Genomic DNA, 144,179 nt, shown 5'->3' with positions numbered 1-144,179 from the left:
TTTATGAAATGATGAATATTTATTTCGTGTCTATCATTACGTACATTGTTTACTCTGTGAGTTTCACGCGAACAAGAAATGTTATAGCATTCTGGTGTACATGTCCACAAACTAATCTAATATGGTGAAAATATGTCAAATATACAAGAAAAAAACAAATTATATTGGGTTGCCAGCAGCTAGAAAAGCATGAGACAAAATTGAAATCAATACAAGACAATGGCAGGCGGGATGCCGGACGAAATGAAGGGACAATTAAAACAAATACTGCAGATGTTACAAATCTGAAATAAAAATAGAAATGATGGAAGCACTCAGGAGCTCAGGCAGAGTCTGTGGAAAGAGAAACAGTTAACATTTGAAGCACGGGTTCATTCCTCACAATAATCACTTGCTGAGCGTTTTCAGCATTTTCCGTATGTGGGAGCAACGTTTGGGGAGATTTCTGAAAAGGTTTGAAATTGCATTCTTCTGTATCCCAATATAATGTTCTTATCCGTAGTAGATGTCTATCAGCACCACGTTCTGCCGTGTGCAGGAAGACTCTGTAAGAGCCAGCGGCTGACTCGCCGCTGCTCGTTGTTGTTTGTTGTGTCGTTGTCGAGGGCTCCGTTTTGAACCACTCCTCTCCCCGTCTCCCAATCACCATGTGTAACTAGAGTTATTTCTTTCTACTTTCAGAGATATTTCTGCATTTAGAAGATTGCGCTTTCCTGAAATGTTCAGCAGCCTGTGTATATTGCGTGTCACATAGGATAATGACAGATTGCAGATGCTGAATTGAGTTTAGAACAGTTTTCACACCCTGTATTATTTTATATAACATAAGTAGGAGGTTTAAAAAGTCACCAATGGCTATCATTATCACCTCACTACTGCTTAGACAGAGTGTTGTGAAGAGAACGGTAAAAGGACATTCAAAAGCCATTTCCTCTGTACAAAAGCACTTCAGCTCAAGTCATGTAGGTAAAATACTCAATTGTGACACCACAAAGTGGGATGTTAACATCACCTGATGGGAGAAGCAGATAATAAGGCAATTTTGTTATACCCTTTCTACTGAATTGTAATTATAATGTAATTTATCTGTTTCGTTTTAAGCTAGCTTCGCATTGGTTATCTTTGCTTCTGAAACCATTTTAAATGCTGAGATACGTCGTCGTAGGTTTTTCAAGAACTAAAAAGGCGTCTTCGGACCGGCGCTCCAACCGCCGAGTCTGGCGCGCTGCCATCAAAGTCTCCCACCTCCATCTAGCCTCATCGCTTGTTTTTCCATGGAGAAAGGTTCCCACACAGAGGGCGGTGGGTTTCTGGAATGAGAAGCCAGAGAAGGTGGTGGAGGCAAATACAGTTACAATATTTAAAAGGCATTTGAACAGGTATTTGGATAGGAAAGCATATGGGTTTAATTCGCGAAGTTAGGCTTCACGGTCAGCGTGGATGAAGTCAGCTGAGAGCCCGTCCCTACATTGTACCTTTCTAAAATTCTTTGCTCCATGTGGGAAATGGTTAAGCACGAACTGCTAGTTAAATTTCCTTTACTGAAAACGTGACTATATTTCAAAAGTACTTCATTGGCTGTAAGATAGTTTAGTTTAGTGTTACCTGTGCCGAGGTACAGTGAAAAGCTTTTTTTTTGTGTTGCGTACAATACAATCAGCGGAAATACTATACATGACTACAATCAGGTTATCCACAGTGTACAGATACAGGATAAAGGGAATAACGTTTAGTGCAAGATAAAGTCCAGTAATGTCTGCATGAGATTGGGGAAGGTGGTTTGTGCTAAGTATTCAAAAAGTATTCCTTATTTTTCACTTTCTTACTTTCACTGAGACTTCCTGCCCCAATTCCACACATGCACTAAACCATTCTTTCTCTTAAATATCCTTCACCCAAGATTACCTGAATAAAGCTCCTCAAATCCTATGTGGTTCTAAAAAATGCACATTTGTCATTTATTTATTATTGGGCAGATGCACAGGAATACAGTTTGAGAAAATTAGGTTGTTATGACAGTCAGAGCGACAAGACTGCTATTTACCTCTTTCCCAACTCAAGATATAATATAAACTTTGAATCATCCTGTCTCTACACTGCAAGTTGGAAAGCAATAATTATTTAGCAGATAATTCATAGAGAAATGCGGTAACTTGATTTTAATTGCATGTAATGTGAATCTCAGGTATTTATTGATGTTTTTAAACACACAAAATTGAGATACCCAAAATCTAAATTTCCATTTATAATCTTGCAAGCAATTGTTCAAAACTCGATGGAAATAGGACAACTAGTAGTTTGGGAATATTTCACAGTATTGAGTTAAGCATTACATAGGACGTATTTCAGTGTGCTCTCTCCCCTTCTGCAGAAAGGTTTGATTTTACCTCCTTTTTTTCTCGTCAAGATTGTTTAATTGTCATACGTAGCGGGAATGGGACAATGAAATTCTTACTTGTTGCAGGTTGACAGGCAAATTAACATAATAACACAAAAATTAAATATACAATAATCAATAATACATCAAATTAATAATCAGTAGCCAGGTCATAATAGTGCAACAATGAAGTACGTAGTGAAAACAAAACAAAGTTCACAGCAGACTGTAGCTGAGGTAGAGTTGTGGTTAGGGAATAATCACCTGATGTACATGTTTTAGTGCCCAGTGGAGAGCTGGCAAGATTACATTCACTGTTGATCTGTTGTGGCCGTAGGTGAATTTGGTGGGTCCAGTTCCTTACTAAGGCAGGAGTTGAGATGTGCAATAACCAATCACTCAAAGCACTTATCAAAATGGACAAGAGTGCCAGCAGTTTGGACTCATTGAGGTACATCACCTTGCTCTTCCTGAGCACCAGTATTATGGATGTCCCTTTAAATTAGGACCTTAGTGGTGAGAGGTTGATGATGTCAGCAAAAACTCCAGTTAATTAGTTTATTCAGTTTTAAAGAATGCGGGCAGCACACCATCAGGTGGATGCTTTCTGAGTGTTCACTCTCATGAAGGATCTTCTGACTGGCCTTGGTGACTCAAATAACAGTGTTGTCAGGGACTAAAGAGTTACATCAATGCACTCCCTTTCAAAGTGAATATAGAAAGCATTGATGGACACATAAAGCAGGAATAACTCAGTAGGACAGGCTGCATCTCTGGAGAGAAGAAATGGGTGACGTTTCGAGTCGAGATGCTTCTTCAGAAAGCATTGAAGGAGTGCTGCATCGCAATCATTTGAACTACTACATGTTTTCCGAGTATGTAATCAACATAAAGATCAAGAGAGTTATGCATGGAACCTAAATTACTAAGTCACATATGATACAAAGTTTAATGTTCTTCATCCATGTTACACATGAATAATATTGTTAAAGATAACATAAAATAATCTGAACATTTAAAATCTAACATGAAATACTACTCTTTTGCTAATTACAAACTCCCAAATATTTGAGGTTTGTATTTAAAACCTGGAAATAAAATAAAATCATCATAGGTGACGATTCACTTCATTGAGTTTGTGTTGATCCTTTGTATACAACTCCACTCAATCCCATTCCCCAGGCTTTTTTGCTTTAGCTCAAATTCTCTTTCTCTCAAATCCATTCATATATTCTCCTACTCCAGCAGCTAATGGTAAAAGTTGAAACTGCATGTGTCAGCTACTGTTCAAGGTTGAATTTAATCATAACGTTAGGGTCAAGGCAAAGTTACCTTTGTACTGTTTCCAAGATTAACCTAGTGTTGAGGCGCAGAGTGGTGCCAGAATTAGTGATAAGAAACTCTCCTCAAAACCCACCCACACATTTCCCAATTCCCACACCTGCCCTGACCCTCCTCCCCCCTACCCCCCCACCCCCCAATTTTGATTAATTCATTGTAAGGTCAAAACTTTATTTTGGTTCCCAGCTCAATTGATGCAAGTGTGGAATCAGTCTGAAGTTATTGTTAATCTGTAGTGTAAATGCAGCCAAAATCCTATGTACCAAAAGCAAGCAAGATTTTTCATTTTACCTGCACCTCACCGTGGTTCTGCATATGACTATAAAATGGAACTTCAGTTCATTTAATATTAAACCAGATCCTAAAGGATACAGCCCATTAATTTTTGTACCATATCCTTGACTCTGACATAAATGAAAGCATTGCTTTCTGATTGTCTCTCTGACCATAGTGTGAATTAAACTGACTGAATATGTTGCAAACCATTAAAAATAGCCTGAGTTTAGGTTGCAGTCAGAGTACACATATTTCAGGTAACACAAGAAGAATGATATATAAATGTAATAATTATCCATTTTCCTAATGCAGCGATAAATGAAAATGTTTAAAGACTCGGTGCTGTACATGGTGAAAATCCTCGTCATTCTGCCGCTTTTATGTGTAAGTAACAAACTATTCAGCTCCGTGATTCTAAGATGGAAATTTTTCCTGAGCAGGTAAAAATGCTGCATTCTCATGAGAGACAACGTATCCTCAATAACCCTGACATTAACAAGTCCAGTGGTTCAAATCCTAAATCACGTCTATTCAAGCAAACTGTCAGCTGGGGTTTTAAGAGTGGGATCCCGCTGTGCAAATGGAGCCTTAATCAAATTCCTCTGTAGCGTCCTGATCAAATGAGTATCTAGCTCAATCCACAAGGAGATCTTAATGAGCTCAGCCACCAGGGGAGGCTTCACGAATATTTGTTCCCTTAAGAGATTATTTAGTTTAGAGCAGTTAATGTCTTTACAACATTATACTTGCACAAAAAAATGTACTTCTGCTAATTTGTTGTTTAACATTGAAGTTTTCATCAGTAAATATTGGCAAATGGCTTGATTAAGACAGCTCACCAAAAAATCTATTTACTGTGATACAATCTGATTTTGCTTGATTTGCAATTCATCATAAATTATGTATAAGGTAAGAAAAGATTAGCGATATAACCAGTCTCAGCATTCTGACTAGCAGCTATTTCAGTATTTATTAGAGGATTTTGCTGACAGTTTAACTGTCCTGTCTGCACAAATGCAAAATCTTGAACCTACACTTTATTCCACCAATGGATGTTATAGAATTTAGCTTTTACATGAGTGTTTGAGAATATTACAACTTATTAGGCAGCATTGTGCAATAAAGAGAGTGTGGATGCCTGCTCTTAATAGTGTAAGATTTGGTACACAGGAATATGAGAGGAACAGTGGGACTGATTGTCTTCTATTTTCACACAACGCTGTGAAATATCATCAGGGATAAAAAGGTAGACGTAAAGCGCATGCATACATACATTTTCTATCGATCAGGTCTCAGCAAAATAAATATTCTGTTTTTGTTCATAATCTTAAAATATGCACCCAACTGAAAAAGGGATACAGAAACAAGACTGATACAAAGTACAAAGTGTGGGAGGTTAGAGGTATGAGAATTACAGCCCAATGCAGTAGTCGCTTTTAAACCCACCAATTTCATTACATTCACTGGTAAAATAAGCACCAGGTCAAGGGAATGGAAGGGTGCGGAGCATGTACAGGTAGAAGGGAGAGTTTAATTTGGCATTATGCTAGCTACAGACACCATGGGTTGAAGGGCTTGTTCCTGTGCTTGCTGCACTGTTCCATCTTCTGAATTACATTCTCAGAAAAAACAATGAATTATAACAAGCTTGCACCGGTAATCATTTCCAAACAATCCAACACTCACTCAAAAAACTATATAATTTGGTCATATATATTACACGCATCCTAAGTACCCAATAAGTATTCTGAAAATAGAGACAAAAAGCTGGAGTAACCTAATGGGTCAGGCAGCATGTCTGGGGAAAAGGAAGAAGTGACGATTTGGGTTGAGACCCTTATCTGCAGTTCCTTCCTACACGAGTATTCTGAAAAACCTTGTTCACCAGTGGAAAGGCACAATCATCATCATCATCATATATATACAGCCGGAAACAGGCATTTTCGGCCCTCCAAGTCCGTGCCGCCCAGCGATCCCCGCACATTAACACTATCCTACACCCACTAGGGACAATTTTTTACATTTACCCAGCCAATTAACCTACACTTTGGAGTGTGGGAGGAAACCGAAGATCTCGGAGAAAACCCACGCAGGTCACGGGGAGAACGTACAAACTCCTTACAGTGCAGCACCCGTAGTCAGGATCGAACCTGAGTCTCCGGCACTGCATTCGCTGTAAAGCAGCAACTCTACCGCTGCGCTACCGTGCCACCCACTGAGTCTCAACTATTCTGCCCAGTAGCTTACAAATACCGCAAACCATCGCTTTAATCGGACCCAGGCACAGTTCCAGACCGAGAGCCGGAAGAAAGGTATCAACCGGAAACTTCACCAATCCAGAGTTTCTGCCTCAGCCGCTGTTATTCTGGAACTTTCTGTCCTTTTGCTTATTAACCAGCAACTGCAGTTGTTTCTCCCTACTACTTATACAACGATAATGCGTTACTCGGTTATAGCGGACAATCGGTAACAATGGACACCAACACCCCCCTCCCCCCACCCCGGCTCGTAATAATGAGGATTTACTGTATTTTAGACTTACAAATATGTCCAACTGTTAATCACAAAAGCCAAATGTGCTCACGACTCTAAAAGCTCCAATGCAGATGCTGGAGTCACCCACAAACACACCAAAATGCCCTTTCAAAGACCCCCAAGATTTGCTCTAAACAGCCCCTTGTACTGCAGTAACCCTGTTTTAAAGCACGTGGGAACTTTGTTTAACCTGCTCGGGTTTACTCTCCAGCACTGCTGCACACCTGTCATCGCCCATTTCTCATATTTTAAACACACCAAGACCTGTTTCCCGCTTTCCCGAGAATTTTGTCCCAACCCTCTTCGAATCACTGCTTTCCGTGCCAATATCAACTCATGGAGCTCTTTCGTGCAGTACTATGAAACGTGCTGGGGCTCCCAGTGCACAGAACGATCCTCTTTCTAGTTTTAAAGCTTATGCATCTTACAACCCGGCGCTATACATATTGATTTCTCCAAACTCAAGAAACCATTGCATCCCCTCTCTCTCAGCCCCCGCCCCCACCCTAGTCGTCCGACTAATTTCACTATCGTCCTGCTTTGTTTCACTATTTCACTTAAATTTCACTCATCCTCATCTTTCTCACAGCCAACAATTGACCATTGTGGGCTCCGTATTTCCTTGATCATGGTTGTCAGTTTTGATTTGTCCCTTTGCATATCTTTCATTCATATGTTCTTTGTACCTCTTCATACAGTGTCCTCCATAATGTTTGGGATAAAGACCCATCATTTATTTATTTGCCTCTGTACTCCACAATTTCAGATTTGTAATAGAAAAAAATCACATGTGGTTAAAGTGCACAATGTCAGATTTTAATAAAGGCCATTTTTATACATTTCGGTTTCACCATGTAGAAATTACAGCAGTGTTTATATATAGTCCTCCCATTTCAGGGCCCCATAATGTTTGGGACTCAGCAATGTCATAGAAAATAGGTGCAGGAGGAGGCCATTTGTCCCTTTGAGCCAGCACCGCCATTCATTGTGATCATGGCTGATCATCCACAATCTGTGCCACCACCTGTGCCTGCCTTCTCCCCATATCCCTTGATTCCACTAGCCCCTAGAGCTCCATTTTACTCTCTTTTAAATTCATCCAGTGAATTGGCCTCCATTGCCTTCTGTGGCAGAGAATTCCACAAATTCACAACTCTCCGGGTGAAAAGGTTTCTTCTCACCTCAGTTTTAAATGGCCTCCCCTTTATTCTGAGACTGTGCCCCTTGGTTCTGGACTCTCCCAACATTGGGAACAATTTTCCTGCATCTAGCTTGTCCAGTCCTTTTATAACTTTATACGCCTCTCTAAGATCCCCTCTCATCCTTCTAAACTCCAGTGAATACAAGCCCAGTCTTTCCAATCTTTCCTCAAATGAGTCCCCCCCCCCATCCCAGGGATTAACCTCGTGAACCCATGCTGCACTGCCTCAATAGCAAGGAATTCCTTCCTCAAATTAGGAGACCAAAACTGCACACAGTTCTCCAGATGTGGTCTCACCAGGGCCCTATACAACTGCAGAAGGACCTCTTTGCCCCTATACTCAAATCTTCTCGTTATGAAGCCCACCGTCCCATTAGCTTTCTTCATTGCCTGCTATACCGGCACGCTTACTTTGAGTGACTGGTGTACAAGGACACCAAGGTCTCGTTGCACTTCCCCTTTACCTAATCTGACACCATTGAGATAATAATCTGCCTCCTTGTTTTTGCTGCCACATTTATCTACATTATACTGCATCTGCCATGCATCTGCCCACTTACTCAACCTGTCCAAGTCTTGCAACCTCCTAACATCCTCGTCGCAGTTCACTGTGCCACCCAGCTTTGTGTCATCTGCAAACTTTCTAGTGTTAACTCTAATTCCAGCATTCAAATCATTAATATATATTGTAAATAGTTGCGGCCCCAACAATGAGCCTTGCGGCATTCTACTCGCCACTGCCTGCCATTCTGAAAAGGACCCGTTTATTTCTACTCTTTGCTTCCTGTCTGGCAACCAATTCTCTATCTATGTCAATACCCTACCCCCAATACCATGTGCTCTCATTTTGCTCACCAACCTCCCGTGTGGGACCTTATCAAAGGCTTTCTGAAAGTTTAGATACACTACATCCACTGGCTCTCCTTCATCCATTTTACTTGTCACATCCCCCAAAAATTCCAGAAGATTAGTCAACCAGGATTTCCCCTTCATAAATCCATGCTGACTTGGACTTATCCTTTTACTGCTATCCAAATGCGCTGTTATTACCTCTTTAATAATTGACTCCAGCATCTTCCCCACCAACAATGTCAGGCTAACTGGTCTATATTTCCCGTTTTCACTCTCGCTCCTTTCTTGATAAGTGGGATAACATTAGCTACCCTCCAATCCACAGGAACTGATCCTGAATCCATTGAACATTGGAAAATGATCACCAATGCGTCCACGATTTCGAGAGCCATCTCCTTGAGTACCCTGGGATGCAGACCATCGGGCCCTGGGGATTTATCAGCCTTCAGTACCATCAGTCTACCCAATACTATTTCTTGCTTAATGCAAATTTCTTTCAGTTCCTCTGTCTCCCCAGATCCTCTGTCCTCTAGTACATCTGGGAGATTGTTTGTGTCTTTCTTAGTGAAGACAGATCCGAAGTAATTGTTCAACTCTTCTGCCATTTCCTTGTTACTCATAATAATTTCACCTGTTTCTGCCTTCAAGGGATCCACATTTGTCTTTACTAATCTTTTTCACTTAACATAACTAAAGAAGCTTTCACTGTCCTCTTTTATATTCTTGGACAGCATCCCTTTGTACTTCTTCTTTTCAGCCCATATTGCCCTTTTTGCTACCTTCTGTTATCCTTTGAAAGTTGCCCAATCCTGTGGCTTTCCACTACTCTTTGCTATGTTATACACCTTTTCTTTTAGTTTTATTCCATGTCTAACTTCTCTTGTCAACCACTGTTGCCTCTCACTCCCTTTAGAATCTTTCTTCCTCTTTGGAATGAAATGATCCTGCATCCTCTGGATTATGCCCAGAAATTCCTGCCATTACTGTTCCACCGTCATTCCTGCTAGGATCCTTTTCCATTCAACCTTGGCCAGCTCCTCTCTCATGCCTTCATCGTCCCCTTTGTTCAACTGCAACACTGACATTCCTGATTTAACCTTCTCCTTCTCAAATTGCAGATTAAAACTAATCATATCATGGTCACTACTTCCAAGCAGTTCCTTTACCTTGGGTTCCCTTATTAAATTTCGTTCATTGGACAACACTAAATCCAGAATTGCCTCTCTGGTAGGCTCTAGTGCAAGCTGCTCTGTGAATTCATCTCGGAGGCACTCTACAAACTCCCTTGCTTGGGGTCCAGAACCAATCTGATTTACCCAGTCTACCTGCATATTGAAATCCCCCACAACTACAGTGGCATTATTAACACCTGCTGCAACTTACACCCTATATCCGGGCTACTGTTTGGGGGGTCTGTAGATGACTCCCATTAGTGTCTTCTTACCTTTACAATTCCTCTACTCTATCCACAGTGACTTTACATCGTCAGTCCCTATGTCACCCCGCGCAAGGGACTGAATTTCATCCCTCACCAACAGAGCTACCCCACCTCCTATCACCTCGATGTCATGTAGCTGAAAGTAGTTATGTTTAGTATTTTGTTGCATATGCTTTGCATGCAATGACTGCTTCAAGTCTGCGATTCATGGACATCACCAGTTGCTGGGTGTCTTCTCTGATGATGCTCTGCAGGCCTGTATTGCAGCCATCTTTAGCTTATGCTTTGAAGGCTAGTCCCCTTGTTTTGAAGGCTAGTCCCCTTCAGTTTTCTCTTCAGCATATAAAAGGCATGCTCAATTGGGTTCAGATCGGGTGATTGACTTGGCCACTCAAAAATTGACCATTTTTAGCTTTGAAAAACTCCTTTGTTGCTGTAGCAGTATGTTTGCGACCATTGTCTTGCTGTAGAATGAACCGGCAGCCAATGAGTTTTGGGGCATTTGTTTGAACTTGAGCAGATAGGATGCGTCTATACACTTCAGAATTCATTATGCTACTACCATCAACAGTTGTATCATCAATGAAGATAAGTGAGCCAGTACCTTCAGCAGCCATATATGCCCGGGCCATAACACCTCCACCACCGTGTTTCACAGATGAGGTGGAGCTTTGCATCTTGGGCAGTTCCTTCTCTCCTCCATACTTTGCTCTTGCCATCACTCTGATATAAGTTAATCTCCGTCTCATCTGTCCACAAGACCTTTTTCCAGAACTGTGGTTGCTCTTTTAAGTACTTCTTGGCAAACTGTAACCTGGCCATCCTATTTTTGCAGCTCACCAGTGGTTTGCATCTTGCAGTGTAGCCTCTGTATTTCTGTTCATGAAGTCTTCTGCGGACAGTCATCATTGACAAATGTACACCTGACTCTTGAAGAGTGTTTCTGACCTGTCAGACAGATGTTTGGGGATTTTTCTTTATTACAGAGAGAATTCTTCTGTCATCAGCTGTGGAGGTCTTCCTTGGCCTGCCAGTCCCTTTGCGATTAGTAAGCTCACCAGTGCTCTCTTTCTTCTTAATGATGTTCCAAACAGTTGACTTTGGTAAGCCTAAGGTTTGGCTGATGTCTCTAACAGTTTTATTCTTGTTTCTCAGCCTCAAAATGGCTTATTTGACTTTCATTGCCACAACTTTGGGCCTCATGTTGATGAACAGCAATAAAAGTTTCCAAAGGTGATGGAAAGACTGAAGGAAAGACTAGGTGCTGAGAGCTCTCTTATACCTGCATTAAGGAGGCAATTAAATACACGTGAGCAATTACAAAGACCTGTGTAGCCATGTGTCCCAAATATTATGGCGCCCTGAAATGGAGGGACTCTGTATAAACACAGCTGTAATTTCTACATGGTGAAACCAAAATGTATAAAAATGGCCTTTAATAAAATCTGACAATGTGCACATTAACCACATGTGATTTTTTCTGTTACAAATCACAAATTATTGAGTTCAGAGGCAAATAAATAAATGGTGGGTCTTTGTTCCAAACATTATGGAGGGCACTGAAGCTCTAGTTTCCCTCTACCCGATCTCAGTCTGAAGAAAGGTCTCGACCCGAAACGTCACCTATTCCTTTTCTCCAGAGATGCTGCCTGACCCGCTGAGCAATAGTCCATCATTTGTGACTGTCTGGTTTTAAACACCCCGGGGCGCCGTCTCCGCCCAGTGGATACCAAAGAGCTGTTTTCCGCGCTCTTTCACTCGGTCGTGCGCTTTCCCATTGACCAGATTTGGGCAAAGTTCCCTGATGTTAAGAACATTGGGTCTCTTTTACCTGATCTAATTTCAAAAACATCTGAACCTTGTGCAACCTTCAGGCCAACTTTAGTACTGAGCAGTGTTGCAGTGCTTATTTTGCAGTGGCTGCCGCTGTTAAATTCCCCTCTAGTTAAAATTCCCCGCTGTATATTTGGGTTTTTCTTTTACAGAGGTGCCGGAGCGGCGCTCCAGTGAGCTCCGGCAGCACTGCCCCCTGGTACCGAGGCTCTTTAGCTGGCGTTCTGCTTCCATGCTCCTTTTACGTACAAAAGCCCGCGCTCTTTTAAAATCACCGGAGCAGTTTAACGCTCGAAACTGCAACTGGAGCTGGTCAATACTATTACGGCTGATAAAGACGCTGCCTGACCCGCTGAGTTACTCCAGTAATTTGCGTTTCGATCAAGATTCAAGCGTTTGCAGTTCCTTGTGTCTTCACTTCATCTCTGTCTTGTAAGCTTATTTTTTAAACGCCAGCCCCGAGTTGTGATTTCTCAAACATCCTCCACAAGTTCAACCCCTACAAGCCGCGTGGGGTCCTTATTCCAATTGATTGCTTCTGATTCTTCTATACGGCAGGAGGGAAAAGCTATTCTGGTCAACTTCGCACATGAGTCCAAGACTTGGCGCAATAAACCTACTCCGAAATACTTCCAATGCATTCTTTCTCAAATGAGATCAATATGGTGCACAGTACTTCAGATCTGATCTTTTAAATGGCTTATAAAACTAAAGCGTAACCTCTCTCCACACCCTCGTGATTTGCAGAGGGGTGGAGATAATGTCAGTCTACAGATGAGAAAGGAGAGAAAAGGGTCTTACAAGTGGTCAGCGTGGTCTAAGGTCAAGATAACCTTTTCCCTTCCTAATTGCCTACCTCCAATGCGCGTTTGTCTTGAGTGAACCTGTACAAGAACACCTTGATTTTCTACCAAAGAGGATGTCATATTTTTTTCACATTGTTCTCCAACTGCCTTATTGTTGCCCAGTTATTCACGTGTTCTGTATCCCATCAGCATCAGTCGCATTTACCCATCCCCACCCTTTCCACTTCTGCACAGACCTCTCTGCAATTTCTTGTTTCAGCCACCCCTCCCCACCCCCATTTCCAGGCAACTCATTTCCCCTGCAACTGCAGAAAACATAACTCCTGCCCCTACACCTCTTCTCTAACTTCCATCGAGTTGGAATAGAAGTCCATTGGAATCCAACAGCCCTTCCGGGTGAGACAGAGGTTTACTTGCAAATCTTCCAGCCTGGTCTCACATTCCACTTAGGTAGCCTAAAACCCAAAGGCATGAACATTGACTTCTCTAGTTTCAAGACCCCCCCCCCCCCCCATATCCCGTGCGCATACCTGTCTCCCACAGTCCCGTTACCCTGTTCCTATACCCTCCACCTCGCGCCGATCTCCCACCCTTCCCTACTCTGTCCACCATTTTCCATTTATCTCCCCTTTCCCCTCCTCCACCCCCTTCCATTCATATCCTTCCCTCCGGCTGCTCATTTCGCTCCTCCTCTTCTTTACTCACCTGAGATATCCTTTTGTGTATTCCCCCCCCTCTAGTCTCTATTTCCAACACTGCCAATCATTCCCCTCCCCATCTGTATTAATCTATCACTTGGTAGAGGTTTCCCCACCCCTACCTTTCTTTACCAGTTTTCTATCCTCTGAAGACTGTTCATTTCAATAGACAATAGACAATAGGTGCAGGAGGAGACCATTCGGCCCTTCGAGCCAGCACCGCCATTCAATGTGATCATGGCTGATCATTCTCAATCAGTACCCCGTTCCTGCCTTCTCCCCATACCCCCTGACTCCGCTATCCTTAAGAGCCCTACCCAGCTCTCTCTTGAATGCATTCAGAGAATTGGCCTCCACTGCCCTCTGAGGCAGAGAATTCCACAGATTCACAACTCTCTGACTGAGCTTATTTTTCCCTCCACAGATGCTGCATGACCTGCTGCTTTCCTTTGATATTTTCCTCATCCAGATTCGAGCATCCGCAGTTTGTAAGTCACTAATCATTAAAGGACTTCATTATGGTCGATGTTGAAGTTACTGGGCAGTGCCATTGAGGTAGGTCTCTACATTTCGCCGGGACTGGAATGACGGATGCATGAACTTACTTACCTTGGCTGTTTCTCCCCCTCATTCTGAAATCACACGGTCTCTGTTTTCCGCAAAGCTCCTATTCCAAGCACTTCCATCAACACACCCCACTCTGGTTTCGGCCACCTTACACACTCACATCGCACTCACACCTTAATCCTCTCGACCCGAAACGTCGCACATCTATGGTTCTCCACAGTTGCTGCTCGACCCGCTGAGTTGCTCCAGCACTTTGTATTTTGTTTTGTAAAGCAGCCACTGCAGTTACCTGGGTCTCTGAACTCATTAGCAGTTCCTCCTTTTGAACTCACCAGGGCTGTTTCCAGAACATCTTTGTAATCCCCCCCCTGGACTAGTTTCCCGCCGATTTGTAACTTTTCGCGGCTGTTCCCGTGCTCCTGCTAGGAGCCTCCGCTGTCACGCTGTGAAAACGGAGAGGATGAGACGGAGTTTCTTCCCACAGGCCATCAGGACTGTTAACTTTTATAACTCCAGAGACTACATTTTTGTCTACACTACAGTAACTTATTAACTTTATTTATATGCTGTAACTTTAATTCTTTTTTGTGCACAATCCGCAGGAATTGCCACTTTCATTTCACTGCACATCGTGTATGTGTATGTGACAAATAAACTTGACTTGACCCATAAGACTTGTTGTGTAGCCCACTCGAGCCCTTTTGGCGCGCTGCAAGCCGTTTCCACAACACTTTCAAATTCAACCGAGTCACATTCCCGCCTTATTTTAACTCACAGGCAACTCCCCTCCCCTCGGTATGAACTCACCGGGTTTTGTTTCCTTGCCTGGCCTTGTGTTCCGTGCCTCCGTGTCTCACATTGGGCTGTGTTTCCCGTGCTCATGTGTAGCTCACTGGTGGTTTCCCCACTACCTGAGAGGCTGCGATTTGTTTATTTTTTCAGGCAGACTCCACGTCGCGTCTTCACTCACTACAATCCCGCCTCCTCTGCTCTTACAGTTGATTTACCCGCTCTTATTTCAAACTAGCGCCGTTCATTTAAACACTCGTGCAAACAACGCAGTGGCGCTACTACCCCGCTCCCCTTTAATGAATCAGACCCAGTTTCCCGCGTCGGGGCTGAACACGCCGGAGCTCATTTAAACTCAGCCGGGCTCTGCTTTAGCGTTGCATTTAGATTTACTCACCGGGACTGTGACATTTTTTACTAACTTTGGACTTTTTGCTCGGGATTCCAGCATCTGCAGTTCCTCGTGTCTCTGTTTCCCATGTATTTCACCACAAGTGACAATAATAGTAATAAAGTAACTTTGGTCGAAATCAATGATCCCGTCTTCCTCAACTCGGCCGAGTTTATTGCAGAGTTTCGGGACTGTTGGGCTGTCTGGGGTTATATCTCCCCCGCCTACTTTCAATGCACAGGGACTATCCAGAACTGTTTAGAAAAACTCGCAGCTCTTGTCCCACGCTGTGGTTTGAAATTGAATGGCTGTGTTTGCCGTACTCCCTCGAAACTCACCTGGGGTCCACTTATGCTGCTAACTTGGAACTCCCCGTAACCGTCCATCCCACTCTTCGGTCTGAACTCACCTGCTCTCGTTATCCCGCGCTCGCTTGAAATGTCCGACGATTGGTTTCTCTCCTGACTAGGTCTCAAAAGGAGAGGGGAGGGGGGAGAGGGGAGAGGGGGTTACCCGCGCCCCTTGGAAACCCGCACCTATCCCACCACCCTGTTCCACACGTTCCTTCTCTATATCAAGCTGATCCTTGCGCGCTGCCTGTAAGCTTCCCGATCTACTGTTCCCCGCGCTCCAATCTACCGGAGCTCCTTCACTGCGTTTCTTTGCAACCCATCGCGCCCCGTCTCCCCCCGCACGATCGCAGATCCATTCATCGCGCTGACACGGGGCAAAATACAAAGTGCTGGAGTAACCCTAGCGGGTCAGGCAGCATCTGTGGAAGGAATGGATAAACCAGGTTTCGGGGTGGGACCTTAGACCGTTTGGAGGGGTCCCGACCCGAAACTTCAGAGCGAAGCCCATTGGGAATCGTTTTAATTCTAGGGAGGTCCTCACTCTCTTAAACCAACAGTAATTTTCCTTTAATAGACACAAAATGGTGGAGTAACTCAGCGGGCCAGGCAGCATCTCCCTATAACTCAGGCCCTTGAGTCCTGGCAACATCCTCGTACATCTTCCCTGCACCCTTTCCAGCTGGACAACATCTTTCCAATATATCTCACAGAGAAAGATTTAGGTTTAAGTTTACTATTGTCACCTGTACTAAGGCACAGTGCAAAGCTTTGCTTTGCTGTGCACGCTATCCAAACAGATCAGATATGCCAGAGATAAATATAATCGTTAAACTAAAGTACAATAAATAGAGCAAAAGAGATGACACAGAGTGCAGATGTCTATACTTATAGGTAGAAAATAGATTTAAAAGAGTTAAGCGATTGTATTGGATGGTAGTAGACAATAGACAATAGTAAATAGACAATAGGTGCAGGAAGAGGCCATTCGGCCCTTCGAGCCAGCACCGCCATTCAATGTGATCATGGCTGATCATTCTCAATCAACATTCCTGCCTTCTCCCCATACCCCCTGACTCCGCTATCCTTAAGAGCTCTATCTAGCTCTCTCTTGAATGCATCCAGAGAATTGGCCTCCACTGCCTTCTGAGGCAGAGAATTCCACAGATTCACAACACTCTGACTGATTTTTTTTCTTCCTCATCTCAGTTCTAAATGGCCTACCCCTTATTCTTAAACTGTGGCCCCTTGTTCTGGACTCCCCCAACATTGGGAACATGTTTCCTGCCTCTAACGTGTCCAACCCCTTAATAATCTTATACGTTTCGATAAGATCTCCTCTGATTTCGATAAGACTCTTCTCTGGGAAGAGCATGCAAAGAGTTGCCATGCTTCAGTGCCACGGATGGCAGCTGAGCACAAGAATTATTCCCCATATCCAATAAAGAAATGTTGCTTGGGGACCACATGAATTATCTTCATATTTTTGACATGGACATTCCTTTAGACTTTAAAGTTTAGGGATACAGCGCGGAAACGGGCCCTTTGGCCCATCAAGTCCATGCCGCCCAGCGATCAACCCGTACACTAGAACTGCTGCTTGCACTACTAGCACTCTCCTGCACACGAGGGACAATTTTACAATTTACAAGAGAAAATTAACTTACAAATCCGTAAGTCTTTGGAATGTGGAAGGAAACCGGAGCACCCACAGAAGACCCAAGCAGTCACAGAGAAATGCACACACTCCGTGCAGACAGTACCCTTAGTCTGGATCGAACCCGGGTTTCTGTCGCTGTGAGTCAGCAGCTCTACCGCTGCACTGCTGTGCTGCCCTTGGAGAACATGAAGCCAGATAAAAGAGGGAACTGGTGAAGGGGGCGTCATTTGGGCTCTGTTCAAGCAAGAAGTGAATGGCTCTCAGACACTCCCGGTGAGGGGTGAAAGTAAAAGATCGGTTCGATGGCCATGAGAAGATGAACCAGTGGATTCTGAGAACCTGATCAAAGCGGTGGATAGAATCAGGTGTAAGTTGGAGGAACTGGGCCAAAGGAGATAAAAATAGGGTCAAACATGGAAGAAATTATCTCTGTGGTGCAAGAGCAGGCTGAGAATCTGGGTATACCAGAACAGTCCTATTTGTGGATCTGAGGGAGGAGATAGAAACAGACTGTGGTGTTGGGAGACTGTATGGTGCTGCAGACTGTGGCAGAAAGATTTCACGAGGAAATTAAATCAGTGATTGTCTATTGAGGTCATGGTATGAGGGCTGACATTTGGTCTTTGTGTACAATAAAGGTCAGTTTGCAAATCACAGCAGTCTCACAACTCTACTGCTGCGCCACTCTGCCGCCCTGACATACATTGCAAATCTCAACTTTTTGATGCAATTTCTACCACTTGCAAATAAAAGGTGCTGCACCTTTCACTGAGTGTGCAAAATGAATAGGGGGGAAATGTACTCAAGTACAATCGGTAGAACAAAGGTGAAGATATGGAAAACAGAAAAGAGTTCAGCATTGTAGCACATCAGTTCTATATACAAAGTCCAATGTCCATAGGAGGGTAGAGGTGATTCAGACAGTAGCTTGTGGAGGGACCTTTCAGAAGCCTAATTACAGTGGGGAAGAAGCTGTTCTTGAGTCTGTTGGTGTGTTTGCAAGCTTCTGTACCTTCTGCCCGACTGCAGCAGGCAGAAGAAGCTGTGACAGAGGTGGGACAAGACTTTGATTATATTGGCTGCTTTTCCGAGGCAGTGTGGTTTAGATGGAGTCAATGGTGGGGAGTCTGGTCTTTGTGAAGGACTGTACTGTACATGAACACATTCAAATTTCGATCATTATTGGTTGGATTTGCAGATCCAAATGACAGGCAACTGGTTTGTGGGGTTGTAATTATAAATGCTTGACAACTGGATGCAATGACAGACAATTGACTTTGGAGTTGGTGTCATGGCCTGTCATTTTTTGAGGTGCTTTCAGGGGACAGCTGATTTTGCAGATTCAGTCATGGACAGCAGATTTCAGAAATATGAAATGGACAGCAGATTTCAGAAAATTCACAAACAGCTGAATCTGGAGGTACAATTACTGCAAGAAGATATTGGGGTGTGATTACAGAGAGCTGATTTTGGCAGTCTAATCACATTCAGGATGCAATTACACACATTTGATTTTGTACATCTTGTCATGGCCAATTCATTTTGGTGATGCAATCAGGCACGGCTAAGATTGTGAACCCAACCACTAGAACCTGATTTTGGACACAGTCAGAGATGGCAAATTTTGGGAGATCAATTACAGATTGATGATTTTGGGAATTACGACCATAAACATCTCATGTTTTGATGACAATCACTGGTGGCTGGTTTGGGGATTTCAATAATGTGAAAATAATTTGGGGTTTGATGAACTTCTGATTTTGGGACTGTAAACATAAAGAACTGCATTGGAGGAATGCAATCACAAACAGCTGAGTTTGGCGGTCGTTGCGGTCGATCATGGAGAGTGCCAACGGACAAGGACGAGCCACGTGGCAGTCAGAGGACCCACCGCCGGGAACAATGGAGGGCCGCCGTGAGGGGGGGGGGGGGGGGGGGAGAGGGAGGGGAGAATAAGGGTGGAACAGGTGCGGGATACTTTGTGACTTTTTTGGCACCCTTTAAGTGGCGGCTATTTGCATACCTTGGGTGTGCAAGAAAAGAATCTCACTGTGACTTGTCACATGTGACAATAAAGTAATCAATTCAATTCAATTCAGTGGATTCTGAGGCAGATACCTTTGGTGATCCATTTATGGTCAGCTGACTTTGGGGGTACAATTACAGACAGCTAATTTGGGAAATCTGTCACGGGTGGCTGCTTTTTAGTGTGGCAATCAAAGTTGATTGATTTTGGTGGTCCAGGAAACATTCTCCTTCGTGTAAAATGTGCACTATAGCTATAATCTGTCAGTTAGTAGATTCCTCTGCACTCCAGACATGTCAGAGTTAGTGAATTCAATTTAGATAAATGCAGTCTAAATAGGGTTTCTTCTGTAGTGTATACGAGGTATAAGGTATTTAATTAGAACATTCAGAGCTAATAAGAATCCTGTGATATGGATGTGAAGGGTAATTGCAAAATCAATCTCTGCTTTTGTGCACTCACTGAAACTTGTTAAATGATTTACTTGTCAATATTATGTTTAATAAATATTCAGAAGAATACATTTAAACAAAGCTTGTCCCCATTTTCTTCCTCGTGCACCTTGCATTTAAATGTGAATATAATTGGCTTTTATAAAGGTATAGTCAGTTCAGCTGTCTAGCCTGGAGTGCAGCCGTTTGCATTTTTAATAGCTGTATTAACATGTACTGAAGCCTTAATTTCATACTTCTTTGAATAGAGAGATCTAATGCCATCCTTTAAGTTTAATGTCAAAGTGTCAAGGAATCTCCCATTAAAGATAACATGCAGGATTTACTTTGTTTTACTGCAAAATTGTTACCACATTTAGTAGGATCTTATTTCATTGATCTGACTATTCATTTTACTTATCAGCAGAATATAATGCAGAGCGTAGATACAGCTGAGCAATGACATCTTGCAGGAAGAATTTAGACATTTAAGATCCTCCCAGATCTTAACCTTGTACTGAGACTGAATGAGAACTTCCTTGAAACATCCAATCACTGCCTGTCATTGTCCAGTAGGTCCTTCTGAAAAATCCCACTAAAATAAATGCAAAATGGAATGAATGGACAGAGTAGGTTGAATGGTGTAACAATCATGTCAACATTATAAGCCATCATAGTCTGGCCCTATCATGAGCAAGTTCAAAATTAGAACAAAGATACATATTACCCTGTTACAGAAAATTACTGCTCAGAATCTCCAGTCTTGAAATCCAGTGCTTGATTTTACTCAGATTTTTGCAAATAAGTTGGTGTAGGTCACATCCTATCCAATTATTTTCTCCATTATAGCCGAATGAGAAGGTGCAGAAAGTGTAGCAAGACCAAGCATAAACTATTCGCAGGGGATGGGTTAAAATTGGGACAATGGCTAAATGCTACAGGCACAATTCTGCATCTTCGTGGATGATGTTCCCAATGTTGTGGGAGTCCAGAACCAGGGGCCACAGTCTTAGAATAAAGGGGAGGCTATTTAAAACTGAGGTGAGAAGGAAGTTTTTCACCCAGAGTTGTGAATTTGTGGAATTCGCTGGCACAGAGGGCAGTGGAGCCAAATCACTGGATGAATTTAAGAGAGTTAGATGGAGCTCTGGGGGCTAGTGGAATCAAGGGATATGGGGAGAGGTTGAGCACAGGTTACGGATTGTGGATGATCAGCCATGATCACAATGAATGGCGGTGCTGGCTCAAAGGGCCGATTGGCCTCCTCCTGCACCTATTTTCTATGTTTTTATGATAACAAAAAAACACTGATATTTTATTCAGGCATGAGAATGAAACATTATTGACAAGGCCTGATTTCATTGCCAAACCCTTTTTGCCATGGAGTGGCATAATGAGTGTTTTGCCATAATGAGTGTTCCTTTCGGACTGGTAAAGGTTATTTTTACAGTGTAAGCCTCTCAACTCCTTGTGCCACCTCTGTCAGTCGGTCTGATTAGGACTCAACTTGCAGCTTAGTGCCAGTTTCCAGTAGTAACACCATATCCCTTGATTTTCTAAATATGCAAAAATATAAAATACTGCTATTTGGGACAGAGGTGCCAGAGGAGATCGTGAAGGCGGGTCTATAACAACATTTAACACAGATTCGGACAGGTTTACGGATAGGAAAGGTTTAGAGGAATATGGTCGGCATGAAAAAGTTGGGCTGAAGGGCCTAATTCCATGCGGTATGACGCTCTGACTATGACTGTGACTCTCCAGCTGGAGGGGCATTACTATAATAATAATAATAATAATAAACATTTATTTTATATAGCGCTTTTCCAAATGCTCAAAGACGCTTTACAAAAACAGTCAAGACATAAAAACAAACAAACGAACTGTCCTGACGGAGAAGCGGCGAACAAATAGCGCCAGCGTCCTCTCACGTCAGGGTCTGGCAGTAGACAATAAAGAACACAAGACACACAATTACAATTTTTAACACAAACAGCCATCACAGTGATTGCTCCAGGCACACCCTCACTATGATGGAAGGCAAAGAAAAGTCTTATCTCCTCCTCATTCTTCTCCCGTGGTGCCACGAGGCGATCGAGGCTCCCGACTTTTGAAGCCCCCACCGGGCGATGGAAAGTCCCATGGCCGAGCCGAGCAAGCCGATGAAAGTCCTGAGCCCCCACCGGGCGATGGAAAGTGCCGCGGCCAGGCCACGCAGGGCGATGAGGGGCCTGCGAGCGGGTCAATCAAACCTCGCGCTTCAGGGCGGTCGAAGCTGCTACGGCTGGAGCTCCCGAAAGCCGGTCGCCAGCCAGGGACCTGCGAACTCCCGATGTTGCGGTCTGCAGGGCCCACGGCCGAAGCCTCCGAGATGGTAAGTCCAGGCCCTGCGACCGGAGTCTTCAAGGTCGATCCCAGCTGGAGGCCGCCGACTCCACGGTGTTAGGCCGTAGCGCGAATGGAGACACAACACGATAAAGGTCGCATCTCCGTTGAGGAGGAGATTAGAAAAAAAGGTTTCCCCCACCCCCCCACCACCCCCCACATATACAGAGTTAAAAATAAATCAAAAGAAACATTTAAACGATAACAAAGACAAAAACAAAAAAAAAGACAGAGAGACTGCCGGTGAGCCGCAGCTGCAGAACGCAGCCATGCCCCCACAAGGGCAAATTGTACTTGCCAGCAGTGAGATGGTTATTGGTGAGTGCTGCCACTGGTAGCATTACCAATAACATCATCCATCAGGCTGGTTATTGATAGCAGACAATAATGAGCACATCTGTAGGCAGTGCATTCCAGATTCCAACCACATGCGGTGCAAAAAAGCACTTCCTTGTGATGCTTTTAATTCCCCTTAACTTTAGATCTGCCTTCAAGTGGTACTTTGCCAGTATAAGAAATGTACGATAGTTATTGCACCAGTATTATCATAATCAGTTGAATCTGCACCAATTCATCAGATGATGATGTTAGGCCATAGTCACAAGGTTTCTTCATTTAAGGTGGTGTTTTGAGATTCCATGATGGTGTGGATGTTTGACTCTGAGGACTCCTCGCACCACTCCCACCTGCTCCTTTAACACCATGTCATGGTCTTTGGTGGATCCGTCCTATCTATGAGACATATCCAGGCAACGTGATGGATGAATCAGGCAAATTGGCACAGAAGCATGAAGTCGTTCATCACAGAATCAGGCCCGGCAGAATTCCTTGAGAACATGGATAGGTGATACTTTGGGTCGAGACCCTACTTTAGACTGATTGTAGGGAGGGGGGGAAAGAAAGTTCGAAAAGGGGAGAACACGATTTACGCAAATTTTTGCCTCTGGTGTTTACCAGCTTACTTCACCACCACCCCCACCCCGCCTATAATCAGTCAGAAGAAGGGTCTTAACCCAATATGTCACCTGTCTATGTTCTACAGTGATGTTGCCTGATCTGCTGAGTTCTGCCAGCACTTTATGGCCTTTTGTGTATTAACTAATATCTGCAGTTGTTTGTTTCCACAGAATCAGGCACACCATGTCCACACCAACTACAAATAATCACAGATCCCCTCTCACACTCTTGCCTTCACTTTAAATCTATATCTTCTGGTTTACAATATTTCTATTCTGGCGAAAACTTTCTCACGGTCTACCCTTTCTATGCCCCTTGTAATTTTCTATCCTTGTTTAGGCTTTCCCCTCAGCCTTCTCTGCTCCAAGGAAAACAAACCCAGCCTTCCAGTTTCTCGTCATAACCAAAATGTTCCATCCCGTTCTGGGGAATTTCCTCTGCGTTCTCTCCAGTGCAATCATATCCTTCCTGAAGTGTGGCAACGACAACTGCATACACAGTACTCCAGATGTGGCTGAACCAAAGTTTTACAAAATTGTACATTGACCACCCTATGTTCCAGGTCCATTAGACTATCATTCTCAATATGGGGTTTTACACCAATTTTACGTCACTGAAGACTGAATCTCCATAAAAATTAAGTTGAGCATCTACGGTAGAATTATGCTTTGGTGCTCTCTACATTGTGACTGATTGGAAGACGACATTTGATATGTACCCTATGTTAAGAAAGATTTTCTTTTAATAGGCATAATTAAAGCTTACTTGAGAAAGAAATCCAGGAATTACATCAAACTAAACATAATGAATCTGAATGACAGGCAGAATATTTATGTTGCAGTTGTGTAATGTCACCAAGATAACATTATTAATTTCAAATAACTCTGTTTTCCTAGTCCAATTTGCCTCTCACCAGTGCAGCGGTAGAGTTGCTGCTTTACAGCGAATGCAGCGCCGGAGACTCAGGTTCGATCCTGACTACGGGTGCTGCACTGTAAGGAGTTTGTACGTTCTCCCCGTGACCTGCGTGGGTTTTCTCCGAGATCTTCGGTTTCCTCCCACACTCCAAAGACGTACAGGTATGTAGGTTAATTGGCTGGGTAAATGTAAAAATTGTCCCTAGTGGGTGTAGGATAGTGTTAATGTACGGGGATCGCTGGGCGGCACGGACTTGGAGGGCCGAAAAGGCCTGTTTCCGGCTGTATATATATGATGATGATGATGATTAACAATTATCAGGAAGTCCTAGTCACATGGTTGTACAGCACAGAAACTAGCCCTTCAGCCCACCCTCCACACCATCCTTCTTGCCACCCACACAAATCCTATTTGTCCGCATCAGGACAGCATGCTTTTATGCTACGCCCTAATCAAGTTTCTATCCGAATGCTTCTTAAATGAAATAATTATGTTGGATTCCACCATGTCCTATCGCACTGCGTTCCAAATATCAACCACTCTGTGTACAAACGTCTCTCAGATCCCCCTTAAAATCTATCTCTCACCTTAAGACTATGCCCTGTTGTTTTTGATACCACCTACCACGCAAAATAGATTTTGACCATGCACCCTTGCCATTTCTCTCATAATCTTACATGCTTCTACCAGGTCACCCCTCAGTCTCATTTGCTTCAGGGAAAGCAAGCCCAGCTTGTCCAATTGCTCCCAATAACTAAACTCTACTAATCTAGGCAACTCCCTGGTGAATCCACAGCACAATCATATCCTACCAAAAATGTAGTGACCAGAACGGCACACAATATTACAAGTATAGCCAAACCAGTGTTTTGTAAGTTATGCCATATCTATTATATTTGATGTCCTGACCTGCGAGCATTCCACATACCGACTTCACCACTTCATACACCTTTCAGGGCTTGGACCCTCAATCTCTCTGCATAATTGGAGGAAGATGACTTTACTCTCATACTCAAATTCTATTGCAATAAAAGACAATATACCCTTCACCTTCCTAATTGTTAGCTGTATAGTATGTTAATTTTCAATGATTCATATACAAAGCTAGCCAGGTCACTGTAATTATCAACGCGATCTGTCACCATTTAAAAATATACTTCATGTCGTCATTTTCTCTCCGAAAGTAAATAACCTTCAATTCATTTTTATTTTTCAGGTCGTATTCAACCTGACAGGGCCTTTCCCTAATGCTGGACTGTCGATATCCCCTAAGGTCTCCCTGCACTGGGTTTATATCATTGGAAAACCTAGATGTATTATACTTGATCACTTTATAGAAATCATTGGTATGGATTTTGAACAGGGTCCCCAGCAGTAAAATTCCTATAGCATACCACTGGTCATAAACTCATAATCCATTCCAGAGTATTACCCCAAAAACATGCACTTCAATTGTGCATTTTAATACATTCTTGTAAGGTACCTAATCAATCACTGAAATTAACTGCATTATCAAAGTCCAAATTTGGAGTACTGTATGCAAATTTGGGCCCATATCTGATGAAGGATATGCTGGGTCTGGGGAGTGTCCGGAGGAGCTTTACAAGAATGCTTCCAGGAATGAGTGGGTAAGCATATGATGGGCTTGTATTCACTGGAGTTTAGAAGGTTGAGTGGGAACCTCAACCTAGTCCGAGGACCCTCTGTTCTACAATACTTCACAGGACCCTGCCTTTCACTGTGAAAGTACTACCCTGGTTTGACACCTCACAGTTGACTGAATTGAACTCCATTTGCCATTCTTCAGACCACATACCAAGCTGATCAAGATGCTGCTCTAATTTTTGATAACTTCTACATTATCAACACCATCTATTTTAATGTTATTTGCAAACTTACTAACCATGCATTGTACAAACCCATCCAATTCATTGAGATAGATGACAATCAACAGTGGACTCAACATCGACCCCTGAGCCCACACCACTAGTCATGAGATGTCAGTCCGAAAAACAATCTTCCGCCATCATCCTTTGGTTCCTAGCATCAAGCCAATTATGTATTCATTTAGCTAGCACCCTGTAACCTTCCAGAGCAGCCATCAGGACTGCCAAGAAACAACTGTAAACCAAGTTAGAGTCCCAGACTAACAACAGAGACACCGGTAGATTGTGGGAAGTCTGAATGGTACAACAGAATTACAAATCACTGGCAATAACGCATTCCCTCTCTGATGAATCAATGTATTCTTTGCTCATTTTTAACAGAAGGTCAGTGGAATGACATATTCTGCTCTGGTGTGGCCTCAGGTGCATCTGTATCCTTGGCCACCATCACGGACATCAGATCGATCTTCCTGAGAGTGAACCTGTGGAAAGCAATTGGCCCGGATGGAGTGTCTGGCTATGTCCTCAGAACCTGCACCGACCAGCGGTCCGGAGTATTCATGAACATATGTAACCTCTCCGTACTCTAACCCTGAAGGTTTCAACCTGCAATAAGAAGACTACCATGATTCAAGACACAAAAGAAAACAAGGTAATGTACATTAATCACTACCATCCTGTGATCCTGATATCTACCATCATGAAGTGGTTCAAGAGGCTGGTCATGGCGCACATTAACTCCAGTCTCCCAGACAGCCTTGATCCATTGCAATCGACCTTCCACTGCAACAGGCTCATGGTAGAATCCATTTCCCTGGCCCTATTAATTCCTGGAATATTTGGATAATAAAGGTCTTCTACATCAGACTTTGACTATTGCTCTGCCTTCAATGTCATCATTTCAAACTCATCTCAAAGCTCCTAGACCTACGTCTCAGCACCCCTCTCTGCATATGGATCCTTGACTTCCTGACACATAGACCACAATCTGTAAGAATAGGCTACAAAACATCCTCACAAAGCTGCATTTCAGCCCCTTAATATCCATCTGTATGCCTAAATTCTTCTCCGAGTCTATTTCCAGGTTTGCAGATGATACCACCATAGTGGGATGGATCTCAAACCATGATGGAAAGCAGTACATGGAGGAGATTGAGAGCTTAGTAGCATGGTGTCAAGCCAACAATCTCTTCCTCAATGTCAGAAAAACAAGAAACTGGTCATCGACTTATGAAACCGGGTGGAGTACACTCAATGATGCTGAAGAGAAATGGTTGGGTACTTAAAATTACTCTGTGTAAATATCACTAACAATTTATCCTGGATCAATCACATTGAAGCTATGGCCCCAAAAGCACTCCAATGCCTCGACTTCCTCAGTTTAAGGACATTAGGCATGTCTCAAATGAATCTTACTCAGATGCATCATAGAATGCAAATTATCTGGAGGAATCACAATTTAGTTTGGCAACAAGATTGCAAGAAATTGCACAGTTCTGTACTCGCCCAACCCATAAGGTATGTAGGTTAATTGGCTGGGTAAAATGTAAAAAATTGTCCCTAGTGGGTGTAGGATAGTGTTAATGTACGGGGATCGCTGGGCGGCACGGACTTGGAGGGCCGAAAAGGCCTGTTTCTGGCTGTATATATATGATATGATATGATCACACAAACCAGCCTCTCCCATATCAACTCCATCTACACTTCATGCTGCCTCAAGACAGCAGCCAACATAATCGAGGACCACTTGCTCCCCAATCTTTTTCCCTTCTCTCCTCTCCCACTGGCCAGAAGTTACAAATACTTGAAAGCATTTACCACCAGATTCAAGACCAGCTTATAACAGATACCCACTGTAATCAAACTCTTGAACAGACAGACCTCCTGCATGCTGGTGATGAATTCCCCAATCTTTCAATCTATTTAATTGTGGCTCTTGCACTTTCACTTTATTGAATAACACCATATTCCACACTCTGCTGATTTTAACTTTTGCACTATTTGATGTAGTGATAGAGTCATAGAGTTATTGAGTGATACAGTGTGGAAATAGACCCTTCAGCCCAACTTGCCCACACGGCCAACATGTCCCAGCTACACCAGTCCAACTTCATTGGTCCATTTCCCTCCAAACCTGCCCTATCCATGTCCTGTCCAACTGCCTCTTAAATATCTTATCCATGTAAATGTCTAACTGCTTCTTAAATGTTGGGATAGTCCCTGGCTCAACTACCTCCTCTAGCAGCTTGTTCCACACATCCACCACCCTTTGTGTGAAAAAGGTAACCCTCAGATTCCTATGATCTTTTCCCCTTCACATTAAACCTATGTCCTCTGGTCCTCGATTCATCTACTCTGGGCAAGAGACTTTGTGCATCAACCTGATCTATTCCTCTCATGATCTTATACACCTCTATAAAATCACCCCTCATCTTCCTGTGCTTCAAGGAATAGAGTCCCAGCCTGCTCAACCTCTGCCTACAGCTCAGACCCTCTAGTCCAAGCAACATCCTCGTAAATCTTCTCTGTACCCTTTCCAGCTTGACAACATCTTTCCTATAACATGGTGCCCAGAACTGAACACAATATTCCAAATGCAGTCTCACCAACGTCTTATATAACTGTAACATGACCTCCCAATTTCTATACGCAATACTCTAACTGATGAAGGCCAATGTGCCAAAAGCCTTTTTGACCACCTTACCTATTTGCGACTCGCCCTTCAAGGAACTATGCACCTGCACTCCTAGATCCCTCTGCTCTACAACACTCTCTAGAGGCCTACCATTCACGGTGTAGGTCCTGCCCTTGTTAGACGTCCCAAAATACAACACCTCACACTTCTCTGTATTAAATTCCATCAACCATTCCTCAGCCAACATGGCGAATCGATCCAGATCCTGCTGCAATCTTTCACCACCAATATTTGCAAACCCACCCACATTTGTACCATCAGCAAACTTGCTAATATTGCTCTGTTTGTTCTCATCTAAATCATTGATGTAGATGACAAACAGTAATGCCCAGCACTGAACCCTGAGGCCCATCACTAGTCACAGGCCTCCAGTCCAAGAAGCAACCTTCCACCATCACCCTCTGCTTCCTCCCATGAAGCCAATTTGTTATCCATTCAGCTATCTCTCCTTGGATCCCATGCAATCTAATATTCCAGAACAGCCTACCATGCGGAACCTTGTCGAATGCCTTACTGAAATCCATGTTCACAACATGTCAGATTTGTGAGACGCAACCTCCCCCGTACAAAACCATGCTAACTATCCCTAATCAGCCCTTGCCCATCCAAATGCCTATATTACCAATCCCTCAGAATAATCTCTAGTAACTTTCCAACTACAGATGTTAAGCTGTGGACCAGGTCTGTCCTTTTCCATAACTATTTAAAACTAATCAAACGATGGTCACTGTTCCCAAATCACTCCCCCACGACACTTCAGTCATTTGTCCTGCTCTAATGGGTCTTCCGGACACTCCTTCAGCAGAACCATTGAAGTTCTACCATTCAAGATCTCCTGGTGTATAGCCTCCCCATCTCCATCATTCTCACTAAACTTCTCTCCTGCTCTGCAACTGATATCTTGTTAATAACATTTAATTATGTTTAATAACATTTAAATGTATTTAATTTATTCAATTATCATTAAATAAATTATTTATCATCGTTAGACTATATCTAATTTAATTAATTGTATAATGATATTATTTGTAAATAATGCACATTAATGAATTAATATTGGGGATTTATTATTTTTAATAATTAATTTAATGATGATTGTTCATTGTTGATGGAAACTTTATTTTCCCAGTTCTGACGAGAAATTATCATTCTGAGATGTTAGGTTTGTAGTATATCTCTCTATATATCCATTGTCTGATAGGGTTAGTTATTATTACCGCTAATTTTCTGGTTTTATTCTCGAGCACGGAGCTATTGTGCCCGACGGGGGCGACTGCAAAGGAGGAGTTCACCTCCGAAGATACCAGAGGCAGTGAGAAGCTAAACGCACATATTTAGTGGGAGTCCTCAGGGCCGACTTCAGAGCCCATCAACATCTCTCCTCAACCATTGAAAAGTAGTCATAAACACCAAATGCCTAGCTGCTGTCCAGTTGCACAAAGATGTAAGAGTACATGCATTCAGGGCAAAGAGATAATCGGGATGAGACAAGGATGTGGAGGTGGCGGAAGCAACATGATCCAAGCGGCCAGTTGGGAAAGGCTGCGAATGGGAAGATGCCCAAGCGGGCGGCTGGGAATGTGGACTCAATGTTCTGAGTGTATGAGGTCGCAGCTCCCTCTGGTGTCGGTAACTGGAACAGGTGGCAAACTGCTCAGTCACCCAAGTTACTGCATGTATGATGGAGAATATTTACAATGCTCTGCAATTATGAGGTCGTTCATAAAACACATCACTGACCATGAAAGGATTAGATCGGGTAAACGCACGGAGTCTTTTGCCGAGAGTGGAGAAATCACGAACCAGGTTTAAGGTGGGGGCGAGATTTAAACAGGTTTAAACAGACATGAGGTGTAACTTTTGTTTTACACGAAGCATGGTGGGTATATGGAACGAGCTGCCGGAGGAAGTAGTTGAGGCAAGCACTATTGCAACGTTTAAGAAACATTTAGACAGGTACATGGATAGAATAGTTTTAGAAGGTTATGGGCCAAATGAAGGCAGGTGAGACCAGTGGAGATGGGGCATGTTGGTCAGTGTGGGCAAGTTGGGCCAAAGGACCTGTTTTCATACTGTATTACTATCAGTTCTGAACAATACAACACCTAGCGTAAAGCACCAATATAGTTCCTGCCCCTTCCCGTGCTGTAAATTAAATTAAATCATCTCAGCCTTGCGCCTTTTTCTTTCCTTTGACATTTCTACTCACCTCTGCTACTTTACTTAAATATCGTTTAATATCTCCTGCATTATTTTTCCCTAACAGTATCAGTTTATCTTGCAATCCTGTTTTAGTTTAGTTTAGTTTAGAGATGCTGCATGGAATCAGGCCCTTTGGCCCACCGAGTATATGCCAACCACCTGTCCACATTAGTTCTATATTATGCCACTTTCTCATCAACTCCATGCACACTAGGGGCAAATTTAGAGTCCAATTAACCAACAACCCTGCACATCTTTGAGATGTAGGAGGAAACTGGAGCACCCGGAGGAAACCCACGCGCAGACGGAGAACTTGCACAGTTTACACAGACAGCACCCGAGATTTGGATCAAACCTGAGTTTCTGGTGCTGTAAGGCAGCAGCTTTACCAGCTGCGCCACTATGCTGCCCAATAGTTTTCATTTGTTCGTGAAATGTTCCTCAGTTGTGGTATTCCTGGTGCACCTCTTTTTTTCCCATTCAATAAATTTGACCCATTAAAGACTTTGGTGCCAACAAAAAACTGCAGTCCCATCACCAATGAACAGAACTCTGCTGGATGTAGGAAAATTATCCATCGAGTTCTGAAGTTTTCATTGTATCTTAGTTACATCTAGGCTAATTTTAATGAAAGAAGTCAGATTTAAACTGTCCTCGAATAAACAACTCTAAATTGGTCATAAGTCTTACCTCAAAAAACAATCCAAAATGCAACTTTCACAAAATTAGATTGCAAGAGGGATTTATAACATATAGGTGAATGTGACAATGAGGTAGTGCCTGATATTTCGATGAATATCAGGTGGATGGGACTTACACCATAGATCCCAAAGATACCAGGCACAAAAGACTCCACATTCTGGTATCTGGAGCAAAAAACAAACTGCTGGAGGAACTCAGCAGGATGGGCAGCATCTGTGGGGGAAAGGGATAGTTGTTATTTCCAGTTGGGACCCTTCATCCAAACTGTCCTGATATAGAATCTTAAACCAAAAACATGGACTCATACCTATTTCTCCTGCCGTGACCTCCTCCTGCTGCTTTCCTCCCTCTGGCTTCACTTATTACAACTCTTCAATTCTATCTCCCACCTTCTGCTTTCATCTCTGGGCTTTGTTCCAACTATCTGCCTATCAACACCCCCACCCCCCCTCTCATCTGTGTACACCTATTACGAGTCACGCTTTGTCCTGCCTCTTCCAACTTTCTTCTCTTCCCCTACAATCAGTGTGAAGAAGGGTCTCAATCTGAACCGTCACTTTAGACTTTGGAGTTACAACATGGAAACAGGCCCTTTGACCCATCGTGTCCATGCCAACCAGCAATCACCCTGTACATTAGCACGATTCTACAAACCATGGACAATTTACAATTTTACACAAGCCAATTAACCTACAAACTTGTATGTCTTTGGAGTGTGGGAAGAAACCAATGCGTTGGAGAAAATCCACGCGGTCACAGTGAGAACATACAAACTCCAAACGGACAGCACTTACCGTCAAGATCAAGTTTTTCAGTACAATAGCTGAGATAGGATTTGTATGGGCCAGGCACTGATTTAAAGGATGCCTTTAAATTGTCCTCATTTCTTTTCCCTACCTATGCATCCCCAACACCCACCAGTAGAAAAGTCTCTATTTGCTTCAATAATTACTTTAAATTCTTTTGATAAGGTTCTGCATGTTAGGGTGCTTTGGAAGGTTAGATCGCATGGGATCCAGGGAGAGCTAGCCGTTTGGATAGAGAATTGGCTTTATGGAGTAGAAGAGTGCCTCAGGGATCAGTGTGGGAGTAAACCATAGATCTCGGAAAAAACCCATGCGGTCACGGGAAGAATGTCCAAACTTCGTACAGACAGCATCCATGGTTGGGAATCGAACCCGCATCTCTGGCACCGAAAGCGCTGTAAGGCAGCAACTCCACTGCTGCGCCACCGCACAGACCCTGATTTGGATGAGAATGTACAAGGCATGATTAGCTCGTTTGCAGTTGATACAAACGGGGTGGAGTTGTAGATCGTGAAGAAGGTTATCAAAAATTGCAGCAAGTTCTTGATCATTGGGCAGCTGGGCTGAGGAATGGTTAATGGCGTTTAATACAGATAAGTGCGAGGTGTTGTATTTTGGAAAGTCAAACTCGGGCAGGCCCTTCATGGTGAATGGCAAGGCTTTGGGCAGTGTTGTAGAGCAGTGGAATCTAGGAGTGCAGATACATAGTTCTCTTAAAGCGGTGTCACAAGTGGATAAGGTGGTCAAGAAGACTATCGGCATATTGGCCTTCATCAGCCAGAGTATGGAGTATAGAAGTTGAGCAGGTGTGTTGCAGTTCTATACGACATTGGTGAGGCCACATTTGGAGTAATGTGTTCAGTTTTTGGCCACCATGTTATAGAAAGGATGTCATTAAGCTGGAAAGAGTATAGAGAAGATTTATGAGGATGTTGCCAGGACTCGAGGGCCTGAGCTATAGGGAGAAGTTGAGCAGGCTAGGGCTTAATCCCTTGAAGCACAGGAGGATGAGAGGTGGTCTTATAGAGGCATATATGATCATGAGGGGATTATATAGGGCAAATGCACAGAATATTTGAGAGGAAGATTTAATAGGAACCCGGGGGGGATGACTATGACTCTACATCCTAAAACTTTCAATCTGCTCTTCAGGATTGCAAAGGAGATTCGCAAAAGAGCTGGATTTGATATGAGGAAACAATTTCCATGAAACAAGTAGTCATTATCTAGAATTCAGTATCAGAAAATGTGGTGGAAGATTCAATCAGGGATGTTACAAGGTATGGAACAGAGGCACAGGAAGCTTTTCTCAGTCCACAACATCTGTGCTAACCATGATGACAATTTAAACAGCAGATCCACTTGCTCATGATCAATATCCTTCCATTCCCTGCCTGTTCATGTAAACGTCTAAATGCATCTTAAACTTTGCCATCATATCTACTTTCCCTGGCAGTGCACTCCAGATACCCACCAGTCTCTGTGTAAAAAAACTTGCCAGCTCATCTCCTTTAAACATTCCTCTTCTTAAAATTATGCCCTCAAGTCTTTGACATTTCGAAACTCAGAAAAAAATTCTATCTCTCAAAATTCTATAAGCTTCTATGAGGTCTCCCCCACAACCTCCGATGCTCCACAGAAAACAATCCCTTTGTTCAACCTTTCCTAACTGGCAATAATCTCTCATCCAGGCAGCATTCTGGTCAAACTCCTCTGCATCCTCGACATCCTTCCTGTAATAGACAATAGACAATAGGTGCAGGAGTAGGCTATTCGGCCCTTTGAGCCAGCACCGCCATTCAATATGATCATGGCTGATCATTCTCAATCAGTACCCCGTTCCTGCTTTCTCCCCATACCCCCTGACTCCGCTATCCTTAAGAGCTCTATCTAGCTCTCTCTTGAATGTATTCAGAGAATTGGCCTCCACTGCCCTCTGAGGCAGAGAATTCCACAGATTCACAACTCTCTGACTGAAAAAGTTTTTCCTCATGATTAATGGGTGAACAGAACTGCACAGACTCCAAATGCTGCCAGACCAAAGTTTTAGGAGGCTGCAACATGACTTCCTGACCTTTCACTTAACATCCCCACCAATGAAGGTGTGTGCTGTAAACCTTCCCTCACCGTCCTATCTAACTGTGTTGCCACTTTCATGGAACAATGGACCTGCCAGAGAGAGGATAGATATTTAAGAGAAATATTGGACTGCAAAGTTGGACTGCAAAGTGGGGGATGCAAATCTTGAGCAAAACGCAAAGTATTGGAGTAAGGTAATGGGCCAGGCTGTATCTCAGGAGGACATGGATAGGGGACGTTTAGGGTTGAGATCCTTCTTCAGACTTATGGCAGTGGAAGTGGGGAGGCGGAATGGAGAAAGCGGGAAAAGAGGTGGGGGCGGAACAAAGCCTGGTAAGTGATAGGTGGATGTGCATTGGAATGGGCTCAGGGGGCAGAAGCTTTTTGAAATAATTACATTATTTTGTGGAAACACCACTTAATCTCCATGTAAGCTATCCCTAGAAAGTAAATGTAACGATTGCCACTTCCTTTCCTGAATGTCCACATTAATTGGTCACACAAGCCTCGGTTGCGAACCCTGGGGGGGGGGGGGAATTCTGACTGTTGCATTGGGCAAGGCAGCTTTACCCTTCGAATGGCATTAACAGAATGAGCCGAATGGTTCCGCCTCACTGTGGCGTAAATTCCAACGATTCGGTGCGAGTGTGCTGTCACAAGCGGTCTTATGGAGCGGCAGATTGGGAGAGAATCCCCGCACAAGAGTCGAATGATTTGTTCTCCACACGGTGGCTTTTTCAGCATGAAATTGTTTCCGAGGATCTCAATTCTGGTCTGCCTGGCGTGTTTTATGGAAGCTGAAGATCACCAATTTCCAGGTCTGCACCCGCCGCTTCTTTAGAGAATCTGAGCTCCTGCTCCCGCCTGTGGGCGGCACTCGAATCCAACGAACAGAACCGTTCGTTTAGCTTTGCCTTTTAAAAAAAATAACTTTTAGATACTCAGCGTGGAAACACGCCATTTTAGCCCAGCGCCGACCACCCGGCACACTAGTATTTTTACAATTTACATTTTTTTTAAAAACCGAATGAACAATTTACAATTAACACTTCTCTGCCACAAACCGATGCACCTGGAGAAAACCCGCGCGGTCACAGGGAGAACGTACAAAGCCCGTAAAGGCAGCACCCGTAAGTCGGGATCGAACCCGGGTCACTGGCGCTGCGCCGTAAGGAATTACCAAGTGATCACGAACTGGACACTGACAGTGAATTCTCCACCTCCGGTAGAGTTACTGAGGCTGTCCCCTGAGTTAGACATTAGAGTTCGGCAACCCATCTGACGAGTGCGCTCTTGTAATATTCCATACAGTGTGGACAGCAGTTATTTGAATTGAGTAGCAGCAAACATTACACTGGACCAAGTCAGAACGCATCCAGGTTCTTTCCGGATGAGGTAGTCCAAGGGGATTGGGGGATTGCTTGAATTCACGAAGTCCTGGGTACAGGCAGTCAAACATCTATCAGAAATCCACGGTGCTTTGACTCGCTCACCGGCTAAACTGGTCCGTTTCTGCAGAAATTCTTATTCGGAAGATAAGACTCAAAGTAGTAACTTCGCGGGCCAGGCAGCATCTCTGAAGAAAATGGATAGTTGACGTTTCTGGTCTGGATTGAGATCTTGTGGGGTTTTTTTGAGGCTGGGAAAATAACTTCGTAAAAATGCAAAGCACAAAGTGCTCAGCGGGTCAGGCAGTATCTGTGGAGAGAAGTACACCGACCCGAAAAGTCACCTCTCCATTCCCTACAGAGATGCTGCCCGGCCCTCTGAGTTACAGCAGCACTTTTGTTATCTTGATTGTCAAGCCGGAAGGGGTGACTGCGGACAAAGGACTCGAGATTATACACTTCACTGTCGTCATAGCCCGATCAGTATTTCACATGGACCTGTTGAAGGAAAAGTAGATAAATACAATTCTTAAAACAAAGTAGAGAAGTTTTTGGGATTATTTGTCAAATGCCTCGTAGTTGTAAGACTAGACCAAGTGGACCCGTTGGGTCCAAACCTCTCTTGCATTAGTGCAGCGCCCTCTCCTCTCCCCCTCCCCTCTCCTCCCCCCCCCTCCTCTCCCCCCTCCCCCTGTCCCCCCTGCCTCTTCCCTCTCCCCCCTCCTCCCTTCCCCCTCCCCTTCCCTCCTCCCCCTTCCCCTCCCCCCACTCCATCTCCTCAACCCCCCTTATCCTCCCCCCTCCTCCCCCTCCCCTCCCCTCTCCCTCCCTAGGAGATAGATTTAAACTTTAAAATGTGAATTACTTTAATAATATAACACCAATTTCAATGAAACTTCTTCTATTAGCACCAAAGTGCATAGGCGGTGGGTAATGTGGGCCAAATATTGTCGCGCTAACATGTACTGTTTTGGCTGTAGTTCAGGAACAAACAAACAAACAAATGAGAGTTTTAGTATATAGATTATGTGCTACTTACCAGGTAATTCAACGTGCTGAGGTTCATTTTGAGTAGAAGCACAATTCAGTCAATAAAGTTAAATTGTGCATTTCCATATAAACTTAACTGAGCAAAAAGTGAAAGAAAAGCTAATTTTTGAGCGCCTTTCATAAACCTGGGGAATCTCAAACCACAGGTTGTTTGAACATTCAACATGTGTGAGAAGGAACTGCAGATGCTGGTTTAAATGGTAGACACAAAATGCTGGAGTAATTCAGCGGGACGGTCAGCATCTCTGGAGAGAAGGAATGGGTGAAATGTCTTGTTCTCACACCTTACATTTCCTTATCTCTGTACCTCCCTCTTCCCGTCCGAACCCTCAGTCTGAAGAAGGGTCTCGACCTGAAATGTCACCCATTCCTCCTCTTTCTAGAAGTGTTGCCTGTCCAGCATTTGTGTCTATCTTTTGATCGTTCGACATGTTGGCCATGAATAATGACAATGAATTGGATTTTTGCTAAAGTTCTCAACTGCAATTAAAGTGTTAGAATGCGTACTTCAACAGAGTTGGATTGGTCTGATAGGCCCACTCAATACAGAGCACCTTGCTGAAGTCTACAAGCTGGTGAGATTCATTCTCATGTGCAGAAAATTAAAAACTGAAAGCTTAAGATTTTATAATTCAAATTCTAATTTGGATCACACAATTCTGGATTGATAAAACTCACCGAACTATGGAAATTGCCATTGGTCATGGAATAATCCCACCAAGAATGGTCACTTCATTCTCTGATGCAATTGCTATTAATATTTATTGGTACACCTTTCTTACAATTTGTTTTGATTTTTTTCCCCTAAAGATTTAAATGGAATGCCGGAGTCACCTGAGAGTCACCTGCAGGAGATCTTACGGATACTGGCAAAGGTGACAGGTAGGAGTTCGGCGCGGGGGGGGGGGTAATTAATGAGAGATGTTCGATCAGTTCTCGAAAATGGGTGAATCACGATCAGTTTGGAGAAGACAAACAATTTCCTTGTGCATTTTGCAGCAAAATAATTCAATTGAATGTAAATGCAAAATATTGATGCTGGAAACCTGACATAAAACAGAAAATGTTGAATAGTTCAGGTATTGGGAGAGCCAACCAGAGTTAACATTTCAATCTTTGATCTTACATCTTGATTCAGTTGATTGGATCTTTGAATATAAGATGGTTCTATCAGTTAGTATTGTTATAATGAAAGGATCGTATCCTGACAACTATCGTGGCATCAGCCTGACATGTGCCTTGGCCAAAGTCTACAACCGCTTGATTCTCAACCGGATTAGGGCTGCTATCGACCCGAAGCTACGTTACAATCAGAATGGCTTCAGAGAGAAGAGGAACACGGTCACGCAGATCCTGGGCCTCCGAAGAATCATTGAGGAGGTGAAGAATAACAACCTGCCGGCCGTCCAAACCTTCATTGACTTCAAGAAGGTGTTTGACTCGATTCATTGATGCAAAATGATGAAAATTTTGAAGGCTTATGGTATTCCTCGTCACCTCCTGAGAGCCATTGAGGATATGCACTTGGGCACCACGGCCAAGGTGGTCACTCCGGATGTAGGGAGCAAAGTGTTCCAAATCCTCGTGGGGATCTTCCGGGGAGAGACACTGGCACCCTATCTCTTTGTCATTGTCCTTGATTATGCAATGAGGCAGACGCTCAAGGAACACGAGGACCTCGGCTTCACAATCATCCCAAGGCGTCCGAGAAGAATTGGGTCAGTCAACTTGTCAGACCTCGACTTCGCTGATGACATCGTCCTGTTGTCAGACCGAATTGGGGAGGCACAGGAGCTGCTCGGCAGGATCGAGACAGAGTGTAAGAAAGTGGGCCTCCACCTCAATGCCAAGATGACGGAGTACCTGGTGTTCAATGGTAGTGACTATGAGCCTCTTAAGACCAGTGGCAGTGCATTCTCAAGAGAGTGGAGGACTTCAAGTATCTGGGAGCAAGGATGCAGGGCTTGGAGAATGACATCAAGGTCCGGAAAGCACGCGCATGGAAAGCCCTCAATAACATGGGGAGAATATGGACGTCTCGGATGTCTAAGGGTCTCAAACTGAGATCCTTCCATCCAACTGTAGAGATAATATTATTGTACGGTTGTGAGGCATGGAGTCTCACTCGAGCACTGTCCAAGTCTCTCGATGGTCAGAAAAGTTCAAAATGTCAGTTGGAGGGACCACATCACCAACGTCCAGCTCTATGGGGAGATTCCACCTCTGACCAAGAAGATCAGGTCGAGAAGGATGAGACTCGCTGGTCATTACCACCGCCATCCAGAAATACCAGCAAACAAGGTTGTGCTGTGGGAACCCACCCACGGAAGACCGAACCCAGGACGACCAAACAAGCAATGCTTAAGACGTTGATGGAAGATGCATATGGACAGACAAAAGAGGAACTTGCCAGCTGTATGGAGGACAGAGATGTGTGGTGCATCCATCACTGTGCCTGTCGGAAACCAGCACCACTGCGTCGATAATGTTTTCAACGATTTTAAATTAATCCTATTTGATATAAGATTTTATTGTTTGGCTTTGCCATAATCCAACAATGCAAATGGCTTCCTTTGTAGCCACTGGATGTGGTTTCTGCAATAAACAGACGGTGATTCTGTTGAAAGCAACAAAAGACTGGAAGTGGTTGGTGGAGATGGAAGAGTGGTCCTGGGAATTCTCTGACCCACTCTTCCAAATGAGGATGGAGATTTTGGGATGCAGAAGGGGAAGGGAGGGATGGAATGGTCAGTTTAGGGGAATCTTGTTTTAGATGGAGGAAGTTGCAATGGGTGATCAGATGGATACAGAGGCATGAAAAGGGAAGATGAAGGAAATTCTATCCTTGCTCTGGCTGGGAGTGGGGTTGAGAGAAGAGCTATGGAAAATAGATGAGATGCAGTCAAACATTCTGTCAATTGTGGTAGAGGATAAGCCACAATTAAGGTAAAAAGACTTCTTAGAGGCACCTGTGTGGAAAATCTCGTTGGATGTGATGGAGACAGAGAAACTGAGAAAATGCCAAGGAAGTCTCTTAGGAAACAAGATATGAGGTGTCTGATGATTCAATTATTCAGTTCTGAAAATATTAAGTGAGATACAGTTTCAATTAATCTGTCCCCATATAGTTACAGGCCAACAATATAGCAGATTGTCTGGGTATATCCTGTTTGCGAAAATTAAGACAAATCCAACCAGATTAATAATAATAATAATATTCATTTATTGTCATTGCAACGAGTACAACGAAATTAAAAAATAGCCAATCCTGATGGTGCGTAAAAACATATATGCAATAAATGCAAAAACAAATAAATACAATTATATTAAGTACAAAAGTTTTAACAGTGTTGCCTAGTGCAGAAGGTAGTGTTCAGTTCTCGTATGGCCCTGGGGTAAAAACTGTTCTTAAGTCTGTTTGTTCGGGATTTGATCGACCTGAAACGTCGACCAGAGGGCAGATGAACAAACAGACGGTGGCCGGGGTGGGATGGATCTTTTATTATTTTGCCTGCTCTACTGAGGCAGCGTAGGCTGAACAGGTGCTCCAGGGAGGGCAGTGAGCAGCCGATGATCTTCTGGGCCGTCGTGATGACCCTCTGAAGGGCCTTCCTGTCCTTTTCTGAGCAGCTGGCATACCATGTGGTTATACAGTATGCCAGCACACTCTCGATGGAGCAGCGGTAGAAGGACATCATGAGCCAATTAATTAATGGCCAATCAATGAATTCTCAATTGTCATTAAAATGATGGACAGTTGTGCCAACAATGCTATCAAGTGCTATTTATCTATAACATAATCTCTGGCATGAAGACCATGGCTTCAGATCTCATGACACATCAGTTTAAATATGGGCAGAATAAATGAATTGCAAAGGCGAGTTACTTTGGATCTGTCTTCACTGAGGAAGATACACACAATCTCCCAAATGTTCTAGGGGCTGGAGAACCTAGGGTGATGGAGGAACTGAATGAAATCCACATTAGGCAGGAAATGGTTTTGGGTAGACTGATGGGACTGAAGGCTGATAAATCCCCAGGGCCTGATGGTCTGCATCCCAGGGTACTTAAGGAGGTGGCTCTAGAAATAGTGGAAGCATTGGAGATCATTTTTCAATGTTCTATAGATTCAGGATCAGTTCCTGTGGATTGGAGGATAGCAAATGTTATCCCACTTTTTAAGAAAGGAGGGAGAGAGAAAACGGGTAATTATAGACCAGTTAGTCTGACATCAGTGGTGGGGAAGATGCTGGAGTCAATTATAAAAGACGAAATTGCTGAGCATTTGGATAGCAGTAACGGGATCATTCCGAGTCAGCATGGATTTACGAAGGGGAAATCATGCTTGACAAATCTACTGGAATTTTTTGAGGATGTAACTAGGAAAATTGACAGGGGAGAGTCAGTGGATGTGGTGTACCTCGACTTTCAGAAAGCCTTCGACAAGGTCCCACATAGGAGATTAGTGGGCAAAATTAGGGCACGTGGTATTGGGGGTAGGGTACTGACATGGATAGAAAATTGGTTGACAGACAGAAAGCAAAGAGTGGGGATAAATGGGTCCCTTTCGGAATGGCAGGCAGTGACCAGTGGGGTACCGCAAGGTTCGGTGCTGGGACCCCAGCTATTTACGATATACATTAATGACTTAGACGAAGGGATTAAAAGTATCATTAGCAAATTTGCAGATGATACTAAGCTGGGGGGTAGTGTGAATTGTGAGGAAGATGCAATAAGGCTGCAGGGTGACTTGGACAGGTCGTGTGAGTGGGCGGATACATGGCAGATGCAGTTTAATGTAGATAAGTGTGAGGTTATTCACTTTGGAAGTAAGAATAGAAAGGCAGATTATTATCTGAATGGTGTCAAGTTAGGAGGAGGGGGAGTTCAACGAGATCTGGGTGTCCTAGTGCATCAGTCAATGAAAGGAAGCATGCAGGTACAGCAGGCAGTGAAGAAAGCCAATGGAATGTTGGCCTTCGTAACAAGAGGAGTTGAGTATAGGAGCAAAGAGGTCCTTCTACAGTTGTACCGGGCCCTGGTGAGACCGCACCTGGAGTACTGTGTGCAGTTTTGGTCTCCAAATTTGAGGAAGGATATTCTTGCTATGGAGGGCGTGCAGCGTAGGTTCACTAGGTTAATTCCCGGAATGGCGGGACTGTCGTATGTTGAAAGGCTGGAGCGATTGGACTTGTATACACTGGAATTTAGAAGGATGAGGGGGGATCTTATTGAAACATATAAGATAATTAGGGGATTGGACACATTAGAGGCAGGAAACATGTTCCCAATGTTGGGGGAGTCCAGAACAAGGGGCCACAGTTTAAGAATAAGGGGTAGGCCATTTAGAACAGAGATGAGGAAGAACTTTTTCAGTCAGAGAGTGGTGAAGGTATGGAATTCTCTGCCTCAGAAGGCAGTGGAGGCCAGTTCGTTGGATGCTTTCAAGAGAGAGCTGGATAGAGCTCTTAAGGATAGCGGAGTGAGGGGGTATGGGGAGAAGGCAGGAACGGGGTACTGATTGAGAGTGATCAGCCATGATCGCATTGAATGGCGGTGCTGGCTCGAAGGGCTGAATGGCCTACTCCTGCACCTATTGTCTATTGTCTATTGTGAGAGTGACCTTAACATCAAGGCATTATTTGATTGAGTCTGGCATTAAAGAGCCTTGGTAAACTAAAACCAATGGGCATCGAGGTGATGTGACTCCAAGGGATGGAGTCATGCCTGGCATAAAAGATAATGGATGGGAGGTCAATCATCTTTGCCCCTGAACATCACTGAAAGAACTTCCCAGGATAGATTCTGAGGCACAGTTATCACCAATTATTCTTTGTTTTATCATGTCAGAAGGTGGGAGGTGTGCTGATGGTTGCAATGTTCAATTCCATTCGCAACTCTTTACCTGCTTTCAATACTAGATAATATTCACGTGTGCGCAGATAAGTGGCAAATGACATTTGCAGCACAGAAGTGACAGACAATAACCATTTCCATCGAGAGAATTTTGTCACCTACCATTAACATTCAATGGCATTACTGTTGCCAACTCATTCATCATCTATATGTGTAGTCATCTTTGGTTCCAATCATTAGCTTTCATATCATCAGCCAATTCTATTGTCCATCCTGGAACATTTAATGTTTCTAATGGTTGATGGCAATAATAGGCTGATTCTATCAGTCGGTTCTGCTAAAATCAAAAAAACTTTACTGAATGGTTCTTCTGTAATCTAGTGATTCTAACTGTTGATTCTACAGTAATTGTATGCTTCTATTGTAACTTCTATAGTAATCAGACAATACTATTTATTCACAAAATGCTGGAGTAACTCAGCAGGTCAGGCAGCATCTCAGGAGAGAAGGAATGGGTGACGTTTCGGGTTGAGACCCTTCTTCAGACTGATGTCGGGGGGCGGGACAGATCACTTTACAGTAATTAGTCAATTACCTCAAATAAAAACAAAAAATGCAGGTCAGACAGCAGCTGTGGTAGAAATAGCTGTCTGGTCGCACCCTATCAGAGATATTCCTTTTGTCCTATCCATCCTCTCTCACTTAATACTAACCCCCAGTGGACATAGTTTTACGGTGAGAACGAAATATTTAGTCGGAACCTGAGGGGTAACTTTTTCACACAGAGGGTGGTGAGTATATGGAATGAACTGGTGGAGGAGGTAATTGAAGCAGGTTCTATAATAACATTTAATGGATAAGTACATAGATAGGAAAGGCTTAGAGGGATATGGGCCACATGCAGGCAGCTGGGACTAGCACAGATGGGACTAGCGTAGATTCGGCACCGTGATCGGTGTGCGTAAGTGGGGCTGAAAAACCCATTTCTATGCTCTATGATTCTAGAACTCTGTATCTTCCTCCCAGTTCTGACAAAGGATCTTTGACCAAAAACATTAACTTTGTTTCTATTAACACAGATGCTGCCAGTAGATTTTTTAATATTTTATATTTTGAGCATCTGCAGTTCCTTTGATTTTCAGTTAGTATTAATTATATTGATTGGTTTTGTATTAATCAGATAAATCGATTCATTTGCTTTGATCAAATGTTTCTACAAGTCGTTTCTACAAATAATTAAGGATTTGTAATCTGTTCTAACCAGGTGATTATGTTGACTTGTTGCAGGTGAGATGCTACAGGAGCCAGAGAAGACCATAGAGAGGAAAGAAGACACAGGATTGATGCTCAAACTTGTGTTGAAGGATATCAGGAAGCACTGTGGTAGGTAAAACTGATATTAAGTACCATCCAAATCTCTTATTCATTCTCTTACTCATCTTGCCCTTTCCCATTCTGTTTTAAATTTCCAGAACTGCATTTCATGATATCTCCTGATGCAGAGGCAGCATCTCTGAATGCGTTGAACAGGATTCTCTGGCAGCTTGAAGAAGGCAAGGAGGGAAGAGGTGACTGAATATTGATTCTTAATCCTGCATTTTCCTTTGTCCAAACCTGTAGGATCAGGTTAGCAATTACTCCGTCACTCTCAAGTCCAAGATTATAATAAAATCAAAGCTCCCAATTTGTTGTAGTCAACAAACTGCAGCTTACTGTGTGGAAAGGAACTGCAGATGCTGATTTATACTCAAGATAGATACAAAGTGCTGGAGTAATTCAATGGGTCAGGTAGCATCTCTGGAGAAAAAGGATGGGTGACGTTTCAGGTCGGGCCCTTCTTCAGAAACTTCACCGATCCAGAGATGCACTGAGTTATCGCAGCACTTTGTGGCTATCTAGAGCACCTTGTGTCAACAAACTGTAGTTTGCTTCCAAAAATATGATGCTGTTAAAGAGACCATGATATCTTAGAGGTCTGGAGACCAAAAAAAAAGGTCTGTCATCCAGTAAAACAAGATTTGAGGGGCAGAGGCTATTAGTAAAATTGGCTGTGGAAGGGCAGGCCATCTTCCATCTCAGAACATTGCATTTCTTCCTTAGCCATGATCATGCCAGAGAAAGGCTGAAAATTGATAAATGGGAGGGAGAAATTTACAATATGAAGTGCACAATATGATATCAATTTCATGAATCTAAGCAAGTGAAAGAGTTCAATTATTAAGTAGAGAATTCCAAAGTTTCACGACCTTCTGTGAGAAATTTCTCCTAATTTCCATTTAAAATAATTGACCCCTTAATTAGAAACTACAGTCCCTAGCTCTGGATGCCCCTGCTAAAGGAAGATTGCAACTTCCCAGGTGAAAGAAGAAGTGCTGTATCTTGTAGGAAACAAAGCGCTGCAGTAACTTAGTGGGTCAGGCAGCATTTCTGGAGAACATGGATAGGTGATGTTTCAGGTCAGGTCTCTTCATTGGATCTTGTATTAGGCCTTGTTGTAACAGTGCAGGATGCTTCAAATAAAAGAGTTAGAGTGGGAGTGATGCAGTGAATTGAAGTGGTAGACAACCAGAAAGTCAGGGTCACTCTTGCAGACTGACTGCAGGTGTTCCTCCAAATGATCACTCACTCTGTGTAATTTCTCCAATATAGAGGGGTCCACATTGTGAACACCTAATGCGTTAAACTAGTTGGAAGAAATGAAAGCAAATCACTGCTTCACCTGGAAACACTGATTGGAAGTCATGATAGTGGGAAGAGAGGAGGTGAAAGGACAGGTGTTGCATCCCCTACACCTGCACGAGCAAGTGTCATGATGGGGAGTAGAAGGTGAGATCAGGGAGATATTAAGAGTGATGCTGAATGGGGGAGAATATTTTACTGTTGGTGGAATCTTCTTGGAAATTGTGAAGGATGATTCGCTGAATGTGGAGGCTAGTGGGATGAGAGGTAAGAACCAGGGGAACTCGTTTTTGTTCTCTCCAGAGTTGTGAAAGTAGTACAGGAAATAGATGAGATACAGTTCCAATAAGAGATCACCACCTTAGGCAAAATTAGCTCCCCTTTTGGGATTTTGAAAGGAATGCTCCCTTTGTGGCTCCATTCTGCTCATCTATCCCTACCTACCATTTCCCTTTTTGATGGTATTTTCCCAGAAGGTGCCACAACTGTCCATTCACCTTATCCTTTCCCATCATCCAGGATCCTTGGATTTATTGGCTTTCAATCTCACCAATGTGACGAGTACTAATTTCCTTGTTCCTGCTGGAGCCTTAACTCTCAAGAATTAGCAGCAGCAAAGTAAGGAAATGGTAAACAGTTGATATTAAGCCATCATCCCGACATTTCTAACAAAATGAACAAATGATACAAAGAATGTAATGATGCTGATCTTATCACCTTTACAGAAACAGGGTAACAGTGCAAGCGCACCAATGACCTGTACAGAAACGTACGTAATTGTTGAGAAAACACGGAGTATTGTGTGTAATTTTGGTCGCCCAGCTAAATGAAAGCTATCATTAAACTGGAAAGAATGCAGAAAAGATTCTCAACGATGTTCCCTAGACTAGAGTGCTCGAGTTATAATCTGAAGCCAGATAGGCTGGGATGTCTTCCCCTGGAGCAAAGGATGTTGAGAGATGACCTAAGAGAGATACATAAAAAATCATGAGAGCTATGAATAAGGTGAATGGTCACAGTTTTTTCCTCAGGGCAAGGGAGTTAAAGTTAGATGGCATAAATTTAGGATTTAAAAGTGATCTAAGGGGCAATATTTTCATACAAAGAGTTACAGGTAAATGGAACGAACTGCCAGAGGATGTGGTAGATGTGAGTACAATTGCAGTACGTAAAATACATTTATATAGGTATATTCACAAAATGCTGGAGTAACTCAGCAGGTCAGCAGCCTGACCTGCTGAGTTACTCCAGCATTTTGTGAATAAATCGATTTGTACCAGCATCTGCAGTTATTTTCTTATACATTTATATAGGTAAATGGATAATAAAGGTTTAGAGGGATATGGGCCAAAGGCTGGCATATGGGAAAAGCTCAAGTAAACATGTTGGTCAGCAAAGACTTGTCAGCCAAATGGGTTGCTTCTGTGTTGTAGAAATCTATAACTACAGATGTACAATAAAAGTTGGAAAATAAATATTTGTAAAGTAAAGACAAAACTGATGTTATGCTGAGATAAAGTAAATGGGAAGAACCCATTTTCCTTATCAGAGAGAATCAGAAACTATGGAACCCATTGGATGCCAATCCTACACTGGCAGTTACCAAAGGCTTCCAGATACTTAGCTCTCAGGAGGGGCTGGATCATATAATCAGCCCAGTTTTAAGGACTGGAAATAATTGAGGCAGTAATTTGGGCAATTCTAAAACGTTTACTTTATTATTATTATTACAGGTGAGATAATGTGCGCCAAAGATGTAAATTCTGAAGAAATGGCAAAGAGTGTCAATGAGAGAAAAGTTCAAGAAAGTGAGTCTGCTTCAGTAGGTACTCAAGTTGATACAAAACTCAAGTTGGTCAGTCTTCTATCTCAATGATTGTGATTAGTTATGGGAATAACATTGGGAAACTACCATCCTGGGATGAGGGTTTAAACTAAATTGGCAGTGGGTTAGCATCAGTACACAGAATGTATGTTTGTAGATGTCATGAAAATCGATGGGAGTTGTGGACAGTGAGGAAAGTTATCAAAGGATACAGCAGAATATAGATCGCTTGGAAATTTTGGTGGAAAAATTGCAGATGTAGTTAAACTGGGAGAAATGCAAGGTGATGTATTTTGGGAGACCAAATGCAAGAGAAGAATTATATAACTCATAGGAGCATTGCTGAACAGAGGAATTTTTGGGTGCAAATCAATACCCCCCCTTATATTGCAAGATAATAGGGCCGTAAAGAAGATATGGTATATCTGCCTTCATTGGTCAGGACATTAAGTATAAAAGTCAAGAAATCATGGTGCACCTATATAAAATTTTAATTGGGTCGCATTTGGAGGATATCATAAGATCATAAATGATAGGAGAAGAATTAGGTCATTTGGCCCATCAAGTCTACTCCACCATTCAATCATGGCTGATCTATCGCTCTCTCCTAACCCCATTCTCCTGCATTCCCCACATACTCTCTGATCCCGTACTAATCAAGAATCTATCTATCTCTGCCTTAAAAATATCCATTGATGGCCTCCACAGCCTTCTGTGGCATAGAATTCCACAGATCCACCACCATCTGACTAAATAAATTCCTCCTCATCTCCTTCCTAAAAGAACACCCTTTAATTCTGAGGATATGACTTCTAGTCCTAGACTCTCCCACTAGTGGACCACATCCAGTCTATCCAAGCATTTCATTATTCTTTCCATTTCAATGAGGTTCCCCCTCATTCTTCTAAACTCCAGTGAGTACAGGCCCAGTGCCGTCTAATGCTCATCATATGTTAACCTACTCATTCCTGGGATAATTCTTGTAAACGTCCTCTGGACCCTCTCCGGAGCCAGCACATCCTTCCTCAGATATGGTGTCCAAAATTGCTCATAATACTCCAAACGTAGCCCGACCAGTGCCTTACAGAGCCTCAGCATTACATCCCTGTTTTTGTCTCCAAGCCCTCTCGAAATAAATGTGAAGTTCCAACCAACCTGCTTGTCCTCTGCCTCCTGCACCAGCGTGAGGCCACACGCAAAATAGAGAGACAGCTCCTCACATTCCACTTGGGTAAAGTACAACCCAACAACATGTGCAATTGATTCTCCAATTTCAGGTAAACACCCCTCTCGATCTCATCGACTCAGCCCCACATTCACAGCTTTCTTTCCACTCTTCATATGTATCCTCACTGGTTGATTCCCCCAGGAATATCCTCTCCAAATATCACTGCAATATTTGCCCTAATCAAAAATACAACTCCCCTTCCACTCTTACTTCCATCTCCATCTGTCCTACAGCATTGGTATCGAAATACTTCTTAAAGTTTGAGTACTGCTTTCACCATTTTCTCAAGCAGTGCGATTCAGATTTCAACCACCATTTCGAAGAATAAATCTTCCTTGTCCTTTTAAATCTGTTTTAATTCCCTGATGAGAGGGTGACATTTCTCAGTATCTGTCCTATTGTGCCCCTCATAATTTGTACATCTCAATGAGGTTGACCCCATTCCCCATCTTTCTCACCTTCAATAAAATAAATGAGTCTCCTGATCAACCTCTTCACCCTCTCCAATGCAAGCACATATTTTTAATGTACAGTAAAGGGCTTGTCCCAGTTACGTGATTTTTAAGGCGACTGCCAGCAACTGTCAAAGTCGTAGCAGATTGCTGAAAAACTTAATTTTTTTTTACCCTACGGCAATGACCACGACAATTCCCTCGACAAGCGACGGCAAGCTACCACATGGGCAACGGCAAGCTGTGGACAACCGGCGACCCAGTCTTCGCGACATAGGACGTCCACTATGACAGGGACCACGACAAGCTTCGACAACCGACGACAACCTGACCTCCGCCCTCGACAAGCTTTGACCCTGTCAGGTCACAACTGATGACAACGGGGGCAGCCATTTAACGTGATTTTGGCAGGTGTCTGCCCCCCTTTGACTGCATCGCGGTCTCTGCCCCCATTCCACAGCTGGCTGTTGCAGCTGCACCTCTGTGGATGGGTTTTGACCACAGGTGTTAGCCACTGAGGCGCCAGTGACGTGGTAGTGGTCTGGCCGGACCTTGCTGTCAGTATGGTCAGGTGTCCATACCCCCTTTAACAGCATTAACTCCGTTTGTCTTTGTGTTAGTTGTAAATAATAAGCGTTTGCCTTTCAACGTAGTGAAATGCTTGTGTATATGTTTGCTTCATTGATCTAAGTGAATGAATGAAAATATTTCACATTTATATGCAGTGCAGTGCCTGTGTCAGTGTTTATTACATTGGTCAAAATGAATGAGACTAGAATCTTTGAATGAGATGCCATGATAAAGTACTTAGAAATACAATAAATTTAGACTCCAATTTTTTAAAAAATCACCAAAATCAACTTTATTCAAACAGACTATATTCCGATGAAAGATGGATAACTACATTAAAAAATCTTTTAAAAAACTTCAAACAATTACAAAATATACCTAAAAAGTGGTCTGGTCGGACCTTGCTGTCGGTATGGGCAGGTGTCCGCCCCCCTCTATGACAGCATCGCGGACTCTGCCCCCATTCCACAGCTGGCTGTTGCAGCTGACCCTCTGTGGACTGGTTTTGACAGTTCCTGTCGCACCTTGTCTTCTCGTGATCCCGGTACCTGTTGACGTTGATAGTCGACAATGAAATTCATCTGTCCTCTGTACCGGCGACAACCTACCACACCTGGCGACAACCTGCGACAGCGCCCGCGACAAGCTACGATCATTGGCGACAAGCTACGATCATTGGCGACAAGCCAGCTGTCGCTGAAAAATTTCGAGGAGGTAACCTTTTCCGTGATGAGCCGAGATCTGCTACGACTCATTGAAGACTACTCACGATCGTGCCCGCGACACAACGGCGAACGTGCGGCGACAGCCTAGTTGCCGGCAGTCGCCTTAAAATCGCCCAACTGGGACAGGCCCTTAATGCACACGTAACTCCAGCACTGGCCAAATGTTATACATGGTTGTTCCTTGTCCTCGTTGTTCTTATATTTTATATTCCAGCTAAAGAAGGAAAATATCACTTTTACCATCTTAATTACTTCACCTTTCACACATACTTGTGGTGTTGCCTTCAGTCAACTTGGACATGCACAAATATACCAAGACCCCTCTGTTCTCAGCACCTCTCAGTGTCCCATCATTTACTGTGCTTATCATAGTCTTACAAGCAAGTACTTCCAAAATGCAAGACCCAACATTTTTTCAGGATTAAATTCCATCTGTCATTGCTCTGCTCATTTAACCAACTGAAGACTCAACATCAAAAACACCAGCAATTTTCCTGTCAAACTTATATCAGCAATATTAACATCCAGATTGTTAATCAGTTTAACAAACAGCAAGGGTTCCAGCTCTGGTCACTGTGGTACACAACTGGTCACAGGCTTTCTAAAACAACCCTCCACCTCCTTCTTCTGCATCCTATCTTCAACCCAATTTCAGATCCACCTAGATATGGAGTGTAGAGGTGGGTCATAGTCTCAGTATTAGGCGTAAGCTATTGAGGACTGAAATAAGGATATTTTCTTCTGCCAGAAGGAGGTGAATCATTGGTGTGCACTATGCCCTGACGAGTAGTGAAGGCTTCGTCATTTAGCTGTTTAGTTCAGAACAGAGGTCAATGAATTTCTGGAAATTAAAGGATTCAAAGAAATCGAGCAGGAAACAATGAGGTAGTACGGCCACAAATGTGTTGGATGACGGAGCAGACAGGATAGTAATAGACCATAAGATGGCAAGTGGTGACACAAGAAATTGTAGATGCTGCATTCAGTAGCAAAAAAACATACTGCTGGAGGAACTTAGCCAGTCAGGCAGCATCTGTGGGAGCAGAGGGATTCCTCCTCAAGGTCCTGCATCAGGACCATCCACCTGCTGCTACAGATGCTGTCTGAGCTGCTGAGTTGCTCCAGCACAGCTTGTATTTTGCAACAAGATGACAAAGGTAAGCTGGCAAAATATGAAGATAAATGGCAGATGTAATTTAACATGGAGAACTAGGAAGTGAAAGAATAAACAGGAGAAATAAGAAGAGACGAACAAACTAAATGAAGTGCAGGTACAGAATGACTAAGTATCAAACGTGCATGAAAAAATGTTTAGTTAATCACAACAGGTCATGAGGTTCATAAATAGAGTCATAGAATACAAAAGGTAGAGACATTATATTGATCGTGTAAAAGTGATTAAGCCACAAGTGGTGTGCTATGTCCCGTTCAGGTTAGACTCTTTAGAATGTGAAGATCCTGGAGAAGATCAGAGAACAATGTTCCAGGGAACATAGATTTCAACTACATGGCAGAAACAGAAACACCTGGCATTGTTTACCACACATCAAAGAGTGAGAGGAGATGTGACTCAGGAGAGGAATACAAGATCATGCTTAGTTGACAGAAGGGAATTCAGCTAAATCTATTCAACGTTAAGTGTCAACATTTCTGAGAAATGTGAGGAAAATATTTTATACCAGAAAGGTAGTTGTGTTCTGGAACCCTTTGCTTGTATGAGTGGTGAAAACAAAATAATTGGAAGCTTTCAATCGAGAATTGGATAGGCGTCTATGCCTGATAACTGCACTGCTCTCTGGATGTGGTAGGATGATTCAGTTGCCTGATAAGAGCTGGGAAGAAACTGTCCCTTAATCTGGAGGAGTGCATTTTCACACTTCTATACCTTTTGCCTGATGAGAGAGGGGAGAAGAGAGAGTGGCCAGGGTGCAACTCATCCTTGATGATGCTTCTGGCCTTGCCGAGTCAGCGTGAGGTATAAATGGAAGGGAGGTTGGTTTGTGTGATGATCTGGGCTGCATCCACATTTTGCTGCAATTTCTTGCGGTCCTGGATGGAGCTGTTCACAAACCAAACTGTGATGCATCCTGATAAAATGCTTTCTATGGTGCATCTGGAGAAGTTGGTGAGAGTTGTAGGGGACATGCCGAACATCCGAAGCCTTCTAAGGAAGTAGTTGGAGGCGTTGGTGTGCTTTCTTGGCCGTTGCTTCAATATTGGTGGTCCAGGAGAAGTTGTTGGTCATATTGACTCCTTGAAGTTTTGAAGTTCAAAACTTTTGAAGTTCAAAACGTCGAAGTTTTCAACCATCTCTACTTCGACACCATCAATGCAAACTGGGGTATGTGTACCGCTTTGCTTCCTGAAGTCGATCACTATCTCCTTTGTCTTGCTGAAATTGGGAGAAAGGTTATTGTCTCGACACCAGGCTCTCGATCTCCTTCCTGTACTCCCTCTCATCATTATTTGATATCTGGCCCACAATGGTGGTGTCATCTGTGAATTTGAAAATTGAATCAGATTTGTACATGGCTGCACACTCGTGGGTGTACAAGGAGTAAAGAAGGGGGCTGAGGACGCAGCCTTGTGGAGCACCAATGTTGAGGATTATAGTAGAGGATGATTTGTCTCCTATCCTCACTGATTGGGGTCTGTTGGTCAGGAAGTCGAGGATACAGTTGCAGAGATAAGTGCTGACACCAAGTTCCGCAAGTTTGGTGAAAAGCTTGAATGGTGTAATGGTATTAAAGGCAGAGTTGTAGTTCATGAATAGGAGACTGATGTAGGTGTATCTCTTATCCATGTGTTCCAGGGATGAGTGTAGGGCTAGGGCGATGACATTGTCCGTGGACCTGTTGTGGCGGTAGGCGAACTACAGTGGGTCAAGGCCGCTGGGTAGACTGGATTATACAGTATGCATTCCATAACTAGCTTCTCCAAACATTTCATGATGGTGGATGTCAAGGCCACTGTACGGTAGTCGCTTAGGCATCAGTCTCTCATAATTTTATACACTTTTAACAGAACACCCCTCAGCCTCCAAAACCTGTAAGAAAACAAGCTAAGTTTGTCAAACCTCTCCTTATGGTTAATACTCTAATCCATGCAACATCTTGGTGAAACTCCACTGCACCCTCTCTAAAGCCTCCACATGCAGCAACCAGAATTGCACACAATACTGCAAATGTGGTCTAACTAAAGTTTCATACAGCTGCAACATGACTCAATGGCCTATTCTATAAAGACGATTATGCCGTCAACCACCTTTAGACAATAGACAATAGGTGCAGGAGTAGGCCATTCGGCCCTTCGAGCCAGCACCGCCATTCAATGTGATCATGGCTGTACCCCGTTCCTGCTTTCTCCCCATACCCCCTGACTCCGCTATCCTTAAGAGCTCTATCTAGCTCTCTCTTGAATGCATTCAAAGAATTGGCCTCCACTTCCCTCTGAGGCAGAGAATTCCACAGATTCACAACTCTCTGACGAAAAAAGTTTTTCCTCATCTCTGTTCTAAATGGCCTACCCCTTATTCTTAAACTGTGGCCCCTGGTTCTGGACTCCCCCAACGTTGGGAACATGTTTCCTGCCTCTAACATGTCCAACCCCTTAATAATCTTATACGTTTCGATAAGATCCCCTCTCATCCTTCTAAATTCCAGTGTATACAAACCTAGTCGCTCCAGTCTTTCAACATATGACAGTCCCGCCATTCAGGGAATTAACCTAGTAAACCTACGCTGCACGCCCACAATAGCAAGAATATCCTTCCTCAAATTTGGAGACCAAAACTGCACACAGTACTCCAGGTGCGGTCTCACTAGGGCCCTGTACAACTGCAGAAGGACCTCTTTGCTGCTATACTCAACTCCTCTTTTTATGAAGGCCAACATTCCATTGGTTTTCTTCACTGCCTGCTGTACCTGCATGCTTCCTTTCAGTGACTGGTGCACTAAGACACCCAGATCACGTTGTACGTCCCCTTTTCCTAACTTGACACCATTCAAATAATAATCTGCCTTCCTATTCTTACCACCAAAGTGGATAACCTCACACTTATCCACATTAAACTGCATCTGCCATGCATCCGCTCACTTACACAACCTGTCCAAGTCACCCTGCAACCTCATAGCATCTTCCTCACAGCTCACACTGCCACCTAGCTTTGTATCATCGGCAAATTTGCTAATGGTACTTTTAATCCCTTCATCCAAGTCATTGATGTATATTGTAAATAGCTGCGGTCCCAACACCGAGCCTTGCGGTACCCCACTAGTCGCTGCCTGCCATTCTGAAAGGGACCCATTTATCCCCACTCTTTGCTTTCTGTCTGTCAACCAACTTTCTATCCATGTCAGTACCCTACCTCCAATACCATGTGCTCTAATTTTGCCCACCAATCTCCTATGTGGGACCTTGTCGAAGGCTTTCTGAAAGTCGAGGTACACCACATCCACCGGCTCTCCCCAGTAAATTTTCCTAGTTACATCCTCAAAAAATTCAAGTAGATTAGTCAAGCACGATTTCCCCTTCGTAAATCCATGCTGACTTGGAACGATCCTGTTACTGCGATCCAAATGCTCCGCAATTTCGTCTTTTATAATTGACTCCAGCATTTTCCCCACCACTGATGTCAGACTAACTGGTCTATAATTTCCCGTTTTCTCTCTCCCTCCTTTCTTGAAAAGTGGGATAACATTAGCTACCCTCCAATCCACAGGAACTGACCCGGAATCTATAGAACATTGGAAAATAATCACTAATGCGTCCACAATTTCTAGAGCCACCTCCTTAAGCACCCTGGGATGCAGACCATCAGGCCCTGGGGATTTATCAGCCTTGAGTCCCATTAGTCTACCCAAAACTTTACCACCCTAATCACCACCAGGGGAGGCCGAACGGTGGCTGCCTCGACTACAGTCTGTCTGTCCTTTTTAAACTCTTTTGTTATTTTTGGTAAGTTTAAAAAGTTTATGTAAATGTACTCTGGTTTGTTTTATGTGGGGGGTGGGAGAGGGGGTCGGGGCAAACTTTTTTCAATCTCTTAGCTTGCCGGAGATGCGATTGTTTTCCGGATCGTATCTCTGGTCGCTCTGCGGCCTAACATCACGGAGCTGGAGGTCTTGCCTGGGATTGACCTTGAGTCCCCGCGGGGGCGTGGACTTAGCATTTGAGCCTGCGATCCCTTGCCTGGGATCGTCGCTCCAATGCAGCCTGCGGACTTTAACATCAGAGCTCACTGTCTCGGGTTGAGACCGGTCGGGTGCTCCAAAAGCTGCACGAGGTTCGACTGGTCCCGACCCGGGGTAGATCGCCGGCGCGGGGGAGCTGAGATCCCCGCCCCCCCGATGAAGGAGCTTGATCGCCCAGACGAGGAAGGCTCGCCGCCGGCTACGGGAGTCAAGATCATCCCGACAACGGAAGGTTAGAGTCCCCGACCACTGGAGGACAGAGAAGGGAGAGATTGAACTTTTTTTCACCTTCTATCACAGTAAGGAATGTGGAGGAGTCACTGTGGTGGATGTTCATGTTAAAATGTATTTTGTGTGTCCTGTTGCTTTTTACTGTTATGACTGTACGGCAAATGAAGTTCCTCGTATGTTGTAAAACATATTTAGCTAATAAAGTTTTTATTGTGTGATTGATTGTGATTTACTTATGTTGCCACTTTTAGGGAGCTATGATCTTACACCCCAAAATCCCTTGAACTCCTAAGCAGCCTGCCATTTACTATATACTTTCCTCTTACATTTCTTCCATTTCTCTGCCCACAACTCCAACTGACACCTCATAGTTAAATAGATATGAGAGTGAAGATATAATTGGTTGTATTTTCATTCTGCCAATAATTCTAATTCTATAATTTGAATTTGTTTTTCCTAGATATTTCAAGGAACGGTGTGATACAATCTTTGTCTAACTCAGATGTAGTAGTGGTTTATACTAATGCCACTATTGAAAAAGATGTCGAAGGACTCTTGTTATCCATGTTATCTGGTAAGCACCTCATAATGGAAAAGTGAAGAAAGCTCCTCTTAGTGGCAAGGAATATATTTCAGGAGGGATCTGACATCAGAAAATAGAATTATTCCGCTAGCTGAGCTGAGATATACATTGTAGTCTAAGCAGGATTAAAAAAACAAATTCATTTGAATTAAATCTCTCTTGTTGGAAGTGAAAGAATGAGTAACATTCATCACTTGAAGTGAACACGAAGAGAGGGATTGGGATTAGATTAGGTGGGGTGTTAAATGGTATAGGAGGATTCTATCCAGATTAAATAGAATACATGATAGTCAGAGACTGAGGGGAAAGCAGATAAAAGCAAAACATCTAAAGAGATATTGTGATGGTGGGGAGGCTGGGTACACTAAGGTGTATATAGTGTGAGAGGGAATTAGATTAGCTTGGTGGGAATTTCTAGAATACCAGGGAGAAAGAAGATAAAATATTGTGTGGGATGAAGAGCTGAATTTGATTGATTGACTTGACTGAAAGATACAGCATAGAAACAGACCATTCGGAATAAATCCATGCTGGTAATACTTCAGTTACCTATTCACACTCGCTCTATGTTATTCACTTTCATATCCACGCCCTGCACACTAAGGGCAATTTAGAGGTCAATTAACCTACAAACCTGCTCATCTTTGGGATGAGGGGAAAAAAAACATGGAATTACCCATTTGGAGAGGTTGTTTCCACTAGTGGGAAAGTCTAGGACAAGAGGTCATAGCCTCAGAATTAAAGAACATTTCTTTAGGAAGATGAGGAGGAATTTCTTTAGTTAGAGGGTGGAGAATCTGTAGAATTATTTGCAATAGAAGACTGTGGAGGCCAAGTCAATGGGTATTTTTTAAAGTGGAGATAGATTCTTGATTAGTACTGGTGTCAAGGGTTATGGGGAGAAGGCAGGAGAATGGGGTTAGGAGAGAGCGATAGATCAGTTATGATTGAATGGCGGAGTAGACTTGATGGGCCAAATGGCCTAATTCTGCTCCTATCACTTATGACGTGGTCACAGGGAGAAGGTAGATACAAAATGATGGAGTAACTCAGCGGGACAGGCAGCATCTCTGGCGAGAATGGGTGACGTTTCGGGTCGGGACCCTTCTTATTTTCTCCGGTCACAGAGAGAACATGCATACTCCACACAGAGAGCCCCCCCCCCCCCTCAGGTCAGGATCAAACCCAGTCTCTGGCATGGTGAATATTTGTTAGAATATTATAACTTGAATGAAGTGTGAGTAGAATTAAACTGTTTGTGATATTAAGGGCTATGGCGAAGAGTTTTAAGTGAAATATCAAATCTATGTGATGCAAATGGAGAATTTTACTGGGTGTCTGTTAAATGGTATGTGAATATCATATCATATCATATATATACAGCCGGAAACAGGCCTTTTCGGCCCTCCAAGTCCGTGCCGCCCAGCGATCCCCGTACATTAACACTATCCTACACCCACTAGGGACATTTTTATTTTTTTTATTTTTTACATTTACCCAGCCAATTAACCTACATACCTGTACTTCTTTGGAGTGTGGGAGGAAACCGAAGATCTCGGAGAAATCCCACGCAGGTCATGGGGAGAAGGTACAAACTCCTTACAGTGCAGCACCCGTAGTCAGGATCGAACCTGAGTCTCCGGCGCTGCATTCGCTGTAAAGCAGCAACTCTACCGCTGCGCTACCGCCCATACCGAATAGGAGGGTATGTGAATAAGAAACTGATTGGTCTGATTGGGATAGTAAATTACACAGAGAGAAAGTGAGTAGTATCAGATTGGGTCGAATATTAAAGGGTGTAATACTTTGGCGGAGCAGTGGAATTCCATTGGAAATTGGATTCTTTCAGTCTAAAAAAATGTCAATACAACTGGAATTGGAAAATGCCCCAAAGTTTAGCACTGCTGGTTCTGTGAATATTAATATTGAACTACCCTTTCCTCCATTTTCTCACAGGAATGGATACCCCTGAATTCGAACCAAACCCCCAGAAACCTTACGTTCATGTATTGCATGGTGAGAGCTGGGAAAATTTATCTCAGTAATTAATTTCTAAAGACTCGCGATGTTTCTGACATCTTGTTATGAATGAGTTTAAAAGGAAACATTATATTTGGTATCAGGAGGAATTGGTTTGCATTTACTGATAAAAACAAGCTATTACTCGCATGGTGGGAGGCTGGGTACACTAAGGTGTACATAGTGTGAGGGGGAATTAGATTAGCTCGGTGGGAATTTCTAGAATACCAGGGAGAAAGAAGATAAAATATTGTGTGGGATGAAGAGCTGGATTTGATTGATTGACTGACTGAAAGATACAGCATAGAAACAGACATTCGGAGTAAATCCATGCTGGTAACACTTCAGTTACCTATTCACACTAGCTCCATGTTATTCCACTTTCATATCCACTCCCTGCACACTAGGGGCAATTTAGAGGTCAATTAACCTACAAACCTGCACATCTTTGGGATGCGGGAAAAAACCCCATGGAATTACCCATTTGGGCAGGTTGTTTCCACTAGTGGGAGAGTCTAGGACTAGAGGTCATAGTCTCAGAATTAAAGGGCATTTCTTTAGTTAGAGGGTGGAGAATCTGTAGAATTATTTGCAATAGAAGACTGTGGAGGCCAAATCAATGGATATTTTTAAAGTGGAGATAGATAGATTCTTGATTAGTATGGGTGTCAAGGGTTATGGGGAGAAGGCAGTAGAATGAAGTTAGGAGAGAGCGATAGATCAGTTATGATTGAATGGCAGAGTAGATTTGATGGGCCAAATGGCCTAATTCTGCTCCTATCACTCATGACCTTGTGGTCACAGGGAGAAGGTAGACACAAAATGCTGGAGTAACTCGGTGGGACAGGCAGCATCTTTGGAGAGAAGGAATGGGTGACGATTCGGGTTGGGACCGCTCTTCTTGTTTTCTCCGGTCACAGGGAGAACATGCATACTCCACACAGATAGCCCCCCCCCCACCCCGAGGTCAGGATCAAACGGTCTATGGCACGGTGAATATTTCTTAGAATATTATAGCTTGATTGAAGTGTGAGTAGAATTAAACTGTTTGATACATTAAGATTAAGGGCAATGGCAAAGAGTTTTATGAGTGAAATATCAAATCTACATGATGCAAGTGGGGAATTTAACTGTGTGTGTGTTAAATGGTATGTAAATAGGAGGGTATGTGAATAAGAGACTGATCAGTCTGATTGGGATAGTAAATTACACAGAGAGTAAGTGAGTAGTATCAGATTGGGTGGAATATTAAAGGGTGTAATACTTTGGCAGAGCAGTGGAATTAGATTGGAAATTGGATTATTTCAGTCTAAAAAAGTGCCAATACAACTGGAAATGGAAAATGTCCCAAAGTTTAGCGCTGCTGGTTCTGTGAATATTAATATTGAACTACCCTTTCCTCCATTTTCCCACAGGGATGGACACACCTGTATTGGAACCAAATTCCCAGAAACCTTACGTCCATGTACTGCATGGTGAGAGCTGGGAAAATTTATCTGTTTAATTAAATTAATTTCTATGGACTCAATGATTCTGACATCTTGTTATGAATGAGTTTAAAAGGAAATATTATATTTGGTATCAGGAGGAATTGGTTTAAATTTACTGATATAAACAAGCTATTACTAGCATCTGGAGACATTGACTTTTTGAGCAAGACACAAGGAGCCGGCGTAACTCAGCGGATCAGGCTGCATCAGTGTAGGGAATGGGTAGATGACATTTTGGGTCGGGATCCTTCTTCACACTGATTGCTTTTGATTACTCCAGCACTTTGTGTTTTGGAGTTACTCCAGCACATCAGTGTCACAAACCAATAACTTGTCCAGATCTTTCATTTCTTCTTCAACCAGTTCTGCAGTCAGAATGCTATTCTCTTCAGAAAGCACCCTCACACACACCTCAACGGCAAGCCAACAAGTAAAAGGTAAACACAAGGAACTGAGGATGTTAATTTAGAAAAACAGATACAAAGTGTTGGAGTAACTCAGCGGGCCAGGCAGCATCTTTGCAGGACATGAATAGGTGACATTTCGGGTTGGGAACCCTTCTTCAGGTAGCACTAACTGCACGCACAATTATCAGCAAGTAGCACAGTTGATGTGAGCTGCCTGGGTATTTTTTAAGTTGCCACAGTAAACCAATCCCCACTTATCAATCCTTGAAACTCCACCCTATGCTTTGTCCTCTTCCCATCTTTCCAACCTGCTTCTCCACCCTGACCCTGCAGTCTATACATCTCTACCAACCACACTCCTCCACATTGCTTCATTTGCACTCATCTCCACCATCTCTCTGTACAGTCCAAATCCTGCACCTCAAAGACAGATGGATGTTGACGTCTGCAGAAAATTTCACACCCCACTCCCACCTATGACATCCGGAATCTGGTGACAGTTCCCATTCATGATCTCACTTTAGTAGAACCTCTGCTCATCACAGTGCATTAAATTTCACACACACTTTCTCATAAAACTGCTTCTAAGAAGCAGTCTTAAAACAGGCAGAATCAATGGGCTACTAATGTACAGGTCAGTGCAAAACTTTCTCTGGTGTCTAGGATTGTGGAACGATTCAATGTTTTTCATTCAAAAAAGGCTAGGAACAAACTATTTCTTTCAGCTCATTTATTTCTCCACACTGGTTCTCAACCAGAGAGCAGTGCTGAACTACTATACCTCTTTGATGACCCATCAGACTATCATTGATCAGATTTTTCTGGCTTTACCTTGCACTAAATGTTATTCCCTTATCGTGTAAGGCTAAGGGACAATATACTTGGCTAATAAAGTACGATTGTGATTGTGATGTATCTATACACTGTAAATGGATCGATTGTAATCATGTTTTGTCTTTCTGCTGATTGGTTAGCACGCAACAAAAGCTATTCACTGTACCTCGGTACACATGACAATAAATTAAAGTGAATTGACTACCACATACCAATGATCATAGGAGGTTTAAATCCAAGAACAAACTTGAAAACATTCCCAAAAAGACAGTTATACAATGTCTTTTAGGTCAGTGTCAGCTTGATTCGAATAGTAGATATTCAGATACCTCCTGGCCCCATATTAATGGGAGTTCTTGGAAAGAATATCACGTACAAGTTAGCACCTTTAGATTAGTAAATTCACTCCATTTATTGATGAACAATGGGAAAAAATCTGCTTGCATGGTGGGGTATGGGCTACCACTAGAAACAACCTCAACTGATGACGATAAAATAGCATTAACAACAAGGAAATGGCCAAGTTATGGAATTGCACCATGAGGAGAAATTTAAAATATGGGGAAGGGGTGGTAAAATCACCAGAAATTAATATTACTGCTTCCCTATCAGTACTGCTTGTTCAAACAAGTTACTTTGTGGAAAAAAGTCTAGACACAAGAAACTGCAGATGCTGGTTTACAAAAAAAAAATCCATGTGCTGGTATCTTATTGGGTCAGGCAGTATCTCTGGAGAACATAGATAGGGGATACTTTGGGTCGGGGCCAGACTGATTTTAGTAGGGGGAAATGCTGAAAAAGAGGCAAGGATGGGAAAGTGGGGTAAAAAGTGGGGTGGGTGTTGGTTGGATAGTTAACTAATATTTGATCATTCACCATTCATACCGTTGGGTTATAAGCTAGCCAAGTGGAATATTAGGTGCTGTTTCTCCAGTTTGTGTGTGACCTTACTGTGGCAGAGACCAACAACAGAAAGGTCAGTATGTGAATGAGTTTTGCCTCCTCATGCACCACAGAACTCATCTCCAAATACCTTGATTCCATCTCATCACCCCTTGTCCAGTACCATCTGACCACATTTTACCCCCACCACTTTTCCAGCTTTTTCCTCCCCTACTACAATCAATCTAAAGAAAGGACCCAAGCTAAGATGTCGTTTATTCATGTTCTCAAGAGATGCTGCCTGACCCAGAGTTATTCCAGCACAATTTTGTCTTGCTTTGTGGAACTTGTGCGCCAGTGGCAAAATTTTTAACTGAGTCAGAAAACTTTGATTTAGTCGACCACATGGGTACAAAGAAAGGCTCCCTGTAAAAAACCAGGAGAGTGTTGCATCGCTGAGGAAACTGTCTTCTGAATGTATAAAGCCTATTTGGATTATCAGGCAGATTTTAACATTCCTTCATTGCTTCTACTCTGGGGCTGTAGAGAGCATCCTGTCCGGCAACATTACAGTCTGGTTTGGGAACAGCTCTGCCCAGGACAGGATGGCCCTGCAGAGAGTAGTGCGTTCGGCAGAACGCACCATGGGAACTACACTCGTCCCCCTGCAGGACCTATACATCAGGAGGTGCAGATCCAGAGCAAGCAAGATCATGAGGGACCCCTGCCACCCCAGTAACGGACTGTTCCAGATGCTACGGTCAGGCAAACGCCTCCGCTGTCACGCTGTGAAAACGGAGAGGATGAGACGGAGCTTCTTCCCACAGGCCATCAGGACTGTCAACTTTGATAACCCCAGAGACTAAATTTTTGTCGACACTTTTTGTGCTATGTTTAGTAACTTATTAACTTTATTTATATGCTGTAACTGTAATTATTTTTGTGCACAACCCGCAGGCATTGCCACTTTCATTTCACTGCACATCGAGTATGTGTATGTGACAAATAAATTTGACTTGACTTGACTTGACTTGACAAGTGGTATCACGAATGATCAAGTTCTGAAGGACAAAGCTGTTAGATTTGATCTGCACAGATAATAGATAAATCGATCGGAGGCCTTGATTCCACTTGCAGCAAATTAACATATTCTTGATGGCACTGGTAAAAGTGGAGACAGTTGAAACATTGTATAAAGAACACCTCCAAGCAGTGTGTGGCAGTACAAGTCCTATGGCAATATGTTTCTACGTTGTATTCCTATGGCAATATGTTTCTATGACTTTATTCAAAGAGCAGGGAAATATCTCTGCGAGGCCAATATTTTTCCCTCAAAACCATTTGTAAAATTAGATTACTTCAATGATCTCATTCCTATTTGTAAGACCTTGTGGTGCACAAATTGTCTCCTTTGTTTAGTTGCGAAACAAATGACATTCTGAACATCAGATCTACACTAATGACACAAATGTTTGGAGGATTGCTGATTGCAGTGTTCTTACCAGTTCAGTTTTCTTCATTGATATGCTGAATTGATTCATTAGGGGCTTGAATGTTTAACAAGCAGAAACTATTGTCCTAGGTAATTGTTCTTCCACGCAGCAGATGGTGAAATAAAATAACAGAGTTGTACATAATTTACATATTCTGACAGCATGTGATTAAAGCTGAGTTCTGTCTTTGCACAAAGCCCATGAAATTGAACAGGCAGTGACAGCTTGGAAAAAAAAGAGGACTTAGGGACAGAAAACAAAGTTATAGTTGTTTTGCAAGCTGTGAGTAAGCAGTACTTTGTGCCTAAGGGTCACCACTAGTTCCACAATACTTGATGAATTTTCTAATTCGGACTCCGATGCATAAAACACCATTTCAAAGACCGAGAATGCCACCAAATTAGAAATGCAGTTAACGAGGAAGACACCGATGGACTTTAAGAAAATGAGCAGAGAGAACTGTGTTCTCTAGAATTTACCAGAAGTCTCATCGAAACATTAAACAACAGTCTGTCTCGTCCCTTCCTTCTTTGCTGTTTTTTTAGTATGTGTTAAATATATGTTTTAGTGTTCTTCAGCTAGTTATATGTGGGCGGTGGATGGTTGGGGGAAACTTTTTTAAATCTCTTACCTCGATGGAGATGCGATTTTTTTCAGTATCGTATCTCCGTCTGCACTACAGCCTAACATCGAGGTGCTGGCGTCCTCTGCTGGAGACCATCTTCGGGAACTCTAAGCGCGTGAGCCTGCGGACTTAACACCATGGAGCTGGCGATCCCTGTCGGCAATCGACCTTGGAGCTCCAACCGCGGGAGCCTGCGGACTTTAACATCGTGGAGCTTGCGGTCCCTACTTAGAGACCGACTTCGGGAGCTTCGACCGCCCCGACGCTGGAGTTTCGATCGCCGGCTGTGGGAGCTTCGATCGCCCTGACTGCACATCGTTCGACTGCCTCAACCTTGGGAGAATTAGGAGGAAGATTAGTTTATTGCCTTCCATCACAGTGAGGAATCCGCTGCGGTGGATGTTTATGTTAACTCTTATGTAGTTGTGTGTCTTGTTGCTTTTTTTTAGTATGGCTGTATGGTAATTCGAGTTTCACTGTATATTAATTGGTACACGTGACAAGAAACTGACCTTTGAACTTTTGAAATTCTTAAAGCACTTAACCGCTAAATGCAGGGAGCATGTTTAGTCTAAAACCAGGGGACAGTTTATGAATAAAGGGTAAGCGGTTTTGGACATAGATGAGGAAAACCCTCTTCACCTGGGCAATGGTGACCCCTCACTCCCACAGGACCTGCCAAATGGTAATGCCATTGACTGATAAGAGGAGACTGTTAGACTCTCTTATTTAGAGACTATCGGTCATCGCCGGCACTCTTCTGGTTGTGCTGTACATTGGTTGTGTCGTTTGCTGAGGAGGTATGAAAATAATTGAATTAATTGTGTAATCCTCAGCAACAAGGTAGATGCAGACAATGTTTTGCCTGGCTGGGGTACCTAGAATAGGAATACAGCATCAAAATAAGGGATCAGCTTTCAGGACAGAAGAGGAGAAAATTATTCCACAGGTGATGTTTAACTTTTGGAAATCTCTATCCAAGAGTGCTAAAGAGACTGTCACAAAGTGCATTCAAGTTGAAGACAGATTGATTTGTGGATATTAAGGAAATCATGGAATGTGGGACGTACAAGAAAATGGCACTGAAATAGAAGATCAACTATCTTTTAAATGGTGACGCAGGCATATTGGGCTGCACAGTGGACTCCTGCTTCTATTTCTATTTCACCAACTCTTTGTCTGTACTCACCAAGCATATTAACCGTTGCAGCAGCATCCATGGCCCTTTCTGTGATGTGCGGCCTTCTGGGTAAGCACTGGTGCCATTACCGGCTTAAGTTCCAACTCGCTGTTGGGGCCAAAGATAATAGAGCAGGTTCCTCTAGTATCTTTGGTTGGGGCACTTTCTAGGGCACGCGCCTTTCTGGGTAAACACTGCCGCCATTGCCCACTTGTTTCTGATGTAAACGTGAGTGATCGTTGTGCTGTGGAAATTACAAACTGTCTTGTGACTGAGTACAGAATTGTTTAGGTAAGTGCAAGTTTACGTAAGTGGCCTATTGCGCAACTCGGCGAGTGTATTCTTAAATTTTAAAGGAATGGAAGATGCATGAATTAGATAGGAATATGGAGTGGATGCAACAAAACATTTTCTGCAATTAATTGATAACTGCATCATTAACATCTCTTTATGGTTTGTTTCAAGAAAATACTGAACAAAGCACTACCACTCCAAATGAGCCAAATCAGAAGTGGGATGCACAAAACAGGCTGTTAAAAGAGAAAGGTATAATGAAAATAATTAAATATCATTTGTGTTAATGATTGATTTATAAAAAGTTTAATGTTTTTAAAAACAAATAAAAATTTTAAGGGAGCAAATTTTGACCTTAATTTGAAATCTCTTATTTAGATTTTCTTTATGTAAAATAGGAACCAATGATGGAAAGCAACCAAAAGAGACTTATACCTTGAAGCAGCTTCTGGTCCTTGGCTTTGCAATCATATTTCTTGTGTTTTCAGTGGTTTTAGTCGCGGCCCTCCCGACAACTTGGATTATCATGGATGATCGACAGTGAGTTCAAGAATATCTTCAGCTTTATTTATTTCTGTTTTCATTGTCTTTCCCCCTATGCACCACAATCGCTTCCACACGTCTCACACCTGGTAAGGGTGGTCATTCACCTGATCAGAAACCAACTGCACAATAATGTAACGAGAGGGCCTTGTGATGTGTGACAGATGAGATGTGCATCTTCACTGGTGTTACCGCCTTGTGGGAACCCTGTAATCTATAAACCTCAGAATTGTTGAGACTCTTCTGAATGTCCTTTTGAGATTTGAGGTCCACAGGGACAACAATGAATATGTTTGTGTTAAAAATGGCACAGCATTCATTCATCTCCTCATTACTCGATTTATACATTGATATTGACAGTCCTGTTCCAGCCAAGGAATCACTCACCTTAATCAACACACAAGGTCAGATCACCAGAACTATGTTATATAAGAAAATAACTGCAGATGCTGGTACAAATCGAAGGTATTTATTCACAAAATGCTGGAGTAACTCAGCAGGTCAGGCAGCATCTCAGGAGGGAAGGAACGGGCGACGTTTCGGGTCGAGACCCTTCTTCAGACTGAAGAAGGGTTTCGCCCCGAAACGTCGCCCATTCCTTCTCTCCTGAGATGCTGCCTGACCTGCTGAGTTACTCCAGCATTTTGTGAATAAATACCAGAACTATGTTTATCAATTCTTATACAGTTTCATATGCAAGTCTTTCCATTTTCAAATATCACCTTCTATTTTATTCCCTTTTAGTTATTGAAATCTAGCATATATTACAAAGAACCAACATTCTTACAGGCAGGTTTGCTAGTGCTGCTCGGAAGGGTTTAAACTAGAGTGGCAAGAGGGTAGGAACCAGCAGATCAGCAAATGGAAAGACTATTGAGAAGTTATGAAAAGAAAATTTTATAAGGACAAGCAAGAAGAGATTAATTAACATGGTGCAACTGATGGGCTGAAGTGTGTTTTATTTCAGTACGAGGAGTATTTTGGGTGCATGGAACTATGATGCTGTGACCATTATAGAGTGATAAGATTGTCAGCTAAATGTTCCAGGGTTCCAATGCTTCAGATGTGACGGAGGAAAAAGAGGAGGGGTTGCTTTACTAATTAGGGAAAACATCACAGCAACACTGAGAGAGGACATATTGGAGGGATCTGTGCTGGGACCCCTGTCGTTTTTGTATACATGTAAATGTGCGGTCGACTATCGATAGGTTGGTTAGTAAGTTTGCAGATAACATCAAAATTGGTGAAGTTGTGGACAGTGAGGAAGGCTGTCAACGGTTGCAGCGAGGTATAGATCAATTACAAATATGGGCGGAAATATCAGATGGAGTTTAATCCAAACAAATATGAGGTGTTTCACTTTGGGAGGTTGAATGTAAGGGAAAGTATACAGCTAATGACAAGACGATTAACAACAAGACCATTAACAACAAGACCAAGAACAACAAGACCAAGAACAACAAGACCAAGAACAACAAGACCATAGGTCCCTGAAAGTGGCAACACAAATAGAAAGAATGATCATGAAAGTGTATGCCTTCACTGGTCAGGACATTGAGTATAAGAGTCAGGAAGTCATGTTGCAGCTTTAAAAACACTCTGGTTACAGGAAGGACATGGAGGCTTTGGAGAGGATGCAGAAGAGAGTTACCAGAATGCTGCCCGGATTAGCTAGTATTAGTTATAAGGACAGGTTGGACAAACTTGGATTGTTTTAACTAGAGCGCCAGAGGCTGATTGGAGACCTAATGGAAGTATATAAAATTATGAGATGCACAAATAGGATAGACAGTCAGAAGCTTCTTCCCAGTGCGGAAATGTTGAAGACCAGAGTATATAACTTTAAACTTCCACAAATGTGTAATAGAAAACATTTTATCGAGCTACATCACAGCATAGTTTAGGAACAGCTCCATCCTAGACCGCAAGAATTTTCAGAGAATTTTTGACACAGCCCAAGTCATCACTCAAACCAACCTCCCTGCCATTGACTCCATCGACATTTCACGCTGCCTCGGCAAGGCCACCAGCATAATCAAGGAAGAGTCTCATCCTGAACACTCCCTCGTCCTCTCACATCAAGAAAGAGGTACAGAAGTGTAAAAATGCACACCTCCAGATTCAAAGACAGTTGCTTCCCAGCTGTTATCAGTCAGCTGAATCATCCTATCACGAATTAGAGAGCGGTCCTAACGTACCATCTACCTCATTGGAGACCCTCAGACTATCTTTAATCAGACTTTACTCAACATTATCTTGCACTAACCATTATTCCTTTATCCTGTATCTGTACACTGTACATGGCTTGATTGTAATCATAGTTTTTACGCAGACTGGATAGCATACAACAAAAAAGCTTTTCACTGTACCTTGGTAAATGTGACAATAAATTAAACTAATTCAAACTTTTACAGACCTCCATCAACCTCACCATCACAACTTTTAATTTTTCAACTAGTCTTTTTGTCTGACAACTACAAACAATTCCTGCCATTATATTGAATTAATCATTCTCAACTTCAAGCTTATAGTGAAAGTTCTCCATATTAATGTCATACTGCAATTCTCCCTTTTGTGAAGGTAACACCAGTTCACCACTGCCCTGAAGCTGTAATTTTGTGTGGGTGTCATGCTGACAAGATGCGAGATTCTTCATTTTCTTCATGTGTGTATGAGATCATGTTCTGAACACGACAGCAGTGTAGTAACTATTGGCACAGCGGCATAACTATTGGAATGGTTATAGTTCCAGCAACCCGGGTTTATTGCTGATCTCTGTTGCTGTCTGTGTGGAGTTTGCACGTTTTCCTTGTTGATTGGTGGGTTTCATTTGGGTGCTCAACATTTTCTACCGCAAATATGTGCAGATTGATAGGTTATTAGTTGGAGTGCAGGCAAGTAGATGGGGGGAGATGATAGGAGTGACAGAATAAAAAGGGATTTAGTGTAAGAATAGTATGAATACATAATGCTTTCTCTGAAGTGAAGGAATCGAAGTAGGAACCTGAACGAGGTATATAAAACTATGAAAGGCAGAGAGTGGGTTGGTAGATTCTTTCCAATAGTTGGGACATCAAAAATGAAAAGACTTAGGTTTAAGGTGAGAAAAATGAGTTTTAAAGAGGATTTGAAGGGGAAGATTTATTTTATGGACAGTAGTTGATACCTGGTATGATGCCAGAGGAGGTGGTGGAATCAGATACAATAACTACGTTTCAGATATATTCAGACAGGCACTTAAGTAGGCAAGACATAGTGTGGGCAGGTGGGTTTAGTGTTGATGGGTAAAAAGGTGGCATGGACGTGGTGGACTGAAGGCCCGTTTCTGTGATATACATCACGATGACTCTTGGACACTGTGAGCCAAATGATCTGTTTCCATGCTATATGATTCTATAATACTTAAACTAATTTCTCCCCATGGCTCAGACTCCAAAGTTCCAAGGAAGTAAACATTAACATTCAATATTCTCCTCTGCCCACAACAGTACCAGACCTATCATCATATCTGTATTGTGCAAAAACTTACTGCAAACATAATTAGATCAATTTCTTTGACTTAAAAGTGGGTAGTTTAAGTGGTGAGAATTCTGATATATGGCAGATAATACATCTTTACTTTTATACGATTTCAGAAAATTCACAACGAAGAATATGTTTGAACGTTCCGTTTTACAAGATGATTGTGAGGCATCTGGGCCAAGTCAAAGAATGAAACTATTTCAGTATACAGAGCAGAATATTAGCTACAAGTGAGTATATCACTAAGTGCATTCCTCCAACTCAACACATGCAGCAGGTTACAAGACATCTTCACCCTGACCTCTGATGCATTGCCTGATTTTGTTATCTCCCTCCCTCTGTGGGCATGCAAGAACCCAAGAAATAAAAGCAGGAATAGACCATTTGGCTTCCAATCTCTGGTCTGGCTTTTAAAAGATCATGGCTGATCTTTTATCTTCGACCCATTTTTCTTTGCAAATCGTAGCTCCCTTAATTTGTTAATGTTATCAGTCTCTGCAAAATCAATGACTGACCCGCTAAGCCCTGAATTGTAACTTGTTAGGCAAAACGATTCCTACTCACTAGGTGATTACATTTCTTCTCATCACAGCCCTGAAAGACAACTCCTTGTTTTGAGACCTTGACCGTGGTTCAAGACATCCCAGTAAAAACATAATTTCTGCATAGACCGTGTCAATCTATGAAAACGATTTGAATAATTCGATGAAATCACTTCATCTTTTTAAGTTATGCCAACTGAATTTGCTTACTGACAGGACACCTCCCCTGCCAGGAATCATCTGATTGACACCTGTAGCATAGAAAAATAGGTGCAGGAGGAGGCCATTTGGCCCTTCGAGCCAGCACCGCCATTCATTGTGATCATGGCTGATCATCTACAATCAGTGACCTGTCCCTGCCTTCTCCCCATTATCCCTTGATTACACTAGCCCCTAGAACTCTATCTCTCTTTTAAATTCATCCAGTGAATTGGCCTCCACTGCCTTCTGTGGCAGAGAATACCACAAATTTACAACTCTCTGGGTGAAAAGGTTTCTTCTCACCTCAGTTTTAAATGGCCTTGTGGCGACTCCTGAGAGTTAGGAGTTAGAATACTCCTTTATTCTTAGACTGTGTCCCCTGGTTCTGGACTTCCCCAACATTGGGACCATTTTTCCTGCATCTAGCTTGTCTAGTCCTTTTATAATTTTATACGTCTCTATAAGATCCCCTCTCATCCTACTAAACTCCAGTGAATACAAGCCTCAAGGAAGGATATAACTCTGCTAGCGATCCCTCTAGCAGAGTTATAACCTTCCTTAGGTAGGGAGACCATACCTGTACAAATCTTTTCAGGTGCGACCTCATCAAAGCCCGATATAGTTGCCGCAGGACATCTTTGCTCTTATACGCAAATCTTTTTGAAATAAAGGCCAATCTACTGATTGCCTTTCATCCTTCTTGCAACATCTGTAAGTTAACTTTCAGTGGTGCATCTGCAAGGACACACAGATCCCTTTGAACACCAAGACATAATACTTCACAACTGAAAAACTACTTACCTTTCTTTTTTTTTTACCCTCTCACAGTTGATGAAATCATGTTTTTCCACATTATATTCTACCCACTTAGCCTGTCTACAGCCCTCTGGAACTTTAGTGCACTTCAGTCCACTGCCAAGAAATGCTGTCTGTCCATTGATGCTACCTGACCCACCCCAGTAACTCCAGTGGTTTGTTTTTGCTCCCTTGCTCCCTAAATTAACGGTACAGATCATGAACAACTTGGCCTACAGCATCGATCCCCGCAGCACATCATTACTCGCGTCCTCCCAACTGGAAAATAAACTGTTTATTTACTACGATATTCTCTGTCCGTTAATCCTCCATCCATGCAGGTCTATTCCTGCACAGTCCCGTGTGCTCTCATTTTCCTCAATAATGTGTATGCTGCTTTATTGATGGCTTTCTGGAACACCAGATAAACATTCACTAGTTCCTCTTATTAATTGTTAGTGACAATCTCAAAGAACTAAGATTTGCCAAACATGATTTTCCTTTCATTAATCTATCTTGACACCCTGAACCTGTTATGTCAGTCTGAAATGGACGATTCATCATCCTGAGCCTATACTCATTATTTTTCAATTGCCCACAAAAGACAACATCCTCACAGCATATCAAACTTCTCAATAAGTTCACCTCTCATTCTTCTAATTTTCAGAACATAGTCCCAAAAGTAGAAAATAGAAACAAAATATTGAGTATTTTGCAAATAGTGAGAAATAACAATATGCTATTCAGAGGGATCTGGATAGGTTTACGTTTCTATCAGCTTAAGAATCTAGTACAAGGGGGTCAATCTCAGAATAAGGATCTGCCATTCAAAACAAAGAGGAGTGAATCAAACATTTCATAAATCTTTATTACCTTTCCAATTTAATGACATCCTTGCTATGACCAGAACTGTACACAGTACTCTTACCAGCAGGTGAGACCAAAACAATACGGTTTCAAATCCTTTCTCCCCAGCGTATTCACAGCAGATGTCCAGGTGTCAGAGGTTACGGGGAGAAGGCAGGAGGATGGGGTTAGGAGGGAGAGATAGATCAGTCATAATTGAATGGCAGACTTGATGGGCCGAGTGGCCTAATTCTACTCCTATTCCTTATGACCTTATGAGCTATTAAAAGCAAGCCCATATATAAGGCTATACTCGCCAACTTGTGTGTGTAGCTTAATTTTACTCATGCATAGCATGGATACCACACAAAGAAAGTTTTCCACTGTATCTTGGTACACATGACAACGTGAAACCAATACAATTACCTTCGGGGACGAAGAAGCTATTTAATTGAGCATACCAAGTAAGTCTTATTCCGTAACAGATCTGGAATGTCCAAACTGGAATTTTCAGCTAATACACAGTGAAGTGAAAGAAATAATGACAGTATTTATATTCCAGGGATCAGTTCTACTAAAATATTTCCCAGTGCAGGATTCATTCTTAACTATGCCCTTCTATGTTGTACTAACATCAATGTGTTGCATTTTCCTCATTTTTACAGGCCACTTGCTGGTGGATATCAGAGCATTCTCACTGAACAAAAGAGAACTGCAATTGATGGATATCATAAGAAAATAAAAAAGAATCATAGAGTGACTTTTATGAAATGTCCACAACGCAAAAAACATAAAAGAACCAAACATCATGGGATCAATGAGCACCCTCTTACTGAAGGCTGGAAGGGCAGAAGCACTTCACTCGGTGATTTACCTATTGCTCCCCCGCTCCCAGAAGGATTATTTTGGAACTATTCACAAGGTGGGGAACAATCTCTACCCAAATACAAATTTTCACCAGGTTCTGATAATTCAGGATTGATGGCTTCACAAAGAGATATAATGAAGGAATACACTGAACAGCTTGGCAGCTTGTATCCAAGTAGATACACAAGCCAAAGATCAACACAAGGAGTTTCTGCAGAGACATCTTCTCCCATACTGATTCACATCAATCCTCATCATGGCCAATTACCATCCAGCCAGGCTTTTAATGGAGACAATATAGCCAATTCATCCATTGGATTGACAGCTGATCAGACTGATGGCTACACACCGAGATCCCTCTCATCACCACACTGGCATTCTGATCGCGATGCAAATCTGGTCCCCACATCACCAGCTCATACAATCTATCCGGTTACCGATGACAGTAGACCAGCTGCAGCCAGATCTCTCATTCAATCCCCAACCATACAAGGTGGCAGCAATGAACAAGATGTATCTAATTACTCCAGCCGGTCGGGGAGCAATTTTGCTGGAAATATGTCAGGTATGTTTAGATCTCCTTTCCGAGCACAGCCATCTCGTATTGATGGCAACGTAACACAAATACCTGAGCATTTCACTCAATCGTTACCTCTTCATGCAGCTGATAATACGCAAGACACTTGGCCACACAACCTGAGGGATTGGCAAAACCCCAAAAAAATAACCACAACTCAAACCTTCCATCTTTGTGATAAACGATCCCCCTCCTTTAAAAGGACGGTGTTAATGAAACACATAGCAGATCGACCTGAGAGAGAAGGAGAACGCAGTTTCATTAACCAACAAAAGTCACGTCCCCATTCACCTGGATCACGTCTCAAAGAATCTGCTCAAAACCCTAATAGTTACAAAGAATCATTTAAACAGAACTGCTTTAAGCGAGTTACAAAGGGGTTAATCATACAACCATCATCTTCACGTGTTCCGAGTAAAGTAAAAGGTACATCAAGGCATACCCTCAGATCACCAGATACCTCAATGAATGATGATAGAGGAGCTCAGTTATATTCTAATGTCCATTCTCTAAATCAAAATTTCAAAAGACAAGATAATACTTTATCCGGGCAAAATGATACCCAACAACCAAAGCCAACAGAAATACCAATAACAAGGATTGTCCATATCCCTCACAAGAGATCCCACTCTTATTCTGATTCACCATCAGTTAATCAGGGTGCAGACAGACAATCCAGAGCTAGATCAAGATCCATTAGCCCACAAAAATTGCTCTATTCTCTTGGAGCAAGGTCAAATACAAACTTTATATATCCTTACGGTTACGATGAAGCATCACCATACAACACCAATTTATCATATGGCTATGTTGCTGATAATACACTTCATCCATCCAAGTCTTCTGCCCAACCACTACGTACTGACGTAAGCAATGTACAAAGTATTGCTAATTCTTCTTTCAAAGACAAACAAAATGTTGAAGGTGCATTTAATTCGTTCACTCGATCAGTGTACTATGATGCTGAGGAAATGAGACAGCATAGATTAGAATTCGCAAGTTTTCTCCCACCACCTGCCTACATTGATGGTCATATACAAAAATCATCCACACCTCTCAGACAATCTCTCCAATCCAATGATAGCGTAAGACGTAAATTGGAATTCTCCAGCTATTCACCACTGCCCCATATGGAAGCTAATATAAAGAGTCGGTCACCAAATCACTCGCTATCTACTGGCATAAATAATGCTTCTATTAAATCATTGTCCACATCCAATGTCATCAGAGAGAGAACATCTCATTCTCTTGGACAGCAATTATCCCCTCATGCCAATGCCGAAGTTAAGGTACCTTTTTATGCCACACAGTCATCGTCCCCTGGTTTTCACAAAAACACACAAAATACATCCAATTCTAACACTGAATCAGGTTTTCCCACTGTTGACGATAATGCACAATGTTTACACTCTAGGTCCAACGAATCACTGACCACCGACGTTGAAGACAATGAACTCTACATACCCTATGTTCCCTTTCTATCATTGTCTACCAATTTCGAAGATAATGAATGCGAATTTGATCATACAAATGACAATATACAACATCCATTTAATTCTTCTATCCAGCCATGTACATCCAACATTGATAATACACAGCATGCTGAACCTTCAACCTCTTCCCATTTTAACGGTGATGTATGGAATGCAACTATGTATTCATCTGATCATGTTGAACCTGACAAACAAACTGCATCCAACTCTTCCAGCAATTTACTGCTCAATGATGTCGATGAACTTCAATCTGTTTTTTCCAACAATACGCTATTTAGCCCTGATGGTCGTGAACCAGTTATAGACAATTCACTTTTGCAATCCGAGTCCACTCATGATGAACATTTGTTAAACAACTCCAACTTGTCCACCCAATCACTGCCTTTAGATGGTGATGATGAGGCACAAAATGCATCATACCATTCTATCCAATCCCATATTGCTGCTGATGAACAAAGTAGAAGTGGACAATTCAACAATTCATCAAGTTCCCAAGTTGATAGAAATAAACAAAGTGCATCTAATAAGGGCCTCCATTTGTTGGATTCCAATGGTACTGATGATCAAGATAGTCAATCTGATTTTCTCAGTTATCCATTATTTCCTTTCATGGATGACAGTATGCAAACTATATTCAGGCCTCCCATCACTTCACCATCCTGTTGGGTTAATAATGTTGCATCAACTGCATCAGGCTCACGGGTGCCATGCACCAATGCTGAGGATAGCGTGCAAGGAGTTTCTGATGCTTTCTCCCAATTAAGGTCTACTGATGTTGGTGAAAGTAAACAAATGACATCACAAACATTAAAATCATCCATTTCATCATTGCATTCCCATTCTCCATCCATACCAGAGAAAAAAAAATCGAATTCTTCCATCCATTCACAATCTTCCCAGGTCAAGGATAACACGTTGGATGAATTTAAATCTTCTGACGAATCATTAAAGACTTACACTGATGAAATTTCGACACCCAAAACACCAACACCATTTGACCCTGTGCTAGATAATGTACACTCTACACGTTCTTCACCCAGATTACCACTGGTTCCCACTGATGATAATGGAAAAGGTATACCAACATCTCCTAGCCATTCACAATCCACACATGTTCGCAACTCTCCTTCCACTCAGGATTACACAGATGACAAGCATGTAAGAGATCTTAGTTCGCCCACTTCACAGACCACCCAAAATAGCAATACAAAAGGAATCTCCCATCCTTCAAATGAAGTGTTCCCCGATAACCTTGGTAATAGACGGTGTATAGTGCATGAAGTCAGATCTGGTGGTTCACCAAATTCGCACTGTGACTGCAGTGCAAGTTGTTCTACCCACTCACAATTAGGCTCTTTTAAAAAGAGTGAATCATCTTCCCCAGAATCATTAATCTATTTAAATAATGGTCAAGAGATTTTTTCAGATATGCCCATAGAGTCAAAATACACAAACAGAATTAACCATAAACACGATTCTTCTTCTTCTTCTTCTTCTTCTTCCTCTTCCTCCCAATCATCAACATCCTCTGACCATCATAGTACGCCAGATATATCTAAAACGTCTGTGCATTCACTGTGCACTAACCCCAATCGAGCAAGTGGATCAAATTCATCGATTCCATCCCTAACCTCTCTATTTCAAAATAACTTGCAGTATTTCTCTTACTCATATAACAAGATATTTGGCGGAAATGTGGATGACAACATTCATGATGAGGTTGCATCTTCCTGTCAATTCATCCAAGAAAATAGTGAGCAAGTTGCTCAACCTGCTACCAAATCACAACTCGATCTTGTTCATGCCACTGACAATGACAACAGACAAGATTTATTATACAAATCTAGACCTAATCTAACACCAACTGCCTATGCTTCTTCCAGAACAGGACTATCATCTAGTCCTTCTCCCCATTCAATAAGGTCTAACACTGAAAAGAGTGAGAAAGTTGGGTCCGGTTCTTCCGTCATCTTAAACCGTGTTTCTAATAATTATAATGAAAGGCTTGGAAGCAGTACTGTTCCTTCATTGTCTGAAACTGAAGATGTTAAGGAAGTTTTATCTGATTCATCCAATCGCTCACACTTTGCTCCTTTTGTAGCAGATCATGAACAAACTTCTACTTCATCCAATTTTGTCAGTAAAAATGTGCAAGGAGTCTTTCATTCACGTAACACCATTAATGATCAACAGGTTTTCAGAACTCACAACCAGTTACCACAAGTTATCAATATGATGGTATTAGACATTGAATTACTGCCACCCAAGGCTAATGATGATCAAATTCCATTCTGTTATTCTTCTCAATCAAGTTCATCTCATGGTAACACATGTGCACAAGATGATTCATATTATCCCCCATCATTCTTTTATGGGGATGATAACTCACAAAGTCTTTTTCCTCCTCCACAAATACTGTATAACCATATCGAGAACACAAAAGGAGAGAGATCATCCAGCCGGTCCCGAACAAGTCCTGTTAGTAATAAGCTACTAAATGCCTCTTACTCACCCATTCACTTCAATTCAGCTTGCAGTAATTTCCAAGGTGATCATGACACACAAATCCAGTCTATTCTAGGAAGTAATGAGTCACATAGTGGTTTCAAGTCACCAAAAATATCCAGTCAAGGTAGTAATAATCTACAAGGTGGGTCTGAATCATCCACTCAGGGCGAGTCTAATTTTACCGATAATAATCTACAAAATGCTTCTGAGACATCTACCCAATCTTGGTCTAATCTGGTTAGTAATAACCAACCAGATGATTCTGCATTATCCGCTTCATCCTACAGTACTCCAGTAAGTCACAGACCACAAGATGTTTCTTTTTCCTACACAAAGCCTGTTCATCAATTTGATAGCAATAAGTCACAAACTCCTTGTTCATCCATTCACTCTGATAATAGATCTGAAAACATTTGTGCATTCAGACCGTCCCAGTATTCACAATCTCCTCATGCTTTTTATCAAGTAAAACCTTCAAGAATTTCTGCTCAATCATTAATAAGCCTGGTCAGTGATCATGCACTAGCTGAATCCCAGGATTTCGACAAATCGTCTAATTATATTGAAGATCAACAAGATGCATCTAGTATATCTACTCATAGGGCAAGAAATGTACCAGGCTCATCAATGAGTAATCATATTGACAATAGTAAACAAAGTCCTCCACAGGTTTCCCATCTTGATAAAGGAGTGCAATATTCTTACACCCAACCAAAAAGGACCCACTCTCATAATAGGCAAGATAAATATAAATCTTACCAGCCTCAATCCAATTACGCTGCTAAAATGATGCCTCAAACTGCACGTTCTGCAAAGCCATCTTCTCGGTGCAAGTATTCTGCAGATGTGGCTTCTGACTTTTTATCACCTGCGCCTAGTTCTTCTGTATTTCCCTCATCCACTAGTCCAGATGATTCATCTGGCACTTGGAGTTTCTCCAACCATTCTGTGAGCTACGATAATCAGTCGATGGCAACTAGCTCCATGATTCGGACACTATCTCCTAGGAGTGATGATGCTGCTTCTGATATTTCCGGATTCTCACTTAGTACATTATATGATGATTATGACGATGATGATAACTTTTTAGCTCCTTCCTAACTGAGCCATCTGATCTGCAATATCTAAGAGCACATCAGCCTGGACCTCTATCGAATCTTTAGCTGAGGATCTCCACCAGTTCACCACAAAAGCATCTTGTGTTTGTTTTTGCAATAATTTTAAATGCCTGCAATTTTTCAAATATACCTATCAGAAAACATTCACGTTATATGCATTGTTTATTGTAAGTTTTTGAAATAAATGTAGCTTCATAATTTAATGATGTCAGTGATTTCGTTGTCGTGAAAAGTTAGAAAAATGCTCCAACTTGTCCATTCCGAGAGCAAAGTTGACAATTTTGGTCAGGATGGATTTGGTGCCGCCTAGAAACAAACATCTATAGCATCGGCAGATCATTGTTCCAAAAGATTAAATTGAAATGTAATCTTTAGCTCACATCTCTTATTTGTGATAAAAAGAATTTGCGAACTTCCACTGTATAAATTGTTTGAGAAAAAAATGGATTATTAAAATTTCTTGGTGAGTTTTGCTTGCCTTGGGGTGTTTAGAAGCTGATTGAAAAGATAAACAGTGATAAAGAAAGCTTTATGCTAAAAAATTGCTAACAAAACTGTTGACTGTTAACAGTCTGTTTTGACCCACATGATATCAGTGAAAATTGCAATTTGGTCTATCACACCAAATGCTCCCTTGGTTTCATTTACATCAGCGTCGCTTTCTGTATAAAAATCAGATTGTAATGCTCTTAACGGATCAAAATGAATAGATCTCCATCTCAAAATATACCCAGGGCCTGTGGTTCCCCAGCTCTCTTGGGTAAGGATTTCCAAGATTTGCCACTCTTCAAATGAATAAATTTATGATCTCAGTGCTAAAAGCCCAACTCAACTATTTAAACCTGTCAAACCCTGAAAGAATTTTATCATTTTCAATTAGATCACCTAACTTAAAATAATACCAGTAAACTGGTCTAGTTTGCGTAATCTCTCCTCATAGGCCATTTAGCCCATCCTGGGGATGAACCTCATGGCACTTCATCGTATTTCCACAATCACAAATTTATCCTTCCTAGGTGGAGAGATGAAATCATCACATCAGGACCCAATTCATTATTTCAATAACATTTCTTAGGTTATGTACTCAAATCTAGCAATTAAAACCAACATTGTTCAACTGTTTGCCTTCCGCATCGTTTGTAACATTTTAGTAATGCAAGTAAAAAGACAACCAAATTCCACTGCACACCTTTTTAATCTCTCAATGCAAAAATATTCAGTTTTTCTATTTTTGCCTTCCAAAGTGCATCAAATCTCCTTTTTCACATTGTATTCATCTACAAAGTCATCACCCATTCACATTTCCATGAAATTTTCTGCATCCTCCTCCTAAAGCTGAATAGAAGTTGGTTGCATCATCATCAAACTTGAATTTATTACACGTTGTTGCCATTGTACAAGATGGAGCCAGATCGATTAACCCTTTCATGGCGAAAGGAAAACTCCGTGGAAAAAGTGATGCATCGATGGCCATCATGTTACACAAAGATGATTTATAATATTGTTAAGAAATCAATAGATTTAGGGGGCTGGGGTGGTGGTGCAGCTATAAATACTGCAGATGAGGTTCCAGAGGATTGAAGAGAAGCCAAAATTGCTCCTCCCCACAGCAATGAACAATAGCTCTAGTTCACCATTCACCAAAGGGACTGCAGTTACTCAGCTAAGCAGTTCTAATGGCAACTCTCAAAACCATGAACACTACCAATGGGGACATCATCAGCTGGGTGGGAACACTAATTGATGCCTCCGCTCCAAGCCAGACATCATCCTTAGTTGGAAATACAAGACTTTATAACCATCTCTCTTCACCCAGGAATGTGTGGCCAGACACATTTCCAACATTATATCGAAAGTCACTACTGATACCACCGCTTTATTTTATGGAAGTAATGTATCTTGGTCTTGAAATGTTTTCCTTCCTCAATTCTCAGAGACTGATAAGCATTTGAAGTAATGAGGCCTAACATTAGACAGCCGGCCACAGCAAAAAAATAAACCGGGGCACATTTAGAAATGTTTCCACATGTAAGCAGAATGATGTGAATCACATTGGAATTAGTATCAGAAAGCGTCCATTTGATTTGAAGCGATTGTAACAAGGAATTACCCAAGCAACACTATGGCTAAAGGTTCATTCACAACAACTTCAAAACCTTAAACTATTTAGCCATAGTGTAAGATTAAAATGGAAACCTGACTGAGGTGCTTAAATTGATGAAAAGATTTGACAGGGTAGTCAGAGGGAAACTATGTTCTATAAGTCATCCAAAGGGATATATATAACATTAAAATTGAAGGCAGGCATTCCTGGAGATGATGCGGAGAAGCACTTGTTCACACAAAGGATTCAGGAAATCTAGAATTCTCCCCTCAAAAATCTATGATTGCGAATTAATTGAAAATGGATACAGATAGGGGTTAAAATGGAGACAAGCCCTAATCTAAATGAATCACAGAAGATTAGGCTTTGTCTACATCTTAACCCTCTATCTGCAATAGTTTTCATTTGTTTAGAATGGACAATGGGATAGTTATTAAGAAAAGAAAGCCTTAATACTTTCTCTCTAGTCCATTCTGAACCAATTTGACACTTCAACAATAGAAAATATCACAGGCACTATGAGCATGCAATCCTCAAATTAACTTTCCAAGCATCATTGTAGAAAGAACCATTAAAAAGTAGTCTGGAGACTCATCGTTAATTTTTGAACACATTGTACATGGGCTGAAAGAGATACTTCTTCCAGTAGCACAGCATTGTTGTCTTGTTTCGTAAGCATCATCCGACTGGGCCTCATCAGACCGATCACAAACAAAGCTATGGTGTGGTTTAGTAATACTAAAACAAATTAAACTCTTCACAGATAGTTGTAAAAATGTTTGTAGATATTTCTCTTATTTGTTGCAGATATTTCTCTCATTTGTTGGTCTATTAGATTTATTTTACACAAATAAAAAAATTGAAGCCATCTACATAATGCTAAAAAATGTTTAATCATGTTATGTCGTTCTTAAAATGATTTCAACTGCGGCAATGCTGCAACGTGAAAACGAGTGATTCTCTATTAAAAAAGTTTGTTCTTGAACATTTTTTTAAAAAGCAGTTTAAAACATTTTGACATCAGTAAAATAAAATGTGAGTTTCGAATTGAGGGCAAAGTTCCAACAAAGCTGCAATTAAAGCTAAAAAAATGCCAATTGCAACAAATCAGTTTAATTCACAAACAGAGCATTCACAGATTATAAATAAATTACATTGTGATGTGGAATACAATTCTCTTTTGAGAGATTAAACATTTATCAGTGACCGATGATGAATTGTCTCACCTCCCAGTGATGCAACCAACATTCACGTTAGAATTACCAGGGCTGCAGGAAAAGCAGAAACCCAATGTAAATGTAACTAGCCCTCATGGAAACATCTCTGGACAACAGCTTACATTACTGAGTTGTGTTTGCCCCAGGTGCCGCCCAGTGAAGTGCGCAACCTAGGATCCCTTGCTTTATAATGCTCATTGAAGTCCAGTCTGAAGTTAAGAAAATGGAGATTTTCATCGGGACTTTTTGTCAATAGTACCAGGAATTGCCGAACAATATCCTAAAGAGGGGAAATGAAAATTAATTTACATCTTGCATCATAACGCATTCTAAATTGGTGTAACATAATTATATTTAAGCAATTTGATTGTACAGAAACACATTAGTCATAGAGTGATACAGTGTGGAAACAGGCCCTTCGGGCCAACTTGCCCACACCGGCCAACATATCCCAGCTATACTAGTCCCATCTGCCTGCGCTTGGTCCATATCCCTCCGAACCTGTCCTATTCACGTACCTTTCTATTTCTTAAATATTGGGATGGTCCCAACTTCAACTACCTCCTCTGGCAGCTTGTTCCATATACCCACCACTCTTTGTGTGAAAAGGTTACCCCTCAGATTCCTAGATCTCAATTAAATTTAATTAATTAAAGCGACAGCAGAAAAACGGGAAGTGCTGAGAAGACCAAACGTAGACTTACTCGTAGCTATTGAAACGTACAGCATAGAAACATGCCTTTCAGCCCACCTTGTCCAAGTTAGCATACTGCAATTGACCCACAGTCCTACGTATCTTTCCTATCTATATATTTGTCTAAATGTCACAAGTTCAAGGAATAGAATTAGGCCATTTGGCCCATCGAGTCCACTCCGCCATTCAATCATGGCTGATCTCTGCCTCCTAATCTCATTTTCCTGCCTTCCCCTAACCTTTGACACTCGTTCTAATCAGGAATTTGTCTATATCTGCCATAAAACTATCCACTGACTTGGCCTCCACAGCCCTGTGTGGCAATGAGTTCCACAGATTACCCTCTGAGTAAAGAAGTTCCTCCTTGACTCCTTTCTAAAAGATCGCCCTTTAAAAGTCTTTTGAAAGTCATAATTGTATCAGGAGCGATAGCTTCTTCTAGCAGCTCATTCCAGATACATACTACCCTCAGAGAAAACGCTGCCACTGAAGTCCCTGTTAAATCTCTCCCCTCTTAATTTAAGCCTATGATCTTTAGTTTTAGAACCCTCTATCCTGGAGAAAAAGGCTGAGTATTTACTTTAACCTGGCAACTCATTATTTTGTGCACCTCAATAAGGTCACCCCTCAGCTTCCAGTGTTCTAAATCTCAGCAAATGATCATTACTGGAATGATTTATTTCACAAAATGCTGGAGTAACTCAGCAGGTCAAGCAGCATCTCAGGAGAGAAGGAATGGGTGACGTTTTGGGATGAGACCCTTCTTCAGAGTGATGTCAGGGGGGCAGGACAAAGGAAGGATATAGGTGGAGACAGGAAGATAGAGGGAGAACTGGGAAGGGGAAGAGAGGGACAGAGGAACTATCTAAAGTTGGAGAAGTCAATGTTCTTACTGCTGGGCTGCAAGCTGCCCAAGTGAAATATGAGGTGCTGTTCCTCCAATTTTCGGTGGGACTCACTATGGCACTGAAGGAGGTCCATGACAGAAAGGTCAGACTAGGAGTGGGAGTTGAAGTGCTCAGCCACTGGGAGATCAGGTTGGTTAAGGCGGACTGAGCGAAGGTGTTGAGCGAAACGATCGCCGAGCCTGCGTTTGGTTTCGCAGCTGTAAAGAAGTTGACATCTAGAGCAGCGGATACAATAGATGAAGTTGGAGGAGGTGCAGGTGAACCTCTGTCTCACCTGGAAAGACTGTTTGGGTCCTTGGATGGAGTTGAGGGGGGAGGTAAAGGGACAGGTGTTGCATCTCCTACGGTTGCTGGGGAAAGTGCCTGGGGATGGGGTGGTTTGGGTAGGAAGGGACGAGTGGACCAGGGAGTTACGGAGGGAACGGTCTCTGCGGAACGCAGAAAGGGGAGGGGATGGGAAGATGTGGCCAGTAGTGGGGTCCTGTTGTAGGTGAGGGAAATGTTGGAGGATGATTTGTTGGTTTCACAAAATGCTGGAGTAACTCAGCAGGTCAGGCAGCATCTCAGGAGAGAAGGAATGGTTACTGGAGTGAAGCCTAGATTGGATTGGAGATAGCTTATGTAACAGGCGAATATAAAAGAATAGTCAATGGTGCGGCATCTGCCACATGACGCATTTTAACTCTGCAGCTGAAGTGAAAATAACTTTAAAAAGTACCCAGAGTGAAAATACCACCCTTTAAAGATAAAGATTGAAAAAAAAGTAAATGCCAGAAATTTGAAATAAAAACAAAAGATAAGCGCTATTAATATTTTGGATCAGTGACTTTCATCACAATTGGAAAAGTATAAAAACATCTATATTTTAAGATGCAGAGAGGGGGAGGAATGGGAAAGGAATAGGAATTGCCTAGGTGGGATGGATTAGAAACATGGAAAATAAGTGCGGGAAGAGCCCATTTGGCCCTTCGAGCCAGCACCGCCATTCATGGTGATCATGGCTGATCATCTACAATCAGTAACCTGTGCCTGCCTTCTCCCCATATCCCTTGATTCCACTAGCCCCTAGAGCTCTATGTAACTCTCTTTTAAATTCATCCAGTGAATTGGCCTCCACTGCCTTCTGTGGCAGAGAATTCCACAAATTCACAACTCTGGGTGAAAAAGTTTCTTCTCACCTCAGTTTTAAATGGCCGCCCCTTTATTCTTAGACTGTGTCCCCTGGTTCTGGATTCTGTCCAAGTGTCAGCAATATAGAAATACGCAATACTGAGATGAATAGTGCAAAGATCGGCTTTTTTGGCCAACCATCAAAAGCAGCTGTCTGTGCTAATCCCATTCTCCTGCGTTAGGCCTGTATGCTCTACAGCTTTCCTATTGCAGCACCTGTCCAAAAGTCTATTAAAGTTGTCATTTTGTCTGCCTCTTCACCTCTGGCAGCTCAATCCAGATATTCACCACCCTCTGTGTCATAGAGCTATAGACAATAGGTGCAGGAGTAGGCCATTCAGCCCTTCGAGCCAGCACCGCCATTCCATGCGATCATGGCTGATCACTCTCAATCAGTACCCCGTTCCTGCCTTCTCCCCATACCCCCTCACTCCGCTATCCTTAAGAGCTCTATCCAGCTCTCTCTTGAAAGCATCCAACGAACTGGCCTCCACTGCCTTCTGAGGCAGAGAATTCCACACCTTCACCACTCTCTGACTGAAAAAGTTCTTCCTCATCTCCGTTCTAAATGGCCTACCCCTTATTCTTAAACCGTGGCCCCTTGTTCTGGACTCCCCCAACATTGGGAACATGTTTCCTGCCTCTAATGTGTCCAATCCCCTAATTATCTTATATGTTTCAATAAGATCCCCCCCTCATCCTTCTAAATTCCAGTGTATACAAGCCTAATTGCTCCAGCCTTTCAACATACGACAGTCCCGCCATTCCGGGAATTAACCTAGTAACCCTACGCTGCACGCCCTCAATAGCAAGAATATCCTTCCTCAAATTTGGAGACCAAAACTGCACACAGTACTCCAGGTGCGGTCTCACCAGGGCCCGGTACAACTGTAGAAGGACCTCTTTGCTCCTATACTCAACTCCTCTTGTTATGAAGGCCAACATTCCATTGGCTTTCTTCACTGCCTGCTGTACCTGCATGCTTCCTTTCAGTGACTGATGCACTAGGACACCCAGATCTCGTTGAACATCCCCTCTTCCTAACTTGACACCATTCAGATAATAATCTGCCTTTCTATTCTTACTTCCAAAGTGAATAACCTCACACTTATCTACATTAAACTGCATCTGCCATGTATCCGCCCAGTCACACAACCTGTCCAAGTCACCCTGCAGCCTTATTGCATCTTCCTCACAATTCACACTACCCACCAGCTTAGTATCATCTGCAAATTTGCTAATGGTACTTTTAATCCCTTCATCTAAGTCATTAATGTATATCGTAAATAGCTGGGGTCCCAGCACCGAACCTTGCGGTACCCCACTGGTCACTGCCTGCCATTCCGAAAGGGACCCATTTATCCCCACTCTTTGCTTTCTGTCTGTCAACCAATTTTCTATCCATGTTCTACCCCCAATACCATGTGCTCTAATTTTGCCCACTAATCTCCTATGTGGGACCTTGTCGAAGGCTTTCTGAAAGTCGAGGTACACCACATCCACTGACTCGCCCCTGTCAATTTTCCTAGTTACATCTTCAAAAAATTGCAGTAGATTTGTCAAGCATGATTTCCCCTTCGTAAATCCATGCTGACTCGGAATGATCCTGTTACTGCTATCCAAATGCTCAGCAATTTCGTCTTTTATATTTGACTCCAGCATGTTCCCCACCACTGATGTCAGACTAACTGGTCTATAATTACCCGTTTTCTCTCTCCCTCCTTTCTTAAAAAGTGGGATAACATTTGCTATCCTCCAATCCACAGGAACTGATCCTGAATCTATAGAACATTGAAAAATGATCTCCAATGCTTCCACTATTTCTAGAGCCACCTCCTTAAGTACCCTGGGATGCAGACCATCAGGCCCTGGGGATTTATCAGCCTTCAGTCCCATCAGTCTACCCAAAACAATTTCCTGCCTAATGTGGATTTCCTTCAGTTCCTCAATCACCCTAGGTTCTCCGGCCCCTAGAACATTTGGGAGATTGTGTGTATCTTCCTCAGTGAAGACAGATCCAAAGTAACGGTTTAACTCGTCTGCCATTTCTTTGTTCCCCATAATAAATTCCCCTGCTTCTATCTTCAAGGGACCCACATTTGCCTTGACTATTTTTTTCCTCTTCACGTACCTAAAATAACATGCCATGTGGCCAAATTCCTCCAGCCACTAAAGTTGTCTAACCAAACTCTTCCCACTGCTTCTCCCAAATCCCTCCAAACCTTTCCTATTCATGTACCTGGGATGAGAGAACAGTTCAAATCACACAAAGATGACAATAGAACTAGGCCGTTCTGAACCAACCACAAAAGCTGGTTGGCTTAAATTGTTGAACACAATATAATTTCATGGGCTGCAATAGGCCTAAAGAGGTGATGGGATCCTTTTCTCAAGTTTCTACTGAGTTTTGTTTGGTACAACACAGGAGGCCAAACACAAAAAGTCAGAATTGGTATGGAATGGAGAATTAAAATGACAGTCAACAGAGGGCTATTCTTACTGACTGAATATAGGTGTACGCAAAGACGCTTAATCTGTCTTTGATTCTTCTAAATTAGCGAGGACAACATTGTGATTATTAAATGCAATGTATAAATTTGGAATTAGGAATAAATTGCTGCTTCACAAAGGATTATTTAGGTCACCAAGTGGTAGGAAAGGTGAACGGAAGGCATTGGATCTCCTACTGTGGCATCAAAAGGGCCAAGGAGAGAAGTTTGTAGAAATGGAAGAGCAAAGTAGAGCGGCAGAAGAAATAGTTTATTTAGAATGCTAAATGTGAGAGTAGAGCATACTTCTTTTGTCACTTGTCCAGTTTTAATGATAGGTCATGAATCTGAAACATTACTCTCACCAATGTACTTTCTGTTTTTATCCCATACGAGCTGGTGAACTGTGGCCTTCACAAAGGTACATGAATTGGAGACCTGTGGTGAAGAAGGGTCTTGACCCAAAAAGTCACACATTCCTTCTCTCCAGAGATGCAGGCTGTCCCGCTGAGTTATTCCAGCTTTTTGTGTCCATCTTCGTAATACTCTGAGCCTCTGTTCTGTAATCTGTCTGATGATGAACCTTGACCTATGTAATAGCCGTAGAGCTGCTATCCTGTAAAGATCTGCAAGCCACTAATCAGTGCCTTTGATCTACACAAATTATCTATGGAATATAATGGAGGCAGTTACAAATAATCATTTGGTAAAACAATTACAGCTTGATGATAGTTCAGTTGCCGAAACATTTTTTCCTCCCTAGATGTTTCCGAATTTATTTTTTCCCCCACAAAATTTATAAATTGAGATATAATCCAGTTAGAACTGAAGCGAGGAAAATATGAAAAAGCCTTGCACAAATAGACAACAGACAATAGGTGCAGGAGTAGGCCATTCGGCCCTTCGAGCCAGCACCACCATTCAATGTGATCATTCTCAATCAGTACCCCGTTCCTGCCTTCTCCCCATACCCCCTGACTCCGCTATCCTTACGAGCTCTATCTAGTTCTCTCTTGAAAGTATCCAGAGAATTGGCCTCCACTGCCTTCTGAGGCAGAGAATTCCACAGATTTACAACTCACTGACTGAAAAAGTTTTTCCTCATCTCCGTTCTAAATGGCCTACCCCTTATTCTTAGACTGTGGCCTCTGGTTCTGGACTCCCCCAACATTGGGACTATGTTTCCTGCCTCTAACGTTTCCAATCCCTTAATAATCTTATATGTTTCAAATAAGATCCCCTTTCATCCTTCTAAATTCCAGTGTATATAAGCCTACTCGCTCCAGTCTTTCAACATACAACAATCCCGCCATTCCGGGAATTAACCTAGTAAACCTACACTGCACGCCCTCAATAGCAAGAATATCCTTCCTCAAATTTGGAGACCAAAACTGCACACAGTACTCCAGGTGCGGTTTCACTAGGGCCCTGTACAACTGCAGAAGGACATCTTTGCTCCTGTACTCAACTCCTCTTGTTATGAAGGCCAACATTCCATTGGCTTTCTTCACTGCCTGCTGTACCTGCATGCTACCTTTCAATGACTGATGCACTAGGACACCCAGATCTCGTGGTATGTCCCCTTTTCCTAACTTGACACCATTCAGATAATAATCTGCCTTCATATTCTTACCATCAAAGTGGATAACCTCACATTTATCCACATTAAACTGCATCTGCCATGCATCTGCCCACTCACACAACCTGTCCAAGTCACCCTGCAACCTCATAGCATCTTCCTCCCAGTTCACACTGCCACCCAGCTTTGTGTCGTCTGCAAATTTGCTAATGTTACTTTTAATCCCTTCATCCAAGTAATTAATATATATTGTAAATAGCTGCGGTCCCCGCATCGAGCCTTGCAGTACCCCACTAGTCACTGCCTGCCATTCTGAAAGGGACCCATTTATCCCCACTCTTTGCTTTCTGTCTGCCAACCAATTTTCTATCCATGTCAGTACCCTACCATGTTTTCTAATTTTGCCCACTAATCTCCTATGTGGGACCTTGTCGAAGGCTTTCTGAAAGTCAAGGTACACTACATCCATCGGCTCTCCCCTGTCCATTTTTGCTGGTTACATCCTCAAAAAGTTCCAGAAGATTAGTCAAGCATGATTTCCCCTTCGTAAATCCATGCTGACTCGGAACGATCCTGTTATTGCTATCCAAATGCTCCACAATTTCGTCTTTTATAATTGACTCCAGCATCTTCCCCACCACTGATGTCAGACTAACTGGTCTATAATTTCCTGTTTTCTCTCTCCCTCCTTTCTTAAAAAGTGGGATATCATTAGCTACCCTCCAATCCACAGGAACTGATCCTGAATCTATAGAACATTGGAAAATGATCACCAATGCATCCATGGTTTCTAAAGCCACCTCCTTAAGTACCCTGGGATGCAGACCATCAGGCCCTGGGGATTTATCAGCCTTCAGTCCCATCAGTTTACCCAACACCATTTCCTGCCTAATGTGAATTTCCTTTAGTTCCTCCGTCACCCTAGGATCTCTGGCCACGAGAACATCTGGGAGATTGTTTGCATCTTCCTTAGTGATGACAGATCCAAAGTACCGGTTCAACTCGTCTGCCATTTCTTTGTTCCCCATAAGATATTCCCCTGCTTATGTTTTCAAGGACCCCACATTTGCCTTATAGTTACAGGATGACATGTGCAAATGTTCAATAAAATGTTGAATAATTGGAGAATTAATTATAAATCATTTTCATTATATTTCCATTAACAAGTGTAGGTCATCTATTCTTCAGATTTGAACATTGAGATTGTAGTGCTTTGTTCAGTGTACTTCCAATACATTCTGTGATGCAGATTGGAATCATGTACCTGGTAAAAATGTGAGCACACACGTATTTGGGAACACATCTTCGGAATTAGCTGCTGGAATTCATGAATTCTCTTATTTTCCACCTCTTCATCAGCTGCTGTTGTCCCCCATTTCTCCTAAATGGAAGAATAAAAATAAAATTTATGGGGACACAAATAATTCAAAATACTTTTCAAGATATTACTATGTTATAAAATGTTTTAGGTAACAAATCTTTTTATTTATATTCTAGCAAGAGTACAAATGTATTACATTGAGAGAAAAAAATGCAACCTTCCCTCTGTGTGTCACCTGGTTGGTCTCAGAAACATTTTCTTTGAAACGGCATGTCAATTATTCCTCAGCACAACCTTTCTCACACTTGCTCGCCCACTACTCCACCATTCTCAAACTTCAAATTGATTTCCAATCCAAACCCTCCTTTGTGAATTTTCTCCCCCAATCAATACCATGTTAACACTGAAATGAAAATAGAAAATGCTGTAAATACTCAACAGGTCAGGCTGGAACAGTGAGAGGACAAGTAGCTAACGTTTCAAGCCGAAGAAGGGCCTCCAACCAGAAACATTGGCCCCGTTTCCTCAGAAGAAAATAGTTTTGTTTTATGTCTCAGCTGACAGCACCTCTCCAAAGTAGAAGATTGCGGCCTCTTCATTGTAAATACAGAAAATGCTGGAAATAATCATCTGGCAGAATCAGCGGAGGGAAAACCAGAACTTCAGAAGCTGGTTAATATACAAAAGGCACGGTGGGCAGCAGTGGCACAGCAGTAGAGTAGCTGCCTTGCAGCGTCAGAGACCCTGGTTCGTTGCTGACTACGGAGTTTGTATATTCTCACCATGACCTGCGTGGGTTTTCTCCTTTTTACTCCCACACTCCAAAGACGTACAGGTTTGTAGGTTAATTGGCTTGGTATAATTGTAAAATGTCCCTAGTGTGTGTAGGATAGTGTTAGCGCGCAGGGATCACTGGTCGGCATCTCTTCTGGGCTAGGGGTGACTTGTACAAAAGGGACGGGTTACATCTTAACAGCAGGGGGACAAACATTCTGGCAGGCAGGTTTGCTAGTGTGACACCTGTGGCTTTAAACTAAGTAGTGGGGGGGAGGGGTTGACAAATTGTGAATATGAAGAGGAGGTAAAAAAAGGGAATACAGGAGATATTGCAAAAGACTCTCGGAAGAATGGGAACAGAAGTTCTAGAGGGGAAAAGAAATTAAGGGCAGGGCCAATTGTGACCGATGTGAGAGGGGAGGTGAATACAGAAGTTAAAGTGTTGTACTTAAATGCGTGTAGTATAAAAAATAAAGTGGATGAGCTTGAGGCTCAGTTAGTCATGGGCAAGTATGATGTTGTAGGGATCACTGAGACATGGCTACAAGAGGACCAGGGCTGGGAACTGAATATTCAGGGGTACACAACGTATAGAAAAGACAGACAGGTGGGCAGAGGGGGTGGGGTTGCTCTGATGGTAAGGAATGATATTCATTCCCTTGCAAGGGGTGACATAGAATCAGGAGATGTTGAATCAGTATGGATAGAAATGAGAAATTGTAAGGGTAAAAAGACCCTAATGGGAGTTATCTATAGGCCCCCAAACAGTAGCCTCGACATAGGGTGCAAGTTGAAACAGGAGATAAAATTGGCGTGTCAAAAATGTAATGCTACGGTGGTTATGGGAGATTTCAACATGCAGGTAGACTGGGAAAATCAGGTTGTAAATGGACCCCAGGAAAGAGAGTTTGTAGAGTGCCTTCGGGATGGATTCTTAGAACAGCTTGTACTGGAGCCTACCAGGGAGAAGGCAATTCTGGATTTAGTGTTGTGTAATGATCCTGATCTGATAAGGGGACTAGAGGTAAAAGAGCCATTAGGAGGCAGTGATCACAACATGATAAGTTTTACTCTGCAAATGGAAAGGCAGAAGGGAAAATCGGAAGTGTCAGTATTACAGTATAGCAAAGGGGATTACAGAGGCATGAGGCAGGAGCTGGCCAAAATTGACTGGAAGGAGGCCCTAGCAGGGAAGACGGTAGAACAGCAATGGCAGGTATTCCTGGGAATAATGCAGAGGTTGCAGGATCAATTTATTCCAAAGAGGTGGAAAGACTCTAAGGGGAGTAAGAGACACTTGTGGCTGACAAGGGAAGTTAGGGACAGCATAAAAATTAAGGAGAGGAAGTATAACATAGCAAAGAAGAGTGGGAAGACAGAGGATTGGGACTCTTTTAAAGAGCAACAAAAGTTAACTAAAAAGGCAATACGGGGAGAAAAGATGAGGTACGAGGGTAAACTAGCCAATAATATAAAGGAGGATAGCAAAAGTTTTTTTAGGTACGTGAAGAGGAAAAAAATAGTCAAGGCAAATGTGGGTCCCTTGAAGACAGAAGCAGGGGAATTTATTATGGGGAACAAAGAAATGGCAGACGAGTTAAACCGTTACTTTGGATCTGTCTTCACTGAGGAAGATACACACAATCTCCCAAATGTTCTAGGGGCCGGAGAACCTAGGGTGATGGAGGAACTGAAGGAAATCCACATTAGGCAGGAAATGGTTTTGGGTAGACTGATGGGACTGAAGGCTGATAAATCCCCAGGGCCTGATGGTCTGCATCCCAGGGTACTTAAGGAGGTGGCTCTAGAAATAGTGGAAGCATTGGAGATCATTTTTCAATGTTCTATAGATTCAGGATCAGTTCCTGTGGATTGGAGGATAGCAAATGTTATCCCACTTTTTAAGAAAGGAGGGAGAGAGAAAACGGGTAATTATAGACCAGTTAGTCTGACATCAGTGGTGGGGAAGATGCTGGAGTCAATTATAAAAGACGAAATTGTGGAGCATTTGGATAGCAGTAACAGGATCGTTCCGAGTCAACATGGATTTACGAAGGGGAAATCATGCTTGACAAATCTACTGGAATTTTTTGAGGATGTAACTAGGAAAATTGACTGGGAAGAGTCAGTGGATGTGGTGTACCTCGACTTTCAGAAAGCCTTCGACAAGGTCCCACATAGGAGATTAGTGGGCAAAATTAGGGCACATGGTATTGGGGGTAGGGTACTGACATGGATAGAAAATTGGTTGACAGACAGAAAGCAAAGAGTGGGGATAAATGGGTCCCTTTTGGAATGGCAGGCAGTGACCAGTGGGGTACCGCAAGGTTCGGTGCTGGGACCCCAGCTATTTACGATATACATTAATGACTTAGACGAAGGGATTAAAAGTACCATTAGCAAATTTGCAGATGATACTAAGCTGGGGGGTAGTGTGAATTGTGAGGAAGATGCAATAAGGCTGCAGGGTGACTTGGACAGGTTGTGTGAGTGGGCGGATACATGGCAGATGCAGTTTAATGTAGATAAGTGTGAGGTTATTCACTTTGGAAGTAAGAATAGAAAGGCAGATTATTATCTGAATGGTGTCAAGTTAGGAGGAGGGGGAGTTCAACGAGATCTGGGTGTCCTAGTGCATCAGTCAATGAAACGAAGCATGCAGGTACAGCAGGCAGTGAAGAAAGCCAATGGAATGTTGGCCTTCGTAACAAGAGGAGTTGAGTATAGGAGCAAAGAGGTCCTTCTACAGTTGTACCGGGCCCTGGTGAGACCGCACCTGGAGTACTGTGTGCAGTTTTGGTCTCCAAATTTGAGGAAGGATATTCTTGCTATGGAGGGCGTGAAGCGTAGGTTCACTAGGTTAATTCCCGGAATGGCGGGACTGTCGTATGTTGAAAGGCTGGAGCGATTGGGCTTGTATACACTGGAATTTAGAAGGATGAGGGGGGATCTTATTGAAACATATAAGATAATTAGGGGATTGGACACATTAGAGGCAGGAAACATGTTCCCAATGTTGGGGGAGTCCAGAACAAGGGGCCACAGTTTAAGAATAAGGGGTAGGCCATTTAGAACGGAGATGAGGAAGAACTTTTTCAGTCAGAGAGTGGTGAAGGTGTGGAATTCTCTGCCTCAAAAGGCAGTGGAGGCCAGTTCGTTGGATGCTTTCAAGAGAGAGCTGGATAGAGCTCTTAAGGATAGCGGAGTGAGGGGGTATGGGGAGAAGGCAGGAACGGGGGACTGATTGAGAGTGATCAGCCATGATCGCATTGAATGGCGGTGCTGGCTCGAATGGCTGAATGCCCTACTCCTGCACCTATTGTCTATCGTCTATTGACTTGGTGGGCCGAAGGCACTGTTTGTGTGCTGTATCTCTCAACTAAACTAAAGACACAAAGTACTGTAGTAACACAAAGTTAAGCAGCATCCCTAGAGAACATGGATAGGTGGATTGGGTCACCAATTCAGGCTGGTTGAATAGGGTGGGGGGGGGGAATGAAGGACGATGGGAGAGATAGGAAAGGGGGGGGGAGGAGTAGAGGGGTGAAATAGGTGAGAGTCCAGGGGGAGGGGCAGTTTATGATTGCAAGAGGCCGTATAAAATTGGAGAATTCAATGTTCATACCATTGTTCCAATGTTCAACACACTTTCCCATATCTGCGGTGACAGAACAAGCAATATAATCCTCCAAATATTGCTTTCTGACACACTAAGGGTATGGCAGCTTGCACCAGAAAGAGTTTTTGCAAGAGTTCATTTATTAAAATAATTGAATTTGTAATGAATATAGCCGAAGAGCTATGCATTCAACGAAAAGCTCATTTCATTTCTAGAATTACAACATCCAGTTTGCACACATCAATATACTATAGGTCGTTATGGAATGATATAACCAATGGCAATTTTGGAAGAGTTGGCAGAAAGGGCTGCTCTTGATGAAGCCTTGGAAACAGATACAAGCAACAACATTCCTCAATCTACGACAAATTCCTCGCATCAGATTCTTCAATTGGAATCTTATTCTCATGCTCCAATTTAGGAAAGAAAAAATGATGTATTCCAAAGTAGACTATTGGTACTTAAGACTCATTGCTGAAATTGACCAACTTGAACTTGGAAGGAGATGTGGGGGCAAATACAGCATTTAAAATGGAGGCTACATGTGGAATTGTTAATTCTAACCTTGGTCCACTGAAGTAGGAAGTCATGGGTTAATACACTCCAGAGAGTTTAGTATAAAATCTAAGATAGAACTTTCCAGCATAAAGGAAATGCTGCACTGCCAGAAGAGCATAATTGAGCGAACATCTTGCTGTCAGAACAACAATACTGTGGGGTTATAGCATTCAGTATTGAAGTCCAGAAGCAAGAATCACTGACCTCGACGTTATTTATCATCAGCAGCTGATACAGCAATGACTTTCTTTTTTATCATAAATTCAGAAATTGGAATCCGTACTGATAGTTGCATTGTATACAGTTCTAATCCAAACTTTTTACATAATGGAGTTCATGCAGCAACCATCTTGACAAAATTCAGCTCTAGTCTAAAATGAGGTCTGTCAATAACCATCCCAAAGAGAGACTCCAATCATCTCCTCATTATTTTCAAAAGCAGTGCCATCATCCCCCTTAACAATAAAACAGAAACACAACTGCATCAACCGCATAATACTGCAGCCATAACAGCAGAGACTGGGCATTCCAGTGTGAGCAACTTGACTTCCACATTTCTGAAGTCTAGGGCAGCAATGGTGGGAGAATTTAATTGACCAAATACAGTAAAACTCCGATAACCTGCCATCAGACCATCGGAGATCCCTGTGCAGCAAACTCCAGGTAATGTTTGCTGCACACCCTTCCGACTTGCTCAATCCCTGGTTCCCATGCTCGGTTTCTACTCGTCAATTTCCATGCCAACAACGTGGAAGTACTATCATCAACATCTTCCCGAGGGCTCGTACAGAATAAACATAAAATGCCATCTTTGCCAATTACGTGAAAATTCAGGAAACAAATTTGAAAAAGAATGTTGGGTACACTGATGTGAAAAAAAGGCACATATTATAAGGTAATAAAAATGAACTGCAAATGCTAGTTCATACCAAAGATAGACTAGGCATATGAGTGAAGTACAAAAAAAAGAGAGGAAAAGAGCCAAGCGCTTGCGGGGGTAAAAAAATTGGACTTTCTTTTGAAAATCAACACACAAAATGACCAGTTTCAAGCCTCTTTTAGTACATTTCAAAGTAAAAATGGACATTACTAAATAATGTGAATATGTCACGGTATGCTAATAACATTTTAATTAGTTTAATTAATTTAGTTATATAATCTTGCACTTAAATTTAATATTTACTTATTGCAGTTCCACCACTGATTTTCTGGCACTCTTGGTTCCAGAGCTTTGCTGGTTTACCCAGCCGGCCAAGGAAGTCGGCTATGGAGATAGATGTGCTGGCTCCAGCTGGGCTGGAGTTTCAGAGCCCCGGCCGCAGGTTGCAAATTCAACCCACCGATTGGCCGTGGAAGTTCCACATTTGCCACATTTTCGGGGAGACTTCCAGGGGGGGGGGGGATTTCAAGTGGGATCTCGTAATTTTGTCCGGATTTCAATGATTAGCGGCTATTTCTCGCGGAACCCCTAGCAACTCTAACCCTAGTGTTTATTTTCTTTTTCTATCCTTTTTTTTTTTGATCCGACTTCTCCGTTGGTAACGCGATTTTGGCAATGTGAAAAACGTGGAAATCGTGCAGAAAGCACGGAAAATGGATTCTAAAAATGTGGAAATTTGCGGAAAAGCAGAAAATTCACATGCCTGATATACACAAAATGCTGGAGTAACTCAGTGGGTCAGGCAGCATCTCTGGAGAAAATGGATAGGTGATGTTTTGCATTGAGACCCTTCTTTAGACTCGAGTCGGAAGAAGAGTCTTGACCCAAAACGTCACCTATCCATTTTCTCCAGAGATGCGGCCTGACCCTCTGAGTTACTTCAGCATTTTGTGTTTATCTTTCTTACATAAATGGTGCTGGTTTCAGATCCAGTCTAGACGTTTCTGTCAATGTTAACGATTTACATCCTGTTGTTGCTAAATTCTGACATGATGCAAAGTCTTCAGCAACATATCTTTCATACCTCTGCCTGTCTTTCCTTCTTCTGCTCTGCGTATTGCAGCCGATGATGCAACTCCTCAAGGGCCGAGTGATACATGGACTCTTGTGCACTCTGGAACTCCAGGATTCGATCAAACAATGCTCGAAGCTGAGTTAAGAGCTCCTTAAATAAAAACAAACAACCATCAGAAGCAACTTCTATTTATTTCCATTGACAGGTAGGTAATTTTGTTGCTAGGGAGATTAAAACCTGGAAACGTCAGCTTAGGGTCTTTCACAAGCAACTTTTACAGAGAGGCTGGTACACGGATGGAATGAAATGCCAGGGTAAGTGGTTGAGGCAGGTACAACTACAAAATTTAAAAGACGCTTGGACAGCTACATGGGCAGGAATGGTGTTGGGAGATATAGGTCAAATGCAGACAAATGAGAGTAGCTAGATGGGCGTCGTAGGTTGCATGAACGGGTTGGGAGGAAGGACCTGTTTCCGTGTTGCATGACTCTATGACGCCATATGTCAATAGTGTGAAGAAGTATTTTCCATTAGCCCAGTTAAATGGGGCTCAGGCCATCACACAAACCAACCTCCCTTCTATCGATTCTATTTATACCTCACGCTGCCTCGGCAAGACCAGCAGCATAATCAATGACAAGTCGCACCCTGGCTACTCCCTCTTCTCCCCTCTCGCATCAGGCAAAAGGTATAGAAGTGTGACACCCACCACCAGATTCAGAGACAGTTTCTTTCCGGCTGTTATCAGGCAACTGAATCATCCGACCATGAATCATCCGACCACAACCGGAGAGCAGTGCTGAACTACTAACTATCTTTTTGATGTTCCTCGGACTATCCATGACCAGACTTTGCTGGCTTTACCTTGACGTTATTCCCTTATCATGTATCTATACACTGTAAATGGATTGATTGTAATCATGTATTATTTTTCTGCTGATTGGTTAGCAAGCAACAAAAAGCTTTTCACTGTATCTCGGCACACGTGATGTTTTCAAATCCAAAGTGCCAAATGTCAACTTGCTCCCGGTGGTGATGGGAGGCTTATGCACTCACCTATGCTCCGATGTTGAGAAAGGCTGGGCAGACACGTCATTGGGGTTATCAAGTGGGCACCTACTTTCATCGATGTTTTGCTGACTGGGCCCACGATGTCTCCAGTAGGCTCAGCGGTGCGTTCTGGCATCTCAGAACCACCCCGCTCTGCATCTGCCTAGCCGGCTTATTTGGGAGACCAGATGGGGTCTTTCCTCTTCAGGCAGAGCCACTGGCTACTCCGCTCTGCCACCCCTGATGTTTCCTTGATGGCCTGGCGTAGGGCTTGTCCGCTGATCCCCAGGTCCTTCATCAGTCTTACAGTTGATGTTGCCACGAATCCCCGACATCCAACTTCTACCCGGCAGATCTTTGCTCTCCAGCCCCGCTGTTCTGCCTCGGCTGCAAGTTCTGTAAATCGCAGTTTCTTTCTTTCGAAGGCTTCCTGCACAGCATCTTCCGAAGGGACTGTGAGCTCCACAAAATACACCATGCGCTTAGAGTTGGACCAGAGGACAAGATCAGGCCTCAAGTTGGTGATGGCCATCTCTGATGGAACCATAAGCTATTGGTCCACGTCCACCAGCATCTGCCAATCCCGGGCTGCCTCCAGCTGTCCAAACGTGGTCCTTGGTGGAAATTTCCGTTGCCTTTGTTCCCCCTCCGGATCAAAGGCAATTGGCATAACTGGGTTGGTTGTTCCCCTGCGTTCCAGAGTCACTGCCAGGCATTTGAACACTTGATTATGTCTCCTGGTGTATCGTCCTTGGGAGAGGCTCACTTTACACCCAGTGAGGATGTGCTTAAGTGTGGCTGGTGTTGGACACAGGGGGCATGATGGATCTTCGACCAGCCATTGGTTGAGATTTTCTGGGCTAGGAAGGACATCATCGGTTGCCCGAATGAGGAAACTTATCCTGCTCGCCTCCATCTCCCACATGTCCTTCCAGCTGATCTTCTGGTTTTCCACATTCTCCCATCTCATCCACTGGCCCTATTTAGCTTGCGACACAGCCTTGGCACACTTACTCGACTCCACTTGTCGGTGAACTTCGGCCGCGACCAACTTCCGGCACTCCAGTGAGGATGCCTTGTTCCAGCAAGGTCGCTTTCCGCCAAGCCCCAAGCCACTTCTTCCGTGTTGGACTTGCCCTACCATGTCGCCGTGGTGGAGAGCAGGTTTTGCCTGCTGTGTCGCATTCTTAGCCGTCCACTTCTTTCCTGTTGCCAGGGTTGGGGCAGCAGCTCGGATGACAATGTCCCTTGATTCTGCCAGGGTCATCTCTAGTCTGACTTTAGTGCACAAACGCCTCTGTGAGGCTAGAGAGGCAGCTGGAGCAGCCCCTGACCATACAGGCCTACGCTGCTCAGGCATCGAGAAACACCTAACCACTTTCTCACAAAAGTGCTGATTGTTCTTTCCATCTTCTCGACTCTTGTGAGAGTGGCCACATAAGGCGAGGTAGTAACTCAAACTGCACGCACCAGATTTTCAGCTTTCCAGGCAGCATGGATCGGTCGATGTTCACCAGGCCTTTGATGATTTCTTGCCCAAGCTTGTTTGCCTGATCAGTGTCCTTCAGTTTAGTCATACCATCTTCCCAGACTTTTGATTGGCTTCTCTGACACAGCTGGGATAGGTTCTTGATCAATGAAGAACCTTTGATCTGTCAGTTTGCCTTTGATTATAGAAATGCTTCTTGATTTGGATGGCTTGAATTTCATTCTGGCCCCAGTGATGTTCTCTTGAAGCTTCCCTAAAAGGCGCTTGGTGCAAGGTGCTGTTGTTATGATTGTCACGTCATCCATGATGGGTGGTAGACGGACTCCAGACTTCAGCCGCTTGCCACCCACTACCCACTTGGAGGCTCTTATGATGATTTCCATTGCCATGGTAAAAATCAATGGGGAGATGGTACACTATGCCAATCTCCATGCAGTGCCATGTGGTGGTAAAGTCTGGTGTGGTGAAACAGAGCTGCAGATCTTGAAAATAAGCCTTGACAAGGCTTGCAATAGTCTCTGGTATCCTGAAGAAGTCAAAGGATGCCCAGAGGAAACTGTGAGGGACAGTAAACTAAACTGACTATTTTCTCTCTCCAGCACTGCATACTGCACTCGCCGTCTACAGAATGCTCCACGGCACCTCACCAAGACTTTTTCAGCACATTCCAATCTCGTCAACAACTGCAAACCCTACTATAAACTTTACTATGAACCCACTGACTCCCAGTTATCCAGACTACACTTCCTCCCACCCTGCCTTTCGCAGACTCCACCTCCCTCATCTCAATTTCTCTGTCTTTGTTGCATCGGCACCTAAAACGAGGCTTTCCATTCTAGGATATCCAAGATAACCTCTTTCTTTAGTAAACATGGTTGCCTCCCCGCCCCTTCCTGCTGTCATAGATGAATAACTCATCCACGTCTCCTCTGTGTCCCGTAGTTCTGCTCTCGCTCCCCATCCCCATCTACAGTTCCTTGTCACTATCAAACTCTATATGTAGTGGACAAAGGCCACAAGAACACCATCTCTTGCAATATTTCCTAAAAGTTACATTCTATTCTGCCAATAAGATGTTGTCTTATCATCATTGCAATGGGTCTAAATCTTGGAACTAGCTTCCCAACATTAATGAATTAAGTTCCTCATCAGACATAGAAAATAGGTGCAGGAGGAGGCCATTCGGCCCTTCGAGCCAGCACCACCATTCATTGCGATGGCTGATCATCCACAATGAATAACCCGTGCCTGCCTTCTCCCCATATCCCTTGATTCCACAAGCCCCTAGAGCTCTATCTAACTCTCTCTTAAATCCATCTAGTGATATGGCCTCCACTGCCCTCTGTGGCAGAGAATTCCACAAATTCACAACTCTCTGGGTGAAAAAGTTCCTTCTCACCTGAGTTTTAAATGGCCTCCCCTTTATTCTAAGACTGTGACCCCTGGTTCTGGACTTGCCCAACATTGGGAACATTTTTCCTGCATCTTGCTTATCCAGTCCTTTTATAATTTTATATGTTTCTATAAGATCCCCTCTCATCCTTCTAAACTCCAGTGAATACAAGCCTACTTCTAAACTCCAGTGAATACAGACCATATGCAGTGGTTCATGGCAATAACTCCTTACAGCTTTTCAAGGGTAATATGAGGTGAGCAGTTAGTCTTGCCAGTGATCTGTGCATCCTATAAATACATTTGAAAAATAAGGATAGGATTGGACACTTCTCAAAAAAAATGACATGTTTTCCTCTTTGTTAATCCCGAGCAGTAATAAAAAGTTAGAATCAAAGCATATTAAGCAGACATCACTTACTTCAGATTTACTGTCCAACAGACATTGGGAGAGTATTGTGTCAAGGAAAGCTTCATGAGCAGCAGTGATGTGATCAAGATCCTGTGCTTGCTGCATCTTATTCCACAGCTCATCCCAGGAACATTCTAACACCTGCAGGATACATTTAGCCTTAGGTGCAATAAAATACTCAACTCCCTGGTCAATTCGTCCCTTCCTACCCAAACCACCCCCTCCCCTGCAACCGCAGCAGATGCAACACATGTCCCTATGCCTTCCCCCTCGACTCCGTCCAAGGACCCCGACAGTCTTTTCAGATGAGGCTGAGGTTCACTTGCACTTTCTCCAACCTCATTTCTCCAACCGTGTAGCGGTGCTGCGCAGCAGCTGCGGGCGGCTCACCTATTTGTTTTTTTAATCTTAATTGTAAGTAGATGTGATGTAGTCTTTATTTGTGGTTGTGTACTATGTGTGGGGTGGGGGGGAGTGGAGCTATAAAAATTGTCTCTTCCGAACGGAGACGCGACCTTTTTCCTGGGCCGTGTCCCTGTTCACGCTGTGGCCTACCATCGGCCAAACACCTGGAGCTGCTAGCCTCCAGCTGGGACCACCTGGGGCTCTGGTTCGCAGAGCCCGCGGACTGTACTCACCACCTGCGGAGCTGGCTGTCATCGGAGGCTATGGTGGTGCTGCGAGTGCGGCTGCGACTCGCCTTTGGAGGCTTCGGCCGCGGGCTCTGTGGACGTTTGAAGCTCGCAGGACCCTGGGTGGGGGCCGACTTCGGGAGCTCCGGCATTGGTAGCGTCTTCGTCCGCCCCGAATCGCGGGGCTTGGGTCGGCCCGCGGCCTGGAATAGGTCACGGGAATTTCCACCGCCCGACGGGGGCTTCAATTTCGGGAGCCCCGACGTGGCAGATTCGACTGCCTGAACACGGGAGAAGACGGCACGGAAGAGAAAGACATTCTGGCCTTCCATCACAGTGAGGAGGTGACTGGAGGAGACTCACTGTGATGGATGTTTTTTGTTTTATGTTGGTTTTGTGATTGTGTGTTTTATTGCTTTCTTTTTTATTGCCTCTCATTGTTGACCGTGGGTAACGTAATTTCGTCCAAAAACATGTTTTTGGATGACAATAAAGGCTATTCTATTCTATTCTCATCTACTGTATCCGCTGTTCCAGGTGTGGACTGCTGTATATCGGCGAGATCAAGCACAGGCTTGGCGATCGTTTCGCTCAACACCTCAGCTCAGTCTGTCTAAACCTACCAAATCACCCGGTTGCTCAACACTTTAACAACCCCTTAAGCCATGTTGATTGTCCCATGTCAGTCCTTGCCTTTCCAAATGCACACCTCTCAGAATCCCCTACAATAACTTTCCCAGCTTCCTGGTTTGACATTCTCAGTCTCATATAGGCTTTTATAAACAGGCACAATATTAGCCATCCTCTGGTCTTTTGAACCCTTGGTTCTTGATGCTATGTGCATCTCTGCCAGGGATCCTGTAATTTAATGATAAATTAAGATGAGAAATATTCATTTAACTCCACTTTTCTCCCACATCCTAATGATGTGCAAGTTGATACTTCTATTATAGGTGGGCTGTAGGAGAATAAGTATGGAATTGATGAGCATGCGAGAGAGAATAAGTTATGGGGAAATAAGTTGGAGAATAGGTTTGATGTAATTGCTCTGTGAGTCAGCTTAGACGGTTTGTCAGTGACCCTTATTTTTGCTGGAATTATTGGTGGAAAGTGAATTTATCCTCTTGGCATCTAGTTTGCCACGAACCATCTACAATCTAAGGTTCTAGCAGTTCAACTACATTGTTCATTACTGTCTGCAAGAACTGTATGGTTATGACCCAAGTTTACGAATTAATACACATTTATTTTGTTAACAGTCAAAAGCCCATGTCTTAACACACACAACTTTGACTTAAATTTAAACCAACAATTTTGACCTGTAAAATTGCTAGATGTAATTAGCAAGAATTATAGAGAATACAAATAATATATTTTGAATATAAATTGACAAAATAACAATTCTACAAGTATTGCTGCTCACTGGACCTACCTCAAAAGTGATGTAGTACTGCATTTGATGTACAAAGTGCACCATTTCTGATGCCAGAATGTGACACTGGTGAAGCACTCCTGATAACTCTGAGGAAGATGCAAAAAGGGAGAAGCTTTAGAGCAGTGCCAGAATGAAGAACTTTAGTCTGTCCGTCCGTCCGTCCATCCATCCATCCATTTAATACATCAATACAGGAGAGACTTCGGGTCCAATACAGGAGAGGGGGAGGGGGGGAATAGGGGTTGGGAGGGGGGAATGGGGGTGGAGGCAGGGCTGGGGAGGGACAAGTGGGGGTGGGGTAGGGGGGATGGAGTGGGTCAGTGGGGGGTTAAGGGGGATTGAGTGGGGGGGTTGAAGGTCCTACACCAATACAGGAGAGGCTTTGAGTCCAGGGCTCACTCAGTGACGACACCCTCTCCCCTTCCGTGTTCCTCCCTCTACGAGGAATGGGCCCAACTTGTTCTATTAACTCATAAAATCACATAGCATGAATTCTGGCCATTTGACCCATCGCAACCACCCCTCTCACTAGATGGCCTCTGAATGTTCTGAAACTCTACAAGTAACTAATGAATTACAATAACAACATTTCTCAATCACATCAATGAGTATAAATAGGTAGAAATACCACAACAACGATGGTTAACATTCAAGTAAAATTAATTTGTCAATTAGCTCGAAAGCCCCATCCATGATAAACATGCCGATGCACATTTGAACCTGGGTGTTGCCGTGAAAGGAGATGGAGACACAGAAGTTCTGACTGTACTTATCCAAACAATGAGCAAGAATACAGAAGATATTGGTAAAGAACACCATGCCTTCGGTCATGCTGAGAGTTTCAGTGCAGGCTACGGACAGTTATTGCAACTGCTTTTAAAATCTCAGCAATATCCACCCAAACTAATGAATATTGCTTTGATGATTGGTGACACAGAAAGAAGTCTAGCTGATGGATGTCGAAGAAAAAATATTTTCTATATGAAGATCACCCGAAACAGCATGTGAATCGGGGTATAGGGGGTCCTCAGGTTACGCAAGGATCCACTCCTGAGAACAGTCCATTACTCAGTCCCTTACTATACTCCCGATACACTTATTAGGTCACGGTGGCGCAACAGTAGAGTTGCTGCCTTACAGCGAATGCAACGTCAGAGACCCGAGTTCGATCCCGACTAGGGGTGCTGTCTGTTTGGAGTTTGTACGTTCTCCCCGTGACCTGCGTGGGTTTTCTCCGAGATCTTCGGTTTCCTCCCATACTCCAAAGACGTACAGGTTTGTAGGTTAATTGGCTTGGTGAATGAAAAAAATTGTCCCTAGTGCGTGTAGGATAGTGTTAATGTGTGGGGATCGCTGGGCCAAAGGGACTGTTTCCGCGCTGTCTATAATAAAGAAAATTAATGTGCAGCCAAATTCGGCTCCAACTCCATCTATAAGTTTGCAGATGATACTAAGTGGTGGGACGGATCATGAACAATGATGAGACGGAGTACAGAATGGGGAACAAAGTAACAACCTCCCTCAATGATAGCATGACAAAGGTGCTAGTTATTGACCTCAGGACGTGTGGTGGAGAACGTGTCCTATTCAGCGTCAATAGTGCAGAAGTCGAAATGGTTAGGAGTTTATGTCCCTTAGCGTTATTAATACCAATGATCTGTTGTGGACCAACCACATGGAAAAATGCATAACTCTACTTCCTGAGGAGACTAAAATTTGGCATGTCTCTAATGACTCTTACAAACTTTTATAGATGGTACATAGAAAGCATATAGCTTAGTTTGGGAACATCTTTCCCAAGACCTCAAGAAATTACAGAGAATTGTGGATGTATCCCAGTCCATCAAACAGACCAGACAGACAGACTCCCCACAATTGACTCCATTTCCAATTCTCACGGCCTTGGAAAACAGCCAACATAATCAAAGACTTGTTTCACCCCAGTCATTACTCCTTCTCCCCGTTCCTACCAGACAAAAGACACAGAAGCTTGAAAGCGCATAAAATTACTCAGAAACAGGTTCTTGCCCTGTTATCAGACTTCTGAACTGTCCTACCATATGCTAGGGTCCTGCCTGATCCACCTCTACACCACTGCAGACATTACTCTGTCTATGAAACTGATGCGCTACCGTGCACTTTGGGAGTTCAAATGAAACACAATGAAAAAGGAAACCGGAGGAACGTTGGTGTCTTATGGTAGTAGCTGGGTATCGAGAATGCGATGTGCGAGGCTGATAGTAGGGGATGGTGTGGAACTACATCCAAGGGAGTTAATAGGCAAATGGAGAAGAAAAGTTGGGGTTAATTGCCTACCTGGTATGTTTTTAAGCAATTTGGCATTGCACATTTGTCCTTTCCAGATATCGGTGAGAACATACTCCATTCGTTTGGCTCTCCAGAGAAAGTTGAATACCCTTAAATAATTATTCATACATTCGCGAGTGAACACCTAAAACACAATGGCATCAATTAAACCATTAATCAGTGTTAAAGCCTGGTAGTTCCAGATGTACTGATCCATGTTTTTGTCCTCAGAGACATAATGATAAATCACAACATAGAGTAAGGGATGTAGGATTTCATTTTGCAACTTGCGAATACTTTTCAACTCACAGGGAGCTCATAATATGCAATTTCAACCTTTGTTATTTGGATCTTTAGCAAATACCTTACAAATACATCTTTAGCAAATACCTTACAAATACACCTTACCAATATACCTTACAAATAAATACAAGGAACTTAGTATTTATTTGACTTTCCTGATATATTGCTGAAAAGTCATAATAAGTTCCAGCTACAGATTTAAAACAGCTATTTTTAAATAATTGCAGAAAACTAGAGCCGTGTTATTATTGTTTTAAAACCATGACATTTTAACTGGCATAATTTAATAACTTAATTTAACTTGAGGCTGACACTTGCAAAAAAGATAAACAAAGCTTCAATACAGGTTGTTCAAGGCCTGTTTAGATACATTTCAAGGGTTTCCATGACTATCTTATAACTGTACTTACTGTTGCAATGGGGCCATCAACATGATAATCCAAACTAAAGACATCCCAGCCTGTGTCTCCAGCTGATATCTAGAAAAGATGGAAATAAGAAATTAACTTTAAAAAGGGCTTTGCTATCAGGAATAGGTATCCAAGTCAAAAGAAGCTACTGTATTTTCAGCAAGGTTGGAATTTCATTGTTGTAGTTCTTATTCTGGCTTATCAGTAATATCAATGGTGTAATATCAATTCAAATGTGGTTTAGGACAGATTATGGAGTGTCAAAGATTTAGAAGAACACAGGTTTAATGGAGGAAGAAACGCATCTCGTCAACACAGTAAACAAACAGATGTGAAAGAGACAAAATACAGTATGAAACAGAAAGAGTTTGGTATGTTGGGCTATTTTGGGGGTGGTAAAGGTGAATGATCCGATGATCTCCATCTTTGTGACTAAGAATTTCCCGAGCTCCTCACTGATGGAGGCAATGGTAGTGCAGCACGGTATGGGATTTAAGACAATTTACACAAGAGAAAATAAGATGAAAGTTAAGTGCTTACAAGTTTTTTCCATGGGAGGTCCAAGGATGAGAAGGTAGTAGCTTAATGGGGACTAGGGCATCAATAATGGATGAGATCGTTTGGACTGAATAGGTCTGTAATTACAGAAAAACTGTAGCAAACAGAGGGTCAAAGATTAATTAGCTGAAACGTGGAAAGTGACAATGTAAGTGAATTAGGAGAGACTTTTCTACACGGAGGGAGACAAAGAGGTAGGGAGGATGAAAGGGGAGCATAAACCGTGGAAGTGATCAAAAATGACACTATCAATGTTTGAGGTGACCCGAGTAGTCATGAGGTATCCATAAGCGAGGTTGGGGTTACTGGGAAAGAATATTAAGGGAGGACCATGATGATGATGATGACTGAGAAGTGGGATGTTAAAACCTGCAAGAATGAGAAGTCACTCATCGCCTGGCCTGTACACAAAACCATCATGTAAATCTGTATTATTTATTACCTCCAAGAGTCTAACATCCAGACGTTTGAGGATCTCAGGATTATCGAACTGTGCATTAGTGGCTCTGACTGCAGTTTCAAGGATACCAGTCAGATTATGTTGATACAACGTTGAGGCTGATCTTGCCAATTCGGGCCTGTTACATAACAATTATAAATAATCAATGTTAAAGCTATGATGCTAACATTTTAATTCATGCACTTATTCTTGTGCTTCATCAAGTAAGGAAAAGCAAGTGCTCAATAACAGCATACATATTACATTGTATGCCCAAGATTAGATCCCATGTAAAATGGAATCAAGGGATAAGGGGAAAAAGCAGGAACTGGGTAATAATTCTGGATGATCAGCCATGATCGAAGGGCCGAATGGCCTATTCCTGCACCTACTTTCTATGTTTCTAAAAGTATCACATATAACCATAAACATGACTCATGTCAACTCACACCATCATAATATGCATGACTTAAATCAAAACAGACATTACCCTACTCACAACTCAAATCAGATTGATGTACATATGACTCGGATTAGATAATGTCATCTCAGGCAGGTCCAGCTATACATTAGATGCATTTAAGCAGGGAACTATAACAGATTCTATTCCAGTGCCGAATATTTTTCCACTCTCCTGGGCCTAATGGTCTGCATCCCAGGGTACTTAAGGAGATGGCTCTAGAAATTGTGGATGCATTGGTGATCATTTTCCAATGTTCTATAGATTCAGGATCAGTTCCTGTGGATTGGAGAGTAGCTAATGTTATCCAACTTTTTAAGAAAGGATGGAGAGAGCAAATGGGAAATTATAGACCAGTTAGTCTGACATCAGTGGTGGGGAAGATGCTGGAGTCAATTATAAAAGACAAAATTGCGGAGCATTTGGATAGCAATAACAGGATCGTTCGGAGTCAGCATGGATTTACGAAGGGGAAATCATGCTTGACTAATCTTCTGGAATTTTTTGAGGATGAAACTAGGAAAATTGACAGGTGAGAGCCGGTGGATGTGGTGTACCTCGACTTTCAGAAAGCCTTCGACAAGGTCCCACATAGGAGATTAGTGGGCAAAATTAGAGCACATGGTATTGGGGGTAGAGTATTGACATGGATAGAAAATTGGTTGGCAGACAGAAAGCAAAGAGTGGGGATAAATGAGTCCCTTTCAGAATGGCAGGCAGTGACTAATGGGGTACCGCAAGGCTCGGTGCTGGGACCGCAGCTATTTACAATATACATTAATGACTTGGATGAAGGGATTAAAAGTACCATTAGCAAATTTGCAGATGATACAAAGCTGGGTGGTAGTGTGAACTGTGAGGAAGATGCTATGTGGTTGCACGGTGACTTGGACAGGTTGTGTGAATGGGCGGATGCATGGCAGATGCAGTTTAATGTGGATAAGTGAGAGCTTATCCACTTTGGTGGTAAGAATAAGAAGGCAGATTATTATCTGAATGGTATCAAGTTAGGAAAAGGGGACGTACAACGAGATCTGGGTGTCCTAGTGCATCAGTCACTGAAAGGAAGCATGCAGGTACAGCAGGCAGTGAAGAAAGCCAATAGAATGTTGGCCTTCATAACAAGAGGAGTTGAGTATAGGAGCAAAGAGGTCCTTCTGCAGTTGTACAGGGCCCTAGTGAGGACGCACCTGGAGTACTGTGTGCAGTTTGTGGTCTCCAAATTTGAGGAAGGATATTCTTGCTATTGAGGGCGTGCAGCGTAGGTTTACTAAGTTAATTCCAGGGATGGCGGGACTGTCATATGTTGAAAGACTGGAGCGACTAGGCTTGTACACACTGGAATTTAGAAGGATGAGAGGGGATCTTATCGAAACATATAAGATTATTAAGGGGTTGGACACGTTAGAGGCAGGAAACATGTTCCCAATGTTGGGGGTGTACAGAACCAGGGGCCACAGTTTAAGAATAAGGGGTAGGCCATTTAGAACGGAGATGAGGAAAAACATTTTCAGTGAGAGTTGCAAATCTGTGGAATTCTTTGCCTCAGAAGGCAGTGGAGACCAATTCTCTGAATGCATTCAAGAGAGCTAGATAGAGCTCTTAAGGATAGCGGAGTCAGGGGGTATGGGGAGAAGGCAGGAACGGGGTACTGATTGAGAATGATCAGCCATGATCACATTGAATGGTGGTGCTGGCTCGAAGGGCCGAATGGCCTTCTCCTGCACCTATTGTCTCCTGGTTTCAGGCTAAAGTAATTTGATTGTAATTTTGAGGTCTGTTTTGCATTAAGCAGACTTGTGAACTCCAGGTCACCTTTCTTGTGAAATAACCTTTTATGTGGTATTATGTCAAACACTTTCCAGGTTGTTGGAGAGGGGTTGATTCATGGATCCATCAAAGGATGTTTCTGCAATTGGGTGTAGCAGGGATTCCACCTTGCATTCAGTAGTGGCTCCCTTCTCGTTTTGGCATGTTCAAGCAATACATTGGCCTTGACCTTGACAAACCTCTCCCACCCAACCAACACTACACCCACCTACCACTGAAACCAAAACATCTCCCCTTCCAATACCAACAGAAGTCTGAGATACACACTTCCCACCAAAGTTTTCTCTACTTCCTGTACACTCAGCAGAAGCTCCCTTTTTCTCTAGTGAATACAGCGGCAGATATTTTCCAAACCCATCCACACTGTGGATTTATCAATAGCTTGCCTGTCACCTGCTTAGCGGATTTATTAAGTGCTGATAGAATGACTACAATTAGCAAATTAACAGACAACCTTGATATGTTGGCACCTAGTGCCTTGCCACATTTCCATTCGCAATTCTCTTAAGACTTTCAAGTGGTACTAACTTCAGCAAGTCCATGAGATGACGAACAAAGTCCCCTTGACCCAAGAGCAAGTAACGCCGCACAGCCTTAATGTGTTCCAGTAAATTATAATTCTGGTTGAGAACATCAAGCAAGTATTTGCTGGTCTCATGATACGCAGCATCGATTTTTTCTTGAAATGCACCTTCCAAATCAGTGAATAGTTCAGCAGCTAGAATAGAATTAAATATAAAATTGTGTTTCTTATATTTTGTCTTAATCTACTCAAATGTTATAGTTCATTAACGATGCAAATATTCCTAACATAACAATCTTCAATCAGCCTGCAAGCCAAATTAAGATTGGGTTGAAGGCTCTCCAACGAATTAACTCATACAGTAAATGGATAATCCAGTTTTATAACGTAATCACCTGATATAACTTGAAATCGTTGACAATAGACAATAGGTGCAGGAGTAGGCCATTCGGCCCTTCGAGCCAGCACCACCATTCAATGTGATCATGGCTGATCATTCTCAATCAGTACCCCGTTCCTGCCTTCTCCCCATACCCCCTGACTCTGCTATCCTTAAGAGCTCTATCTAGCTCTCTCTTGAATGCATTCAGAGAATTGGCCTCCACTGCCTTCCGAGGCAGCGAATTCCAGACTTACAACTCTCTGACTGAAAAAGTTTTTCCTCATCTCCATTCTAAATGGCCTACCCCTTATTCTTAAACTGTGGCCCCTGGTTCTGGACTCCCCCAACATTGGGAACATGTTTCCTGCCTCTAACGTGTCCAACCCCTTAATAATCTTATATGTTTCGATAAGATCCCCTCTCATCCTTCTAAATTCCAGTGTATACAAGCCTGACCGCTCCAGTCTTTCAATATATGACAGTCCCGCCATTCCGGGAATTAACCTAGTAAACCTACGCTGCACGCCCTCAATAGCAAGAATATTCTTCCTCAAATTTGGAGGCCAAAACTGCACACAGTACTCCAGGTGCGGTCTCACTAGGGCCCTGTACAACTGCAGAAGGACCTCTTTGCTCCTATACTCAACTCCTCTTGTTATGAAGGCCAACATTCCATTGGCTTTCTTCACTGCCTGCTGTACCTGCATGCTTCCTTTCAGTGACTGATGCACTAGGACACCCAGATCTCGTTGTACGTCCCCTTTTCCTAACTTGATACCATTCAGATAATAATCTGCCTTCTTATTCTTACCACCAAAGTGGATAAGCTCTCACTTATCCACATTAAACTGCATCTGCCATGCATCCGCCCACTCACACAACCTGTCCAAGTCACCCTGCAACCTCATAACATCTTCCTCACAGCTCACACTACCACCCAGCTTTGTGTCGTCTGCAAATTTGCTAATGGTACTTTTAATACCTTCATCCAAGTCATTAATGTATATTGTAAATAGCTGCGGTCCCAGCACCGAGCCTTGCGATACCCTACTAGTCACTGCCTGCCATTCTGAAAGGGACCCATTTATCCCCACTCTTTGCTTTCTATCTGTCAATTTTCTATACATGTCAGTACCCTACCCCTAATACCATGTGCTCTAATTTTGCCCACTAATCTCCTATGTGGTACCCTGTCGAAGGCTTTCTGAAAGTCGAGGTACACCACATCCACTGGCTCTCCCCAGTCAATTTTCCTAGTTACATCCTCAAAAAATTCCAGAAGATTAGTCAAGCATGATTTCCCCTTCGTAAATCCATGCTGACTCCGAACGATCCTGTTACTGCTATCCAAATGCTCCGCAATTTTGTCTTTTATAATTGACTCCAGTATCTTCCCCACCACTGATGTCAGACTAACTGGTCTATAATTTCCCATTTTCTCTCTCCCTCCTTTCTTAAAAAGTGGGATAACATTAGCTACCCTCCAATCCACAGGAACTGATCCTGAATCTATAGAACATTGGAAAATGATCACCAATGCGTCCACAATTTCTAGAACCACCTCCTTAAGTACCGTGGGATGCAGACCATCAGGCCCTGGGGAATTTATCAGGCTTCAGTCCCATCAGTCTACCCAACACCATTTCCTGCCTAATGTGAATCTCCTTCAGTTCCCCTAGGATCTCTGGCCACTAGAAAATCTGGGAGATTGTTTGTATCTTCCTTAGAGAAGACAGATCCAAAGTACCGGTTCAACTCGTCTGCCATTTTCCTGTTCCCCATAATAAATTCCCCTGCTTCTGACTTCAAGGGACCCACATTTGCCTTGACTATTTTTTTCCTCTTCACATACCTAAAAAAGCTTTTATTATCCTCCTTTATATTATGGGCTAGCTTACCCTCGTACCTCATCTTTTCTCCCCGTATTACCTTTTTAATTATCTTCTGTTGCTCGTTAAAAGATTCCCAATCCTCTGGCTTCCCACTCTTCTTTGCTATGATATACTTCTTCTCTTTTATTTTTATGCTGTCCTTGACTGCCCTTGTCAACCACGGGTGCCTCTTACTCCTCTTAGAATCTTTCCTCCTCTTTGGGATAAATTGATCCTGCAACTTCTGCATTGTTCCCAGGAATACCAGCCATTGCTGTTCCACCGTCTTCCCTGCTAGGGCCTCCTTCCAGTCAAATCTGGCCAGCTCCTGCCTCATGCCCCTGTAATCCCCTTTGCTATACTGTAATACTGACACTTCCGATTTTCCCTTCTCCCTCTCAATTTGTAGAGTAAAACTTATCATATTGTGATCACTGCATCCTAATGGCTCTTTTACCTCGAGTCCCCTTATCAGATCAGGTTCATTACACAACACTAAATTGCCTTCTCCCTGGTAGGCTCCAGTTGAATAACTTCATCTCATTTTTTAAATGGTCAGTGACCAGATTATTTATAGCAGCTTGCACATCAGTTAACATGTTAGAATGTTCTAAATTGAGACTAAAAAGATTAAATCAGAAAATCTTCCAACTCCGAGACTAAATCAGAAAATCTTCCACTACAAAACATTGACTGCACGCAATTTTATTTCTCCACATAAATCCCTTGCTAATACCATTCTCCCATTCCATCCCTAATCTAATTAATTGTATTGTGAGGCCTAATAAAATGAACGATTAAAAAATATTTTTTTAAGTTCACTGTAATATAGCCGAAGAAATGGCAAAAATAGTCGAACAATTCCAGATTTAGGGGACAAGTGACAAATTCACAGTACCATCTTTTGGTGAAACAGACGATTTTGTCACAGCCATCATCTTTACAGTTGGAGTTTGATCAGGACATACTTGATGCAAGAAATTTATGGATTTCCCAATCAAAAGCACCTGAGACAGAAAATAGTTAAGTTCTTAAATAAAAAAATACAAAGTCATCAACTGCTTTCAAAAACACCGCAGAATTGATGATAGAAACACAGTACTAGTTAGTACGTTAGTTACTTATAACTGGAAATGCCAGGTCCACGTATAATCTGCACTCACGCAGAAGACAATACCACTGACAATACAATATTCTCGGTACCAACAGACTGGGTGTACTGGAGCAAGGCATTAACAGACCCAAAGCTAAAAAGTGTTCCAAGTTGAATTGAATCTTTTGTTCAGGTCATTTGTGGAATGTGGGAGTCTTTTACAACCCAGCATGTCCCTACGATCACAAAAAATATGGATGGCAAAGTTCAAGAACCATGAATGCAAAGAGATGTTGTAAATTTAACCAAAAGGAAAAAGCACAAATTTAAAAAGCTGGGAGCAGTGGGTAGGCTTGTCTGCATGGACTTTAGCAAGGCCTTTGGCAGGGTACCATATGATAGGCAGTCCCAGAAGACTAGATCACATAGGATCCAGGGCGGGCTAACTAAATGGACACACAATTGGCTGAAGATAAGGTGGTCGTAGAGAGTTAGATAAATAAAATAATTGGCACACATGAAATATCTTGCTTTTTGTTAACATGGTATAGTTGAATTCTTTACATCTATTTGAACAGATAATTTAGGATAGAAATAAATATTGTCTACTGTGGAAGGGCAATAGCATTTGAATGAGCATGTAGAGATAAATGAGCATGTGGGCTCCCCTGGAGAAGTTAGGGTTGTCCCCTATTTAACAACATAAGGCAAAGCCATTCTGGCTCTTAGAACAATCCCATCAAATTAATTCTCCCAGTTATTTCCCTATAACCTATTCACCCTCACACCCCATCAAAGCATAGTGATTTTCTTATCACTTTCACAATTTAGAACAGCTCCCAAGTAATCACCTTTCTGGCCTTATCCATTGTGATGAAGGACGGGATCATTGACTTTCGCAGAGTGTACTTGTCGTGCCATAATCTGTCAGCCTTCACTGTTGGATCAGAAGCTACAAAAAACTTCAAACAAAAGAAAGAAAATGCCTGCCAAATTAGCAATGAAAGTATTTCCACATACATGTAGAGCAATGTAACTTTTATTCCCGATACTTAAGCTCAGCATGTCTATGTTTTGTATTCTATTAACCTTTTAAAATTTCACAGGTCAGCCATTTACCAAGATTAAAATCTAAGCATTTCTTTTAACTTCATCTTAATCAAGATGGTTGGCAATGTTTTCCATCAACAAAAGGAGCTTTTGAAGCCTCTAAATTGCTTACAGTCTGTTAGAGAAAGCATATCAAATGTGATGGAAGCAGCACAAACTTATGGCTATCAAGTTTGGAATTTCTATCTTTACTTCTTTACCTTGCCTCAGATCTCTGTTGCTTTCTCTGTCTCTGCACTTGTTTAATGGGCACCCCTCATTCTATTCTCCATAAACTTGAGATCATTCAAAACTTTGCACATGGTGGCCTAATGCACATTTACCCCGGTCCAATTCCGGCTTCATGACCTTTTCTAAATCTATTCTCTATATCAGGGCTAAGAGCATAATTCTATAGAGCTCTGGAAGAATACATACATAATTCATCAAAAGTGGCAGAATAAGCCAAGAAAAATAGCTGAAAAGGCACGTGGCTCTGGCTTCATAAACAGTTGCATAGAATACAAAAGCAAGAAAGTTATGATGGATATTTATAAAACACAGGTTTGGTTGGCCTCAACTGATATACCATGTCCATTTCTAGATGTCACACTTTGGGAAATATATGAAGACATTGGAAGCGTGGAAAAGAAATGTACCAGAATGATGCCGGGTCCAAGGAACTGTAGCTATGTGTGTTCACTGGAGAAGCAAGGGTTGTTCCCCAATTTAACATCATAGGCCAAAGCCATTCTGAACATTGTGACATACTGGCTCTCAGACCAATCCCATCGAATCTATACTCCCAGTTATTTCCCCATAACTGATTCACTCTCATTCTCCATCAATGTAAAGTGATTTTCTTATTACCTACAGGAGATTACAAGATAATTTACAATAGCTATTTAACTTGCATGTCTTTGGGATGTGGAAGGCAACTGGAGCAACCCGAATGTGAGAACTCTACACAAACAGCATCAAAGGTTCGGATTTAAACTAAGCTGCTGGAACCATGAGGCAGGAACAATATCTGCTCTGCAAATAGAAATGGAGACTGCAAGAGAATCTGATTGAGTCATTGAAAATCATGAAGAATTTCAGCAAGGTTCTTTGAGAAGAAACATTCCCATTAGCTGGAGCGGGAAGGTCAAGAATTATAAATCATCGGAAGTGACATGAAAAATGTTAACTTGATTTGACACAGCAAATGGCTACGGTCCAGAATGAACCACCTGGGGGGATCACAGAGACAGCAGATTCAAATGAGCCTTTAAAATGAGCGAGACAAGTCTCTGAAAAGAAAAAAAGATGCAGGGCCAGATGAGGGGTAGAATCTGGGACCAGATGGATTGTTCTTAAATAAATCTGATAAAAACTCCACAGACTCTCTTCCTGCGATGATTATTCTGATTTTCCCTGTGATTTTTGGCATTCCCCATGTTCAGATCCCCACGTTGGCATTCCCCATGTTCTACAACTTTCTCCCCAAAACCTTCGACACTGTTTCCAACATTGACTTTTCAAAACCAACTCAATATCAACATTTGTAACCATTTCATCTTATGGTCTGACACCTACTACTGATCGATAACACCCTCATGAAGAAACTGGTAATGATTTGCTATAAAATATGATACAAAAACGGTAAAAAATAGAATTTGCTCTTACTTTTTATTTATCATCATTATAATTGTGAGCTGGAAAATGTCTATACATTATGCATAAAGTACAATGATTCCCTTTCAACTTTGCTCTTCCACATCAAATGACATTTGAATGAAACAAATCACTTTGAATCATTCAATTTTACATTAGTGACTTTGAGAAAGCATAGGAACTGAACTCAATTAAATCAAAAATAATACAATGGTTTGGTGGCATGAACCCGAAGATGAGAGAAACCCATGAAACAATTTCCAAGGTAATTAAGAGCAATATTATAGTGTCTTTAGTCACAGCCACAGAGAATAGAGGTGGAATCCAGTCCACTGGATATCCTCACCTCAATTTATGTAATTAAAAAGGAACTGCCATACCATAGACAGAAAATACTGGAATAACAGAATTTAGAATCTTTCTAATCAGCCACAGAAAGAGCTCTAGATGCTGAGTCATCCACACGTCTATCCAAGCAGAGATAGATTTTTTGGGCTCCAGGGAAATGAATGATTATGAAGAAATCAGGCTGAAAATGAACCCGAGGGATATAATCAGAACAGTCATGATTTTATTGAATAATGACATATGTACTGTAGGAGCTATTTACGCTTAATTTAGTTACTGTCGTATTATGGCTATGTTTAATATTTCTAGTTTCTGTCTTTTTTGCATGCTTGTGGGTGTGATTTGATACGTAATGGGAAGTGTCCACATCAGAGGAGGCTAGCGTAGCGACAGAGATTGTGGTTCAGTTTAGTCTCGGAGGATGGAAAGTATACAGTTTTTTACGACACTCGCACCAGCCACACTCACAAGGACTACACGGTAACGACTACACGATTTTTACTGTATTGTTTGAAGAAGAAACAGTTGATAAGAACGAAAAGTTATGAATTATTCTTTGATTTGTGCTACTTTAATAAAGACCAATTAATCAAGAAACAGCGTTTGGAAGATTCGTTTTTGTTATCTCAGAGTGCGGTGTGTGCGTACGCTATACCTCCAATCCATCCCCGAGCAGTAATGGCTATCGAAGTTGGACTTTGAGAAGGTATAGAAACTGCCATTACATGTACAAAAGAATATGTGGCCTACTTCTGCTCGTTATGTTCTGATAGGTGTGTGCTTTACTTTAATTTCATTCTAAAATTGGCCTTGCAACAGATAATGTTGGAGAAACACAGCAGGTCACAAAAAAAAAGATTTACACTTCAGGTTGATGACCATACTGAAGTGGAACAAACACGTTTTGACTTGATGGCCTTCTGGGAAATATGAGCAGGGTCTAATTGCTAATATAGTATGACTTTTATAGGCCATAAACCAAATCCTTCTATTCAGATTAACACCTGGAAAGAAACAAAAATAATTTTTTACCTCATGGTACGTGTCCTCAAGCTCGCCGTCATAAATCCAGCGGTACAGGAAATTAAGTATAGGATGTGAAACCAAACTTAAAATATGCTGCACCAATGATCTCATGTATGGGTCTCCAGTTTTAGTATAAGAATGGACAGCAGATGCCAATTCTCCACCTTTCCTCCCTGAACAAATCACAATGAAAATTGTTAAAGCACTTATGTTTTCACATTCTTTCTAAACCATTTCCAAAAAAGTAAATATTTATTCTAAATCCCTTCAAGCAATATTAAGGTTGCAAAAATGTTTTGAGGATGTACATTAATTCTGATCATATTATTTCACATCAGAACTCAGACTTGAAAGGTTGCACTCCATTTCACCAGTTCCAAAATCTAACATGTGGTAAAGGACTGCAAGACAGATAAACAAACTGACCATAGCACATGATGCAGGGAGCCATTCATATTTGGGGGGTGGGGGTGAAGGTGGTGGGTAGGAGTACGAAACAATGCAGTAGCAAAAGGGGGCAAAGTACAGCCAACAGCATAATTCCCAAAGGGAATGATCCAGTTGTCATGGTCCATGAAGGTACCAAAGCCAGAGGTTGAAGTAGGAAAATGATTTTGAGGAGTATGAACAGTTTGGGTTTAAATTAGAATCTAGAACCGTAGGGTTACTACTCTAAGCATATGCAAATTGATGTAGAGCATAAGATCAGAGAATTGAACTTGTGGCTCAATGATGTGTATGGAAGAAATGGATGACGATCTAGGTGACACCAGGACTGGGGAAAGGCTGAACTCTTCATTAAAATAGCTTTCACGTATATCAAGCTGGAATGAGTGGCCTTACAAATCAAATAACTTGGATTGCAGTTGGGGCTTTAAACTTTATAGGGTGGTACAGTGGCGCAGCTGTGGTCTCACAGCACCAGATATCCAGGTTCGACCCCGACCTTGGGTGCTGTCTGTGTGGAGGTTACACATTCTCCCTGTGATCATGTGGGTTTCTCCAGGTGCTCTGGTTTCCTCCCACATCCCAAAGTTGTGCCTTGCTGGGTTGTTGGTTACTTGGCTTCTGTGAATTGCCCCTAGTGTGCATGAGAAAGTGAATGAGAAAGTGGGATACATAGATTTAGTGCGAGCAGGTGATCCATGGTCGGCGTGGATTTGGTGTGCCGAAGGATGTGCTTTCATGCTGAATCTCTAGTTCTGGGGAGATGGGAACAGGAATTAGGCATGAGTAAATCTATTAAGTTTAAGATGAAGGACAAGGTGGTAATATAGAATTGTAATCTGGGTAACGATAACCAGAATGTGACCAGAAGGAACAGAATATTAAACTATGACACCGCACCTGTAAATTAGATTTTTTTTAAAGGAAATAATGTCAAAAACATTACATAAAAACATTACATAAAGATACAGTCTTTATCTGTATGATAATTGCATTAATTACAAAATGAACAAATTTGTGACACAAATAAATGGATATGACCCAATTAATCATCATTTAATAGTTTCCTAGTCTGGAAAATGAATATTCACAGGGACATACCTTCAAAAAGGCAGCCAAAAAAGGTTCGATGGCACTGTAAATACGTTAATATAGGTCAAGTAAATTAATTGGTAGAAATTACCTTGGTTCAGAAAAGCAAGATACTGTATCAGCTTTGTGAAATAAGTAGCTAAACATAGGTCCCAAATTAATAATGGGAAATATGGAAAATGAAAGTTGCTTTGGACAAATATTTGGTACCTCAATTTATGGTAGAAGACAGTAAAATAACTCCTATAAAGAGAAAAGAGGCAATAGAAGGGAAAACATTCACTGAAGGAAAGATACTAGTCAAACTAATGGCATTAAAGGCTGACAGTTCCTTAAACATGACAACCTACATCTAACAAGGAGGCTTCCATATTTTCTCTAGTAATGCATAGAGGCTATTCAGCCCATCGTCAATGCCAGCTTTCAAAGCAATCCTATTCTCCCATTTATTTCCTTGCAGAATATTGTTTCTCACATGCCCATCATTTTCACCATGACTTTCCTATCAATCACAAAGGGAATCCAGAGCATCTAAAGGAAACCTGAAAGCTTTTCACTGTACCTTGGTACACGTGACAATAAACTACACTAAACTAAAACTAGACTGTACCAGAGGTCAGGAATAAAGCAAGGTCACTTGCATGATGAGGTAGCATAGCTATGTACTACGCCAATTGGTTGTGATCTTCCATATTTCTGTAGATGAGGCAATGCAATGATGCAGCTTGTAGAGCTACTGATTCCCAGTCCAGTGACCTGGGTTCAATCCCAGCTTCCATGTTGTCTGCATGGAGTTTACACATTCTCTCTGTAACCGCATAGATCCATCTGGATTCTCAGTTTCCTCCGACATCCCCAAGATATAGGGGTTGCGAGGTTATTTGACCAGTATAAATTGCCCTAGTGTTAAGCTGAGTGGTAGAATCTGGGGAAGTTGATGGAAATATATGTGCAAGTGATTAATAAATGGTTGCCATGGAAGACCAAAGCACCTGTTTCTGTGCTGCATGACTTTACGACATTGTTAAAATTTGGACTGGAAAACCACAAACATAATATCCTTACAGAAAATACAGGTCCACCACTGATTTTTTGGCAACTGATGGTCCGGCACCTCCTTTAATCTGGACAGAATTATGAGAGCGCAGTTGAAATTCCCCCCTGGAAGTTCAATCTGAAAATGTGGCATCTCAGCTAGGTGAGGCAGCCACTCTCAACCTTATTGGAACTTCTGCAGCTGGACTTATGATCAGCAGTTCCAATTTGCCCCCTGTGGCGGGGGTCTGGACCTCAGGCCTGACTGGAGCCGGAGGACTCGTTCCTATAGCCGACTTCTGCAGCCAGACTTCCAATCGGGGGGTCAAATTTGCCCCTTGCGGTCGGGGCTCCAGAACTCCGACCCACCCGGAGCCAGGGAATTAGTTCCCATAGTCGACTTCCAAAGACGACTTTGCGGGCCAGTATCTCAGACCATCATGGCGGCCTAGGCGGACTGTTCGACTCCCCTTGGAGGGTGTGACATCTGTTGGTCGGGCAAAATGAATAATCCGGCAAGGCTCTGGAACCAGGGGAGCTGGAAAATCGGTGGTGAACCTATATCATGGACCCAGTTAGCATAATATAGTTCATTGCGAAAATACTGAAATTTGTTGTAAAGGAAGTAGTTGTAGATGATTTAAAAATACAATCAAGCATTGTAGAAAATTGTCATATTAAACAGTCAACATTATTTTAATGAAAGGGAAACTACATTTAACAATAATATTTGACCCTATTGTATGTACAGTATATGGGTAAAAAAACAAATGGGTACTTAAGTTTAATATGGCGGGACAGAATACAAGAGCAAGGAAGCCACGAGGAACTTCGATAAGACAGGTGAGATAGGCAAATTAAAATGGTTAGCAACCAAGTGCTCCACATGGCCATAGCAAAGGCAGTGCAAATGTTTGGCAAAACGGTCACCTCGTCTATGCTTGGTCTCATTGAGTAGGTACAAGGAGCAGCAAGTGTAGTAAACAAGATTGCAGATGGTGCACATGAATCTTTGCCGCACCTGAAAAATCTGATGGTTATTAATCTTTGACATTCTTTGCTCCAGACAGCAATGATGGCTGACTCAGTAAATCTACAATCTACTGGAATGGATTTTTAAACAAAGGGAAATCAGGATTATAGGGACAGACAAGAAAGTGGATGCAATGTCAAGGTCAGATCAACACGATCTTAAGGGTAGAGATAGTTTGAATGGATATATTTCTTTTGTTCTGATATCACCTCCATCAATCTTTTACCACTTCAAACAACTTACTCATTATCTATATTTTCTGCTTCAACTCAATTATGCACACAATCCACCTTAGGCTAATCTAGCCTCTCCATCTTCCCTCCACTTTTCTTGCACATTCCCCACCACCCACAACTCCCTCCTTCCAGCTCATTCAAACCTGGAATTTTAACTCTAAAGCTTATTTACAACCTCAAATATATTGTCAGGGTCTGGTCACTGACTCTCAGAAATGTGAAATGCACTGAGACAAATTATTTTGTAACTGTTTTCTAAAGTAAACAATCCTAGGGCAGCTCACATGCCTCAAGTTCCGTCATAGTTGCATGCTTCTTTTTAATATGCTGCTTCCAGTCTGAAATTTTTCCTTGAAATACTACACAGAAATGTAACCAGTACTTCAGGTTGCTGGGACAAGTGGCTTGAGTTACGAGGAGACCGGTTGGGCAGGAACTGGAGCGGAGGTGCCCTGGAGGCCGTTCGGAACCACCTTGTCCAGCGCAGCTGGGAAACAGCAATAACCACTGTCCCTTCTACTGATTCTCGCATTCAGAGATTGAGAGCAAAATGCGAGGTTTGGGACGTTTGGTGTGAGGAAACCCTAACCTGTTCTGTGAGACTCCCACGACCTAGTTCAGGATGGAAGGACGTTGACCGTAAACGTTCACTCAGCTTCTCATTCCAAAGACAATAACCTGCATTGCTTGCTGAGTGTACAAATTTCTTAACAGTTAAAATGTATTTTTATTACTGCAAGCTAAAAATACTAAAGGCTGTTTGTTACATTGCTTAATAAAGTGTCCATCTCAATAATTGCTCGGCAATTTTAATAGACTCTGCAGGGCAACTAGAGACTGTAACTGTTCTCAGAGACAGTCAGCTATAACCAAATCCATTATAAAGTGCTCTGTAATAATGAGGGTTTACTGTATATAAGGTGATTGATCTGTCTTTTTCCCAGGGTAGGAAAATCTCAGTTAAGACCATAAGCTTAAGGTGAGATTGAAAAGATTTAGAAACCTGGGGAGCACGTTTAGCCATGTAGAAGGTGGTGGATATATAGAATAAGCTGTCAGAGGAGGTGGTAGAGACAGGTACAATTATAATGTTTGAAAGACATTTGGACAGACTCATGGCCAGATAATAACTCTAACATAAGAACACAACTATATAAAAAGATAGGAGCAGCAGTAAGCCACTTGGTCCCTCAAACCTGCCTTATTATTCAATAGGATCATGGCTAATCTACACTGGCCTCAGCTCCTTTCTGAACCAGTTTCTCATAATGCTCAGTTCCTTGATCTTTAACATATTTATCTACCTCCACCCTAAATACTTTGAATGTTCCTGTCTTCACCTTCTTCAGCAGGAGAGAATTGCAGTCATTACCCACTGAGACAAAGAAAGTATTACGCTCTTAATTATCTGCCAATAACCTATGTTATCTTCCAGTTAGGTTTAATTTAGCTTAGAGATACAGTGCAGAAACAGGCCCTTCAGCCCACTGAGTCCGTGTCGACCAATGATTGCCGTACACGAGCACGATCCTACACACTAGGGACAATTTACAATCTTTACTGCAGCCAATTAACCTATAAACCTATACAAGGTTGGGGTATGGGAGGAGACCGGAGCACCAGGAGAAAACCCACATGGTTACAGGGAGAACGTAATAACTCTGTACAGACAGTACCAATAGTCAGGATAGAACCTGGGTCTCTGGTGCTGTAAGGCAGCAACTCTACCGCTGCGCCACTATGCTGCCCTTTGCCAATTTTATTCTGCTCGACCATAACTGCATCACAGAACTCAATGGACAGTTAAGAATAAAACCACCCAAATCTATTTAAATACTTCCTTTCCTGTCGAACAATCACTGGCAATCTCTTTTTTAAAAAAGTCTTACTCAGGTGCAAATTTTTTGTTAATGCACAAGTTCACAAGAGGAGAAATCTTTTCAATAACATTAGCAATTGTTTTTAATTTCAAAATCTAATTCTTGTATAATGAGGCCATGTATATCACAATTGGGCAGACATTCTTATAAACTCCCTTTATCTATGTTTTTTCTTTTCCAATAATTTTAAAACTTGAGCATCTTACTTTAATTTCAAATAATGAAAAATGTTGAAAGCATCCCAATTACCTTGGCAGTGATCAACAAGTGCCGCAAGGGTCTTGAGTCTAATCTTGGGATCATAAGTCCAGATAAGTAGGCGTCGCAATGTTAGGCTGCTTTCCAGTCCAACATTCACACCTTGGTCATCTTCTACTTGTATCTGTGAGTTTAAATTTGAAAGAAAATGTAGATTAATTTCATTGACAAATATACAAAGTAAGGAACAAGGGAGGTGCAACACATTGAAAGCAGTAGATAGAGGCATTAGCCAGGGGAACTCTTCAGTACAAGCACAAATTCTTCAACGAACACTATCTGACAAACATTAATAAATCCAATAGCATTTTCCCCAAAGCATCCGGAGAACAAAATACTAATATCAGGCAATTATTTCTAAGGGCTGTTTCATAATCCCATAGTCTCTGTCAGATCACTAGCATTATTCTTTGTTGATAATAGAGCGTAGTATTTTCTCAAGGAAACAAAAAAAACTGCTGAAGGAATTCAGCAGGTTGGGCAACAACTATGGAGGGAAATGAACAGGTGACAATTTAAGTCAGGGTCTTTCTTTGGATTTACTCAAGATTCCAGCATCGGCCTTCTCTTGCGTTGCCTTGTTTCCGATTGGAATTTTGTGCCTTAAATGGGGTATATATTTGTTGTAAACTAAAGAAATAAATACTGCATTATAGAAACATACAAAATAGGTGCAGGAGTAGGCCATTCGACTCTTCGAGCTAGCACCGCCATTCAATATGATCATGGCCGATCATCCAAAATCAGTACCCTGTTCAGCTTTTTCCCCCATATCCCTTGATCCCTTTAGCCCTAAGAGCTAAATTTAGCTGTCTTGAAAACATCCAGGGAATTGGCCTCCACTGCCTTCTGTGGCAGAGAATTCCACAGATTCACAACTGTCCGGCTGAAAAAGTTTTTCCTCATCTCAGTCATAAATGGCCTATCCCTTATTCTTAAACTGTGACCCCTGGTTCTGGACTCCCCATTATATTATATATTTCTTTATAAGAAACTAGACGTTATCCTCCTCCCCCTCCAACCCCCCCCCCCCCCCCCCCCTGCCTAGGAGATAGATTTAAACTTTAAAATGTGAATAACTTAAAAAATATAACACAAATTTCAATAAAACTTCTTCCATTAGCACCAAAAGGACGACGGTGAGTAAGGTGGGCCTAAAATTGTTGCGCTATCGTGTACCGTTTTGGCTGTAGTTCAGGAACAAACAAACAAACGAGAGTTTTAGTATATAGATATTATATATTTCTTTCTTTCAATTTCACCCAATCTATCACCCAATTGTCATTCTTTTAAAGTAGCTTCCCAATCTACCATTTCCAGCTCATCACTCATGCCTTTGTATCTCACTTTGTTTAGACCTAAAACCCTGGTTTCAGGGAAAGTCTAATTTTACATTGGCTTCTTAATTATCAGAACATTAACCCTTTCTCATTGCATGGCACTAGATCTTAAATAGCTTTGCTTCTCAACACAATCATTCAAACAAAACATATTCTGCACACTCTGTGCATTTGCCTTCCACACTATGATTGTGTGTTACTATTGCTTATTTGATTTAGCCAGCTTATCTGTAGATTGACGTTCCCCATGATTATTGCATCATTCTTCAGAGAATGCCTTTAATTTTGAGATTTACACTGTGCTCTTTAATACCACTAATGTTTCTATACAAAACTCCAACCAGTATTGTTTACTTCTCATTGTTTCCTGGCTCCAACCAATCTGAGTATTTTTTATATTTTCTGAGCTATGAGCCATTCTCTATTACATTTACCACATTAGCCATTAGCAGTACTCTTCATACTCATTTTTGATTCTGCCTATATATTCTGAATGTTAAATACCCAGGAATATTTATTTCCCGATATTGATCATTTTCCAACAAATTTGTGTAATGGCCATGTCATACTCGTTTATCCATTGTGCTATTATTTCATTAACTTTATATTTCTTATGTTTGACACCTGGTAGTTGTATGTAAAGAGACCTTAGTCATTCACCTCTCATTCTTAATTATGCTAAAACAAAATGTGAGCATGCTTTCCTTGAGGTCAATATTGTGGCCAATATCAGGTCAATAAAGGCTGTACTATGTTTCAATGTTCTAAATTCTATATCCTCTTACCATGATTAAGGGCCTATGGGTGTGCTATTTAATCATGATATAATGTAGGATTAGCCAGACCAATAAAAGATTGAAAACTCAACAACATGAGCTCAAACCTTCTACAAGGTTGGATCCATTTATTTTTCACTTTCATCTTTATCTTGCGGCAACAGATTTGGGGCATGGATAGACTGCACGACAAATTTATGAAGTTAATTTGGACGGTATGCAGTGCTAAATATAGGTCAAGCAGAATTATCAGATACATTTTCATTTGGATATTATTTAAGCACTGATAATGGAATAATACTTTAGCTAGTTCAATACTCAGCTATCAGCCACAAACTGACAATTTCCTTCTTACAAGCATGGCACATGGCCCAAAACCTTTAAAGTATATTTGCAACTGACTGTAATTTAAATCCATTCCCTCTCTTCAAGGCATTAAATATTGATAAGAGCTATCATGTTATGTGGGGATATTATCCCTCATTCTCCACTCTACAAATTGAATTCCTTGTCTAAATGCTGGCCTTCCAAACAGCAAAGAATAATAGATCTTTTTGCAAGGCACATTTGAGCGTCAATAACAGCTAGCCCAAGTTTCTCGTAAGGAAAGGCACTTAATCCGATAAAGAAAAAGGAGTAAATAGCTTTGGGATAAGAAAAGTGGCTCAAGAACACAGAACAGTATGACACAATAATTTTTGTCCTTTATTGCAAAGGGGCTGGAGTTTAAACATAGTTATACACGTGGTAGTGAAGCCACACCGGCAATAGTCTGCATAGATTTGATCCCTTAATCAAGTATTGATATAATAGCATTGGAGGAAGTCCAGAGGAGATTCATCAAGCTAATTACTGGGATGAGATGATTTTCCTATCATGCAGTTTATGCCAGTTTGCCTTGGAGCTTAGAAGAATGAGGGGTGACATTGAACCTTCAAATACTAAGGGCACTTAACAGGTTTAAAATATTTCCACTAGTGGGAGGGACAAAAACAAAGGGACACAATTATAAGATTTGGCAATGGTTATTTAAAACTGTGAGTAGGAACTTGTTGCGAGGGTAGTGAACCTCTCCGAATTCTCTGCCACAGAGGGTGATGGAGACAATACGATAGAACTTTATTCATCCCAGGAGGAAAATTGATTTGCCAGCAGTCATAACGAGATACATGAAATTAAAGTGACGAGTAGAAAGGATTGGGGATTTGCAAAGATTGGGGGGACGGGGGAATCAGTCAGTCTACCCCACGACAGGAGTTGTACAGTTTGATAGCCACAGGGAAAAAAGGATGTTCTGTGGCGTTCTGTATTGCATCTTGGTGGAACCAGTATGTTGCTGAAGGCATTCCTCAGTTTGACCAGTGTGAAATGGAGGGGGTGAGCTGTATTGTCCAAGATGCTCTGCAGTTTGAAGAGCATCCTCAAACATTATTACAAATATTTGAGAAGGAAATAGATAAATATTAGAGAGTTTGGTGAATTGAAGGCTATGGGGAACTGATGCAGAACATATCGAGGCCAGAATAGATCAGTCATCATCATATTGCAGTGCTGGGCAGACTTGAGATGCCTGCAGGTCTCCTCCTGCTCCTAACTTATTGGATTCTTGTGTCAAAAGGTGTCTGAGCGTTCCTCCAGATGAAAAATAGTTTGCATGGAGGCACAGCAAATAAGTAATATTGACCTTTACTGCAAGGAGTATGTTGCATAAAATTAGAGAAAATTTGATGCAACATTACAGTACATTAATGAGACCAGAAACAGGGCCTTTGCCCCTCCATGTCCATACTGCCTGTGGTGCCTTTATACACTAATATCACTGGCCCTAGTTACAATGAATGCACGTTTAAAGCTCCATCTGGCTCAAAAGAGGCTTATCTAGCCACATGCACTGGTATTCCTCTACAAAGAACATAGACCTTATCATCAGCAAGGTCTCATCACCAGCAAATTCATAATTCTTTATCACTAGTATCAAAGCAAAGTAGAATTAAAATGCATGATCCAAAAAATAAAATAAAATCATGAATTTTACAAAACCAAGCTAAGAAACTAATAGGCTAACAGAAAACAATAAAACAGCTTGAAATTTGTATAATGGACAGGAATATTGAAATTGAATCAACATCAAGAGTCAATTGTATCTAATGTACTGGAACAGAAAAATGAAATTCTTATTTGCTGCAGCTTTACAAACACATTAGCAAATATGAATTTAATTTACAATTGTAACCACGCACAGTATCCACACGCAAGTGTGCAGTTTTAGAGGCGACAGGAAGTGACTTTGAATAACCAGTAACTGGGTAAATGTGAGAACTGCAAAGTGTCTTACCTGGGAATGTAAAACAGAAAGTAACCTGTAATATTCTTTCAGTTCCTGATGCAAGGAAGCACAAAAACTCTGCAGGAAGAAAATTTGAAGCGGCTGAAATAGATAACCCATGATTTCAAAATTTCTTAAATGCATATGTTTTTTTAAAAATGAAGTTAACAGTAGAGAACATTTAGGTACACAAGGCTGATCCTCAATGGTTTTAAACACAACTGGGATCAGGATGTTTCACTAAGAAAGTTAATATCTTTGGAATTTGCTTCTCACTGCAAGCAATAAATGATGCCAACCGAATTTCTCACTGCAAGCAAATAAGTATTTAAAAAGTATGATCAAGCAAGCAGGGCACAGAAATTAAACAAATGGAACATTTAACACTAATCTCAGAATTTACTTTAAGGATAAATAATTTACCAGGCAGTCATTGAGTGTCTAATAGCTCAGGTCAAATTTGGGGGTAAGGGGAACAGAACAGGTTACCAGATAGTGAAAGACAAAAAAAATAGGCAAGGAGAGTTGGATAACTAATAAAAACATGTTACTCGATTCTTGATCTTATTCAGGCTATCTTACTCATACAGGGCATCTTGTGGCAAGTTTCAGTTCTGATATAGATGAAATGAGGTGAATTAAACTTACCTGCCCCACAAGACCAAAGGCACAATCTAAGCATCTTTGATCTGTATATTTTCTTATTTTATTATGAAGCCATCCAAGTTCTGATAATCTACTCACTGTATCTCTCAGAGATTTTGATACTCCCAACTGAAAGGAACATAAAATGAAAATCAATCTAAGTTTTGGCAAATTTTGTCCAAGAATCCACTCAGGTCTTCCAATACATTAATTTTAATCCAAATCTTGAAGCACCAGGTTTCTGGGTGGGAAGCAACATACTGATTGGAGTTATGAATTGCTTGCACACTTTTGGACCACTCTTTCAATCCTTCTTACTAGGCATACGTACAAACGGAGACCCATTTGCTACAAAGTTTAGTTTGTGTGATTTAAAAAATATATATTTAGCTACCAGAGAAGACGACACATGCAGCAATTACAGGCAGGTCAGGGGAAGCTGCAATGGAGGGTTTGGGCAATGGATCAAAAATAGGCACATAAATTATACATTTTAAAAGAGATCTCATTTTGAAATAACTAAATGTGAAATAAACCCATTCTCATTTTCTGGTTTGCCCTATCAAAAGAATCTAGACAGTTTGGGTATATTCCTTCGAGTTTTGAAGAACATCTATATACTAAAACTCGTTTGTTTGTTTGTTTCTGAACTACAGCCAAAACGGTACACGATAGCGTGACAATTTTAAGCCCACCTTATTCACTCTCTTTGGTGCTAATGGATGAAGTTTCATTGAAATCGGTTATTTTTTTTTAAGTTATTCGCAATATAAAGTTTAAATATATCTCCTCGGGAGGGAGGGGGTGGAGGGAGGATAAGGGGGGTTGAGGGGAGGGGAGGGGAGGAGAGGAGAGGAGAGGAGAGGAGAGGAGAGGAGAGGAGAGGAGAGGAGAGGAGAGGAGAGGAGAGAGGAGAGGAGAGGAGAGGGTGCTGCACCAATGTAGGAGAGGTTTGGGCCCAATGTGTCCACTTGGTCTAGTTTGAGATGTTGAAATATTTTCACTTGCGGGAGAATTACGACAAAGCGACACAGTTACAAGGTAAGGGCGTTGTTCATTTAAAACTAGTGCATAGAAATTTCTTCACACAGAGAGTAGTGAATCTCTGGAATTTTCTCCCCACAGAGTAGGTGGAGACCAGATTAGAAATATTTAAGTTGGAGATAGATAAATATTTGAAATGTCGAGAAATTGCAAGCTTTGAAGGACTGGCACACATAAAATCAGCCATGATCATATTAAATGGCAGTTCTGCCTTGAGGTGTCTTGTGGCCTATTCCTGCTCTTATTTTCCTGTGGTCTTGGTTTGAAAGTATTTTGTCACAATAATTTACTATGGATAGCTGAGCGATTTGTTTTGTGGTAGTACGAGTAAGCAATCTAATTGCCCACAACATTTTCAGGATATTGACAATCGCACACAGAAATAATGACAACCACCTCAGAGTAAAAACACATGGTTTTTAAATGAAAGCTTTGTGTTTAACTACTTACTATGTTCTGTTCATTAAAATAGTGGTTTAAGCAACAAATAAAAAGCATCTATGCTAATATATAAATGGTAAATCTTGCACAATAATTTATTTTTTAATTGCAAAGAGTTATTGAAGGCGAAATACCTTGGAATCAATTTTATAGCAGTTTTCAGAATTACACATTTTGATACATTTGCCATCAATTCCCTGGAAGACATAAAGAATATCTCTGACCAGTGCGACCTCTGTAACTTCTGCAGATGCTGAAAAATGAAACAATAGATCAGTACCTTGCCTTTCACTGGTTCTCCTTCAACAGGTTGTGTTTAACAGTTAAACCACAGAGCACAGTATCAGCACACAATCATGGGCAACAATTTGAAGTTTCTGCAATATCTTACTTCAGTACTGACTTTAGAAAAGAGTGGGTTCTATCAAAAATACTTTATTACACCAGGAGACATGGTAGGCAGCAGTCAGCATTTTGCACGATTTTGTATGAGTTGACATAAATAGTCATCAAAAACACACCAGAAGTTGCTCGAGAATATTGATGTGAACTACTTCTTTCCTCTGCACCAAAAGCAAAAGGAAAACGCTAGAAATCTGAAATAAGAGCAGAACATGCTGGAAAGACTCACCAGCAAAGCCAACATCTATAAAGATAGAAACAGAGTTCTGTTTCAGGTTGATAACCTGCATGATGAATACAGTTCATCAACTTGAAATGTTCACTCTTTCTCTCTACTGTTCAACCTGTTGACAATTTTAGGCACTTTCTTATCCCTTCCCAATGCTACGTCTTAAACTCTCTCACTGCTTGGATTCCTTGAGGCATTGGAAACATTCCATCAGTTGTGGGCAATATAATGCCTTTAGACTGTGCAAGTAATTATCCACCAAGCCAGGCATTCATGTGTCTTGTTTTCAGCGAATGGAGCTTTAAGTGAGAAAATAATTTCTTGTCCACCATTAAATCGAGAGACTTGTGCTAAGGCCAACCAATTTATCAATGTTACAAACAAAATATTTAAGAAAACCAAAGCTTAACAGGATGGAGCTCCCTGATACCTTGCAGAAGTCATCAACTGCTGATCTAATTAATCAAATGTGAACAATTCAGTGGTATTACATTATGAGCATGTTGCAAATAAAAATTAGGCCATCAAACAGTAATTGGAATACAAAAATATAAGAATTATTATCAAAGGGAAAATGTTCTTCCATTTTACACAAGAGGCTGCAAAGCCTATGTTCACCCATAGCACCAGGCCTGCTACATCATCTCTCTGGTTCTAATTCCAAACAGTCCATCGCTGTATAAAAGACAAACCACACTTACTCTCCACTTGCAAGTATCCCTATTGGAAGTTTACAGATGATAAAGGATTTTTTGAACTGCTGTATGTAGAAAACATTAAAGCCAATGTGCACAAAAGGCCTTCCCACAAAATCGCTGACCAGTTAATCTATAAAAGGGTTTTGGAAAACTTTCTCTCATGATAACTTGTTGACCACAAAAATTAGAACCAAATGACTACTTACAGGCAAGATCACCTTCGCGTCTCAGTCTTGACATATTGCGAGAGATAGAGCCAGGAAGGCCTTTTGAGGTAGGTAACGATGAAGGTTGAGCAGCAGACAATGCCCAGGCAAGCCGTGATCCTAACTGCTGCCTCATTGTATCTGCTGTTGCCGTAGATTGGTATGTTTGTCTGGCAATGAAAACAAATGACAAATTACATTTTTGAAATAATTTGACCTGTTTAAAGCATGTCATTTATTTTCTAGTAATTTATAGGTAGCTTGGAATGCACAGAAGTCAGCACAGAAAACTTGGTCAAAACAACTGAATGACCACATTACCAGATTTATAACGACACTATTTCAGAAACTGGGAGTTGAGTGGGTATCCTGTGCTGTAATGTCTATCAAAATGAACTCCAGCTATTTATCCAGGCAGAACTGACAGCATCTCTCAGTCCTACGACCGCCATCACCAAGACCAGGAGATGCATGGAAACAACACCACCTGCAGGTTCTCCTCTACGTCACAGATGATCTTGACTTCCATTGCATCTGACTCTAAATCCTGCAATTCCTTGCCCATCAGCAATTTTAGAGTACTTTCACTAGACTACAGCAGTTCAAGGCAGCAGTTTACAATCACCTTCTCAAAGGTAATGGGAGTCATCAAATGCTGGCCTTGTCAGTAAAGCCCAATACAAACAATGAATACATTTTCAAAAACTGCTGTTCCCGCCCAGACATGTTCCCCAAAATACAATGAAAAAGTGGAAAAATGTGTCACCTAGGATCATCATGCCGTCCGCAGCTTGCTTTACTTGTTTGAGGCTAGAAAATGCTGGAAATACTCAGCCGTTCAGGTGGCACCTGTGGAAAGAGAAACAGAGTTAACATTTCAGGTCTGAGAAGAATCTTGGATCTGAAACTTTAACTCTTTTTCTCTTTCCACAGATTCTGCCTGACTCGCTGAGTGTTTCCATCATTTTGTGTTTGTATTTCAGATTTACAAATTGAGATTTTTTAACCGTTTTGTTTATAAGGATGCTGTCAGGGATGATATTAGACCCGATAATGTTTGAACAAAGGACTCTAAGTTAAAATTTAGTCGAACAGCATTAAATTGTTAAGTTTGATCAGAGTGAACAGTAAGAACATACTTCTACAGCAGGGAGGTCAAACATATGGTAAATAAATGTACGGTAATTGTCTGGATTTCAACAGAATTATGAGAAAAAACAAAATACCCAGTGGTGTTGCAGACCTCCCAACATTTGAGTTTACATATTCAGAAATTTGATGTCCAAAATTCAGAATTTTACATCAAAATTCATAATATGGCGCATAATGCAACTTTTCAGCAAAATAAAGTATGCACGCCAAATGCGCGTACGGGTTGCGCTACATTCATGTGTGAAAAACGACTATTATTTCCAACAGTCCGTAGTTCTTGGACTATGTCAGGCCTATCATGAGTATATTCTGCTATTTATAGAAAGGTTATTGAACAGAAATACATTTTACAACACAAAGATTATTTTGTTTTGTTTTCTCTATTTTGATTTTTCCTTACACAAAATGTATGACTAAGTTTCAAAAGAAAGAGTTTCAAATGCACATACCTAATTTCATTGAAGACATACTTGCTCCAGTGGTCTTCAACAGCAAATCACAACAGTCCATGTCCCCCCCACTCCTCCTCACTGACCCCACCTCCACTACCCACCCCCACTCTACACCCACTCCCGACGCCCCTCCCCCCGTTCCCCCCGACTGCCGCCCTTCCCCCACTCCCGACTCCTACCCCCCTCCCGACTCCCACCCCCCCACTCCCGCCTACTCCCCTACCCTTCGCCCCCACTCCCACCCTCCCCACCTTTTCCCCCCACCTCCACTCCCCCTCCCCATCCTCTCCCACTCCCCTCCCACCCCCACTCCCCTCCCACCCCCACTCCCTTCATCCACCACCCCGACCCCCACTCCCCTCTCAACATCAACGGGCCTCGCGCAATGCAGCAAGGCGAGTCCAGCGGCAAGGTGAGTCGGGGCCAACGGTGAGGCGAGTCGGGGCCAGAGGCGAGGCAAGTCGGGGCCAGCGGCAATGCAAGGCCGTGCCAGCGGCGAGGTGAGGCCGGGCCAGCGGAGTGAGGCGAGGTATGTGTTTTGCGGAAAAATGTGAGGTGAAATCGGGATGGCGGAAATAAAATAAGAAAGCGGAAACTTTCCGCCAAATTGTGACTAAAAATGAACACAATGCTCCAAATGCAGCCTCATCAACATGTTGTGCAACTGTAGAATAACATCTCAACTCCTATATAGTACCATGAAGGCCAATGTATCGAAAGCCTTCTCGACCAACCAACGTGGTCGTCACTTTCAAGGAACTATGTACCTCCACTCCTAGGTCCCTCTGCACTACAACACTCCCTAGGTCCATACCATTCCCTGTGAAGGTCCTGCCCTAGGTTGACTTCCCAAAATGCAACACCTCGCACTTATCTGCATCAAAGGCCATTAACCATTCCTCAGCCCACTTGCTCAAACTGATCAAGATCCTGCTGCAATTTTTCACAATCTACAATACCGCCCATTTCAGTGTCATCTAGTGTATTTGCATGGACAGCCAACAAAGAATTTTAAACTTTGAATTCTGAGTCAGCAGGGAATGCCCTTCGCTCCAGAGACATTCAAGTGAAATCTGAAAAAGCAACAAATTGGAGTTGCGTCTGTACAAGGAAAATACAACTCAAGTCATACGCAGCTGCCTCCACTGCATCAGAAACTATCCCAAAGTAATGCAATAATTTTACATTCATTTTACCTTTAAGTTAGAGAACAGAAGACTACTTACCCTGGTAATAAGGACTGAGGGGTTGGAGTTGGTCCATTTAACCCATATATACCAATGCTACCAACTCCACTACTTCCCATGCTGCCAGCACTTTGAGAGGAAGGAGCTCTGTCAGTATAAGTTAAAGGGAGAGACTGTGGTCTGGAGTAGTAGTAAGGAGTAGAATGCGCATCCCTTGGCAATGCTTGCGCAAATAATGCTGCATAATTAGCAACCTGGAAAAGCACAAGAAGGAAGCTCAGATAACGAATATAAAACATATTTTAAAGTCTATTTAAATCCAACAACAAAAGCTATTACACATCTCAGTACTTGAAACTTACAATAAATATTTGTGTACTGTAAACCCTCATTTTAACAGACCCCTTTATAGGGGATTTCGATTTTAGTGGACAGTGCAGCACGGTGGCGCAGTGGTAGAGTTGCTGCCTTACAGTCCTTGCAGCACCAGAGACCCGGGTTCGGTTTCCTCCCACATTCCAAATACATACAGGTTTGTAGGTTAATTGGCTTGTTATGTGTAAATTGTCCCTAGTGTGTGTTAATGTGTGCGGACACGGTGGGCCGAAGGGCCCGTTTTCGCGCTGAATCTCTAAAACAAAAAAAACTAAAAGAAAAACCTGCCAATGCAACCCCTGGCTCACACTGGCCTCTGACACCGACCAGATTACAAGGAGCACCAGCAAGCCCTTCTTCACTCAGTGCATAATCTGTTTGACGCAGCTGTTGCTGCAGCTCACGTTGTAGCCCTTGGGGACAACGCTTTCTTCAGGCCACCGCCAGGACACACTTGGTCACAGTGGGCCTCCCTGGCTCTCACCAGCTGCCACTTCTTCGCTTTGATCATTGCTTTGTCGGCTCTCCTCCTGCTTCTCTGGTCGCTCTGTCCACTAGGCCTCCCCCCCCCCCCCCCGGTCCCCCGGAGTTTACCAACGTACTCCACCCTGGAAGATGTTGGCAGTGGAGCAGACAAAGAGATGGCCAATAGGAAGAAGCGGCAGCAGTTAAGGGGGGGTGGGGGAGCCCCACAAAAGGCTGATGGCCAGGGGTTACAACGTGAGGCGAAACAACACGGGACCATGTGGTAGCTGGTGAAGAAGGGCTCACTGGTGCAGACCAGAACCATTGGGGCCAATTTATAAGGTGAAACGACACAAACTGCTGGAGCAACTTAACAGACTGATTCAGTCTGAAAAAGGGTCCCGATATCAGATATCCATGTCCTCTAGAGATGCTACCTGAGAATGGGTTACTCCAGCACTTTGTGTCCTTTTGTGTGTTAACCATCATCCACAGTTCTTTGTTTCAACTACATACAATGATAATACCTTACTCGGTAACAGTGAACAATTGGCATTAACAGATACCATTCCCTCCCTACTCTGGTCCGTTATAATAAGGGTTTACTGTAATATTAACTAGCTAGCAATATCCTCTATTAAGGTGGCTTAGGAATAGCTTTCAAGTCCTACCCAAGAGCAGCAAACCACAACTACACACGGAGCATACGTTTGACAAATGTTAGTTCATTTTTTTAAAAGACGTTACCCAGCGCCTTCAAAACAGGTGTTCTACTTTGGGTTGAGGAAGAGAATACAGAGACAGAAAGCATTGAAAATCCCGCTGCAAACCAACAAGGTCACAAAACACATCACAACTTTGATTTTTAGTAATTAGAACCAAATAGAAAAAAAACAAGTGTTTCTATTAAACTTGCAAAAAAATATATATTGGATCAAGCCTGTACTATGATCAATAGTTTCAGTTTCCACATTACAGTCAGGCTAAACCAGTATCGTAGGAGGAGCATAAAACAATATTATCAGAACCAATCAGGAAAAATTAAACATTCAATAATTCTTCCCTTGATACCTTGCTCAGGGGTTTACGTGGATCCTCACTGAGGCTGAGCAGGAGATAGAGTACAGCCCATCTGTTTTTGATTATACCCTATATGTGAGGAAAACATAGTTATGATCTCAAATCATATCTCCACAATTATAATACAATACGAAGCATGTGATCGTAAAAGATGAAAAAAAAAGCAGAATTATTTAGACAAGCACAGATAGTTAAAGGCGATTTTCTACATGCTGAAAATGCATCATTATGACAATTCATTCACCCAAGGTACCAATAGCTCTTTACACATTCAAGGGGTATGGGGGTGATCAGTGGAATTTAAAAAAACCACCAGCAGCTTGTGTTTGATAAGTTGGCTAGGGAAGTGGGGCATGATAGGGAGGAGGGAAATATGTAGCCACGCAAAATTCATAAACACAAGGATAAACAGTATTGATTGAAGACAAGGATAGGCAAGAATTACATTACTCTTTTGGGTAACAGAAACCTGATATCTAGTTTTTGAATTAACTTACCCAGTTAATAGTAGAAGGAAAATTGTGGAATCAATCCATGATCGACAGGCAAGGCAAATGAACTCAGGGCATGGATGGGTGAGGGGAACTAGGGTATCATAGCCATTCCAGAAACATGGCCAACTGAGGGACAGGACTGGCCTTAATGTGCTAGGGTACAGATGTTACAGGGATCAATGGTGAAAGAGAGGAGGGAGAGTTGCATTTTTGATTAAATAGGAAATCATTTCAGTAGTCCGAGATGACATTAGTGAGGGATCATCCAAAGAGGTGGGCAAAGGGACCTCCAGCAGTGGGAGGCCTTAAAAAGTGAAATAGCCAAAGTTCAAGGTCTGCATGTTCCAGTTAAAGTGAAGGTCAGGGCTGGTAGAAGAAACCCTGGATAACAAAAGATATTGAAACTCTGCTCAAAACAAAGGAGACATGGTATAGGTACAAGCGGCACGGTACATGGTATAGGGCGGCACGGTAGCGCAGCGGTAGAGTTGCTGCTTTACAGCGAATGCAGCGCCGGAGACTCAGGTTCGATCCTGACTACGGGTGCTGCACTGTAAGGAATTTGTACGTTCTCCCCGTGACCTGCGTGGGTTTTCTCCGAGATCTTCGGTTTCCTCCCACACTCCAAAGACGTACAGGTATGTAGGTTAATTGGCTGGGTAAATGTAAAAATTGTCCCTAGTGGGTGTAGGATAGTGTTAGTGTACGGGGATCGCTGGGCGGCACGGACTTGGTGGGCCGAAAAGGCCTGTTTCCGGCTGTATATATATGATATGATATGATAAGCAGTTGGGATCAAGTGAATACCTGCATGATTATAAGGCACACAGTATACTTCAGGAAATCAGGAGGGCCAAAGGGGGATATGCTTAGCAGACATGATTAAGGAAAATCCAAGGAGTTTTTATGTACAGTAAGGGAAAAAGAATAACAACGGAGCGAATAAGACCCCTCATCTATGTTGGAGCTGCAAGAAATGGCTAAGGCTTCAATGAATATCACTCCTCTGTTTTGACGATGAAGACAGACATTAAGACTAGGGAACTCAGGCAAGTTAATGAGGATGTTCTGAGGACAGAGTCAAGAATGTGCTTGACGTCCAAAAACACATGAAGGTAGATCAATCTGTGGGGCTTGACAGGTATACCCAAGAACACCATTGGGAGCTTGGGAAGAAATTGCGGGAGCCCTGTCAGAGATATATGCATAATCGCTAGCAACGGGTGAGGTCCCAAAAGACGGGTGAGGTTGGCTAATGTTACGCTTTTATTTAAGGATTGGTTGCAAAGTAAAAAACTTGGAATTATAGACCATTTAATATTCCAACAGACATCCTTTTCCTTTTTGTTTTCCTATCAATTAGAAACAGTGGGTCAGGAAAGAATCACCTTTTACATACTCGCTGGCACCTTGACTCATTTGGGTCCCTATCCAGAGTCCCTCTTAGCCATTAGTCTTAGTCAAACATGAGTAGAAATGGCAGAGTACATATTTATAGGTGTAATTCCCCACGTATCTAATCTCAAAATTCAAAAAGAGTTGTAACATCGGGAGTTAGATTTACATGCACAGAAAAAGGAGCTATGACTTTTATTTTTCTTCCATCAAACTTTATTTTTTCTTACCTGCGATTGCAGCTTACGATGAAGTTCTGAAAATAAAGCTGCATCTGCCTCCCTTCTCTGCCTCACCACTGCAAAAGAAAGCATTAGAAAAGATAGCATGAGCACAATAAGAGTTTCACATTCAAGTCTATACACCAGTAAAGCCATGTATCCCACTTCAATTCTGTGAAGAAATGTGGATTTTCAAGAAGTTATCCACATTTCACTGACTCAAAAACTAAGATTTGTGAAGAAATTTGATGGAAAGTAACAAGCATTGTGATTTCAGTTGAAGTGAACATTTTTTTCTCTTCTTCCTACTATGTATAACACAGATATTTTTCTACGTTACAGAGTTGGAAAGAGAACAAACTTACTTTCTTTCTTGATTTTTTCAGCCACAAGAAATTCATCCCGCTCCACAGTGGGGGCAAAATTGCTTCCAATAACTCGCACAGCATACTGAAACTGCTGAGCAACATCAGCTGTGAACACAATTAGAGACAATTTCAGATACACGGGTCTGATAAGAACTTAAATCCTGGCCAAAAAAAATCAAAGATATAAAGATCCTAATCAGAGTCTGAATGATACAGATTGTAATGCATTTTGTGTCCTTTATATTTTACATTAAGCATCATAATACCAAGTTGAGTTTTTTTTTTAATGCTATCAGTTAGCAAATGTTCTTAGATAATAAAAACATTTTGGAAAGGGAATACAGAAGGAAAAAAACTTTGGGTGTAGATTCCCAATGTTTACCCACTCAAATAAAGCAGTTTACATCCTCACTTTCATCTCAAAACCATTAATATTTCCGCACGTGAAATAGCGGAATCAAGGGGTATGGGGAAAAGGCAGGAACAGGGTACTGATTGTGGATGATCAGCCATGATCACATTGAATGGCGGTGCTGGCTCGAAGGGCCTACCCCTGCAACTATTATCTATGTATGTATCTAACTCCATTTGGATCTACTTTGAGTTGCATATATGCTCTTAACTACATCATTGCAAAATTTGATTATGTCTCCTTTTTAATCCACTTAGCTCATGCATTTAGTATTTACAGAACAATGCTACCAACTATGGGTTTTAAATGAACTATGAATTGTTTTCATGGTCACCAGAATAACTCCCATTCAATACTATCCCCATACTTTTGAGATTAAATACCTTCATTTTGTTACAGCACCTCTTTTATAGAAACATCAAACATTTAAAAAAAAATCCACCAGCACAATATTAGCAGGCTTTTGTTTTCTTAATTGCAATAATTTTAACTCTTCATCCACTCTCACCTATCAGTCTGTGACCTCTTGTACTGTTACAGTGATGCCCAATGAAACTTGAGGAAACGCACCTAATTTTACAACTGGGCAATGTCGCCTTTTGGACTCGATAGCAGATTTGCAGATGATACTAAGCTGGGGGGTAGTGTGAATTGTGAGGAAGATGCAATAAGGCTGCAGGGTGACTTGGACAGGTTGTGTGAGTGGGCGGATACATGGCAGATGCAGTTTAATGTAGATAAGTGTGAGGTTATTCACTTTGGAAGTAAGAATAGAAAGGCAGATTATTATCTGAATGGTGTCAAGTTAGGAGGAGGGGGAGTTCAACGAGATCTGGGTGTCCTAGTGCATCAGTCAATGAAAGGAAGCATGCAGGTACAGCAGGCAGTGAAGAAAGCCAATGGAATGTTGGCCTTCGTAACAAGAGGAGTTGAGTATAGGAGCAAAGAGGTCCTTCTACAGTTGTACCGGGCCCTGGTGAGACCACACCTGGAGTACTGTGTGCAGTTTTGGTCTCCAAATTTGAGGAAGGATATTCTTGCTATGGAGGGCGTGCAGCGTAGGTTCACTAGGTTAATTCCCGGAATGGCGGGACTGTCGTATGTTGAAAGGCTGGAGCGATTGGGCTTGTATACACTGGAATTTAGAAGGATGAGGGGGGATCTTATTGAAACATATAAGATAATTAGGGGATTGGACACATTAGAGGCAGGAAACATGTTCCCAATGTTGGGGGAATCCAGAACAAGGGGCCACAGTTTAAGAATAAGGGGTAGGCCATTTAGAACGGAGATGAGGAAGAGCTTTTTCAGTCAGAGAGTGGTGAAGGTGTGGAATTCTCTGCCTTAGAAGGCAGTGGAGGCCAGTTCGTTGGATGCTTTCAAGAGAGAGCTGGATAGAGCTCTTAAGGATAGCGGAGTGAGGGGGTATGGGGAGAAGGCAGGAACGGGGTACTGATTGAGAGTGATCAGCCATGATCGCATTGAATGGCGGTGCTGGCTCGAAGGGCTGAATGGCCTACTCCTGCACCTATTGTCTATTGTCTATTGATAGTGATTTCAAATAACTTGATTTCTAGGTCTGTATAAGTCATCCATATTAGCTCAGGTTTCATTTCTCTCTCAGGGTGGAAGATATGTTCAGGCTGATCAGCCGGGCTTGTGCTCCTGCTGCGAATTTCACAACTGCCACATTTGTCTGGGTTCTTTGTCTATATCACCCTCTCACCCATTAACCAGTTAGGTTTGCTGTTTATTGATTTTCCCATTACCTTCTCAGAGACACCCACCATCCCTCCTGCAGCTTAACAAGCTTATTTTATCTCCTTTCCAATTCTGGCAATGGATTTTGGACCTGAAAAGTTGACTATTGTTTCTCTTCTCAAAATTGCGGCCTGACCTGTTAAGTATATCCAGGATTTTCTGTTTTCGTTTTATCCTGTACTCTCGTTGCTTTCAGCTTTCCTTCCAAATGTTATTCAATAGGGAGGAATATAGAATTATCAGCTGACAGTGGTCAGTAAATGAGTACTGTGTTTACAAACATGTTTTGCTGCTGCAAGTAAGAATTTCATTGTTCCGTTTCAGTACATATGACAATTAAACACTCTTGATGCTTGACATCAGAGAAAGTTGAGTTTAACCCTTCTTACCAACATATTATTGTACTGCAAACTCGACAACAAGGGTTCCCAACCAGGGGGTAAATTTGTTGATTCTGGATTTGTACATATTGACTGACTACATTTGGTTCTGGTATACCGGTATCTTTTCATCATTAGTTGTTCTTAAATAAGTGCAATAACTTTGTTATGTGCTATTATTCTTGTTACTTGAACTTAAAATAATAATGTTAAAAACAGTATTTTTAAATTTCCCCTTTGTCGGTTGCTTTATTATGGTAGAAGTGTAATCTCAAATTACTGAACAAAACAGGGTGGGGGGTAAATTTACTTTCAAAAAGTTGCAAAGGGGTAAACGGGACGAAAAAGGTTGGGAACCCCTGCTCTACAACGTAAGCTCAGGCAGTGGGCCAAGTTCTACTTAGGACTACGATGGAGGGATCTGACACATTGTGTGTATGGTATAACAATAAGGATGAGTGCCAGTTTTTTTTCTTGACTATTCTGTGGGACTGATCTCCTAACTTTGACACTAATCCCCAAATGAGGATGCTGGAAAACAAGGACTTCAAAGGACACTTTGCCATATCCAAATTGGAGTTCAGGTTGTTTTACGTCCTTGTTTTCTTTTCTGTTTTGACATAAATGTTATGATACAATTCGATGATAATTAGTCATAGAATTTGTTGCCAGGACTGGAATTAAATGGAGATTGAACATGCTGGGACTTTATTCTGTGGAATGTGTATGACTGAGGGGTGATCTTATGGGTGTCTAAAGTTATGAGGGACTTTTTGAGAATGCACACAACCTTTTTCCTGGGATTAGGGAATATATATAATGAGTTGTCAGAGGAAGTAATCGAGCTAAGCCCGATAACAATATAAAAAAAAACACTTGGACAGGTACTTGAATAGGAAAGCTATAGAGAAATATGATTCAAACACAGACAAATGGGACTAGCATAGGTGGGTATCTTGGTCAGCATGGATGAGTTCGGCCAAAAGGCCTGTTTTCAAGCTGCATGACTCCATGACTAATTATACCGCACGGAAATAAGCCTTTAGCCCAATTTGTCCAGGCAGATCACTTGAGCACTACTTGAGCTCATGTTATTTGCCTGCATTTCTCTACACCTTTTCTATCCATATACTTGTCTAAATGTCTTTTACACACTGTAATTATATCCACCTGTACAGCTTCCTCTGACAACTCATTACGTACCCACCACCCCGAGTCAAAAGGTTGCCTTTTAAATTTTTCCTCTCTCACCTTAAACCTATGCCCTCTGGTTTTAGACTGTTACCTGAAAAAAAACGGACTATTTAACTTATTTATACATCGCATGAATTTATATACATCTATAAGGTCACCTCTCAACCAGGGGGAGGAAAGTCTCAGCCTATCCAGTGTCTCCTTATCAGTAAGATGACAAACAGTAACGGACCCAGCCCCAATCCCTAAGTCACACCACTCATCACCGCACCATTTCCAGCTTAATGACATCCTTCCTAAAGCTAGATCAGAACAACAACGGCATCACTACGTTGTGTACTGTTGGAATATCATGTCCCAACTCCTGTAATCAACAAAATGAAAGCAAAAATGCACATCGCCGCCTTCATAATCTCCAATGTCTTTGTTGTTATAATATAGATCCTGATGTAGTCTCAGATAACCCTGAGAGACTATTGCAAAGGGTAGTTAAAACTCCACCAGATTAAGCCTGGAAGCATATTAGACTAAATCATCAACAAGATTAGGTTTAATAATTGAGAACTGTCAGGATAACCATTACTGAGTTTTCTTTTCTTCTATATTAATTTTAAATCTAAGTTGACATAACAGGAATTAGGTCACTTCTCTGGATTGTTAACCTAGGTCATTAAAAGTTTAAAAAATTGTGTTACAAAAGAAATACGTGTAAATTAACCAGTGCAGATGATTTAATGATGTTGTCTCTGGTACAATATTTCTCAAAGCACCAGGAATAACTGCTCTGTTCTTACCAAAGCAGCATGGGGTCCTTTATGCCCTCAGCAAGTAGATCAGGCAACAGTTTGACATCTCACGTGAAAGATCGTTGACAGTACAGTTTACTCCCTGTAGTGCGCTCAAGGGATAACAATCTCATCTCTTAAATGGATTTGAACCTACAATATGCTACAATTGCTGTCCCCTGAAATGTTTTTGTCACGATAACATGGCAAAATAACCCCTTCATCCCCAGTGCCAGATGCAACTAAAAGCAAAACATGTTGAGTCAGAAACAACACCAATTCATTCCAGTCTCCTCCACTCCCTCCCTTCGCCAGAGACTTTCGGTCTCCTCAGTGGGTGTCCGCAGCAACCGGTTCCACGCCTCGATACCACTCACCCTCGTTGCGGCCAAGGATCCGGCAACACAGGCTCTGCAGCAGCAGGTTCGGCGACTTGTGATCCACGCTCGCCATCACTCCGCCGCCTAACGGTTCTCCCGCTCCGGCAGCGCCATTTTTTTTCGGAGCCCGCGAACTCTGGTGGAAATTTGCATTTCCGCTTCCGGAGGCCGCCCCGCAACTGCAGGGCCGGGGGGAACGCACGCACGGCGTGGGGGGGGCGGGCACGGCGTGGGGGGGACGGGCACGGCGTGGGGGGGACGGGCACGGCGTGGGGGGGACGGGCACGGCGTGGGGGTGGGGGTTGCGCACGGGGTGTCGGGGGCGCGCGCACGACGTGTTGGGGGCGCGCACGGCGTATGAGGGGCGGGCACGGCGTGTGGGGGGCGCGCACTCGTTCAAGGAAATTTAATGTCAGAGGTTCAACGGATTGGAACTGGTCATGGAATAAAAGGAGATGGAAAAACAGAGTCAAGGGGTAAATAAATGTAGAATGCTTCATGCCCGCGAGAGAAAATGCTAGTAAAATGACTCAGACAAGGGTGGTGAATCTGTGGAACCAAGTCTGAAGAAGGGTTTCGACCCGAAACGCCACCCATTCCTTCTCTCCAGAGATGCTGCCTGCCCGGCTGAGTTACTCCAGCTTTTTGTGTCTATCCAAGTTAATAGATATTTTTAAG

The 144,179-nt window shown here is 42.2% G+C and overlaps 2 protein-coding genes across 3 annotated transcripts; one reads left to right on the top strand and one right to left on the bottom strand.

The window, feature by feature from the left end:
- Positions 1-34,868: 34,868 nt before the first annotated feature.
- LOC144595431 (uncharacterized) lies at positions 34,869-78,271 on the top strand. The gene is made up of 12 exons (XM_078402933.1): positions 34,869-35,019; positions 37,450-37,521; positions 43,783-43,878; positions 43,968-44,063; positions 46,908-46,982; positions 55,858-55,971; positions 57,937-57,996; positions 59,415-59,474; positions 65,376-65,456; positions 65,603-65,744; positions 69,383-69,499; positions 72,319-78,271. The coding sequence occupies exons 1-12, from the start codon at positions 34,869-34,871 to the stop codon at positions 78,197-78,199; spliced, it is 6,945 nt and encodes a 2,314-aa protein (XP_078259059.1). The 3' UTR covers positions 78,200-78,271.
- A 2,317-nt stretch (positions 78,272-80,588) lies between these two features.
- On the bottom strand, positions 80,589-143,650 carry tubgcp3 (tubulin gamma complex component 3). Of its 2 annotated transcripts, none has more exons than XM_078403001.1 (22): positions 143,499-143,650; positions 138,587-138,694; positions 138,231-138,298; positions 136,103-136,180; positions 134,231-134,445; positions 131,401-131,570; positions 130,000-130,118; positions 128,384-128,509; positions 127,745-127,813; positions 123,285-123,417; positions 117,319-117,485; positions 114,045-114,155; positions 112,999-113,107; positions 109,853-110,042; positions 107,038-107,173; positions 106,038-106,106; positions 105,334-105,469; positions 103,015-103,103; positions 100,960-101,091; positions 96,617-96,757; positions 89,642-89,758; positions 80,589-81,817 (listed from the first exon to the last, which is right to left on the bottom strand). In XM_078403001.1, the coding sequence occupies exons 1-22, from the start codon at positions 143,572-143,574 to the stop codon at positions 81,656-81,658; spliced, it is 2,721 nt and encodes a 906-aa protein (XP_078259127.1). In that variant the 5' UTR covers positions 143,575-143,650; the 3' UTR covers positions 80,589-81,655. The 2 variants fall into 2 exon arrangements, with proteins under 2 accessions (XP_078259127.1, XP_078259128.1); XM_078403002.1 differs by lacking the exon at positions 143,499-143,650 and adding an exon at positions 136,609-136,986 and having other exon boundaries at positions 138,587-138,624.
- Between the last annotated feature and the right edge of the window lie 529 nt (positions 143,651-144,179).

This window comes from Rhinoraja longicauda, chromosome 7 (genome assembly GCF_053455715.1).
Source record: "Rhinoraja longicauda isolate Sanriku21f chromosome 7, sRhiLon1.1, whole genome shotgun sequence".
Classification (NCBI taxonomy): domain Eukaryota; kingdom Metazoa; phylum Chordata; class Chondrichthyes; order Rajiformes; family Arhynchobatidae; genus Rhinoraja; species Rhinoraja longicauda.
This window is presented reverse-complemented; position numbering and strand designations above follow the sequence as displayed.

Bases quoted from the DNA above. Each gene is read 5' to 3' on its own strand.
- LOC144595431 (XM_078402933.1), top strand. From the start codon at position 34,869: ATGGAGCGGCAGATTGGGAGAGAATCCCCGCACAAGAGTCGAATGATT. The intron at 35,020-37,449 runs GTCTGCACCCGC...TTTCCCCTAAAG, and splicing joins TGAAGATCACCAATTTCCAG to ATTTAAATGGAATGCCGGAG. The intron at 44,064-46,907 runs GTGACTGAATAT...TTATTATTACAG, and splicing joins AGAAGGCAAGGAGGGAAGAG to GTGAGATAATGTGCGCCAAA.
- tubgcp3 (XM_078403001.1), bottom strand. From the start codon at position 143,574: ATGGCGAGCGTGGATCACAAGTCGCCGAACCTGCTGCTGCAGAGCCTG. The intron at 138,299-138,586 runs GTAAGTTTGTTC...TTTCTTTTGCAG, and splicing joins TGAAAAAATCAAGAAAGAAA to TGGTGAGGCAGAGAAGGGAG. The intron at 136,181-138,230 runs GTAAGAAAAAAT...CCTCACATATAG, and splicing joins ATCGTAAGCTGCAATCGCAG to GGTATAATCAAAAACAGATG.